The following is a 144,179-nucleotide window of genomic DNA, read 5'->3' as shown; positions in this document are numbered from 1 at the left end:
TCACACCCCATTACCCCAGGGTTAATGCCCAGTACCTAGCCTGGTACTGACTCTGTCACACCCCATTACCCCAGGGTTAATGCCCAGTAGCCAGCCTGGTACTGACCCTCTCACACCCCATTACCCCAGGGTTAATGTCCAGTACCCAGCCTGGTACTGACCCTCTCACACCCCATTACCCCAGGGTTAATGCCCAGTACCCAGCCTTGTACTGACCCTGTCACACCCCATTACCCCACGGTTAAAGCCCAGTGCCCAGCCTGGTACTAACCTCCTCACACCCCATTATCACAGGGTTACTGCCCAGTACCCAGCCTGGTACTGACCCGCTCACGCCCCATTACCCCAGGTTAATGCCCAGTACCCAGCCTGGTACTGACCCTGTCACACCCCATTACCCCAGGGTTAATACCCAGTACCCAGCCTGGTACTGACCCTCTCACACCCCATTACCCCAGCATTAATGCCCAGTACCCAGCCTGGTACTGACCCTCTCACACACCATTACCCATGTTAATGCCCAGTACCCAGCCTGGTACTGACCCTCTCACACCCCATTACCCCAGGTTAATGTCCAGTACCCAGCCTCGTACTGACCCTCTCACACCCCATTACCCCAGGGTTAATGCCCAGTACCTAGCCTGGTACTGACCCTCACACACCCCATTACCCCAGGGTTAATGCCCAGTACCAAGCCTGGTACTGACTCTCTCACACCCCATTACCCCAGGGTTAATGCCCAGTACCCAGCCTCGTACTGACCCTCTCACACCCCATTACCCCAGGGTTAATGCCCAGTACCTAGCCTGGTACTGACTCTGTCACACCCCATTACCCCAGGGATAATGCCCAGTACCCAGCCTGGTACTGACCTTCTCACACCCCATTACCCCAGGGTTAATGTCCAGTACCCAGCCTGGTACAGACCCTCTCACACCCCATTACCCCAGAGTTAATGCCCAGTACCCAGCCTGGTAGTGACCCTCTCACACCCCATTACCAAAGGGTTAATGCCCAGTACACAGCCTGTTACTGACCCAATCACACCCCATAACCCCAGAGTCAATGCACAGTACCTAGCCTGGTACTGTCCCTCTCACACCCCATTATCCCAGGTTAATGCCCCATTACCCAGCCTGGTACTGACCCTCTCACACCCCATTATCCCAGGGTTAATGCCCAGTACCCAGCCTCGTACTGACCCTCTCACACCCCATTACCCCAGGGTTAATGCCCAGTACCCAGCCTGGTACTGACCCTCTCACACCCCGTTACCCCAGGGTTAATGCCCAGTACCTAGCCTAGTACTGACCCTCACACACCCCATTACCCCAGGGTTAATGCCCAGTACCCAGCCTGGTACTGACCCTCTCACACCCCATTATCCCAGGGTTAATGCCCAGGATCCAGCCTGGTACTGACCCTCTCACACCCCATTACCCCAGGGTTAATGTCCAGTTCCCAGCCTGGTACTGACCCTCTCACACCCCATTACCCAGGTTAATGTCCAGTACCCAGCCTGGTACTGAACCTCTCACACCCCATTACCCCAGGGTTAATGCCCAGTGCCTAGCCTGGTACTGACTCTTTCACACCCCATTACCCCAGGGTTAATGCCCAGTACCCAGCCTGGTACTGACCCTCTCACACCCCATTACCCCAGGGTTAATGTCCAGTACACAGCCTGGTACTGACCCTCTCACACCCCATTACCCCAGGGTTAATGCCCAGTACCCAGCCTTGTACTGACCCTGTCACACCCCATTACCCCACGGTTAAAGCCCAGTACCCAGCCTGGTACTCACCTCCTCACACCCCATTACCCCAGGGTTAATGCCAAGTACCTAGCCGAGTACTGACCCTCTCACACCCCATTACTCCAGGGTTAATGCCCAGGATCCAGCCTGGTACTGACCCTCTCACACCCCATTACCGCAGGGTTAATGTCCAGTATCTAGCCTGGTACTAACCCTCTCACACCCCATTACCCCAGGGTTAATGTCCAGTACCCAGCCTGGGACTGACCCTCTCACACCCCATTACCCAGGTTAATGTCCAGTACCCAGCCTGGTACTGAACCTCTCACACCCCATTACCCCAGGGTTAATGCCCAGTACCTGGCCTGGTACTGACTCTGTCACACCCCATTACCCCAGGGTTAATGCCCAGTAGCCAGCCTGTTACTGACCCTCTCACACCCCATTACCCCAGGGTTAATGTCCAGTACCCAGCCTGGTACTGACCCTCTCACACCCCATTACCCCAGGGTTAATGCCCAGTACCCAGCCTTGTACTGACCCTGTCACACCCCATTACCCCACGGTTAAAGCCCAGTGCCCAGCCTGGTACTAACCTCCTCGCACCCCATTATCACAGGGTTACTGCCCAGTACCCAGCCTGGTACTGACCCGCTCACACCCCATTACCCAGGTTAATGCCCAGTACCCAGCCTGGTACTGACCCTCTCACACCCCATTACCCCAGGGTTAATGCCCAGTACCCAGCCTGAGACTGACCCTCTCACACCCCATTACCCCAGGGTTAATGTCCAGTACCTAGCCTGGTACTAACCCTCTCACACCCCATTACCCCAGGGTTAATGCCCAGTACCCAGCCTGAGACTGACCCTCTCACACCCCATTACCCCAGGGTTAATGTCCAGTACCTAGCCTGGTACTAACCCTCTCACACCCCATTACCCCAGGGTTAATGCCCCAGTACCCAGCCTGGTACTGACCCTCTCACACCCCATTACCCCAGGGTTAATATCCAGTACCCAGCCTGGTACTGACCCTCTCACACCCCATTACCCATGTTAATGCCCAGTACCCTGCCTGGTACTGACCCTCTCACACCCCATTACCCCAGGTTAATGTCCAGTACCCAGCCTCGTACTGACCCTCTCACACCCCATTACCCCAGGGTTAATGTCCAGTACCCAGCCTGGTACTGACCCTCTCACACCTCATTACCCCAGAGTTAATGCCCAGTACCCAGCCTGGTACTGACCCTCTCACACCCCATTACCCCAGGGTTAAAGCCCAGTACCCAGCCTGGTACTAACCTTCTCACACCCCATTATCGCAGGGTTAATGCCCAGTACCCAGCCTGGTACTGACCCGCTCACACCCCATTACCCCTGGTTAATGCCCAGTACCCAGCCTGGTACTGACCCTCTCACACCCCATCATACCAGGGTTAATGCCCAATACCTAGCCTGGTACTGACCCTCTCACACCCCATTACCCCATGGTTAATGCCTAGTACCTAGCCTGGTACTGACCCTCACACACCCCATTACCCCAGGGTTAATGCCCATTACCCAGCCTGGTACTGACCCTCTCACACCCCATTACCCCAGGGTTAATGCCCAGTACACAGCCTGTTACTGACCCAATCACACCCCATAACCCCAGGGTCAATGCCCAGTACCAAGCCTGGTACTGACCCTCTCACACCCCATTATCCCAGGTTAATGCCCCATTACCCAGCCTGGTACTGACCATCTCACACCCCATTATCCCAGGGTTAATGCCCAGTACCCAGCCTCGTACTGACCCTCTCACACCCCATTACACCAGGGTTAATGCCCAGTACCCAGCCTGGTACTGACCCTCTCACACCCCGTTACCCCAGGGTTAATGCCCAGTACCTAGCCTAGTACTGACCCTCACACACCCCATTACCCCAGGGTTAATGCCCAGTACCCAGCCTGGTACTGACCCTCTCACACCCCATTACCCCAGGGTTAATGCCCAGGATCCAGCCTGGTACTGACCCTCTCACACCCCATTACCCCAGGGTTAATGTCCAGTTCCCAGCCTGGGACTGACCCTCTCACACCCCATTACCCAGGTTAATGTCCAGTACCCAGCCTGGTACTGAACCTCTCATACCCCATTACCCCAGGGTTAATGCCCAGTGCCTAGCCTGGTACTGACTCTGTCACACCCCTTTACCCCAGGGTTAATGCCCAGTACCCAGCCTGGTACTGACCCTCTCACACCCCATTACCCCAGGGTTAATGTCCAGTACCCAGCCTGGTACTGACCCTCTCACACCCCATTACCCCAGGGTTAATGCCCAGTACCCAGCCTTGTACTGACCCTGTCACACTCCATTACCCCACGGTTAAAGCCCAGTACCCAGCCTGGTACTAACCTCCTCACACCACATTATCACAGGGTTAATGTCCAGTACCCAGCCTGGTACTGACCCGCTCACACCCCATTACACCAGGGTTAATGTCCAGTGCCCAGCCTGGTACTGACCCTCTCACACCCCATTACCCCAGAGTTAATGCCCAGTACCCAGCCTGGTACTGACCCTCTCACACCTCATTACCCCAGGGTTAAAGCCCAGTACCCAGCCTGGTACTAACCTTCTCACACCCCATTATCGCAGGGTTAATGCCCAGTACCCAGCCTGGTACTGACCCGCTCATACCCCATTACCCCAGGTTAATGCCCAGTACCCAGCCTGGTACTGACCCTCTCACACCCCATTACCCCATGGTTAATGCCTAGTACCTAGCCTGGTACTGACTCTCACACACCCCATTACCCCAGGGTTAATGCCCAGTACCCAGCCTGTTACTGACCCTATCACACCCCATAACCCCAGGGTCAATGCCCAGTACCTAGCCTGGTACTGAACCTCTCACACCCCATTATCCCAGGTTAATGCCCCATTACCCAGCTTGGTACTGACCCTCTCACACCCCATTATCCCAGGGTTAATGCCCAGTACCCAGCCTCGTACTGACCCTCTCACACCCCATTACCCCAGGGTTAATGCCCAGTACCCAGCCTGGTACTGACCCTCTCACACCCCGTTACCCCAGGGTTAATGCCCAGTACCTAGCCTGGTACTGACCCTCTCACACCCCATTACCCCAGGGTTAATGCCAAGTACCTAGCCTAGTACTGACCCTCACACACCCCATTACCCCAGGGTTAATGCCCAGTACACAGCCTGGTACTGACCCTCTCACACCCCATTACCCCAGGGTTAATGCCCAGGATCCAGCCTGGTACTGACACTCTCACACCCCATTACCCCAGGGTTAATATCCAGTACCCAGCCTGGTACTGACCCTCTCACACCCCATTACCCCAGGGTTAATGTCCAGTACTCAGCCTGGTACTGAACCTCTCACACCCCATTACCCAGGTTAATGCCCAGTACCCAGCCTGGTACTGACCCTCTCACACCCCATTACCCCAGGGTTAATGCCCAGTACCCAGCCTGAGACTGACCCTCTCACACTCCATTACCCCAGGGTTAATGTCCAGTACCTAGCCTGGTACTAACCCTCTCACACCCCATTACCCCAGGGTTAATGCCCCAGTACCCAGCCTGGTACTGACCCTCTCACACCCCATTACCCCAGGGTTAATATCCAGTACCCAGCCTGGTACTGACCCTCTCACACCCCATTACCCCAGGGTTAATGTCCAGTACTCAGCCTGGTACTGAACCTCTCACACCCCATTACCCAGGTTAATGCCCAGTACCCAGCCTGGTACTGACCCTCTCACACCCCATTACCCCAGGGTTAATGCCCAGTACCCAGCCTGGTACTGACTCTCTCACACCCCATTACCCCAGGGTTAATGCACAGTACCTAACATGGTACTGACTCTCTCACACCCCATTACCCCAGCTATAATGCCCAGTACCCAATCTCGTACTGACACTCTCGCAACCCATTACCGCAGGGTTAATGTCCAGTACCCAGCCTGGTACTGACCCTCTCACACCCCATTACCCAGGTTAATGCCCAGTACCCAGCCTGGTACTGACCCTCACACACCCCATTACCCAGGGTAATGCCCAGTACCCAGTCTCGTACTGACCCTCTCACACCCCATTACCCAGGTTAATGTCCAGTACCCAGACTAGTACTGAACCTCTCACACCCCATTACCCCAGGGTTAATGCCGAGTACCTAGCCTGGTACTGACTCTGTCACACAGCATTACCCCAGGGTTAATGCCCAGTACCCAGCCTGGTACTGACCCTCTCACACCCCATTACCCCAGGGTTAATGTCCAGTACCCAGCCTGGTACTGACCCTCTCAAACCCCATTACCCCAGGATTAATGCCCAGTACCCAGCCTTGTACTGACCCTCTCACACCCCATTACCCCACGGTTAAAGCCCAGTACCCAGCCTGGTACTGACCCTCTCACACCCCATTACCCCAGGGTTAATGCCCAGTACCCAGCCTGGTACTGACCCTCTCACACCCCATTACCCATGTTAATGCCCAGTACCCAGCCTGGTACTGACCCTCTCAAACCCCATTACCCCAGGTTAATGTCCAGTACCCAGCCTCGTACTGACCCTCTCACACCCCATTACCCCAGGGTTAATGCCCAGTACCTAGCCTGGTACTGACCCTCACACACCCCATTACCCCAGGGTTAATGCCCAGTACCAAGCCTGGTACTGATTCTCTCACACCCCATTACCCCAGGGTTAATGCCCAGTACCCAGCCTCGTACTGACCCTCTCACACCCCATTACCCCAGGGTTAATGCCCAGTACCTAGCCTGGTACTGACTCTGTCACACCCCATTACCCCAGGGATAATGCCCAGTACCCAGCCTGGTACTGACCCTCTCACACCCCATTACCCCAGGGTTAATGTCCAGTACCCAGCCTGGTACTGACCCTCTCACACCTCATTACCCCAGAGTTAATGCCCAGTACCCAGCCTGGTACTGACCCTCTCACACCCCATTACCCCAGGCTTAAAGCCCAGTACCCAGCCTGGTACTAACCTTCTCACACCCCATTATCGCAGGGTTAATGCCCAGTACCCAGCCTGGTACTGACCCGCTCACACCCCATTACCCCAGGTTAATGCCCAGTACCCAGCCTGGTACTGACCCTCTCACACCCCATCATACCAGGGTTAATGCCCAATACCTAGCCTGGTACTGACCCTCTCACACCCCATTACCCCATGGTTAATGCCTAGTACCTAGCCTGGTACTGACCCTCACACACCCCATTACCCCAGGGTTAATGCCCAGTACCCAGCCTGGTACTGACCCTCTCACACCCCATTACCCCAGGGTTAATGCCCAGTACACAGCCTGTTACTGACCCAATCACACCCCATAACCCCAGGGTCAATGCCCAGTACCAAGCCTGGTACTGACACTCTCACACCCCATTATCCCAGGTTAATGCCCCATTACCCAGCCTGGTACTGACCCTCTCACACCCCATTATCCCAGGGTTAATGCCCAGTACCCAGCCTCGTACTGACCCTCTCACACCCCATTACACCAGGGTTAATGCCCAGTACCCAGCCTGGTACTGACCCTCACACACCCCATTACCCAGGTTAATGCCCAGTACCCAGTCTCTTACTGACCCTCTCACACCCCATTACCCAGGTTAATGTCCAGTACCCAGACTAGTACTGAACCTCTCACACCCCATTACCCCAGGGTTAATGCCGAGTACCTAGCCTGGTACTGACTCTGTCACACCGCATTACCCCAGGGTTAATGCCCAGTACCCAGCCTGGTACAGACACTCTCACACCCCATTACCCCAGGGTTAATGTCCAGTACCCAGCCTGGTACTGACCCTCTCAAACCCCATTACCCCAGGATTAATGCCCAGTACCCAGCCTTGTACTGACCCTCTCACACCCCATTACCCCACGGTTAAAGCCCAGTACCCAGCCTGGTACTGACCCTCTCACACCCCATTACCCCAGCGTTAATGCCCAGTACCCAGCCTGGTACTGACCCTCTCACACCCCATTACCCATGTTAATGCCCAGTACCCAGCCTGGTACTGACCCTCTCACACCCCATTACCCCAGGTTAATGTCCAGTACCCAGCCTCGTACTGACCCTCTCACACCCCATTACCCCAGGGTTAATGCCCAGTACCTAGCCTGGTACTGACCCTCACACACCCCATTACCCCAGGGTTAATGCCCAGTACCAAGCCTGGTACTGACTCTCTCACACCCCATTACCCCAGGGTTAATGCCCAGTACCCAGCCTCGTACTGACCCTCTCACACCCCATTACCCCAGGGTTAATGCCCAGTACCTAGCCTGGTACTGACTCTGTCACACCCCATTACCCCAGGGATAATGCCCAGTACCCAGCCTGGTACTGACCCTCTCACACCCCATTACCCCAGGGTTAATGTCCAGTACCCAGCCTGGTACTGACCCTCTCACACCCCATTACCCCAGAGTTAATGCCCAGTACCCAGCCTGGTACTGACCCTCTCACACCCCATTACCCCAGGGTTAAAGCCCAGTACCCAGCCTGGTACTAACCTTCTCACACCCCATTATCGCAGGGTTAATGCCCAGTACCCAGCCTGGTACTGACCCGCTCACACCCCATTACCCCAGGTTAATGCCCAGTACCCAGCCTGGTACTGACCCTCTCACACCCCATCATACCAGGGTTAATGCCCAGTACACAGCCTGTTACTGACCCAATCACACCCCATAACCCCAGGGTCAATGCCCAGTACCAAGCCTGGTACTGACTCTGTCACACCCCATTACCCCAGGGATAATGCCCAGTACCCAGCCTGGTACTGACCCTCTCACACCCCATTACCCCAGGGTTAATGTCCAGTACCCAGCCTGGTACTGACCCTCTCACACCCCATTACCCCAGAGTTAATGCCCAGTACCCAGCCTGGTACTGACCCTCTCACACCCCATTACCCCAGGGTTAATGTCCAGTACCCAGCCTGGTACTGACCCTCTCACACCCCATTACCCCAGAGTTAATGCCCAGTACCCAGCCTGGTACTGACCCTCTCACACCCCATTACCCCAGGGTTAAAGCCCAGTACCCAGCCTGGTACTGACCCTCTCACACCCCATTACCCCATGGTTAATGCCTAGTACCTAGCCTGGTACTGACCCTCACACACCCCATTACCCCAGGGTTAATGCCCAGTACCCAGCCTGGTACTGACCCTCTCACACCCCATTACCCCAGGGTTAATGCCCAGTACACAGCCTGTTACTGACCCAATCACACCCCATAACCCCAGGGTCAATGCCCAGTACCAAGCCTGGTACTGACACTCTCACACCCCATTATCCCAGGTTAATGCCCCATTACCCAGCCTGGTACTGACCCTCTCACACCCCATTATCCCAGGGTTAATGCCCAGTACCCAGCCTCGTACTGACCCTCTCACACCCCATTACACCAGGGTTAATGCCCAGTACCCAGCCTGGTACTGACCCTCTCACACCCCGTTACCCCAGGGTTAATGCCCAGTACCTAGCCTAGTACTGACCCTCACACACCCCATTACCCCAGGGTTAATGCCCAGTACCCAGCCTGGTACTGACCCTCTCACACCCCATTACCCCAGGGTTAATGCCCAGGATCCAGCCTGGTACTGACCCTCTCACACCCCATTACCCCAGGGTTAATGTCCAGTTCCCAGCCTGGGACTGACCCTCTCACACCCCATTACCCAGGTTAATGTCCAGTACCCAGCCTGGTACTGAACCTCTCACACCCCATTACCCCAGGGTTAATGCCCAGTGCCTAGCCTGGTACTGACTCTGTCACACCCCATTACCCCAGGGTTAATGCCCAGTACCCAGCCTGGTACTGACCCTCTCACACCCCATTACCCCAGGGTTAATGTCCAGTACCCAGCCTGGTACTGACCCTCTCACACCCCATTACCCCAGGGTTAATGCCCAGTACCCAGCCTTGTACTGACCCTGTCACACCCCATTACCCCACGGTTAAAGCCCAGTACCCAGCCTGGTACTAACCTCCTCACACCCCATTATCACAGGGTTAATGTCCAGTACCCAGCCTGGTACTGACCCGCTCACACCCCATTACACCAGGGTTAATGTCCAGTGCCCAGCCTGGTACTGACCCTCTCACACCTCATTACCCCAGAGGTAATGCCCAGTACCCAGCCTGGTACTGACCCTCTCACACCCCATTACCCCAGGGTTAAAGCCCAGTACCCAGCCTGGTACTAACCTTCTCACACCCCATTATCGCAGGGTTAATGCCCAGTACCCAGCCTGGTACTGACCCGCTCATACCCCATTATCCCAGGTTAATGCCCAGTACCCAGCCTGGTACTGACCCTCTCACACCCCATTATACCAGGGTTAATGCCCAATACCTAGCCTGGTACTGACCCTCTCACACCCCATTACCCCATGGTTAATGCCTAGTACCTAGCCTGGTACTGACCCTCACACACCCCATTACCCCAGGGTTAATGCCCAGTACCCAGCCTGTTACTGACCCTATCACACCCCATAACCCCAGGGTCAATGCCCAGTACCTAGCCTGGTACTGACCCTCTCACACCCCATTATCCCAGGTTAATGCCCCATTACCCAGCCTGGTACTGACCCTCTCACACCCCATTATCCCAGGGTTAATGCCCAGTACCCAGCCTCGTACTGACCCTCTCACACCCCATTAACCCAGGGTTAATGCCCAGTACCCAGCCTGGTACTGACCCTCTCACACCTCGTTACCCCAGGGTTAATGCCCAGTACCCAGCCTGGTACTGACCCTCTCACACCCCATTACCCGAGGGTTAATGCCCAGGATCCAGCCTGGTACTGACACTCTCACACCCCATTACCCCAGGGTTAATATCCAGTACCCAGCCTGGTACTGACCCTCTCACACCCCATTACCCCAGGGTTAATGTCCAGTACTCAGCCTGGTACTGAAGCTCTCACACCCCATTACCCAGGTTAATGCCCAGTACCCAGCCTGGTACTGACCCTCTCACACCCCATTACCCCGGGGTTAATGCCCAGTACCCAGCCTGGGACTGACCCTCTCACACCCCATTACCCCAGGGTTAATGTCCAGTACCTAGCCTGGTACTAACCCTCTCACACCCCATTACCCCAGGGTTAATGCCCCAGTACCCAGCCTGGTACTGACCCTCTCACACCCCATTACCCAGGTTAATGCCCAGTACCCAGCCTGGTACTGACCCTCTCACACCCCATTACCCCAGGGTTAATGCCCAGTACCCAGCCTGGTACTGACTCTCTCACACCCCATTACCCCAGGGTTAATGCCCAGTACCTAGCATGGTACTGACTCTCTCACACCCCATTACCCCAGGGTTAATGCCCAGTACCCAATCTCGTACTGACCCTCTCGCAACCCATTACCGCAGGGTTAATGTCCAGTACCCAGCCTGGTACTGACCCTCTCACACCCCATTACCCAGGTTAATGCCCAGTACCCAGCCTGGTACTGACCCTCACACACCCCATTACCCCAAGGTTGATGTCCAGTACCTAGCCTGGTACTGACCCTCTCACACCCCATTACCCCAGGGTTAATGCCCAGTACCCAGCCTGGTACTGACTCTCTCACACCCCATTACCCCAGGGTTAATGTCCAGTACCCAGCCTGGTACTGACCCTCTCACACCCCATTATCCCAGGGTTAATGTCCAGTACCCAGCCTCGTACTGACCCTCTCACACCCCATTACCCCAGGGTTAAAGCCCTGTACCTAGCCTGGTACTGACCCTCACACACCCCATTACCCCAGGGTTAATGCCCAGTACCTAGCCTGGTACTGACTCTCTCACACCCCATTACCCCAGGGTCAATTCCCAGTATCCAGCCTCGTACTGACCCTCTCACACCCCATTACCCCAGGGTTAATGCCCAGTACCCAGTCTCATACTGACCCTCTCGCACCCCATTTCCCCAGGGTTAATGTCCAGTACCCAGCCTGGTACTGACCCTCTCACACCCCATTACCCAGGATAATGCCCAGTACCCAGCCTGGTACTGACCCTCACACACCCCATTACCCCAGGGTTAATGCCCAGTACCCAGTCTCGTACTGACCCTCTCACACCCCATTACCCAAGTTAATGTCCAGTACCCAGCCTGGTACTGAACCTCTCACACCCCATTACCCCAAGTTAATGCCCAGTACCTAGCCTGGTACTGACTCTGTCACACCCCATTACCCCAGGGATAATGCCCAGTACCCAGCCTGGTACTGACCCTCTCACACCCCATTACCCCAGCGTTAATGTCCAGTACCCAGCCTGGTACTGACCCTCTCACACCCCATTACCCCCGAGTTAATGGCCAGTACCCAGCCTGGTACTGACCCTCTCACACCCCATTACCCCAGGGTTAAAGCCCAGTACCCAGCCTGGTACTAACCTTCTCACACCCCATTATCGTAGGGTTAATGCCCAGTACCCAGCATGGTACTGACCCGCTCACACCCCATTACCCCAGGTTAATGCCCAGTACCCAGCCTGGTACTGACCCTCTCACACCCCATTACCCCAGGTTAATGTCCAGTACCCAGCCTGGTACTGACCCTCTCACACTCCATTACCCCAGGTTAATGACCAGTACCCAGCCTGGTACTGACCCTCTCACACCCCATGACCCAAGTTAATGCCCAGTACCCAGCCTGGGACTGACCCTCTCACACCCCATTACCCCACCGTTAATGCCCAGTACCCAGCCTAGTACTGACCCTCTCACACCCCATTATCCATGTTAATGCCCAGTACCTAGCCTGGTACTGACTCTGTCACACCCCATTACCCCAGGGATAATGCCCAGTACCCAGCCTGGTACTGACCCTCTCACACCCCATTACCCCAGGGTTAATGTCCAGTACCCAGCCTGGTACTGACCCTCTCAAACCCCATTACCCCAAGGTTAATGCCCCAGTACCCAGCCTGGTACTAACACTCTCACACCCCATTACCCCAGGTTAATGCCCAGTACCCAGCCTGGTACTGACCCTCTCACACCCCATTACCCTAGGGTTAATGTGCAGTACCTAGCCTGGTACTGACCCTCTCACACCCCATTACCCCAGGGTTGATATCCAGTACCTAGCCTGGTACTGACCCTCTCACACCCCATTACACCAGGGTTAATGTCCAGTACCCAGCCTGGTACTAACCCTCTCACACCCCATCACCCAGGTTAATGCCCTGTACCCAGCCTGGTACTGACCCTCTCACACCCCATTACCCATGTTAATGCCCAGTACCCAGCCTGGTACTGACCCTCTCACACCCCATTACCCCAGGGTTAATGTCCAGTACCCAGCCTGGTCCTGACCCTCTCACACCCCATTACCCCAGGGTTAATGTCCAGTACCCAGCCTGGTACTGACCCTCTCACACCCCATTACCCCAGGGTCAATGCCCAGTACCCAGCCTGGTACTAACCCTCTCACACCCCATTACACCAGGGTTAATGCCCAGTAACCAGCCTGGTACTGACCCTCTCACACCCCATTACCGCAGGTTTAATGCCCAGTACCCAGCCTGGTACTGACCCTCTCACACCCCATTACCGCAGGTTTAATGCCCAGTACCCAGCCTGGTACTGACCCTCTCACACCCCATTACCCCAGGGTTAATGTCCAGTACCCAGCCTGGTACTGACCCTCACACACCCCATTACCCAGGTTAATGCCCAGTACCCAGCCTGGTACTGACCCTCTCACACCCCATTACCCAGGTTAAAGCCCAGTACCCAGCCTGGTACTGACCCTCTCACACCCCATTACCCAGGTTAATGCCCAGTACCCAGCCTGGTACTGACCCTCACACCCCCCATTACCCAGGTTAATGCCAAGTACCCAGCCTGGTACTAACCTTCTCACACCCCATTACCCATGTTAATGTCCAGTACCTAGCCTGGTACTGACCCTCTCACACCCCATTACCCCAGGGTTAATGCCCAGTACCCAGCCTGGTACTGACCCTCTCACACCCCATTACCCAGGTTAATGCCCAGTACTAGCCTGGTACTGACCCTCTCACACCCCATTACCCAGGTTAATGCCCAGTACTAGCCTGGTACTGACCCTCTCACACCCCAATACCCAGGTTAATGCCCAGTACCCAGCCTGGTACTAACCTTCTTACACCCCATTACCCAGGTTAATGTCCAGTACCCAGCCTGGTACTGACCCTCTCACACCCCATTACCCCAGGTTAATGCCCCAGTACCCAGCCTGGTACTGACCCTCTCACATCCCATTACCCAGGTTAATGTCCAGTACCCAGCCTGGTACTGACCCCTCTGCACAGAAGGGCCAGCACTATCAGTCCGATCATTGTTGGATCATTGTTGCTTCCCCACACTTCAAGGTACATGCTCAACCTCACGATGCTGTGGCACCATTTGATTTGTTAAAAGCCTACGTGCACAGTGGCTGTTGTTTACCTATTTTTATGCCTAGCTCGTGTAACATTCTATGTTCACTTGAAGTTTGTGGTTCATACATTTGAAGCCATAACTGCTTCTTAGAATAACTATTTACCAACCACATCCCGTGCTTGCGCTTCAGACGTTAATTAATGGATTCTTTTTAGCTTAAGCCTGTCTGCAGTTTATGTGTATGTGCCATCTCAGCCATTGCAGCTGGTTTGCAGATTGCATTGTTAACCCCTTAATTCGTGAAGGACGCAATGCCCCACATCAGAGTTGGTTGCTGATTATATAAAATATAGGGGATCAAATAGTTCAACCTTCTAATGTACACTTAATATAAAGTGACCAGCGGAGCATCATAATGTGTTTCTTATTGGAATTATTTCATTACAACAACTTGCATTTATATAGCGTCTTTACAGCAGTCCAAATGCACTAATCACTAAAAATGAGTACACAGGTTAACAAGGCCATAAATAAAGCAAATCAAGCACTATTTCTAGAGGTATTGAATTGAAAAGTGTTGAAGTTATGCTAAACTTGTATTGACCACACTTGGAGTACTGCGTACAACTCTGGTCACCATATTATAAAAAGGATATAGACGCACTGGAGAACGTGCAGAGAAGATTTGCAAGGATGACACCAGAAATGTGAGGTTATACATATCAGGAAAGGATGAACAGGCTAGGTCTTTTTTCTTTTGAAAAAAGAAAGCGGAGGGGTGATCTACTAGAAGTCTTTAAAATTATGAAAGGTTTTGATAGAGTGGATACAGAGAAAGTGTTTCCACTTGTGGGGTAGAGCATAACTAGAGGCCATCAATATAAGATAGTCACCAAGAAATCCAATACGGAATTCAGAAGAAACCTCTTTACCCAAAGAGTGGTGAGAATGTGGAACTCGCTACCACAGGGAGTGGTTGAAGCGAATAGTATAGATACATTTAAGGGGTGGCTAGACAAGCATATGAGGGAGCAGTAAATAGAGGGTTATGCTGCAAGAGTTAAATAAGGAAAACCAGGAGGAGGCTCAAGTAGACCATAAATGCCAACATGTACTGGTTGGTTCGAATGACCTGTTTCTGTGCTGTAATCCCATGTAGTAATGCTCAGTCAAAGATGTAGGTTTTAAGGAGGGTCTTAAAGGAAGGGAGGGAGATGGGGAGATGAAGAGGTTTTTTTTATTTGTTCCGGGATGTGGGCGTCACTGGTAAGACCAGCATTTATTGCCCATCCCTAATTGTCCTTGAGAAGCTCGTGGTGAGTCACCTTCTTGAACCGCTGCAGTTCTTCTGGTGAGGGTACTCCCACAGTGCTGTTAGGGAGGGAGGTCCAGGATTTTGTCCCAGCGACGATGATGGAATGGCAATATATTTCCAAGTCAACATGGTGTGAAACTTGGAGAGGAACTTGCAGGTGATGGTGCTCCCATGTGCCCACTGCCCTTGTCCTTTTAGGCGGTAGAAGCTGCAGGTTTGGGAGGTGCTGCTGAAGAAGCCTTGGTGAGTTGCTGCAGTGCATCTTGTAAATGGTACACACTGCAGTCACGTCGCTTCAGTGTTGGAGGGAGTGAATGCTTAAGGTCGTGGATGGGGTGCCAATGAAGCGGGCTGCTTTGTCCTGGAAGGTGTCGAGCTTCTTGAGTGTTGTTGGAGCTGCACTCATCGAGGCAAGTGGAGAGTATTCCATCGCACTCATCAATTGTGGCTTGTAGGTGGTGGAAAGGCTTTGGGGAAGCAGGAGGCGAGTCACTCGCTGCAGAATACCAAGCCTCTGATGCCACAGTATTTATGTGGCTGGTCCAATTAAGTTTCTGGTCAATGGTGGCCCCCACGATGTTGATGATGGGGGATTCGGTGATGGTAATGCAGTTGAATATCAAGGGGCGGTGGTTAGACTCTCACTTGATGGAGATGGTCAATGCCTGGGGTACTTGTGTAGCGTAAATTTTACTTGCCACTTATCAGCCCAAGCCTGAATGTTGTCCAGGTCTTGCTGCATGTGGGCATGGACTGCTCCATTATCTGGGGAGTTGTGAATGGAACTGAACACTGCAATCATCAGGTTTGTCGAAGGAATACCAGAGCTTAATTCTTCGACATCTGAAGGCATGGCTACCAATGGTGGGTCGAAGGAAGTGGGGGGATGCACAAGAATTCTCAATTAAAAAGGTGAAAATATTGAGGCTATCGTATTAACCTTGAATCGGTTCCCCTTTTAAAAGCTCCTTGCACACAATGAGATGTCCCATTTCCCTTCCACTAAGCCGTATTGAAACCTGTGGAAAGGTCAGTGCTGTTTTCAGAACTCACACAAAGGAGGAACCCAAGGATGAGGACCTTCAGCCATTAGTGATGCCTTTTGCTAGGAAGTATGAGGAGAGGCAATATTTACTAAATGAGGCCATTTTAAAGGGGGTGCATGAAACAGGGAGACCTGGGTGTGTTTCATTATTGAAGGTGGAACGACAAGTTGAGAAGATTGTTAAAAAAAAGCATACGCGATCCTTGACTTTATCAATAGGGGCATAGAGTACAGAAGCAAGGAAATTATGCTAAAGCTTCATAAAACATTGGTTCGGCCGCAACTGAAGTATTGTCTTCAATTCTGGGTATCACATCTTAGGAAAGGATGTCAAGACCTTAGAGGGGGTGTAGAAAAGATTTACTGGAATGGTACCAGGGACAAGGATCTTCAGTTATGTGGATAGACCAGAGAAGCTGGGGTTGTTCTCCTTAGAGTACAAAAGGTTAAGAGGTGATTTAATAGAGGTGTTCAAAATCATGACGGGTTTTGATAGAGCAAATAAGGAGAAATGGTTTTCAGTGGCAGAAGGGCACTTTTGAAAGTTACTATTGAACCAGCTTCCACGACCCTTCCAGGCAGTGCATCCCAGATCATAGCAGCCCCCTGAGTAAAGCAATTCTCCTCCTCCCCGCTCTGACTTATTTCACAATTATTTTAAATCTGTACCCTCTGGTTACCAACCCTCCTGCCAGTGGAAACAGTTTCTCCCTGCCTACGATGAAATAGCAGAGCATTTGGAAAGCGGTGACAGGATCGGACCAAGTCAGCATGGATTTATGAAAGGGAAATCATGCTTGACGAATCTTCTGGAATTTTTTGAGGATGTAACTAGCAGAGTGGACAAGGGAGAACCAGTGGATGTGGTGTATTTGGACTTTCAGAAGGCTTTTGACAAGGTCCCGCACAAGAGATTGTTGTGCAAAATCAAAGTACATGGTATTGGGGGTAATATACTGACGTGGATAGGGAACTGGTTGGCAGACAGGAAGCAGAGAGTCGGGATAAACGGGTCCTTTTTAGAATGGCAGGCAGTGACTAGTAGAGTGCCGCAGGGCTCAGTGCTGGGACCCCAGCTCTTTACATTATACATTAACGATTTGGATGAAGGAATAGAGTGTAATATCTCCAAGTTTGCAGATGACACTAAATTGGGTGGTGGTGTGAGCTGTGAGGAGGACGCAAAGAGGCTGCAGGGTGACTTGGACAGGTTAGGTGAGTGGGTAAATGCATGGCAGATGCAGTATAATGTGGATAAATGTGAGGTTATCCATTTTGGGGGCAAAAACACGAAGGCAGAATATTATCTGAATGGCGGCAGACTAGGAAAAGGGGAGGTGCAACGAGACCTGGGTGGCATGGTTCATCAGTCACTGAAAATGGGCACGCAGGTACAGCAGGCGGTAAAGAAGGCAAATGGTATGTTGGCCTTCATAGCTAGGTGATTTGAATATAGAAGCAGGGAGGTCTACTGCAGGTCTTACTGCAGTTGTACAGGGCCTTAGTGAGGCCTCACCTGGAATATTGTGTTCAGTTTTGGTCTCCTAATCTGAGGAAGGACGTTCTTGCTATTGAGGGAGTGCAGCGAAGGTTCACCAGACTGATTCCCGGGATGGCTGGACTGACATATGAGGAGAGACTGGATCAACTGGGCCTTTATTCACTGGAGTTTAGAAGGATGAGAGGGGATCTCGTAGATACATATAAGATTCTGACGGGACTGAACAGGTTAGATGCGGGAAGAATGTTCCCGATGTTGCGGAGGTCCAGAACCAGGGGACATAGTCTTAGGATAAGGGGTAGGCCATTTAGGACTGAGATGAGGAGAAACTTCTTCACTCAGAGAGTTGCTAACCTGTGGAATTCCCTGCCGCAGAGAGTTGTTGATGCCAGTTCACTGGGTATATTCAAGAGGGAGTTAGATGTGGCTCTTGCGGTTAAGGGGATCAAGGGGTATGGAGAGTAAACAGGAAAGGGGTATTGAAGGAATGATCAGCCATGATCTTATTGAATGCCGATGCAGGCTTGAAGGGCCGAATGGCCCACTCCTGCACCTATTTTTCCATGTTTCTATGTTTCTACCCTATCAAAATCCGCCATCATTTTGAACACCTCTATTATTCTCAAATTCACATAGCGACAGGTAAATAGACTATTGTGCACCATTAGGTATCTATAAGTAGGGGCAAGGTTGCATTTTGTGAGTAAAAGAAAGAAAGACTTGCATTTATGTAGCACCTTTCATGACCAGCGGACGTCTCAAAGCGCTTTACAGCGAATGAAGTACTTTTTGAGTGTAGTCACTGTTGTAATGTGGGAAACGGGGCAGTCAACTTGCGCACATCAAGCTCCCAAAAACAGCAATGTGATAATGCCCAGATAATCTATGTTTTTGTTATGTTGATTGAGGGATAAATATTGATCAGAACACCAGGGATAACTCCCCTGCTCTTCTCAAAATAGCACTGTGGGATCTTTTATATCCACCTGAGAGGGCAGACGGAGCCTTGGTTTAACATCTCATCCGAAAGACAGCACCTCCAACAGTGCAACACTCCCTCAGCACTGCACTGGAGTGTCAGCCTAGTTTTATGTGCTCTTGAACCTGACTCAGAGGCACGTGTGCTACTCGCTGAGCCACAGTGGACACTGAAAGGGAAAGCAGGCAGAATAAAGGATCGTAGTGAACAGATATGCGTGTCAGAGAGGATTAAAGAATGATAAGAAAAATTTTGGCAAAAGCTGTTTGTCAGACTCATGATAACTACGCACTTTAATCTTGGCATTTCATTATGTATGGCTTCCCTTTTTCGCAGTTTTGAATATGATCAGAAAGATTTCACTTCTCTCTGTGCTAAACTGCAAGTAATTCATAGCACAGATGCGGTCTTTCCTGCTTTCATGAAATTTCCACAGTAGCCCAAAGGAGTATCGTTATTAAACTCCAAGCACATTACCTTGGAAAGACTGAAATAACATCATTCACAAGCTTACATATTAAAGCTTTGCCACATTTTGATGTTCAGCCGTGGTTCAGTGGGTAGCACTCTCGCCTTGCAGTCAGAAGATTGTGGGTTCATAGCCCCACTCCAGAGACTTTAACACAATAATATATAGGCTGACACTCCCAGCACAGTACTGAGGGAGTGTTGCACTGTCAGAGGTGCTGTGTTTGGGATGAGGCATTAAACCGACGCCCCACCTACCCTTTCAGATGGAACTGAATAATCCCGGAGTACTATTTTGAAGAAGAGCAGGGGAGTTCTCCCCCAAGTCCCAGCTCATCTTTATCCTTCAACTAATATCGATGAAACAAATTATTTGATCATTTATCAGCTTGCTGCATGCAAATTAGTTGCTGCCTTTCCTACATTACTGATTCCTGGGTCGGGGGGATAGTCCTATGAAGAGAGATTGAGTAGACTAGACCTGTGTTCTCAGGAGTTTGGAAGAATGAGAGGTGATTTTATTGAAACATACAAAATTCTTGCAGGTCTTGACAGGGTTGATGCAGGGAGGATGTTTCCTCTAGCTGGGGAGTCTAGAACCAGGGGTTATAGTCTCAGAATAACGAGTCAGCCATTTAGGACTGAGATGAGGAGAAATTTCTTCAACAACAACAACAAGCATCTTTAACACAATGAAACATCTCAAGGCACTTCACAGGAATATTATGAGACAAAAAATTTGACATCGCGCCTCATAATTAGAAATTAGGGCAGATGACCAAAAGCTTGGTCAAAGAAATAGGTTTTAGGGAGTGTCTTGAAGGAGGAAAGAGAAGTAGAGAGGCAGAGATGTTTAGGCAGGGAATCCCAGAGCATAAGGTGTAGGCAAAAGAAGGCATGGCCACCAATGGTTGAGTGATTATAATCAGGGATGCACAAGAAGGCAAAATTAGAGGAGCGCAGACATCACGCAGAGGGTGGTGAATCTTTGGAATTCTCTAACCCAGAGGGCTGTGGAGGCTCAGGCGTTGAGTATATTCAAGACAGAGATCGATAGATTATTGAATATTAAGGGAATCAAGGGATATGGGGATAGTGCAGGAAAGTGGTGTTAAGGTAGAAGATCAGCCGTGATCTTATTGAATGGCGGAGCAGGCTCGACGGGCCAAATAGCCTAATCCTGCTCCTATTTCTTATGTTCTTGTATTCTTATTACAATGACTACATTTGAAAAATACTTAATTGGCTGTAATGTGTTTTTATGACAATGACAGACAGATAAAGAACATTTGGTCCATCGAGCCTGTCCCACACAATTGAGATACCTTGTGTATCACAATATATGTACTCCATCCAACCTGAAAACCACATGATCTCCTGGAAGAGGCAAAGAATAAGATTTTTAAAAGCTCAGGCCAATTTGAGGGAAATGTTGCAAATTTGTCTCCAACCCCTCTAGGTGTTAGAAACTAGTCCAGCAGATCACTCTGGCCCTGAGTTCGATGCAGTACCTATCTTCTGTAAGAGGTGATCTCCACCCCAGCTAGAAACAGGTCCAGCCCTCAGCTTGGGCATCCTGATGTGGTGAAAGGTGGTGTTTCATTGCAAACCTTTCTTTAAAGGGCATTTCAGGATCTTTGATCAGTTGGCACAATTGTGGCATAATTATTCATATGACCAGGTTATTGGCTTAGAGCTACAGTGACATGGCAGTCTATACCGAGCGGATTTGAGGGACAGATGGCATTTGCACAGATTCCGCGCCACTCTGTTTGAGGGCTGGCATTGGGTTGTGTTTGTAACCTTGTGGTGAATGGAGGAACTGGTGATGTTTGCAAACCTTCTCTAGTAATAGTCTGCAATGGAGGTTCCGGTAGGCGGGTGTCGATGGATGGATGAGATAATGTCATAAACAGGTGAGAATTGCGATTTGTAAATGCAGTTACGAAAAAATGCAAGTCAGATGGTTGACTTGATCTTGCTACAGACATTGCTTCCATATTTTGAACAACTAATACTGAAAACGTGTAAAGGTTTCAAACCTCTCTACTGCTGAACTGCATTGAATTAAGCAGCGCACTGTTATTGTTGCTCTGATCCTCTGTCACAACCAATGTGAAAGAGGATCTTATTAAACAGGAATTGAGGGAAGTCCATTAAACTGACAGCAGTCTTTGAATGTGACCCACTTGGAGATTAATTTATCTTCAATCAAAGCTATTGTCAAAATGTAGCCTCTTAAACTTTAATTAATCATACTTTTATGAGTATTCTTTGTGAAGAATTCCCTGTAAAACAGTGGCAAAGTGGAAAATAACATTCACGCCACACAAGTGCCAGGCAATGACTATCTCCAACAAGCAAGAGTCTAGCCACCGATCCTTGACATTCAACAGCATTACCATCGCTGAATCCCCCACCATCAACATCCTGGGGGGAGTCAACATTGACCAGAAACTTAACTGGATCAGCCACATAATACTGTGGCAACAAGAGCAGGTCAGAGGCTCGGTAGTCTGCAGTGAGTGGCTCAACTTATCGCCTCCTGACTCCCCAAAACCTTTCCGCCATCTACAAGGCACAAGTCAGGAATGTGATGGAATATGCTTCACTTGCCTGGATGAATGCAGCTCCAACAACACTCCAGGAGCTCGACACCATTCAGGATAAAGCAGCCTGCTTGATCTGCACCCCATCTATGACCTTAAACATTCAGTCTCTCCACCACTTGCGTACTGTGGCTGCACTGTGTACCATCTAGAAGATGCACTGCTGCAACTTGCCATGGCTTCTTCGACAGCATCTCCAAGACCCACGAACTCTACCACCAAGAAAGACAAGGGCAGCAGGCGCATGGGAACACCACTACCACCAAGTTCCCCTCCAAGTCACACAGCATCCTGACTTGGAAACATATCGGCCGTTTCTTCATCGTCGCTGGGTCAAAATCCTGGAACTCCCTCCCTAACAGCACTGTGGGAGCACCTTCACCACACAGACTGCAGTGGTTCAAGAAGGCGGCTCACCACCATCTTCTCAAGGACAATTCGGGATGGGCAATAAGTGCTGGCCTTGCCAGCGATACCCACATGCCAGAATGAATTTAAAAAAGCACAATCATGTTTCCATGCTGGTTTCTGGTTATTCCTATACTACCACCGACACTCCTCTGAAATTTCCTCTCTAAGCTCCAAATTTGTCATTCTACACAATTACCTTCGTCTCTGAATTATTAGTGTGTTGTAATCAAGATTCTCTCACCTGGAATGTCCCAGGAGCTCAAAGAACTCTTTACCTTTGCATTATCTTGCAATCAACAACTTTTAAACCCCCAAGATTAATGACTCCAAATCATTAAACTTACCTTACGTTCCCTTCTGATATTTCAAATCTTGCTGGTGTCCTCCCCTGTGGAGCCACTCCTTTACACATGTTGCTGAATATATATTATCTATCTATCTATCTATCTATCTATCTATCTATCTATCTATCTATCTATCTATCTATCTATCTATCTATGTATATCATTACATAGAATATACAGCACAGAAAGAGGCCCAACCAGTCCATGTGGCGTTTATGCTCCATTCGAGCCTCCTCCTGTCTTTTCTCATCTAAATCTACCCATATAACCCTCTATTCATTTCTCCCTCATATGCTTATCTAGCCTCCCCTTAAATGTATCTATACTATTCGCCTCAACCACTCCCTGTAGTAGCGAGTTCCACATTCTCACCGCCCTCTAGGTAGAAAACGTTTCTCCTGAATTACCTATTTGATTTCTTGGTAACTATCTTATATTTGCGGCCTCTAATTTTGCTCTTCCCCACAAGTGGAAACATTCTCTTTGTATCCACTCTATCAAAACCGGTCATAATTTAAAAGACCTCAATTAGGTCACCCCTCAGTCATCTCTTTTCTACAGAAAAGAGACCCAGCCTGTTCATCCTTTCCTGATAGGTCTCCCCTCGCATTTATGTTATCATCCTTGTTAATCGTCTCTGCGCATTCTCCGGCACCTCTATATCCTATATAAGTTACAAATTGTGTTTACCTTTAGATGAAATGTTAGAAACGTCAACCATACTTTATGAATCTGCGAACCTTACACTTTTACAATTCTGTCCCAATACTTTCATGTAGTTTGCAATAGTTAAGTTTCTCTTCTGAGTTTTCTCCCCTCGCTTTCCTCTTCTGAAGCGAGAGGGGCCATCCTGGAAGATGTGTGTGGTGGGAGGGGGAGGGGAGGCACTATAGGAACAGTGGGCTATCTAACCGAAGCATCCATTCACCGAATGCGGGCTGACAGTGGGTCATCCCGCCATGAAAGTTCCCGTTGCACAGTCCCATCAATGGGAATCCACCCTTCAGTCCTGCTTCTCGCTGCTGGCTGAAGAAAGTAAAGATGAGTTACAGCGGTTGAGTTTGAAGAAGGATGTAAAGTAAACTCTAATCCGTTAATCCTCTGCCTCGTCGTGATATTTGGTGATATTAAAGTCGTGTGCCTGCCTTGTTTATTCTTAAAATATTGCTTCCCACCACAACTGGAAAATTAATACTCATAATCCTTGGTGTTGGATGCTAATCCACCGCAGGGTTTCTTCCCAGCCACGTCAGCGCCTGTGGTGGGATGGTTACTGCTTTTTCAGCAGCACTTTGGACGGTTGCAGGTCAGTTGAGTGCTGGTCGTCTCCTGTACAGAAAGCGTCAAAATGCAAGCCTCTCACCTATGGACAATCTTGAATTTAATGACAATACTTTTACATATCGGTGAGTCACTATCTTCTTATTTTCACAATGTAATTCTATATTTATTAAGGCGGCCGAGTATTTGGTTGGACAGACTGTTTCCTTAAACAGAAATAATATATTATGAAGTATCCGCGTGTAAAACATTTTTTTTTTACTATGCTGTGTTTCCTTGTGTTGAATCCAGTTATCTTTAGGCCAACTTGAAGAATCATACAGCACAGGAGGCAATTCGCCCATCGTTCCAGTGCTGGCTCTTTGAAAGAGCTCTCAAATTAGACCCACTCCCCCACTCTTTCCCTATATAACCCTGTAATTGTTTTCCTTTTCAATCAGTTATCCAGTTCCTTTTAGAAAATTACTATTAATTCTGCTACCACCACCATTTCAGGTAGTGCATTCCAGGTTATATATTGTACACATTAAACATTATCCTCAACTTCCATTAAGCTTCCACGGTGTCAGCTGTGGGTCAGTGAGTAGCGCATTCGCCTCTGATATCAAAGGGTGCTGGGTTCATAAACCCACTCCAAATTAACACTGCAGTGCTGTGATTGAGGGAGTGCCGCACTGTCGGGGGTGCCGTCTTTCGGATGAGATGTTAAACCACCGCCCTGTGTGGCCTCTTGGGTGGATATAAAGAACCCGTAGCACTATTTTGAAGAAGAGCAGGGGAATTATCCCTGGTATTCTGGTCAATATTTATCCCTCAATCAACATAACAAAAACTGGTTATCCACTCATTATCCTATTACTGTTTGTGAGAGCTTGCCATGCACAAATTGAGTGTCGCGTTTCCCACATTACAACAGTGACTACACTCCAAAAGTACTTCATTGGCTGTAAAGAGCTTTGAGATGTCCAGTGATCATGAAAGCTGCTATTTAAATGGAAATAGTTCTTTCTTAAAGATTAATATAATTAAAGGGACGTGCTAAAATGTAGTTCTGCAATTAAAATTTACTTCCGGACTCCTAACCCACTGTATTATATGTGAATACATGTTGCTCCCTCCCTAACAGCACTGTGGGAACACCCTCACCACACGGGCTGCAGTGGTTCAAGAAGGCGGCTCACCATCAGCATCTCAAGGGCAATTAGGGATGGGCAATAAATGCTGGCTTTTTGGCTAAGATCATGCGTAACTGACCTGACAGGGGAGTAACCATGACCCCAACGTGGTTCTCCCTGGATCAGGAAGGTGATTCTCCTATGCTTTTTGGAAATAGGAGGTGGGTGGGGTGGCTTGACCCATCCACCTCCATGGCACGAACCTGGTATTGCAGTACTTCCAGGAATGGTGCAGTGGCTCTAGGCCTTTTGGCTAAGAGCATTGGTGCAGAGTGATCCTTGATGTGTGCAAGGTGACCTCAGGTGTTTGTGATTTGACAAAGAATTGGAAAGATTGGCAACGAATTTAATTTAAAAAAAATGCTGGCTTTGCCAGCGACTCCCACATCCTACGAATGAATTTAAATAATGCAAAACACTGTGAATGCTGGAAATCTGAAATGAAAACAGAACATGCTGGAAATACCTGTGGAGAGAGAAACAGAGTTAACATTTCAGGTCAGTGATCAATCATCAAGTATTTTACTTATTATTCCTTCTATTCAATAATTCGTAGTCTTGGCATTGGATACATAGAAACATAGAAACATAGAAAGTAGGTGCAGGAGTAGGCCATTCGGTCCTTCGAGCCTGCATCACCATTCAATATGATCATGGCTGATCATGCCACTTCAGTACCCCATTCCTGCTTTCTCTCCATACCTCTTGATCCCTTTAGCCGTAAGGGCCACATCTAATTCCATTTTGAATATATCTGATGACTGGCCTCAACAACTTTCAGTGGTGAAGAATTCCAGAGGTTCACAATTCTCTGAGTGAAGAAGTTTCTCCTCATCTCGGTCCTAAATGGCTTACCCCTTATACTTAGACTGTGAACCCTGGTTCTGGACTTCCCCAACATCGGGAACATTCTTCCTGCATCTAACCTGTCCAATCCTGTCAGAATTTTATATGTTTCGCTGAGATCTCCTCTCATTCTTCTAAATTCCAGTGAATATAAGCATAGTTGATCCAGTCTTTCTTTGTATGTCGGTCCTGCCATCCTGGGAATCAGTCTGGTGAACCTTCGCTGCACTCCCTCAATAGCAAGAATGTCCTTCCTCATATTAGGAGACCAAAATTGCACACAATACTCAAGGTGTGGTCTCACCAAGGCTGTGTACAACTGCAGTAAGACCTCCCTGCTCCTATACTCAAATCCCCTCGCCATGAAGGCCAGCATGCCATTTGCTTTCTTTACTGCCTGCTGTACCTGCATGCCTATCTTCAATGACTGATGTACCATGACACCCAGGTCTCGTTACACCTCCCCTTTTCCTAATCTGTCACCATTCAGATAATAATCTGCTTTCCTATTTTTGCCACCAAGGTGGATAACCTCACACTTATCCATATTATATTGCATCTGCCATGCATTTGCCCAATTACCTAACCTGTCCAAGTCCCCCTGCAGCCTCCTAGCATCCTCCTCACAGCTTGCACTGCCACCCAGCTTAGTGTCATCTGCAAACTTGGCGATATTACACTCAATTCCTTCATCTACAAATTTATTCCATTGGTAAATGATTTATATTCAATGCTTACCCAATGTTTCCATACTTACACTTGACAAAATAGGAAGTGCAGGTTTTCTAGTTAATAAATGATTAAAGATGATTGAAGTGAAATCTCCTCCCAATAGGAAAGAGATAAGTAAATGATGATGCAGTGGTTAGATGTTACCAAGTGGAGGGTGAGGAGATCCACTGTTTGGTGCTCCTCAGTAAGCTTGTATAATAATTCACAATGATCATGCAGAGAGGAAGGGAAACATATGGGAATCCCGTTTTGGGTGGATTAAAAAAATAATTAAGATTACAAAAAAAGGTCAGGGAAGCTGTTGTAAAACAAAATCAAAAAATGAGGAACAGTTTTACCAACAAAATCAACTTTGTGAAAATGCAGCAGATGTGTTAAAATGACAAATTCCTCCCAACTATGTAATGCCATTTCCAAAAGAAAGACTTGCATTTATGTAGCGCCTTTCATGACCGCCGGACATCTTAAATCCAATGAAGTACTTTTGTGGTGTAGTCACTGTTGTAATGTGGGAAACGCGGCAACCAATTTGCGCACAGCAAGCTCCCACAAACAGCAATGTGATAATGACCAGATAATCTGTTTTTGTTATGTAGATTAAGGGATAAATATTGGCCAGAACACCTGGGATAACTCCTCTGCTCTTTTTCAAAATAGTGTCCGTGGGATCTTTTACGTCCACCTGATAGAGCAATAGAGCCTCGAGTTAATGGCGCATCCAAAAAATGGCACCTCCGACAGCGCAGCACTCCCCTCAGCACTGCACTAGGGTGCTAGCCTGGATTTTTGTGTTCAAGTCCCTGGAGTGGGACTTTAACCCACAACATTCTCACTTAGAGGCGAGGATGCTACCCACTGAGCCACAGCTGACAGGAAAAGTCCCAATGTAATGACACTACTGTTAATGAATGTTTGCTAAATAGTTTATGGCTCATTGCTGTTTTTGGATTAGCTGGCATTTTACTTTCTTCATAATAGCATGGACATTTTGGAGAACAAGTGAACATTATGCCCCCAGAAAGTGTCCCTTTTTGGCAGATCAATACTTCCTTTTCCAAAACCACGATGGTTGTCTCTTGAATCCAATTGTTCTGCCCAATCCTATAGGCTTCCTCAAATCTATTACGCTTTGGGTGAATAGTATCTTCCTGACCACCCCTCTTAACACAAACTTGCAAACTTGTTAATTTCTAACCAGTACCCCTTGGAAAATAAATCCTTACCCATAATGATCAAGCTGTCCGGGATCAATTAAGTTACAAAGTTAATTGGCAGGTCTGTTACTTCATGCCCAGTTGCATAGATCTTATTTTTTTCATTATTGGGATGTGGGCATCACTAGCGTGGCCAACATTAATTACCCATTCCTAGTTGCCCCTTGAGAAGGTGGTGGTCAGCCATATTCTGGAACTGTTGCAGTCTGTATGGTGAAGGTTCTCCCACAGTGCTGTTAGGGAGGGAGTTCCAGAATTTTGACCCAGAGACCATGAAGGAACGTCCATATAGTCCAAGTCGGGATGATGTGTGACTTGGAGGTGGTGGTGTTCCCATGCACCTGCTGCCTTTGTCCTTCTAACTGTAGAGCTCACAGGTTTGCGAGGTGCAGTCAAGGAAGCCTTGGCAAGTTGCTGCAGTGCATCTTGTAGATGGTGCACACTGCAGCCACGGTGCGCCGGTGGTGGAGGGAGTGAATGTTTACGGTGGTGGATGGGGTGCCAATCAAACCGACTGCTTAGTCCTGGATGGTGTCGAGCTTCTTGATCGTTGTTGGAGCTGCATTCATCCAGGTAAATGAACAGCATTCATCCCACTCCTAACGTGTGCCTTGTAGATGGTGGAGAGACTTTGGGGAGTCAGGAGGTAAGACAATCGCCACAGAATTTCTGGCCACTAACTTGCTCTAGTAGCCAAGTGACTGGTCCAGTTGAGTTTCTGGTCAATAATGATCCCCTCCTCCACCTACCCCCCCCCCCTCCCCCCCCCGCCCCAATCGCCATCACCCCAGGATGTTGATGGCAGGGGATACAACAAAGGTAATTCTAATAAAAAGACACCCAATAACATCATTCAGTGATATTAAAGGCACTTTAATTGAGCTTCACCCCAGAAGTACTGACCTGTAAATCTTTGGGTAAATTTTGACAAATTGCATTGTTCCATTTATACAATAGACAGTGGGTTGATGAGTGAGATCAGAGTGCTCCAGTCCCCAGCTGCCATCAATGTAACAGAAGGTGGATCGGTGCAGTTTAATTGCACTTTCGAAGTGAATAGCTCTGTCGGACAAGTTGTTTGGAGACAGGCCTCGAAAAGGCTAGAGGTGTCGGATTGGAATCCTTTCTATCAGGGACGAATATTGAAGTCAGGGCCGGAATTATTTACCCAAAAAATGGCTTTCCTTAAAATCAGCGATTTAATGAAAATAGACTCGGATGTTTACTACTGCGAGGTGGAAATTCTGTCGGATGAGAAAGGAACCGGGCCAGGGACACAACTTTCAGTAACTGACAGTGAGTAGAAAAGATCAGAGTTCATTGTAAGAATGTCGCAATACTTCCACATTTCTATGACTGGTCATGTTTCAGTTCGGGTTTCTGAATGATGTCCGTGTGTCAATATCACTTTCAAAGAACATTGGCGACAATTGGTCTTTCGAGAAAAAAAAGTTAATGAAATTGCAATGATAATTAATTTACCGAAAGTGGCACATATCTAACTTGAATTAGATTGAGTGGAACGAAGCTCATCCACAAATTCTACCAGCCTTATTCCAACTCGCCCCAAGTCCCGTTCACCCATCACCCCCTGTGCTCGCTCACCTACATTGGCTCCTGTTGGGGAGCAATGTCTCGTTTTTAAAATGTTCGTCCTCCTGTAAAGTTTCTCCATGCCCCCCACACATCTCTATCGCCTCCTCCATCTCTACATCCTTCTGAGAACTCTGTCTCTCCAGTTCGGTCCTCTTGCACAGCCACGATTTCCTTCACCCCACCATTTGTTGGCCTTGCCTTCACTTGTCTAGGCCTAAAGATCTAGAATTCCGCCCACAAACCTCTCCGTCTCTCTATCGTTCCTCTAAGACACGCCTTAAAACCTACCTCTTCATCCGAGCTTTTGTTCACCTGTCCTAATAATTCTTTTGCTCGGTGTCAATTGTATTGGATAATTGCTCATGTGAAGTGGCTTGGGACGTTTTACTACGTTAATTGTGCTATATAAATGCAAGTTCTCGTTTTTGCTGAATCTGGCTGTTCGTGTAATGCAGCAAAAGCCCTAGCCCACAGGAGGCTCTATCTCAACCAATGGCCTTCCCCGGGTTCCTGATTTCTGCCTTGAGCAGAGAGTGCTGCTTCTCCATTGGTTAAAAGGCCGTTTCGAGCGTTTTACTCCTTGGGCTCCAGGGTAGACAAATGGTGGGAACAGAAGGTGTGATATCTCTCCCCCCCAAAAAAAAAATCAGATATTGCACAAGTTAGATCTATTCTGAGTCGGTTTACTGCTGAATCTGATAGTAACCAGAAATTCTATATCCATTCAAATCCGAATCGGTAATTCTAGTGTCATCATAGGCGGTCCCTCGAACGAGAATGACCTGCTTCCACATGAGTTCACAGATGTTTCAATGGCGCACCCGATGTTCCAGCCCTGAACTCCAATAGAAGGGGTGCAAGAAGCCTGTGCATGGATTTTTTTTAATGTATGGTGACCGTTGCACATCACCCACCACAAGGGCTTGACAGAGCTAGGCCTTTATCCAGTGGCAAGGGTTGAACCAGGATGACTGGAGACCTGCTCCGCTGCACGGACCTAGTGCGCACACAGTGTGGGCTGGCCCGTGCTGCCCCTGGGCCCTTGGCTCTTCTGGGCCCCATACCTTCATTTGCTGCACCTCCACCACGATCTCTCACCACTCCTCCACCACAAACACTCGCCGCACCTCCGTCATGATCTCCCACCGCACCTCTGCACCAGACATCGCTGAACCTCCACCATGATCACCCACCGAATCTCAGCCACAATCCCTCAATGCTCCTCCACCTCAATGACTCACCACACCTCCGCCACGACCTTCCCGCTCCTTTGCTTTACAAGGGCCCCGTTGATGCTCCTGCCTACACTCTAAACAGCGAGCTGGGTCATGATGATATCACCCATTTGTGTCAGCTCCATCTGAAGGTTGAAGTGGTACACTCCAGCTGTTTTATGGCTCGACCTGTGGAGGTGTTCTCTCGCAGGTTGAGGGGACCACGATGCTGCAGGGCCTGCCGCTCCAGCTCTTTTATGGCCCGACCTGCGGAGGTGTTCTCTCGCAGATCAGGGGGCCATGATGTAAACCTATAGTTCAATAATGGCCTTGGCCCAAAGGTGGTCCAACTGAGTTAGCGGCCTGACTTAATGGCCCAGAGAAAGTTGCTTAACTGGGTCAATGCTCTCAGGAATGTCTGTCATCTTCATTGGGCTAAATCCAATTTACCTGTAATAGTTTCATATAGTTTTGGCCCAAGAGAAATCTAATAGTTTCATTGGGGGCAATTTAATCCTTTAGGCAACTGGTGGGATCTGGCACAATACTGGTTTAAGACCGCGCCCGAATCTACTCTCTATTGAATTACTAAAGCTGAATAATTTGCATTGGGCGAAAGATACAGGAACCCTTAATTTCATTAAATTAATTCCTCTGGAGTATTTAATGGTTTTATTGAGTTTATAGCACTGCAATGTTTTATAGTGTATTGTGCTAATCTCCCCCAGAATTATTTGAATAACTTCAATTTCTAGGCAATGTATATATATATATATATATATGGACAAAAATGTATTCATCCACGGGGTATGGGTAATGCTGACAAAACCGGTATTTATAGCCCATGCCTAATTGCCCTTGAGAAGATGGTGGTGAGCCATCATCTTGAACTGCACCAATCCATCATAGCAGTTTGCTGGAACTGAATGGCTTGCTAAGCTATTTCAGAGGGCAGTTAAAAGACAACCACATTACTTTGGGTCTGGAGTCACATACAGGCCAGACCGGGTAAGGACGGCAGATTTCCTTCCCTAAAGGACATTAGTGAATCAGATGTTTTTTTAAATGATAATCCAGTCACCGTTACTTTTGTTTATTCCAGATTTAGTTACTTAATTGAATTTAAATCCCCCAGCTGCCGTGATGGGATTTGAACTCATATTTCCTGGAACATCAGTCCATGGTCTCTCGATTATTAGTCCAGTAACATGAACATGATGCTACCATTCCCATAAAAATGCATGCTTCCCATTGCAATTTCCATAAATGTTTCGGATTGTAAGATAATTAGTGAAGAGTGGATTGTGAAATAAGCCATTTTTGTTGCCTCATCCCAGAGAAGGCACCCGATTGTCTCCCACCGAGCGAATCAACCGACAGTCGAGAATTTCCACTGATGCTGGGAGTCCTGGGGTTGTTCACTGTTGTAGTTATTCTCCTGCTCTCACGGTTGTACTATCAAAGCAAAGGTAACATTTTTATACAGATATGACAGTGTTTCTGTTAATTGCAAGGTGAATCTAGTAATTGCAGATTTGCGGTAGATATGGCGGTGATTGTGGAAATTGAGCCATTTAGTTATATATGTGTTTATGTAAATATTAATAGCTGCTATTCATAATGTTAAATGCCAAGAAGCTCAAAAGTATTTGTAAAGTTTTATAATCTTACAATCTTTTCTTTTAATTTAGTGATATCAAGGCTTAACAGGTATGTAATAGAACAATGCATTATTGGTTATGTATAAATTAACATTTAGAAATTAGCAATATTTGGTATATAATGGCACTTAACCTGGTCTTATCTTGTAGGTCACGTACGGTTACACTATCAAAAAGAGATCCAATATACGGTAATTATCTATGCATATTTCTTACATTTAGACAATTGCATTGTTGAAAGTCAAATGCGGTGCTTTTTCTGACTCATTTTTCTTTTGTGCCATGCTGCACTTCATATGAGCTTTTCAAGTTGTTGTGCTATAAATGGCTGTCTGTAATTATAGGGAAACTAGAGATGCACTTAATAGTGAATAACCAGCACAGCACATAAAGTGAGCACCTAACATTAGAGACGAGTCTCCATTCTTCCCAGCATGTGCACAGGTATGCAACAGGGCCGCTAGCAATGGCAACACAAGCAATATGTCATCGCAGCGTTTAGCAAGCTCCATAGGCTCAAAGCATGCATGGACTTAGGAAGTATGTGAAGGCTTTGGAGAGGGCGCAGAAAAGATTGACGAGAATGGTTCCAGGGGTGAATAGAATGGAGAATCTGAGTTAGTTCTCCTCAAAGCGGAGAAGATTGAGAGGAGATTTGACAGTGGTGAGGGGTCTGGACAGAGTAGATAGAGAGAAACTGTTCCCCATTGGTGGAATGGTTGAGAACCAGAGGGCACAGATTTAAGGTGATTGGCAAAAGAACCAAAGGCGACATGAGGAAAATCTTTTTTACGCAGCGAGTGGTTAGGATCTGGAATGCACTGCCTGAAAGGATGGTGGAGGCAGACTAAATCACGGCTTTCAAAAGGGAATTGGATAAGTACCTGAAGGAAAATAAATTGCAGGGCGACGGGGAAAGGGTGGGGGAGTGGGACTAGCTGAAGTGCTCTTGCAGAGAGCCAGCACGGGCTCAACAGGCCTATGCTGCAACCATTCTATGATTCCAACTTCACTGATAGATAAGCTCAATAGGTATCAGCTATCATCCAATCAGGTCAGCAGCAATGACTGAATACACAAACATAAGAGGCAAAAGGCTAACACCTAAAACAAATGCATAGCAGAGATGGGTTTGACACTACACCTTAGCTTATTCATTTTTGAAAGAGCCCCTATAGAATAACCTAAGGAGATGCAGGAGATATTTGAGTTGACAGTTCATTCTGATGTTTCCCCATACCATTGATTCTACTGTGGCCACTACCCAATCTTCTGATACCATATAATGAATGCGCTGAAATTTTACCAAAACAGAACCCATCCCTTTCCATTTGTAACATTTATATACCTCGGGTTTCAGTCCCACCAATCCTCCCAGTAGCTGCTGAGAGTGAAGCAGTTTGTGTACACCCTTAGCATCCCGTTCAATTCGAGTAAAATCTTCTTGTCCCATCCAATCAGTCACAAGGATAATATTTCCCCCTCATCAGAAAATCAGCCACTTTCTCTCTTTCTCTCGCTCCCTCTGGCACTGACCCCTTAATTTAGACTTTCACTGCCTCTAGAACAGATTTCTCCAAACATCCCTTGGCTGGCTTCTGCCACCCTTCACAAACTCCACTTGATGGATATCACGACACTGTGAATCCTCTGTTACACAAAATTCCCATATTATTTCATAGGAGAAATAGTTGGCCATTACGCCCCTGGAGCCTGTTCCATTATTCAATCAGATCATAGTTGATCTACATCTCAGCTCCATTTACCTGCTTTGGTTCCATATTCCTTAATACCCTAGCCTAACATTACAACAGTCACTACACTCCAAAATTAATTTATTGGCTGTAAAACACTTTGAGACTCCCGGTGCTCATGAAAAAAGCTATATAAATGCAAGTCTTTCTTTTTTCAGTGCTTAAAGTTAATGTGCTCCCAGGAGGACATAAAAGATCCCATGGCACTATTTTGAAGATGAGCAGGAGAGTTATCCCCGGTGTCGCAGCCAATATCTATCTCTCAACTAACATCATTAATACAGATGATCTCGTCATTATAACATTGCTGTTTGTGTGAGCTTGCTGTGCACATATTGGCGACCGCATTTCCTACATTACAACAGCATCTATACTTCAAAAGTACTTCATTGGCTGTAAAGTGCTGTGAGATATCCTGAGGAGAGGCGCTATAGAAATGCAAGTCCTTTCCTTCTTTTTATTCATCATCCCTATCATTGACAATCTCCATTGGCTGCCCTGCTACAGAGCATGGACCTCAAAAGTTCCATTCTTTCTTTAAATCACTGGACATGTGTTGACTCTCCTCCAACCATATGTCCATCTACATCTTTCATGGAAGGCCATGTGCTCACCCCACTCTTTTCACTCCAATGCTGAAAACTGGTCTTTCCTTCTCTTAGCCACATTACCTCTCCAAAATAAATTCACTGTGCGACCACTCTCATTCAATGCCCTGAAAGAAACATCTCTTCAGTTGTGTTGTTGGTTCTCGCCCTTCCTCAGATCTTGGGGGTGAGAGAAGGACTCCAGAACAAAGGTGGGGGTGGGGGGAGGGGCTTAACCTTAATTAGAGCCAGGCCATCCAGGGGCGATGTCAGGAAGCACGTCTTCACACAAAGATTAGAGGAAATCTGGAACTCTCTCTACCCAAAAAGCTGTGGAGACTGGGGGTGGGGTCAATTGAAAATTTCAAATTTGAGATTGCTAGATTTTTGTTAGGCAAGGGTATTAAGAGTTAAAGAACCAATGCGGGTAAGTGGAGTTAAGATACAGATCCGCCATGATCTAATTGAATGGCACAACAGGCTCGAGGGGCCTAATGGCCTCCTCCTGTTCCTATGTCCTGGGTGTCATCCCTGATTTGAAAAAGTTATAGGTTGGCAATTTCTATTCCCCAATAGGTGCCTGGAGCCTGCAAGGGGGATGCTGATTGGAGAATTCTAATACTCCTATTTACAGATTATATATCAACAATGTCCTCTTCAGTGTCAGCTGTGGCTCAGTGGGTAGCACTCTTGCCTCTTTGGTCAGAAGGTTGTGGGTTCAAATCCCACTCCAGAGATGTAAGCACAAAAATCTAGGCTGACACTCCAGTGCTTTGCTGGGTGAGCACTGCACTGTCGGAGGTTCTGTCTTTCAGATGAGACATTAAGCAAAGGCCCTGTTTGCTCACTCAGGTAGATGTAAAAGATCCCATGGGTATTATTTTGAAGTAGAGCAGGTGAGTTATCTCTGGTATCCTGGCCAATAATTATCCCTCAATCAACATAACAAAAACAGATTATCTGGTCATCATGTCATTGCTGTTTTTGGAAGCTTGCTATACGCTAACTAGCTGCCACGTTGCCTACATTACAACAGTGACTACTCTCCAAAAGTACTTCATTGGCTGTAAAGCACTTTCTGGTGTTCATGAAAGGTGCTGTATAAATACATTCTTTCAGATATTACAGACTGACAGGCTCCCCTGGCACTGTGCCCAGCCAAAGTCAGTGTCTTCTTGATAGGAAGGAAGGAGGATTTGAGGGGAGAAAACAAATTCAATGTAAGCACGGCTGATTGAGATCACTGATACCTTGTCTGCATTATCTAACTGTATAACACTTCCTGTTCATATTCCAGAACTATTTGAATTGGAGGAGTCATTACCGGTAAGATCATTTGTATTATTTTTTTTTAATTATAGTCCTGCGTATTATAGAAACATAGAATGGCAACGGCACCCTTTCAAGGCAGTGCATTCCAGATCCTAACCACTCACTGCATAAAAAGGTTTTTCCTCGTGTCACCTTTGGATATTCTGCCAATCACCTTAAATCTGTGTCCTCTGGTTCTCGACCTTTCTGCCAATGGGAACAGTTTCTTGCTATCTACTCTATCTAACTCCCTTCATGATTTTGAACACCTCCATTAAATCTCCTCTCAACCTTCTCTGCTCTAAAGAGACCAAGACCAGATTATCCAATCTATCCGTGTAACTGAAGTCCCTCATCCCTGGAACCATTCTCATGAGTCTTTTCTGCACCCTCTCGAAGGCCTTCAAGTCCTTCCTAAAGTGCGGTGTCCAGAATTGGACACAATCCCCCAGTTGAGGCCGAACCAGTGTTTTATAAAGCTTCATCGTAACCTCCTCGCTTATATACTCTCTGCCACTATTTATGAAGCCCCGGATCCCATGTGCTTTCTCGACCTGCCCTGCCACCTTCAGATCCAATTGGTTGGTAGACTAGTTACCTCTGGATGGGCAGGCTCTTGCAGCGGATTCCGTTAGCTCCCCGACGGAAGGGTTAGGTTAAAATTGCCCAGTTGAACTTCAAGCCGCACTCTGGAGTCGAGCACATAATCCAAGTTGACCCTCCAGCGTGCGTCGTACAACAGGCAACGAATGCGATCCCGCCTGTTTTGCGTCCGGCCCATGTCCAATTTCACCGCCAATAATCTGGTGGTTACTGCATTGGGATCTTGCTGTGCGTACATCAGCTGCTGCTTTGCAACCGTGACTGCCCTTCAAAAATGCTTCATTGGCTATAAAGCAATGGTTACATCCTGAGGTCGTCAAAAGCGCTGTAAAAGTTCACGTTCTTTCCTTTGGATTATGAAATCCTCATTCTCATTTTTTAAACTTTTGCCGGCGGTATATATTTCTTTTAACAATGAAAGATCCCGGACTTTTCTTCCTGAGCAAAGCCGTTCTCTCCAGTTTATATTTCTCACCGCTGAAAATATTAAAAATATCGTCCGAACAAATGTAGAGAGAATCGGTGAAAAAAAACGAATGTAATTTTATTTGTAATTGTAACTCTTAGGCTAGACCTTCTCGCCCCAGACAAGCGACAATTCTACCGTATAGCAACGACGCCGCCTTTCTTGAATACAGCACAGTGAACGCACCGAGCTCGACCCAATCTACATTCCAATAGGACGATAATCGCCTAGGAAATCTGTACATTGAAGTGAAAGGTCCTCAAAGGAGGACTTGAGTGATATAACATGGCTAATACTTGTCCCATTTGTATCTAAACCACGTCCTTGAATGGTGCCACAACTTTAATAGAACCTAGGACGTCAGAAATTAATGTTAAGAAATGTGCAGTAAAAACATTGTCCTCTTATAATGTTATAATGTAATTGGAACTTGCATTCGTAAAAGCGATAGCTCAATGGTAGCAATCTCACCTTGGAATCAGTAGGTCATGGATTCAAGCCCCACTCCATAGATTGACCCACAAAATCTAGGCTGTCACTCCCTCAGTATTGCCCTGGAGTGACAGCCTAGATTTTGTGCTCAAGTACTCCCTCAGTACTGCACTGTCAGAAGTGCCGTTTTTTGGACGAGATGTTAAACCGAGGCCCCGTCTGCTCTCTCAGGTGGACGTAAAAGATCCCATGGCACTATTTCATAAGAGATCTGTGGAATGCTCCCCAGTGTGCTGGCCCATAATTATCCCGCAACCAACATTGCGATTTGCGGGAGCTTGCTGTGCGCAAATTTGCTACCATGATCCCCTACATTACAACAGTGACTATACTTCAAAATTACTGCATTGGCCGTAGCGCGTTTTGGGATGTCTGGAGGTCATGAAAGTTACTGTATAAATGCTAAGCCTTCTTTCCTTTTCCCTGTTTTACACTCTGTTTTGCCTAATTTTTAAGTCAGATTGGTGTCTGACTGTAGAGCTATATGGTAACCCATAACTGCTACACATTAATATGAAAGTGATGATCTGTATATAACTTAAATCCTTGTACAAAGATATGTATACTGTATATGCATGAATTCTTGGAAATGTACCTGAAGACTTTGTTCAAATTTTAATTAAAAGTGCAGTCTAAAACATGTACAAAAACAAACACAAGATGGTGTGGGGAAAATGGCCTTAAAATTGTGTTTTTAAACACCCAATTGTATTCTGGGAAGATAGAAAAAAGTTAATGCTAAGCATTCGGAGTAGTCCAGACAGGAGGAACAAGCCCACATCTTTACCCCAGAAAAGGTAACGGTCCCAGAGAAATTGGGGGGGAATCAACCTGGGGAGGAACAGACTAGATTTGCTTCAAATTAAAAAAATGCTAATGGAGAAAATAATGGGACTGAAGGACAACAAATCTCCAAAAACTGATTTTATTACCCAAGGGGTGGAAACAAGGCAAGGATATTGCAGATGGGTTAGTCATGATGTTCTAAAATGCTCTTGCTTCAGGTATTGTCCCCTTGGATTGGAAATGTTCCAATGTCAATCAATTATTTAAGAGTGGTAATAGAGAATCCTGGAAATTAGCAACCTATTAGTTCAACATCTGTTGTGGATTGGTTACTAGAATAGTCACGAAGGACAGTGACTGTCACTTGGATTTGAAATGGGTAAGCCATGTCTAACTAACCTCGTTGAAATTGAAGCAATCACTAACATGGTAGATAAAGGGTTGTCTGTGGATGTTGACGTGGACTGCAGGATGCATTCAAGAAGGTTCCATACAAGAGACCGTTAGCAAAAACACTGAAGTATATTAAATTGAAGGGAATTAATTGGCATGAGTAGGTAATTGATTAGGAGAACTAGAAGAGAGTAGGGATACTGAGTATGTACTCAATTGGCATATATTCACCTGGCATCTATACTGGAGTCCCATCTTTTTACTCTATTGGTCAATGACGCAGATAATGGAAGAGAGAGCTGAGTATTCAAGTTTGCTGATGACAGCAAGTTAGCGAACACAGCAAGCAATGTCAATGGGGGCTGAACATTGCAAAGGGATAAGGATAAATCAAGCAAGTACCATTATGGTGCACATGAACGTTCTTGCCGATAACCTTACAAGCCTCAACAATGCCAAGAAATGCGGAAAACGCCAAGTTCTCATCTGGCTATGCTCCAAAGTTATTGAGCGATTCCTGACTAATGATGGAGCATGGCTACATTGGAGAGTTTGGGATTATCGATGACCACAGGGGTGGGAAAATTGTTAATCTCACAGGTAGCCCCAGATTTGATGTTCAAGTAAAGGAACCGGAAAAGGTGGGAAAATGGTCTCCTGTCTTCCCATCAGTTTGGGTACCGAACAACCTCAGCTGGCATCCTGGACCATGAAGAGGCCAAGCAAATACATAGAGGAGGAAAAATCTTAGGATTCCTTTTCTAAAATTTGAAACCAGCCTATAATAAAGCATTCAAGCTAAAAAAAAGCAAGTAGCCAAAAGTGTGGCAGATGGAATTCATCCTGGGCAAGTTCAGAGTATTTGTTTTCTAAAATGGCAAGATGTTAGGAATTGTGGAGGACTAGATATTTTGGATTCCAATGCAGAGAAAATCAATAACAAGTGGACGGTGCAAAAGAAAATTAAGGCTAATGTAATGTTGGCGTTTATCTTAAGAAAGGACTGGAATACAACGGGGTGGAGGTTATGGTGCCGTTAGCACTTTAGACCTCATCTGGAGCACTGCGTTCAGTTCTGGGCACTGCAACTCAAGAAGGATATACTGGCCTCGGAGGGGTTGCTGTGCAGATTTGTGGGGCTAGAAGGAATTAAATTATGAGGACACATTGCATAGACTCAGCTTGTACTCCCTTAAGTGTTAGCCATGGCTCAGTGTGCAACACTCGCGCCTCTTAGTCACAAGGTTGCGAGTTCAAGTTTCACTCCAGGGATTGGAGCACAAAAAACAAGGCCGACGCTCCAGGGCAGGGTTGAGGGAGCGCTGCACTGTCGCAGGCTCCGTCTTTCAGATAGGACGTTAAACTGAGGCCCTATCTCCTCTCTCAAGTGGATAGAAATCATCCCAGGACGCTATTTCAAAGAAGAGCAGGGGAGTTATTCTCAGTGTCCTGGCCAATATTTACCCTCAAGCAATGTAACAAAAAAAAAAACATATTATCTGGTCATTATCACGTTGCTGTTTGTTGGAGCTTGCTGTGCGCAAATTGGCTGTCGCATTTCCCACATTAAAACAGTGACTACACACCAAAAGTACTTCATTGGCTGTAAAGCACTTTGAGACACCTGGTAGTCGTGAAAGGCGCTGTATAAATCCAAGTCCTAGGGCTGATCTAATTGAGGCATTTTGGATGTAAATGATTTGGTGGAGAAATGTCCTCTGGTCGTGGGATCAGGGATGGGGTGGGGTCAAGATCCAGTAAAAGGGGGCATTAATAACATTTAAAAACAGTACTTGGATGCGCACTTGAAGTGCCGTAACCTCCAGGGTTATGGACCTAGACCTGGAAAGTGGGATTAGGCTGGATAGCCTCTTCTTGGCCAGCGGGAACACAATAAGCTGAAGTGGCCTCCTTCCGTGCTGTAAACTTGTGGGATTCTATGATAACTTTAAAATTAGAGCTAGACCATTCGCGTGAAGCACTTAATACAGGGTTGTGGAAATCTGGGGCACTCTCCCTAAAAGCTGTGGAGGATTGGGGTCCAATTAACAATTTGAAAACGGAGTGATAGAATATGGGATGAAGGTGAATAACTCTCATGATCTGTTTGAATGGTGGGACAGGCTGGAGGGCATACTCTATCCTATTACACACACAACAAAAAATGCTCAGAAACAATATCAAATGCTGCACACAGACCTTTTGAAGCAGATTCTCAAATTTTATTAAGTCAGAAGAGTTGCTTACAAAGGAGACGCAGTACAAAAGCTGGCTTTCAGGAAAGCACCAAGTGATTCGGCTCTTCCACAACACGCGATCCCAATCCAGGGACGGACGAGGTGACACACTGGAAGTGGATCAGGCTGCACCGAACACGATTCATTAAAATGCCATTAGCACACACAGCTTGTGAAAGAACACAGCCCTCAAAATAATTATATACCAAGGAGAGAGCGAGCGAGACAGACTCAGTCAGTCGTTCAATGAATTTGTGTCACTCATATTATGGACAAATGTGTAAAGGTATGATAACATTTTTTGTTCTCCAAACCTATTTCAGACAGGTGTGTAGTTGGAGGCTCTGTAATGGGCCAAACTGACCCCAGATTTGGCAGGGGGGGTTAAATGAGGAAGGTGGCTGTGGGGATCAATGAGCCAGGGTTCCTACTCTAGCTCACTATGCAGCGCCCCCTGCAGGAAAGAATGAGTGTGGGCTTTGCAGCAAACAGCCAGTCAACACTCACTAGCCTTGGGTCTAGCACACGGAATATGGCCACTCGGGCTAGACTCCAAAATCAATTACCCAGTGATCTGTCCCTGAGCAGCTGGTCTACAACATACCACATGATCCCGATTACTGCTATTGCAAAAGATTCAAACAGGAAATTTCAGTTTCCTTAATTTTCTTTTTATATACTGAATACAAGAAATGTTTCCATTTTTATCCAGCACATGTGGAGAATCTAAGCTAGGAGGACAGATTGGATTGGCTGGATTTGTTTTCATGGCAAGAGAAGAGGCTGAGGGGAGATCTCATTGAGGTGTATAAAATGGAGGGGTCTAGATATAGTGGATAGAAAGGGCCTATTTCCCTTAGCAGAGGGGTCAACAACCAGGGGGCATAAATTTAAAGTAATTAGTAGAAGGTTTAGAGAGAATTTGAGGAGAAATTTCTTCACCCAGAGGGTGGTGGGGGTCTGGAACTCACTGCCCGAAAGGGTGGTAGAGGCAGAAACGCTCACCACATTAAAAAAGTGCTTGGAAGTGCACTCGAAGTGCCGTAACCTGCAGGGCTATGGACCGAGAACTGGAAAGTGGGATTAGACTGGATAGCTCTTGTGGCACGGACACACGGTGGACTGAAATGGCCTCCTTCCGTGCTGTAAACGTCAATGATTCTATGATGTAGAAATCTTGCACAAGAAATGTTCTCAATTATACTGCAAGAGAAAAACAGCAACGCCTCACGTGCAGCTTGTCCAAATTAATGGGTGCATTGTTCACAGGATTTAAGACATTTTCTCAGCTGCTAGTTACTCAAAAAAGGGACAGAAGGACACTTTTTTTAAGCTCTAAGTGGTGCTGTTGCATAGCGTGAACAATTTTAAAGTGGTTACATCGACGAACAGCTCCACCTGCTGGCAGCACTGGCAACAGCAGGCATTTCCTGTCCCCCCCCCCCCCCCTCCAACTCCCAGATTGAAGCCGCCTTCACGGCCAGATAATGGGGGTAAATTTTCAATTTGCCACTTGGGTGTAAAAGTGGTATTGCAGAGCGTTATAGAAACTGCCCAAATTTCCATTTAACCCAGTTGTATCTGCTGGGTGGCAGTTTGAAAATATACACCCAATGTGTGTAAAAATTCTGAAACGATTTGAAAACTAATGCAATATTAAGGAGACAGCTGCCCCTCTTTACTGAATAATAGCTTGACCCCCCCTTACCCCTCCCCCCCCAAAAAAAACCCTCTGTTTATTTAGAGTGTTGCGAATGTGGAAGGGGCAAGGTAGCATTATTCTGTCCAATATTTTAGTGCTGGAACCAACTTGTATACAAATAATGGTGAGACAAAGAGACAGACAGCTTAAAAACCTGTCCCACCCCCAAAAAAATGGGATTTGGGAAAATTCTACAAATTTCCAAAAGGCACAAACTGATTCAAAGTGACTTTCCTGAGCTGCCGCCCCCCATTCCACCCCCCCCCCAATTTAATTTTTGGCCAAATACAAAAAGCAGAAAGTTGAACAATTTACCGAATGATTAATGCATTTAAAAAAGGGAAGGCTGGACATTGTGGTCGCTTCCTGAAGAACACAAGGCAATGTTAGAACAACGTTCATTTTGATGTTTCTCTCCTCCAACCCCCAACAGGTTCTTGATGCAGTGGCATTGGATTCAGTTAGTTAGTTAGTTAGAGTGGGTTTGACCACAGCTGGGTTTAGGATGACTCCTAGTTTCAGGAATTTGATAGTGCCTCTTCCTCCCACGCTATTTAACCCAGATTATGCCTGACCAGCTGCAAACTGGAAAAACAAACAATAGAAAACCATCAGATACTCAAGTCCTGGGCAATCTGTCCGGAGGAGGAGGAAAAAACTTGAGGAAACCGAGAAGAGAGAGATCCAGTCGTCTTCTGGGAAGTGTGGTGTATCGGATTGGACAGGGTCAGTTTCAGTAAGGAAATAGACATCTCGCTCACAAAGATTACGGTTCGATATCCAGATCAGAAATCGATTGAACACAAATCCCAGAAACACACACACACACACCCAAGGAGATCCAAACTTAAGAGTGGAGCCAGGATTTCAGGGACCAAGAGAGGAGAGGACCACACCCATTGGGACATTGAGTGGGAAGTGGAGATCGGAACGTTTGTTCCCAAGAGCAGAGCCGGTGTGGCTGCAGTAATACTGAGGTTCTACCCATAGGTGTCGCTGGTACACCCACCATCTCCGGCCTCAGACAATAAGGCTTTGCTCTGCTCAAACCCATGCCTGCTACAGCTTAGACCCCAATTATCTCGTGAGATGAGATCTCAATCTCTAGTCTTCTACAAGAAAGAATATTTTGGGGGCTTGTGGGTGGTTGGGGGGTGGGGGCAGGCTTCCTGATCCATACATTCCAACGCATCCCTCATATCCATCAAATCAGAGCCATTTCTATTCTATTCCACTGTGGAGTTAAGGCTGGGGGGAGGGGGATCTAATCAATTCTCATACTCAAAACTTCTTATTGATCAGAATGGAACAGGAGCTGAGGGCAGCGCCCAGTTTCGCCACTTCCGTGCAGGAGGCCGGGATCAGTGTGTAGTCTGGAAGCTTCTTGAAGGCCTGGAAATTAAGGTGGAAAAAAACTCGTTAAAAAAGAAGCCAAGGTAGCAGCTACCAACCAACCATTGGCAGCAACACCGCGGCAGTGAGGGAATTCCCTGCACAATGAGCCCCCAACTCCTCCGCCCACAACACCACGAACAACTTGCATTGACACATCGCCTCTAACGTACGGCCAGATAGGTGGTGAGGGGGAAGAGAGGGCCACACACACACACACACACGAGATTTAGGGGAATTCCAGAGCCTAGGACCCAGGCAGCTGAAGACATGGCCACCAACGGTGGAGCAGTGAAAAATCAGGGATGTTCAGGAGGCCAGAATTGGAGGAGCACAGAGATCTCAGGAGGGAGGAGGTTACAGAGATAGGGAGGGTATGGAGGGATTTGAAAACAAGTTTGAGAAAGATAGTGCAAGACCGGGAGCCAATGTAGGTCGGAGAGTACAGGGGTGAGGGTCGAACGGGACTGGGTGCGAGATAGGACATGGCCGGCCAGGTTTGGGTTTACATCCTCATGGGCAGCGAGAGAAAGCTGGTTACTGCCCCACAGAGGAACATTAAAATAAGACCCAACCCTCCCCAGCCATTAAATAATTCTACTTCAATTGGGCCCGCTCATTTGTTGTATGGATGCTGGAATATCAGGGAACCTAACCGAATCCCAGCTCGGTCAATGCTCCATAGCCAGACACAAAGGATACATGAAGCATCAAGCACAATGAGTGAAGGTGCCCCCCCTCCCCCCCACACACCACCAATTCACAAGGCAATGGCAGCAAGACACCAGAAGCGAGCCAGCAAGAGCCTTCGGGAGAGGAAGAATGCAGAGACCCTCCCTCCCCCACAAGCAGCCTGGAACATAATGTTCTCGGTTACCTGCTCCTCCCCCAGCCCAGTCTGCCGAGGGAAGGATTTACCGTGGCTCAGTGGGTAGCACTCTTGCCTCAGAGTCAGAAGGTCATGGGCCCAAGTCCAGCTCTGGAGATTCAAACACATAATCCAGGCTGACGCTCCCGGTGCAGTGCTGAGGGAGCGCTGCACTATCAGGGATGCCGTCGCTTGGATGAGACGTTAAACCGAGGCCCCAGGCTGCCCTCTTGGGTGGCCGTAAAAGATCCCATGGCATTATTTTGAAGATGGAGCTCTCCTCAGTGTCCTGGCCAATATATATGCCTGAGCCAACATCATTTTTATTTTAAAAATGTATCGGTTACTGCTTGCTTGTTGTGGGATCCTGCTGTGCGTAAATTGGCTGCCGCATTTCCCTACAATTCAAAAATGACATAATTGGCTATACTGCACTTTGGGCCACCAAAGTTTGTGTATAAATTCAATTTCTGGCATATGCTTTTGTTGCCTCCAGACTTGACTATTCCAACAAACTCCTGGCTGGCCTCCCACATTCTACACGACATAAACTAGAGGTGTTCCAAAATTCTGCTGCCCATGTCCGAACTCGCACCAGGTCCTGCTCACCCATCAACCCCTGTGCTCGCTGAACTACATGGGCTCCCGGTTAAGCAATGCTTCAATTTTAAAATTCTCATCCTTATTTTCAAATTCCTACATGGACCTGGCCCTCCCTATCTGTAATCTCCTCCAGCTCTACAAACCAGACCCCCCCCCCACCCCCCGCAGCCCTGGAGATATCTGCACTCCTATAATTCTGCACTCTTGAACATCTCTGGTTATAATTATTGGTGGCCGTGCCTTCTGTTGCCTGGGCCAAGGTCTGGAACTCCCTGCCTAACCCTCGCCACCTCTCTACCCACCTTTTCTCCTTCGAGACGCTCCTTAAAACTTACCTTTTTGACCAAGTTTGTGGTCACCTGCACTAACCTCTACTTATGCGGCTCAGTGCCAAACTTTTGATCACCACGTGAAGTGCCTTTGGACGTTTCAGTACGTTAAAGGTGCGATATAGATACAAATTCATGTTGTAGAATCTTACAGCACTGAAGGGGGGGCATCCAGCCTGTCATCGTGTGCTGTCACTTTGAAAAAAACTGTCCAATTAGTCCCACACCCCAGCTTTTCCCCACAACCCTGCAAATATGAGACCTTTTCACGTACTTGTCCAATTGCTTTTTAGAAGTCACTATGGAATTTGATTCCACCACCCTTTTTAGGTAGTGCGTTCCAGATCATCATAACTGCGCGAGAAAAAAAAATTATTCTCCCGATTTCCCCTCCGGTTCTTTTGCTGATTATTTTAAATCTATGACCTGTGGTTCACGACCCACTTGGCAGAGGAAATAGTTTCTCCCTACTTGCTCTATCCAAACCCCTCAATCTTGAATGCCTCTATTAGGTCACCCCTTCACTGGCTATATTCCTGTCTCTCTCTCTCCCCTGCCCCCTCCCCCAAAAATGCTTCGAAAAAGATTAACTTTCTAGCAAGGGCTCGAGGATAATACTGCCACACAGGCAAATCCGGGGGCACCTAAAGCCAAAGAGCTGTGCGATTTTCTGTTGGACTTGGCCTTTAAAAAAGCAGATAAGAAAGTAACTAAATTTGAAAATATCTTTTTATGCACACCCCCCCCCATTATTCACTGCTGATTCCACAGTTTCTGAGCCAAGCACAAGATGGTGGCTGACTTATGTTTATAGATCATTTGAAAAAAAAACTCAGGTCACCCACCCAACTGCCAAATATAGAGAGGGCTTAAAAAAAAAAGTAGTTTAAAAATCTAATCACATACTCTGATACGCAGAGTCTTAAACACAGACTATAGCTGTTAAATCCTTTCACGCGACAAAAACTGGTCACCAGTGTTAGACTGGGCCCCGTCTCCTTAGCAACGGTGCTTAGCAGCAGGGCAAGGATTCCGCAGGCCTGGGGGAGGATTGTGGGTAGTGTAGGCACAAGTCCCCTGGAACCCAAGCCAATTCTCAGGTACATCATGCATTCACACAGCTGCCACTCAGCAATTAAAGTGCAGAGCATATGGCTCCGTGGAGCCCTCTTTACAGCTGTCTGAAGGTTTATCCATCTATTGGTCTCTGGGCATCAGGACAGGTGTTATTCAACTGACTCCGACCACCTTGAACATCATGAGAGTGGGAGTGGGGGGGGCGGGCGCGGCGAGAAGTGCAGGGAAGTAAAAGCTCTCACTGCACAATAGACTCAACATCCTCCAAACAAGAGCACCACGTATTGAGAGAGAGCGAGCGGATAGGAGAATGGCAGAGAGAAAGGGAGAGAGAGAGAGAGAGAAAAAGGAGAGAGAGAGAAAAAAAAAAGAGAAAGTGGATAGGAGAGAGAGAGAGAAAGAAAAAGAGGATAGGAGAGAGAGAGAGAGAGAGGGGGGGGGAGAGAGAGAGAGGGGGGGGGGAGAGAGAGAGAGGGGGGGGGGAGAGAGAGAGAGGGGGGGGGGAGAGAGAGAGGGGGGGGAGGGAGAGAGAGAGAGAGAGAGAGAGAGAGAGAGAGAGAGAGAGAGAGAGAGAGAGAGAGAGAGAGAGAGAGAGAGAGGAGAGAATGGGAGAAAAAAAAGAATGGGAGAGAGAGAGAGAGGAAGAGAGAGAGAGAGAGAGAGAGAGAGAGGAAGAGAGAGAGAGGAGAGAAAAAAAAAGAATGGGAGAGGGAGAGAGAGAGAGAGAGAGAGAGAGAGAGAGAAGAGAGAAAAGGAGAGAGAATGGGAGAGAAAAGAAAAGAGAATGGGAGGGAGAGAGAGAGAGAGAGAGAGAGAGAGAGAGAGAGAGAGAGAGAGAATGGGAGAGAAAGAGAATGGGAGAGAAAGAAAAGGAGAGAAAGAAAAGGAGAGACAGAGAAAGAAAAAAAGACTCCTGACGTGTCTCCGCCATGTTTCCGCATCGCTTTCAAACATCTGTGAAGAATTAGCCCAAAGTACAGACACGTTGCAGCTGTAGTGCTAATTGAACACTGCCCGGGTCACAGCTAGATGTTAATTTATGCTGAAAACTGAACAGCCTTTGAAACATGCACAGCCCGTGGCGAACATCCGAGAGAAACCTGGCCCAGGACACAGTGGGCTACTGCTCCACCGGCTAAACATATAGGGGGAGGGGGTAAACTTGTACATTTGTTTTCTGAGAGCGTCCTTTTAAATGGGGGCCCCCCATTCTCCCGGTTCTAATCTCCTTTCAGTGCTGCACTCCCACCAGCTGGAAAACACTTTCAGACTTGTGCAATTTTCATGCACTAAAAAAAAGGGACAGGCACAGAGGTATCACAACTCACCATCCTGGCTTAAAAGGGGCATGCACACTGGTATCACCACTCACTGACCCCAGCTTAAAGTGGCATACACACTGGTATCACGACTCACTGACCCCAGTTTAAAGGGACATATGCACAGAGGTATCATCGCTCACCTTAAACCACCCAACAGTAATCTAGGAACTTTGCAGGAAGTCACAATGGCTGTGGTGCAAATACTGGTTTCAACCTATCTGAACCTTACCCTAATTGTGGTACAGTAGAAAGCATTCGAATACTGGAGGGACAGTTCTAGCCTACCTCCTCCTAAAAGGCCACAGTGGAAAAATCCCAGAGAGAGCACATTATAAATTCAAAGATCTGGTCATTCAAACAATCAAAATAAAATAACTTGCCTTTGAACTTTCTGAAAACTCCTCTGCTGTCCGATGGACCAGGGTGTTGCTCTTATTACCAACCCGGGCGTAGATGCAATTAGCTGCAGCATCATCAGGCACACTCAGCTTGTGATATTGGTAGTCGGTCAGCTCCTCCATTGCCTGTTGCGAGAGAGAAAAGAGGGCGGACAACACATTCGGAAAACCATGTGTCAGCTTCTGTAAATCGCTCCGCTACAGGCTGGTTACTGCACTCCCAGAGCAGGTACAGCACGGGGTTAGATACAGAGCAACGCTCCCTCTACACTGTCCCATCAAACACTCCCAGGGCAGGCACAGCTCGGGAAAGATGCAGAGTAAAGCTCCCTCTGCACTGTCCCATCAAACACTGGCTGGGGCCAATATTTTGGGGGCACTGCAATGGACCTTGGCACTCAAGGTTAGGGTCCGATAAGTTGATCTTCATTCCCGAACAATATCCAGTGATTCCTGTTGGAAAAGTGCATGTACGGACATCGGGAAAGGATAGAAAGTGGCTCAGCAAAGACCCCTGAACTCAAAGCCCTGTCGCTATTAACCGTTGCACCACCAGCTGGATCAAGAGGCACAGAACTTGGAGTGCATGTCCACAGATTCCTGAAGTTAGCAGGCCAGGTAGATAAGGTGGTTAAGAAGGCATATGGAATACTTGTATTCTATGCTTCAGCTATTAAAGGCAAGAAGCAGGGAGGTTATGCTTGAACTATATAAAACACTGGTTAGGTCACAGCTGGAATCCAGTGCAGTTCTGGTCACCATATTACAGGAAATATGTGATTGCACTAGAGAGGGTACAGAGGAGATTTATGAGGATGCTGCCTGGACTGGAGAGTATTAGTATGAGGAAAGATTTGATAGGTTGGGTTTGTTTTCTTTAAAATGGAGCAGGCAGAGGGAAGGCTTTATTTAGGTGTATTAAATTATGAGGGGCTGAGATGCAATGGATAGGAAGGACCTATTTCCCTTAGAATAGGGGTCAACAACCAGGAGCATAGATTTAAAATAATTGGTAGGATGTTTAGAGGGGATTTGAGGTGGCAAGTGTGCCATCTTACCTTGATTGCCTTTCGGGCAACCTCGCTGCTTCCAATGACAATGGTGCTGGGACCTCCCATGCTGCAGAAACTCTTCAAATGATGGGGTTCAGGGATGTGCACAATGGAAACTGTAAAATCCTGGAGAGACAAACGAAACAAAAATGATGCCTCAACGCAGAGCTTTCCTCTCACCAAACTGGAGACCTGTCATCTCTCGCCAGCCCAGACATTGACATACATCAATTCGAAGAATGAATCACCCCAAATGCATATGGATCAGTAGCAATTGCACATTCCCCTCCGTTCCACACCCTCAATATACATTGCATCTCCATCTTCGGACTTGGTGCAGACAGAGACTCATAATAGGAGCAGTAGGAGGCCCTACGGCCCCTCAAGTCTGCTCCGCCATTCAATGATCACAGCTGATCATAGACCTCAACTTCACTTTCCCGCCTGATCTCCATATCCCCTGATTCCCCTAGACTCTAAAACTCTCTCTCAATGTTGAATATATTCAGTGATTCAGCATCCACCACGCTCTGGAGCAGAGCATTCCAAAGATTCACAACCCTCTGAGTGAAGAAATTCCTCCTCAGCTCTGTCTTAAATGGCCAACCCCTTGTCCTGAGATTGTGCCCCCTAGATCTAGACTCCCCAGCCAGGGGAAACAACCTCTCAGCATCTACCCTGTCAATCCCCTTCAGAATCTTGTATGTTTCAATGAGATCACCTCTCATTCTTCTAAACCCCAGAGCAGTGGCCCATTCTACACAATCTCTCATCGTGAGACAGCCCTCATATCCCAGAATCAATCGAGTGAACCTTTGTTGCACCGCCTCCAAGTAAAGTATATCCTTCTTTAGGTAAGGAGGCCAAGACTGTGCCCAGTACTCCAGGTGTGGTCTCACCAAGACCCTGTACAATTGTAGCAGGGCATCCTTACTCTTGTACTCCAATCCTCTTGCAATAAAGGACAACAGGCCATTTGCCTTACTTATTGCTTCCTGTACCTGCATGCTAGCTTTGTGTTTCTTGCACAAGGACACCCAAATCTCTTTGAACACCAACATTTAAAATTTTGTCACCATTTTAAAAAATATTCTGTTTTTCTATTCTTTCGACTTGGGTAGAGCTTCAACACCTGGCCCAGGTATAAAACTGACATTATGAATCAGACTGCAACTTGTAGAATATGGTCAGCATTTAATCAGTTGGGCAGTTTGTACAACAGGCAGTTGGCTCACAGCGTTAAGCTTTACGATCAGACAGCTAGTTGAAAATACACTGGAGAGATTATATTTTTATTTAAAAAAAAATTAAAGTGTAACTTTTACACTAACCCACAAAAATCCACATGAGATCTGATCTGGGGTTGCTCACCACTTCCCATCCCCCCCACCTAGATTTACAGATTGCCACCCCAATTTGCGTTACTACTCCTACATTCCCACATGCAATCCTCAGGAAAGCTTCATGGTCAGAATGTAACGGAACCGCACCCCCCCTCCAAGATATACATGCCCACTCTTCCCTCAGCACCACCCATCTCCCATACAAGGCCATTCGACCACCTCCTCCCCCTCCCCCCCACTTTCTCAGCAAGGCCACTTGCGCACTCCCCACCGCCCAAGCAAGGCCACTCGACAACCCTCCTCCTCTTCCCCCCCCCCCCCCCACCCCGCTCCGCTCCCTGAGCAAGGCCACTCGAACTCCCTTCCCTCCCACCCCTGAGCAAGGCCACTCAACCACCCTCCCCATCACCCAAGCAAGGCCACGCGACCGGAGGAGGGGAGATGTCCCATGCCTCACCTTGAACGCATCCGCCACATATTCTGCTCCTTTGTGATTGGTCCATTTCGAGATGCCAACGAAGAATTCGCGCCCTGGACAGTAAACGGGGGAAGGGAAAAAGGTCAGAGGATGACCGCCAAGAGGAATTTGAATTAAACAAGACTTCATTGGACTGGGAGAGGCAGCATCAACTGGTAAAAGAACCAGAGGGTGATCAGAATATTACATATTTTAATATAAGTGAGTTATGCTCTGGAAGGCACTACCTGAAAGGGTGGTGGAAGCAGGATCAATCGTAAATTTCGAGAGAGAAATTGGCAAATACTTGGCAAAAGAGAGAAATCTTTCACGGGTTATGGGGATAGAGCAGGGGGGGGGGGGGGGGAAGAGAGTGGGACAGTCGGGCTGAATGGCTTCCTTCTGTGGTAGATCTCAGTCCAGTAAGGGGGGGGAACGGGGCAGGACTACAGTTGGCCGTATTGATGGAGTTGAGATGACAGAACTGTAGCATAGTGGTTATCTCACCGGATTAATTATCCAGAGGCTTGGACTAATGATCCAGAGACACGAGTTCAAATGCCACCATGGCAGCTGGGGAATTTAAATTCAGTTCATTAAATAAATCTGGAATAGAAATCGGATTGTCGTTAAAAAAAAGAAATACATCTGGTTTGCTAATGTCCTTTAGGGAAGGAAATCTGCCGTCCTTACCTGGTCTGGCCTATATGTGACTCCAGACCCACAGCAACATGGTTGACTCTTAACTGCCCTCTGAAGTGGCCTAGCAAACCAATCATATAAGGCAGCTCACCACCACCTTCTCAAGGCCAATTAGGGATGGGCAATAAATGCTGGCCTTGCCGGCGACGCCCACACTCCATGACCGAATACATTTTTTTTTAAATCAAGTCAACCAAAGTCGCTGCTGCCGATTGCCATCGGACGCTCCCTTGATGGAAAGGGGAGCCCATGGTGGTCAAGGGTTGTGGGGAGCAGACAGGCCAGTGGAGTTGAGGCCAAGATCAGATATGATCTTATTGAATGGCGGAGCAGGCTTGAGGGGCCAAATGGCCGAATCCTGCTCTTATTTATGTTATTATGACATCATCTCACTGTGCGATGGTCCCACATGCTGCAGACATCACCACCTAGGCTTGTACGTGAAGGACATCAACTGGGCCGAGGTACCAGGATGACTCCAGACACTGCAAGTTAGCATGAGTCAAGGAAGCCAAACTAATTCCGGGAGGTCACTCATCTCCCTTGGTTCCCCCCCCTCCCCCCCCCCCTCCACACACACACAGAAGGGGCTGTTCAGGCACGTAGTCAGCATTTCACAGAAACCACTTCCTCAAATCTAGCGAAGTCCAGAATAGAACCATGAAAAATAGCTTCATCGAAAAATGTGCAACTTCCTGAGTGAGTAACCAAGGAGAAAGCATGCAGAGTGTGCAAAAGAGGGGAAGGGGTACAACCAGAGCAGGGGAAGGGCTCAGCCTGTGTGATACGCCACCCAAAATAAAAACGTGCTTTGACAAGACAGTTGTGGGGTAAATCTGCTCTGTTGATATCATATGGGACAAATCCCAGCACTTAAGGGTCCAACGCAAAATACAATTGGACAGTCTTAATCCAGCTCCCGGTGGTCGTGGTCCCACAGCAGAAACTTTCCCCAGTGTGAAAACCTCCTTCCCCACAGGCCACAGGAAGATGCGTGGAAGATTCAGAAAAGTTTCACCGGGCCTCTAGCAGGTGCTGAAGTAGGGATAAAGGATATTGATCGAGAAGTGCAGAGAGAGCTTTACACTGTATCTAACTAGTGCTGTACCTGCCCTGGGAATGTATGATGGGACAGTGTAGAGGATTGCTTTACTCTGTACATCACCCGTGCCATACCTGCCCTGGGAGTGTATGATGGGACAGTGCATGGGGAGCTTTACTCTGTACATCACCTGTGCCGTACCTGCCCTGGGAGTGTATGATGGGACAGTGCATGGGGAGCTTTACTCCGTATCTAACCCGTGCCGTACCTGCCCTGGGAGTGTACGCTGGGAAGGCGTTTCATTCCGCGGGACATGCATCCTCCACCGCGAGTGTTGAGGAAATTACAGAGCAAGGTGGCGGGCGGGAGCTGCACGTCTAGTCGTGGGGAAACAGCCGGCAATAGATGGAACAAATTATTGAGGCCAGCATGGTTTAAAGGTTGACGTAGCTGTCGATTTATTGTTGAAGTTAAGTGACTTCTCCTGGCTTTCAGGGGAAGTGCACTGACAAAGGAGGACTGAATCAAGGAGGCCAGTAGTCCCATCCCTGGCCTGTAGCGAGTTCGCTGATCGGTGCCAGGACAAGGAGGGGGCCTTATTGCTGACACAGGTCTTTGGGTTGGAAGGGAAGGGAAAAAAAATAAGCAACGTCGGGTTGCTTCACCACTTTCCAGAGATTGCGGCTGGAAGATACAAGTATGGGCATGGGATGTGGTCCACGTTGATCCCTTCACTGCCAGCCTACCCTCGCCACGTGGGTTCATACGCAGGGCTGGTCGGTGATACCAGAGAACTGCCGCCATCCACGGAACCTTGGGCCGCATGGCCCCACTGGGGAACTTCCACTGAGCCGCTCCCGTGGAAACCTCGCCCGATGGAAACTCAAGCGGACACGTGGTTTGCGACGGTCGAGCACGAGCAACTGCGAGGAGGTTCCAAGAGGGCGAATATTTTCAGTTTCTTACGCTGCCAGTTACCGCCGGAGAAGGGGCGGCTAAGTACTTACCGGCGGCGATGACCAGGGTCCCTGGGCTGTCGGGAAAATTCAGTTGGGCGAGGAGGCGAGGGCAAAAGGCAAGAAGTACCGCTGCACGTTCCTGGTGACGCCGTCGAGCGCGCAGCTCCGCCTTGCCGCGGCGATATTCGGCAAGAATGGTGGCCTTACCGGCAGCCGTTCGTACAGCCCGAGAAAGGTGGTGGGGACATCGAGGATCCCGGAGCGGTAGCACCCAGGGATCAAGGTAAGAGTTTATGTTTATTTTTTTTTCCCGCATTTAGCTATTAAATGGGACCAGTGGGGAAGTGAGTGTGTGTGGGAGAGGGAAGTTTTTTTTTTAAATTAAAGACTCGCAAGCCGGTATAGCCCAATGTCGGCAAATTGGGTGGGTCGCTGGAGCTGCCGCTCCGGTGTGGCCCCGAGGACGAGTGTGCACCACCAACTCTTAGCGCTGCTCTCCTATCTTTGGGCAGAAAAAACTTGCAGTTTCGAGGCGGCGCCTACCGCTTGCCGTTAAGATCAGCACTCAGCCGGTGTCACCGCCTCTAACAGCAGGACCACCCCCCCCCCCCCAATGTTTTCCCAGGAGGAAAGGGACAACTATCAGCATTGACCTGTAAAGAAGACATCGCTGCCGTCGAGTGTGGCTTTCTCGTCCGTCACCTCGAACACACGCAGCTTCAGCTCTTCCAGAACATTCTTCACCGTCTCCACCTGCAACACAGCGATTCGCCAATCAAAGCTCTGTCGTGCGTAATTAAAAACAAACTACCCGCTTCATCGCCAAACTATCCCGATCGCCCTCCCGCCCAGGCAGCCGACTGCACCAATCTTGTGCAGAACATTGCCAACAACTTCTCTGTTGTAAGCAATGACAGAAATATAGTGACGACAGAAACAAACATGCATCTTTTTACCTCCCTTAAAAACACACAGAAAAATGCAAGTCGAGCAATCCCCCCCCCCCCCCCCAATGGCCTAGTGGAAATATTTCTTTCCAATGTGTTTTTTTCCTGTAATTCAGTCATGGGACGTGGCCATCACTGGAAAGGCCAGAATTTATTGTTTATCCCCAGTTGTTCTGGGGACATCCGCGTGGCTCGCTGGGCCGTTTCAGAGGACAGTTAAGAGTCAACCGCATTGCTGTGGGTCTGGAATCATATTGGCCAGACCGGGTAAGGGCAGCAGATTCCCTTCCCTAAAAAAAGGACATTAGTGAATCAGCTGGGTTTTTAACGACAATCCGGTAGTTTCATGGTCCGCATGCCTGACACAAGTCTCCCAAAGCAAGCGCTCTACTCTGAACTCCGACACGGCAAGCGAGACTCAGGTGGGCAGAGGGAACGTTTCAAGGACACCCTCAAAGCCTCCTTGATAAAGTGCAACATCCCCACCGACACCTGGGAGTCCCTGGCCAAAGACCGCCCTAAGTGGAGGAGGGCGCTGAACACCTCGAGTCTTGTCGTCGAGGGCATGCAGAAAGCAAGCGCAGGCAGCGGAAGGAGCGTGCGGCAAACCAGGCTCCCCCACCCACCCTTCAACAACTGTCTGCCCCACCTGCGACAGAGACTAATTCCTGCATTGAACTGTATATAGTCACCTGAGAACTCACTTTTGGAGTGGAAGCAAGTCTTCCTCGATTTCGAGGGACTGCCTATGATGATGATAGTGACACTAGCTTTTTATTCCAGATTTATTTAATTAACTGAAGTGAGCTATAAAACCTGGAAAGGCAAGTCCAGGATTCAGACTCCAGTCTGCATTGCACCTCATTTGGCCTTCAGTGGAGACATTAAACACTGGGGAGTGGGGGAAAGTCACAAGTAGGCCAGCTGAAGAGCTATGGGCAACAAATGGACTCCTGCGCTGGTCCTTTGCAAAATCCAAATAGCAAATCAATCTCTTTTGAAATGACTGCAACTTGAATACAGCATTGTGGTTCTTGAATGGCTCCGTACAGCAGGCGCACTGATCACTGGCTGCACAGGAGGTACAACTGCTGGGGTTTCAGTGGGAGCCCAGCAAACCATGAGTTTCCCCTGCAAAAGTGACAGAGGGGAAGGGAAGAGATGAACCCCATAGGACTTCTAGTTCCACCCCTATTGTCTGTCCCTCTGCTCTCACCACACTAGCTGTTCACCCCCTAAAACAGCAGCATTTCTAGACTGGTGTGTGTGCGTCACTATTTGAGGGAGTTTTTCCATTTTTTGGGGTGGGGGCCCCACTGGCACTATGAGGGGCTAGTTTACTAGTCATAATAGTTTGTAGGGTCCAATTGTGTTTGTGGACAAAACAGCAACTGCACTATGCAGCAACTCGGGTTATGTGAAGATCCCACGGCATTTTATCGAATAGGAGCCAGCGCATTCTCCCCGGTGTCCTGGCCAAATATTGATGATCTGGTCATTTTCATTAATATTTGAGGGAGCTTGTTGTGCACAAGTCAGCTGCCGCGTTTCCTACGGGGTGGATAAAGGGGAACCGGTGGATGTCATGTATTTGAACCTCCAGAAGGCATTTGACAAGGTGCCACATAAAAGATTACGGCACAAAATAAAAGTTCACGGGGTTGGGGGTAACATATTAGCACGGAGAGGGGATTGGCTAACTAACAGTCGGGATAAATGGGTAATTCTCTGGTTGGCAGCCAGTAACTAGTGGGGTGCCGCAGGGATCAGTGCTGGGACCCCAACTATTTACAATCTATATTATCGATTTGGAAGAAGGGAGAGAGTGTAAAATAACCAAGTTTGCTGACGATATAAAGATGGGAGGAAAAGCAATGTGTGAGGAGGACACAAAAAAATCTGCAAAAAGAACATAGACAGGCTAAGTGAGTGGGCAAAAATTTGGCAGATGGGGTATAATGCCGAAAAGTGTGAGATCATGCACTTTGGCAGAAAAAAAATCAAAGAGCAAGTTATTATTCAAATGGTAAAAATTACAAAGTGCCGCAGTACAGCGGGACCTGGATGTACTTGTGCATGAAACACAAAAGGTTAGTATGCAGGTACAGCAAGTGATCAGAAAGGCCAATGGTATCTTGGCCTTTATTGCAAAGGGGATGGAGTATAAAAGCAGGGAAGTCTTGCGATAATTATATAAAATGTATTGATGAGGCCACACCTGGAATACTGTGTGCAGTTTTGGTTTCCATATTTACGAAAGGATATACTTGCTTTGGAGGCAGTTCAGAGAAGGTTCACGAGGTTGATTCCAGGGATGAGGGAGTTGACTTATGAGGAAAGGTTGACTAGGTTGGGCCTCTACACATTGGAATTCAGAAGAATGAGGTGTGATCTTATCAAAACGTATCAGAGTATGAGGGAGCTTGACAAGGTGGATGCAGAGAGGATGTTTCCACTGATGGGGGAAACTAGAACTAGAGGGCATGATCTTAGAATAAGGGGCCGCCAATTTAAACAGATGAGGAGAAATTTCTTCTCTCAGGGTTGTAAATCTGTGGAATTTGCTGCCTCAGAGAGCCGTGGAAGCTGGGACATTGAATAAATTTAAGCCAGAAATAGACAATTTCTTAAACGATAAGGGGATAAGGGGTTATGGGGAGCGGGCGGGGAAATGGAGCCGAGTCCATGAACAGATCAGCCATGGTCGTATTAAATGGTGGAGCAGGCTCGAGGTGCCGTATGGCCTACTCCTGTTCCTATTTCTTATATTATGTTCCAATGGGGTATGGTACCATAGTGGTTATGTTACTGAAAGAAAGAAAGATCGATCGATCGATCCTTGCATTTATATTGCGCCTTTCACGACCATCTCAAAACACTTTACAGCCAATGAAATACCTTTGAGAGTAGTCACTGTTGTAATGTGGGAAACATTGCAGCCAATTTGCGCACAGCAAGCTCCCACAACAGCAATGTGATAATGACTAGATAATCTGTTTTTGTTATGTTGATTGAGGGTGAAATATTGGCCAGGACACGGGGGATAACTTCCCTGCTCTTATAGAATCGCTGTCCAAAATTCGCAGCTGGAAAGTACGAAACAGAGCCATGGCATCTTTCATGTCCACTTGAGCGCGCAGACGGGGCGCCTTGGTTTAACGGCTCATCTGAAAGACGGCACTTCAGACAGTGCAACACTCTTTCAGTACTGCATAGTCAGCCTAGATTTATGTGCTCAAGTCGCTGGAGTGGGACTTGAATCTACAACCTACTGACTCAGAGGCAAGTGTTCTACAGACTGAGCCACAACTGACACTGGAGTAGTAACCTCGAGGCTTGGCCTAATGATCCGGAGATTTAAGTTCAAATCCCACCACAGCAGCTGGGGAATTTAAATGCAGTTAATTAAATAAATCTGGAGTAAAAAGCTAGCATCAGTAATGGAGACCATAAAACTACCGGTTGTCGTAAAAACCCATCTAGTTCACGAATGTCCTTTAGGGAAGGAAATCTGCCATCCTTACCCGGTCTGGCCTATATGTGCCTCCAGACGCACAGCAGTATGCTTGACTCTTAATTGCCCCCCTGAAGCGGCCTAGCAAGCCACTCAGTTGGCTCAAAAACAATTAGGGTTGAACAATAAATGCTGGTCTCTCCACTGATGCCCACATCCCATGAATGAATTTCAAAAGAAAATAAATTGAAAAGTATTGCATTGACTGTAAAGCACTTGGGGAGGACTTGAGATGACAGGCGCCATAGAAATGCAAGTCTTTCTTTATAGATGCATGCATGGTGCGTACATTGACAATGAATTGAGCATGGCCCCATTTTTATAAAACCTCAGGTCAAATTGACACGGACGAGGCTGCACATCTCCGTTCCCTCCTCCAGGTTCAAGCATAGGCAAACTATACCACAGAAAAGTCGGCTCACAAAAAGTGATCAGAACAAGTAGAGATTGGAAAGATATATAGAGTCCACGCCAATCCTGCACCAGTCCAGGCCAGCAGCCAGTGGTTACCAGGGAGACCAGATGCATGGCAGCGCAGACTGCAATCTGGGAGAAGTCAACAACTTTTCCAACATTACAGGCAGCTGGCTGGGAACATGAGGCCCCACTTATACGCAGTCAAACGCCTCGCCCAACAGCTGTGGCGTGGAACGGATCTTCAGTGCGGCAATGTATGCAAACAAAGATGGCTGCCGAGGTTCCCACTCATGGTTCAATATCCTGCTCGGAGTACGGTGTCCAATTCTGGGCAGCATGCTTTTGTGAAAGATGTCAAGGCCCTGGAGAGGATGCAGGGGGAGATTTACTCGAATGGTGCCCAAGATAAGGGTCCTCGGTTACGTGGAGAGAGTGGAGAAGCTGAGGTGGTTCTCTTTGAGAGTGGAGAAAGTCAAGAGATTTGATAGGGGTGTTCAAAATCATGAACGTTTCCAACAGGATTAAAATGTGAATGTTTCTAGTGGCAGAAGGGTCAGTAACCAGAGGACACAGATTTTAAAAGTGATGTGGGAAATGAGCCAGAGTCCACACGAGGAAACCATTTTTTTTTTTAAAAACAGCGAGTTGTGGTGATCTGGAACACATTGCCTGAAGCAGATTCAAAAGCAACGTTCAAAAAGGGAATTGGATAAATACTTGAAGGTTTCAATTGAGTTTTTAAAATTCATTCACGGGATGTAGGAGTCGTTGACATTGTTGCTCATCCACAATTGCCTAGAGACAGCTCTTTCAAAGAGCCGGCACAGGCACGATCGGCCAAATGGCCCCCTTCTGCATCATTCTACTAATAGATGAAGGCCTCAATTTGGGCTGGTGAGGAGATGCCTGATGCGGGTATAGGTATGTCAATGTGCTGGGAAAGGGGAATCCTGCCCCCGAATCGCTGTCCAAAATTCGCGGCTGGGAAGTACGGCCAAGAATCAGACCAACCCAGGTGAGACCAGGACTAGGCCGAGCAGCAAGGGTGGAAAGGCTCACTATCATCGAGTCCATATCCAGGATGAGACATTACAAACAGAGGCCCTGCCTGCCCTCTTAATTACAAAACGTGTATTTATATAACGCCTTTAACATAGTGAAACATCCCAAGGCGCTTCACAGGGATATTAGGTGATAAACATTTGACACCGAGCCGCATAAGGAGAAATTAGGGCAGGAACTTGGTCAAAGAGGTAGGTTTTAATGACCGTCTTGGAGGAGGAGAGAGGTAGAGAGGCGGGGAGGTTTAGGCAGGGAGTTGCAAAGCTCAGGCAGCAGAAGGCACGGCCACCGACGGTTGAGCGATTATAATCAGGGATGCTCAGAAGGGCAGAATTAGAGGAGCGCAGACATCTCCGGGGCGGGGGGGGGGGGTTGTGAGGCTAGAGGAGATTACAGAGATAGGGAGGCGCGAGTGTAAAAGATCCCGTGGAGATATATACCCCTGCTCTTCTTCAAATACTGGCCAAGGGATCTTTTACACTCACCCCTCCCTATGTATATAAATAATATAAATAGAATGGCCATTTGTCTTAACAGAGGGCAAGCTGTAAACACTATACAGCAGGCGATCCCTTTAGAAATGCAGCCTCCCTGCACGTGGATGAGACTCTGTCCCTTTAAGCATAGCCTTCCAGCACTGTTCCTACGGGGATCAGTCAGTCTGCTTCTGCTGCCAATTAAAATTTTATTGGGGAAAAAAAAAGAGACTCTTTTTGTTGCTGGGACATAAACATAAGAATATAGAGGAGAGAGAGAGAAGTTCAGTGCAGCAAGGTCATTGGTTTTCCTCCTCCTCACACCTCCCCTGCTGGTCCCACCATGCCAGACGGTGAAAGTAGAGAAGGTAGCAGCATCAGGAGTTCAACTAGATTAACACGCTCACATATTGTGGATGGGTTTTAAGCAGGGGTCATTAAATAAGTGTTCAGAGAGGGGAGGGGGTATGCTGGCTGATTTTCTACAGCCAATGAAGTACTTTTTGAAAGTGTTGTCACTGTTGTAATGTGGGCAACGCGGCAGCCAAATTGCGCACAGCAAGCTCCCACAAACAGCAATGTGATCATGACTATTTTATCTATTTTACTTGTTGATTGAGGGATAAGTATAGACCAGGACACTGGGAAGAACCGCCCCCCGCCCCCTGCTCTTCAAAATAGTGCCATGGGATCTTTTGCGTCCACCAAAGAGGTTTAACGTCTCATCCAAAAAACGACACCGACAGTGCAGCACTCCCTCAGTACTGCACTAGGAGTTTCAGCTTAGATTTTGGTGCTCAAGTCTCTGGAGTGGGACTTGAACCCACAACCTTCTGACTCAGAGAGAGACTGCTACCCACTGATCCACAGCCCACATGGGAGCAGAGGCCCATTGTAGCACACCAGCCATCTCAGCATAGGCCAGGGATCAAGCGTAGGCTTCACCTACCTGTATGACTCTGTACCAAGCTGGCTGATAAATGTTTTTTTTTTATAACTGTGACCCATTACGGGAATCTTAAAAATGGAACAATCCAGAGTGAAAGCTTGTTTGAAGTGAGCACTATTGCAATCACCACCTGGGACAGAAAAAATATTACAACACGTCATGACGGCAACAACGACCATTCCACTTTGTCTGGTAGCAAAATTTAACAAGTTTTTTTTGTAGATACAAGTTTTAAAACTAAACTGTTCTAAATTTCACACACTCCCATTACCCGCCACCCCCACTTTAGGCCTTCACTGTTGGCCCACTCGCAGATTAGACTAGGCCGGGCTTCTCAACACATCATCCACTGAAGGCCGCACAGGATATATGGCACAGAAACAGGCCATTTGGGCCAAACAGCCCATGCTGCCGTTTATGCTCCACTCGAGCCTCCTCCCATCTTTCCTCATCCAACTCCATCAGCAGAACTCTCCCTTTCCCTTCTCACTCATGCTCATCTAGCCTCCTCTTAAATACATCCATACTTTAGTTTCAACTACTCCCTGTGGAAGCGACTTCCACATTCTCACCACTCTTTGGGTAAAGACATTTCTTCTGTATTCCCAATTGGATTGCTTGGTGACTAACGTGAATTGATGGTCCCTAGTTTTGTTCTTTTCCACAAGTAGAAACACTGTCTACTCTATCAAAACCCATTCATTAAGACCTCGATTCGGTCACCCCTCAGCCCTTCTCTTGCATAAGAGAAAAAAAAAGAGACCTAGCCTATTCATCCTTTCCTGACACATCAAGAACAAGTTAGAGATGTGGCGTACACAGGGCAGAATGCAAGCTGGGATCAGCTGGCCCAGTACAGATCATGGTTACCAATAACGACTGCATTGGTAGAGTAGGGATTCCAACTCTGGGTTGATCATATTCCTGGAGGTCTCATCCCGTGACACCCCACACACGGGTTACCAGACAGGTCCATCCCGTTTGGTATAGCCTTCCTAAAGCCAATCAGAAAGTGAATACAGGTTGAACCTCCCTGATCTAGAACCACCCCTTGTCCAGAACCATTCCCCGCCACCAGGTGGCGCATGAGCAGAACTCCGACATGAACAAATTGAAGTCCTTCCTCGCTGCCGACTCCCGCAATCGCTGGCCTGACCCCGCGATCCACCAGCACCCCCCCCTCCCCCAATGATCTCTGCCCCACACGCAGCCCCAAGTCAGCCAGCCCTGATAGCCCCTTGCTCAGTACCTGTACCATCCAATTTAACGTGACCACCCCTCGTCTGGAAAAATCCCTTATCCCAAGGGTTCCGGATAAGGAAGGTTCAACGTGTATACTGGTACCCGATTGAATGATTCCTCACTGCTAGTCAAACAACCCCTTCCCACCCCATTGATATTTTTGTAACTAACAAGTGTTCAGGGTAAAATTTAAAAATAATGCCCTTATGATTTTTTCCTCCCCAGGTTTGTTTGCAGCAGTGTCTGGGAGATTAGTCGTCAATTCCTGGAGATCTAATTTTATGGCACAACATACTCTGGGGGGGCTGAATGGCCTCCTCCTGTTCCTATGTTCTCCACTACATGAATAAGGAAATACCCTCCCATCTCCCACAACAGCAGGCAGAGGAAGGGAACGACCTTCAAAAATCACAACGCCTCCCACCCCCCAACCTCAGGTCATGTGAACTTGCTCCTTGAACAATCGAGTGCCAAAAAAAGGAATTCTAAAGTTTAAACAAGCTTCGACCCTAGGACGCAACCTAAATCAATGGCGAGAGGGAGGGGAAACCCTACAATAGATTACAAAGAGAGCAAATATAGCAGAGAATTGATCGAGGATTGGCGATGGAAGGACAAACTAGTCAAGGTTACTCAAAGAAATAACAGGCAATCCCAAGTCAGCACAGCTGGGCAGGGAACCGTTCTCCTTCCCCCCCCCACCCCCCCACTTCAGCAAGTAGACTGTTCCAGTCAACAAAGTATAAACCTCCCAAGCTGATTCTCTGGAGAATGGCCAATACTTACTCCCCCGCCCCACAAAAATACAGGCTTAGATTCCCATTGCACTCCAACCACTAACCAACGCACTGCACAATTCCTGTATATATACCCCTTTTCCTCCCTACCTGCGCACCCCACCCCATCCCAAAACCCACCTTCAGTACATGTGCGCATTCTCCCGTGTCACAAATCCCAATCTGGAAACCTTAGCAAAAGCACACACACACACACACACACACACACACACAAAGCTCGCCAACTCCTAAAACAGCCCTGCACAAAAGCCAGTGACAAATTGTGCCAAGTTCAGTCTGTACTGGAAAATGTCTTCACTCAAGAGATACAAGTGTTGCGAGCACGAAATTTATTTCACCACCAGCCCCCGCAGTAAATCAATGGTCCGCAGAATTGACAGCACAGGCACAGGCCACTTGGCCCACCTGCTTTATGCTCCACATGAGCCTCCTCCCCACCCTCGCTCCATCTACTGGAAGTTTCACCAGTGGATGTGGGCAATCCATCCCATCTACAAAGGAAGGGACTTTTGCTCCGTTTCAAATGGAAAACAGTTCTCCATTTTCTGTGTTTGGGAATTAATCATTTATTTAGCAATGTACGTAGAACCTCCCTCATCCAGCATCCTCGGGACCTGGCCTGCGCCAAATAAAGGATTTGGGAGGTCGGTGCCCCCAGCAGGCCCCCGGTGGGCCGAGTGTCGGCGGGCCCCAAAGTCGGGGTGGAGGTCGGCCGCATTCTGTGCATGTGCCCCCGGCCACCGGATTCATGCCTGACATGGGGTGGTGCTGGATAAGGGATGTCATGTATCTCACATTACTGTATCTTACCATGCTATACATGACTGTAACTGGATATGACCTGTAACAATAAGCATACCTTACCACTAGGGGTGCACTTGCAGGAGACACTCCATACCTGTCCCACTGAGCTATATAAAAAGGAGGTCTCAGGCAAGTGCAGCACTGGAGAGCTGGAATTAGAGATGCAGGTCCTGAGTGACCTTGACTTCAGCATGTGTCTCGTGTAAGTCAGTACATTAGAGTCAGGATTTAACAAGGGAGGTCCAATCTGTACTTTAAATCTCCTTCCACAAGGAGATTTGGACCCAATTTTAAAAAGAGGCTATGGGTCAGAGCTGTGGACAGCAAATTTATCCACCCAAAATGTTATGCTCTCCATTTCCTTAACCCTACTGTGACCTCAACCCCAAGCTCCGGAATTCCCTACCTAAACCTCTCTGTCTCTCTATCCTTATTTAGGACGCTCCTTAAAACCTACCTCTTTGACCAAGCTTTAGGTCACCTGCCCCAATTTCTCTTTTTGCAGCTTGGTGTCATGATTTATTTTCTCATATAAAACATCTTTTGAAGCGCCTTGGGGCGTCTTACTCCCGTTAAAGGTGCTATATAAATACTGTTATGTATGTGAACCTAACCTATGTGCAAGACTTGCCACTAGGGGGCACACCTGTGGGAGACCTATGGGTCACCTGTGCACCCTGGAGCAAGCAGGTATAAAAGGCAGTCCACCAATGTGCTGCCTCACTTTGGAGTTATATTAAAAAGAGACAAAGGTCACAATGGTTTGAGCTTGCAACACAGTCTCGTGGAGTTATTCTGAACTTAAATACATGTTGTTTTGAATGGGGATGGAGGGGAAGGGGCAGGTCCGAGATGAATACTCCCCATAAAAAAAAAAGCCAGTACCTCCCACCTCCTGAACACTTAGTTAACAACCCCAGCTTAAACCCCACCCAAAGTGTTACATTAACGATGAACCATTATGAAGCATTTAAAAAAAAGACAATTGCGGTTTCAGCATCATACCCAAGCTTCCCCAGAGCACGGCTTCCCAATTACAGAAAAAAAAAAGAAACTGGAAACCTCACGACACAACATTACATCGCCCAGTGAAGTCACAGTAGCCTCCTCCCTCCAGTAAGTGGGTTGATTACAGCACAGCCCCTTTAACTGAAGCCTGCTTACAACCCAGGCTCCGAGGCCAATGCAGCGTCGTCCAGTTACCTCGTGTGTGTGTGTCTCACTGTGTTGGAAAACACGTCACCAGAAAAGGTTAGAGGTTGAAACACATCCCCCCCGGGGAAGGGCTGCTGTTTATCAGCTGATTCGTGTGTGTTGCAGCTGCTCTCAGCTGCCTATTCGACAGAAATAATACACAGACAATGGAAAACTGGAGGAGGACTTGGCAGGCTACAGAGAACAGCATTTTTAGACCATGTCCTGCTGTATTTTGCACTCAGATGGTTAGTTTGTGTGTGTATATATCTTTTTGTCTCCGTTTTAAAAATGTTCAACATTGTAAAGTCCTTACTCTACAGCATGAAACCACACGAGGCACATTCTGGGGACAAGGTCACTCTGTGACCTTAACTGTTTATTCACAGGACTCCAAAGCGATGACCCTGCGTGGGACCTCCCTTTATATACCTGGGTGATCAGGTAAGGAGTGTCTCCCACAAGTTCATCCCTTGTGGCCAAGGTGTGCATCTAGGTTGAGTGTATACAGTAACACAGTGGTGTTACATTGTGGTTACATACATGACATCACCTCTCCCCCGCACCCCCCCCCCCCCCCGCAAAAGTCTGATTAGGATCATAGGTTTAGTCTTTCAGGTGGTCAACGCTCTCTCGTGGAGCGCCACAGTTGGGGCTCTGGTTGTTGGACACTGACATGAGTGTCTTGTCACCTGTGGTGATTCCGACCAGACCGCAGGGACTGTGCATTCTTCGGATTGTTCTTGTTGCTCATTCACCAGCGGCGGTGAGCTCCATCTCATGGTCTTCTTCAGGTTCCTCCGTGTCGATGCTGAACCGTTTTTTTTTTTTACTTGGTCCAGATGCTTACGGCATATCTGACCATTGTTGAGTTTTACCACAATGACCCTATTCCCCTTTGTCAATTACAGTACCCTCAAGCCATTTGGGCACCATGGCGTGATTGAGGACGAATACAGGATCATTTATTTTTATACATCTCCCCCTCAAATTACGGTCATGGTACTCGTTTTGTGACTTGCGCTTGCCCTCAACTAGGTCGGTCAGGACTGGGTGATATAGACTGAAGTGAGGTCCAACTTGGTGAACAGCTTGCCGCCTGCCAGCGTGGCGAAGAGGTCCTTCGCTCTCGGGAGCGGGTATTGATCTTGTAGGGACACTCGATTGATGGTGGCCTTGTAGTCGCCACAGATCCTGACAGAGCCATCCACTTTTAGGACGGGAACAATGGGGATCGTCCAGTTGCTGAATTCAACAGGCGAGATGATGCCCTCTCTCAACAGCCAGTCCAATTTGCTCACGGTTTTTTCCCGCATCACATACGGCACCACTCTGGCTTTGTGGTGTACTGGCCTGGCATCCGGGGTGGTGTGCATCACTACTTTAGTGCCTTTGAAAATCCCGACGCCAGGTTGGAATAGTGAATCAAATTGTTGTAGGACTTGAGCACGAACTTCGCTCCACAGGTGACATTGCGTGAACATTCCCCCATTTCCAGTTCATCTCGGCTAACCAGCTCTTCCCCAACAGTGCAGGACCATTGCTCGGGACAATCCAGAGCGGCAGCCGATTCACTAACCCATTGTGTGTGACAGCCAACATTGCACTGCCTAACACCGGAATGATTTCTTTAGTGTAAGTTTGTAATTGTGTCTCAATACGTGCTAATTTGGGTCTACTGGCTTTAACTGGCCATAGCTTCTCAAATTGCTGAACGCCTATGAGTGACTGGCTGGCCACAGTGTCCAGTTTCTTGCGTACTGGGATACCGTTTAATAAAACCTTTATCATCATTGGTGACGTTTTGGTGTATGAACTGTGAATATTCACCGCATGGAACCGCTGAACCTCAGCATCCATCGATTCGCCCCAAAAGTCATCCTGCCTCAAAGAACCCTGTTCTGGTCCATCCGCCTCGTATATTAGTCTGATTGCAGGCTTCCTGCACATTTGAGCTAAGTGGCCATTGAGATTGCAGTTCCTGCAGACAAACTGTTGAAATCTGCAAGATCTAGCTGAGTGTTTTCCCCCACAGCTCCAGCATGAGTTAAAGTTTCCATTGTTGGGAACAAAGGGACTATGGGCAGGCATTTCGCGCTGACTGTCCCTTTGACTGCTTTCAAGTACCCTATTAGTGGGTGTCAATGGCCCCATCCCGGGCCGCATTGTTAGCTGTGATGGCGTGAATGTCCATTGTCTCTGTTGAAGTCCTACTCTGGGGTCTATTGCTGCCTGAGGGCTGTCGGACTGCCCCTGCCCGCATGCGGGGCTCAGTCGCATTTATGACGACTCCCCCCTGATCCATCGCCGCATTAGAGGCCGAATTGCGCGCATATATTATTTTTGTCTCTTCCTCCCCTGCCATGAAAGTTTGAGCTATCAACGCCGCCGCTTCCAAGGCCAAATCCTTGGTCTCAATTAATTTGCGGAAAATTCCCACATGACCGATGCCCTCGATAAAGAAGTCTCTTAGCATCTCCCTCATGCAGGCATCTGTGAACTTAGAGGCTAACCAAATGCCGGAGGTCCGCTACGAAGTCCGGTATGCTCTGTCCTTCACGACGTCGGTGGGTGTAGAATCTGTGTCGGACCATAAGTATGCTACTCGCCGGTTTGAGGTGCTCCGGATCAATTTGCTAAATTCTTCAAAGATTTTGTCCGCCGGCTTTTCGGGTGCGAGCAAGTCCTTCATGAGCACGTAAGTCTTTGGTCCGCAGCTGGTCAAAAGATGAGCCCTTCGCTTGTCGGCCGTTGTATCCCCCAGCCATTCTTTCGTAACAAAGCTTTGCTGAAGCCTCTCGACAAAATTGTCCCAGTCTTCCCCAACACAGTACCGTTCCTCTGTGCTACCGGTGGTCATTCTCGTGGGTCGTGAATTCCCGTTTCTCGTCGCCAATGTAAAGTCCTTACTCTACAGCATGAAACCACACGAGGCACATTCTGGGGACAAGGTCACTGTGACCTTAACTGTTTATTCACAGGACTCCAAAGCGATGACCCTGCGTGGGACCTCCCTTTATAAACCTGTGAGATCAGGTAAGGAGCGTCTCCCACAAGTTCACCCCTTGTGGTCAAGGTGTGCATCTAGGTTGAGTGTATACAGTAATACAGTGGTGTTACAAACATGGTCTCTCACACACACAATCAATCCTCTGACAATCCACTTGCATTTATATAGCGCCTTTCATGACCTCAGGGCGTCCGAAAGCGCCTCACAGCCAACAAAGTACATTTGAAAATGTAGTCACTGTTGTAATGTAGGGAAATGCGGCAGCCAATTAGTGCACAGCAAGCTCCCACAAACAGCAATGTGATAATGACCAGACTATCTTTTTTAGTGATGTTAATTGAGGGATAAACATTGGCCAGGACACCAGGGAGAACTCCCCTGCTCTTCTTCCAAGTAGTGCCATGGAATGTTTTACATCTCAGAGCGCGCAGACGGGGCCTCGATCTAACGTCTCATCTGGAGAACGGAACCTCCGACAGTGCAGCGCTCCCTCAGCACTGCACTGGGAGTGTCAGCCTAGATTTTATGCTCCAGTCTCTTGGAGTGGGCGATTGAACCCACAACCTTCTGACTCAGGAGTGTGCGCAATCCACTGAGCCACAGCTGACACTATTCACCTACGACCCACTGAGCCACAGCTGACACTATTCACCTACGACCCACTGAGCCACAGCTGACACTATTCACCTAAGCACTAGTCTAATTAACAGACCTACCTCACTTTTAACCCCAGTAAGGAGGGGGGGAGTGGGGGAAGAAATATGGGGTTCTGAACACCTGTACACTGCACCCAGCATCAGCGCCACACCCTCCCCCCCCCAATTCTAGATCAAGAACACTGAACAAACACAAGCCACTTGCCCTGATCCAATCCCAGTGAGACACAAGCCAATTATCAGACTCTCGCAGGTCTTCCCAGTCAACTGTGTACAGAGTTGATTGGTCCTTGGGGGACCAGGACCAGAGTGGAGCTCAGCAAAGCAGATGTGCCCTGCCGGAATGAAGCTTTCAATTGGGCAGAGCGATGAACCCTCAGCTCATTTAAACTCATTAAAAAGAAAAAAGTCACCAAAGGTGTAATAGTCTCCACTTCTTGGGATGGGAAATTTGAGCAGCGCGGTTGACAAGGACTGTTCAGAGGCACATTAATAGCAAAGGATAGGCTGGTGAGCCATCTTTGTGCACTTGCTGCGTGACTTCTAGTGTCAGCTGTGGCTCAGTAGGTAGCACATTCGCCTCAGTCAGAAAGCTGCGAGTCCCACTCCAGGAACTCCGAGCACATAAATCTTGGCCGACACTCCAGCGCAGTGCTGAGGGAGTGCTGCTCTGTTGGAGGTGCCGGCTTTCGGAGGAGACATTAAACCGAGGTACCATCTGCCCCCTCAAGTGTACGTAAAAGATTCCCCGGCACTATTTTGAAGAAGAGCAGGTGAGTTATCCCCAGTGTCCTGGGACCAATATTTATCCCTCAATCAGCATAACAAAAACAGATTATCTGGTCATTATCACATTGCTGTGCGCAAGTTGGCTGCCGCGTTTCTCACATTACAACAGTGACGACACTCCAAAAAGTTCTTCATTGGCTGTAAAGCGCTTTGAGACATCCAGTGGTCATGAAAGGCGCTATATAAATGCAAGTCTTTCTTTATGTGAGAATGGCCACAAGAGTGGCTGCCAGCAAAATGTGCAACTGTATCCTAGCAACAACTTACACATGATGGCCTCAAGTTTCAGCCTGAGTTGCTCCTATTATTTTGGAGCAACGAGTTTAGAATGGAGAATCTTAAAAAATTGCAATTCTCGGCATTTAGTTTGCTCCAGTTCTAGTGAGTTAGAATAGTTTCATTTTAGAACAGATTTTTTTTTCCCCAAAAGGAGGCATGTCCAGCCACTTACGCCTGTTTTTCAAGTTTAGGCAGCGAAAACTTACTCCAAACTAACTTAGAATGGAGTAAGTGTAGATTTTTGTACGCTCAGAAAAACCTTGCCTACACTTATAAATCAGGCGTAAGGGAGAGAGATGCTGGGGGGGGGGGGGGGGGGTAAAGAGAAGTTTACAAACATTAAACACTTTACACTTCACTTTTACAAATAAAGAGCCATCATCGATAATAAATGAAAAATAAATCAATATATATATATATATATTTTTTTTAAAAATTGATTTAAGTTTCTACTCACCTACTGCAGCACTGGGAGCCCTCCAACAGCATGCTGGGATGCCCCCCCCCGTGTCTCTCTCTCGGAGTCAGTGTCTGTGTTTCTGACAGCGAGGGGGGGGGGGTGGGGGGGAGGACCGAGGGAGGGAGGGCCGACCGAGGTGAACGGGATGGAAGGGGAGGGAGAGCTGAACAAGAGGGAGGGGGTGGAGCTGAGTGAACGGTTGGGGGGGGGGGGGGGTGGAGCTGAGCAGGAGGGAAGCCCAAGTCTCGATCTTCAATGCCCAGGGAGCCCATTCGGCTAGGGCTAGATACATTGTTCTTCAGGCTCCTCCCATGCAGCCTGCACAGATTCGGGCTGTGAGGAGCTACTGCACATGCGTGCACACTCTAGCGCGCATGTGCAGAGGTCCCGGCACTGTTTTCAGCGCCGGGACCTGGCTCCGCCCCCGACTGCGCCACGCCAAGGCCAAAGATGTCCCGAGGAGCGCTCAGAATCACAGGGTAGGTTTTCGGCGCCCTTTTTATTCCAGAAAGTCGGCGCACCTTATGGAGGTGCGCCATTTTTACAGAGAGCAGAAACTTGGGCCCATAGGGCCTTTAACAGTAAAATAGCCCAAGGCACTTCAAAGGGGCGTTATCAACATTTGACACCGAGCCACGCAGGGAGATATTAGGTCAGGTAACCAAAAGCTTGGTCAAAGAGGTAGGTTTGAAGGAGTGTCTTATTGGAGCAAAGAGGCTGAGGGAGTGAATCCCAGAGCGTACTTGAAAATTAATTTATTCACGGGGTGTAGACGTCGCTGGCAAGACCAGCATTTATTGCCCATCTCTTGTTTCCACCACCTTCTTCAATAAGTGGGCAGTTAAGAGACTTTGCTGTGGGTCTGGGATCACATAGGCCAGACGAGGCAAGGACTGCAGATTTCCTTCCCTAAAAAGGACATCAGCGAACCGACAGGTTTGTGACAATTTCATGGTCACCAGTACGGACTAACGTTTTACTCCAGATTTATTCAATTAACTGAATTTAAATTCCACAGCTGCCATGGCAGGATTTGAACCAGTGTCCTTGGATCATTTGCCCAAGCCTCTGGATTACTAGTCCAGTAACATAACCACCATGCTACTGTTAGGCCCGAGGTGGCTGAAGGCATGGCCACGAATGACGGGGGCGAAGGAAATCGGAGGATGTGCAAGAGGCTAGAATTGGAGGAGCGCAGTGATCGGAGGGGATTGCAGAGATAGGGAGGGGTGAAGCCCTGGAAGGGTTTGAAAACAAGGATGAGAATTTTTAAAGTTCCAGCTGTTGTTTGATCAGGAGCCAAAGTAGTTCAGCTCGCACAAGAGCGATGAGTTTATAGAACACACCCTAGTACAAATACAACTGTGTCAACTGTGTGTGTGTTGATGGGCAGAGTAGCTGGTCAAATAGCTTTTACTAACACTTCCAAGCCAAGCATGCTCAGGAGGATTTCAGTATTTTAAGCCTATAAATCGCAGCTCGTTCAATAAAAGTCAGGTCCCCTCACCGCCCAAAGCACTAACCCATCTCAGGTCAGGATGTCTGTCACATACAGTCACTATAAAGCATGTTAAATGATGGATCCCCATTACATTTACAGACTGCAATGAAAAAAAAATCAATGCAGCTTCCCTGCACTTCCAAATTAATGCCAAGATTCACTCAATCTCAGTCAGAGAGACAGTACCTGAGAGGCACAATAGAATCATAGAAATTTACAGTATGGAAGGACACCATTTGGCCCATCTTGTCTGTGCCAGCCAACAAAGAGCTATCTAATCTAATCCCAATTTCCCCATAAATTCCCTCTAAACCTTCCCCCCAATTACTTTAAATCTATGCGCCCCCCCCCCCCCCTCCCCGGTTGTTGACCCCTCTGCTAAGGGAAATAGGTTCCTCCTATTCACTCTATCCAGGCCTCAATTTTATACAATTCAATAAGGTCTCCCCTTGGCCGCCTCTGTTCCAAAGAAAACAACCCCAGCCCATCCAATCTTCATAGCTAAAATTCTCCAGTCCAGGCAACACCCTTGTAAATCTCCTCTGTACCCTCCCTAGTGCAAACACATCTTTCCTTATGTGATCAGGGAATTTACAGAGGAAATAGTGTAGATAAAGCAACAGTGCAAGTATCCCCCTGATTGATGACCCTTGTGCCCAATAAACAACAACAACAACAACTTGTACTGATATAGTGCCTTTAAAAGGCGTGAAACATCCCAAGGCGCTTCACAGGAGTATTGAGACAAAAACAAAATTGACAGAGCCACACGAGAAGAAATTAGGGCAGGCCTTGGTCAAAGGTGTAGGTTTTAAGCAGCGTCTTGAAGGAGGAGAGAGGCGGAGAGGCTTAGGCAAGGAGTTCCAGAGCTTGGGGTCCAGGCATCAGAAAGCACGGCCACCGATGGTTGAGCAATTTATAAATCAGGGATGCTCAGGAACGCAGACATCTCAGGGGGCAGGGGGATTATGGGGCTGGAGAAGATGAAAGAAAAAAGAACGAAAGAACAAAAGAAAACAAAAAGAACAAAAGAAAACAAAAAGAACAAAAGAAAACAAAAGAACGAAAGAAAACAAAAGAACGAAAGAAAACAAAAGAACGAAAGAAAACAAAAGAACGAAAGAAAACAAAAGAACGGAGAGAGAGAGAGAGAGAGAGAGAGAGGGGCGAGGTCATAGCAGGAAATTTAAAAACTAATGTATATATGCCTGGGTTTATCTGCCACCAGGGGGAGCGACCATCGGAGGTCATTGAGCCACAGACACACACGTGCAGCCCTTGTATATAAAGAAAGCCTCCATGTTTAATCCTCACTGAGAGCTAAGTAAAGTAAAGTCAGGTCGCACCTGATGGAGTTCATGGTACGAAGCCTATTGAGTTATTGAATACGCAGCAAAAACCATTCTAAAAATAATTTTTGACATCTTGACCGCTCTCCAACGAGTACCCTCTGGATTATTACTCACTCCCCTCTCAAAGGCCGATCACTGGGCTTTGCTCCAAAAATAGCTGGGACTCCCCATCTCCATACCCAAGTGTAAAAACCTGTCGTTAAATGTGCCTTTAACCTCCTCCAGCATACTTCAATTTTTTTATGCCGAAGAGCAAGTTATTATTTAAATGAAGAAAAATTTAAAAAGTGCTGCAGTACAGAGAGACCTGGGGGTCCTTGTGCATGAAACACAAAGTTACAATGCAGGTATAACAAGTGATCAGGAAGGCCAATGGAATCTTGGCCTTTATTGCAAAGGGGATGGAGTATAAAAACAGAGGGGTGTTGCTACAGTTGTACAGGGTATTGGTGAGGCCGCACCTGGAATACTGAGTCCATATTTAAGAAAGGATGTACTTGCTTTGGAGGCAGTTAAGAGAAGGTTCATTTGGTTGATTCCGGAAATGAGGGGGTTGACTTATGAGGAAAGGTTGAGTAGGTTGGGCCCATACTCATTGGAATTTAGAAGAATGAGAGGTGATCTTATCGAAACGTGTAAGATTATGAGGGGGGCCTCGAAAAGGTGGATGCAGAGAGGATGTTTCCACTGATGGGAGAGACTAGAACTAGAGAGCATGATCTTAGAATAAGGGGCTGCCCATTTAGAACTGATGAGGAGGAATTTCTTCTCAGACGGTTGTAAATCTGTGGAATTCGCTGCCTCAGAGAGCTGTGGAAGCTGTGTCATTGAATAAATGTAAGACAGAGGTAGACAGTTTCTTAACCAATAAGGGAATAAGGGGTCATGGGGAGCGGGCTGGGAAGTGGAGCTGAGTCCATGATCAGATCAGCCATGATCGTATTAAATGGCGGAGCAGGCTCGAGGGGCCGGATGGCCTACTCCTGCTCCTATTTCTTATGTTCTTATACCCCTGCTTCTTGCTCATTGTCCTGCTCCTTCTAAAAAGGCATTCCTGTACAAGGATAGCACTATTCAAATGCAGAAATACCATTGTATTGGCCTTAAATAAGTGCAGTACTCCAGTGCCAGGAGCAGGTCGCTAGGTCATGGAGTAGCGAGCACAACACTGGCCTTGTAAAGCACAAAACAATCATATCTTTTCCATGCTTTATTTTAAAATCAAACTTTATGGTTTTTGCAGTGGTGCCCAAACATGGGATTTTTACTGGAGTCCACAGTCCTGGAGGGAGTTACAAACACTCTTGTTCCTAGTAAAATTCAACCTTACGACAGACGGCAAAATTCAACATTACATAAACACTTGGGAAAGGCAAAGGCAAAGAGACTCGCAAACTAGATTGCAGCACAGTTTTTTTTTTTAAAGTCAATTTAAAGCTGATGGCAGGAAATCCCTCACACACAGTGATCAACGCATGGAATGGAGAGTGGAGGCAAAAAAAATTAGGAAACATTTGTATGCGGCAATGGAGACTGCAGGAAGGGTTAAATGGTTCTCAATAGTCATCAGTCTTGTGAATCCGGCAACGCCTCGATTTTAAAATTCTCATCCTAGAGTTCAAATCCCTTCATTCCTATCACTAATGAAGTAGTATGTGGTAAAATAATGGGACTAAAGGCGGACAAGTCCCCTGGACCTGATGGCTTACATCCTCGGGTCTTAAAAGAAGTGGCTGCAGAGGTGTAGTGGATGCATTGATTGTAATCTACCAAAACTCCCTGGATTCTGGGGCGGTTCCAACGGAATGGAAAACCGCAAAAGATAACGTCCCTACTTTAAAAAAAGTAAGCAGACAGAAAGCAGGAAGCTATAGACCAGTTAGCCTAACATCTGTGGTTGGGAAAATGCTGGCGTCCATTATTAAGGAAGCAGTAGCGGGACGTTTGGAAAAGCGTAATACAGTCAGGCAGAGTCAGCATGGTTTTAAGAAAGGGAAATCATGTTGACAAATTTGCTGGAGTTCTTTGAGGATGTAACGGGCAGGGTGGATAAGGGGGAAGTCAGTGGATGTGGTGTATTAGATTTCCAGATGGCATTCAATAAGGTGCCATATAGAGGGTTACTGCACAAGATAAAAGTTCACGGGGTTGGGGTAATATATTGGTATGGAGAGAAGATTGGCTAACTGACAGAAAACAGAGAGTCGGGATAAATGGGGCATTTTCCGGTTGGCAAACAGTGACTAGTGGGGTGCCACAGGGATCGGCGCTGGGTCCTCAACTACTTACAATCTATATTAATGACTTGGATGAAGGGACAGAGTGTAATGTAGCCAAGTTTTCTGATGATACAAAGATGGGTGGGAAAACAAATTGTGGGGACGACACAACAAATCTGCAAAGGGATATAGACAGGCTAAGTGAATGGGCAAAAATTTGGCAGATGGAATATAATGTGGGAAAATGTGAGGTTATCCACTTTGGCAGAAATAATAGAAAAGCAAATTACAATTTAAATGGAGAAAAATTGCAAAGATTTGCAGTAAAGAGGGATCTGGGGGTCCTTGTGCATGAAACACAAAGTCAGTATGCAGGTACAGCAACTAATGAAGGCAAATGGAATATTGGCCTTTATTGCAAGGGGGATAGTGTATAAGAGAAGTCCTACTACAACTGTACAGGGTATTGGGAAGGCCACACCTAATGTACTGCATACAGTTTTGGTCTCCGTATTGAAGGAAGGATATACTTGCATTGGAGACTGTTCAGAGAAGGTTCACTAGGTTGATTCCGGAGATGAGGGGGTTGACTCATGAAGAAAGGATGAGTAGGTTGGGTCTATACACATTGGAGTTTAGAAGAATGGGAGGTGATCTTATCACATCATAAGATAATGAGGGGACTCAACAAAATGGATGCAGAGAGGATATTTCCACTCTTAGGGGAAACTAAAACTAGGGGACAGTCTCAGAATAAGGGGCACCCACTTAAAACTGAGATGAGGAGGAATTTCTTCTCTGAGGGTTGTAAATCTATGGAATTCTCTGTCCCAGAGAGCTGTGGAGGCTGGGTCATTGAATATATTTAAGGCAGAGATAGACAGATTTCTGAGCAATAAAGGAAGTAAAGGGTTATGGGGAGCAGGAAGGGAAGTGGAGCTGATCAGATCAGCCATGGTCTTATTGAATGGCGGAGCAGGCTCGATGTGCCAAATGGCCTAATCCTATTTCACATGTTCACGGCCTCGGCCCCTCCCCATCTTTAACCTCCGCCAGCCCTACAACCCTCCAAAGATCTCGGTGCTCCTCCAATTCTGGTCTCTTGCGCACCTCCTGATTTCCACCTCTCCACTATTGGCAGCCTTTCCTTCAACTTCTTAAGCCCCAAGCTCTGAATTCTCTCCATAAACCTCTAGACCTCTCTCTCCTCCTTTGAACCTACTTCTGTGACCAAGCTTTTAGGTCACCTGTCCTGATAGCTCCTTGTGCGGCTCAGTGCCAAATTGTGCTTGATAACATTCCACTGTTCCAACGTCAGTGTTCTCGCTCAGGCTAACATTTCCAGCATTGAAGCACTGACCACACTCGACCAGCTACGTTGGGTGGGCCACATTGTCTGCATGCCCGACACGAGACTCCCAAAGCAAGTGCTCTACTCGGAACTCCTACACGGCAAGCGAGCCCCACATGGCCAGAGGAAACATTTCAAGGACACCCTTGAAGCCTCTTTGATAAAGTGCAACATCCCCACCGGCACCTGGGAATCCCTGGCCAAAGACCGCCCTAAGTGGAGGAAGAGCATCCGGGAGGGCGCTGAGCACCTAGAGTCTCGTCGCCGAGAGCATGCAGAAACCAAGTGTAGGCAGCAGAAGGAGCGTGCGGCAAACCAGACCCACCCCCACCCACCCTTTCCTTCAACGACTGTCTGTCCCACCTGTGACAGAGACTGTAATTCCCACATTGGACTGTAGAGCCACCTGAGAACTCACCGATTTCGAGGCACTGCCTATGATGATGATAATGAAGCATCTTGGGATGTTTTACTATGTTAAATGCGCTATATAAATTCAAGTCGTTAGTGTAGTGCCCATATAGTGAGATCATCAGGGCGAAGTCATGGCAGATGGAAGTTAGCAGAGTTAAGGAAAGCACAATATGCATGACTCACAAACAGCTGAATTTGGGAGCAGGGAGAAGGAGAGTTGTGTCTTTAATTGGGCCAAGCAGTGATAGGCACTAGGGAATGGAATTGCTTTACAACCTGTCAGTCACCAGGATCAACAATAAACACTCCCAAGTCAGACGTATTAAGAACAGAAAAAATAGGAGCAGGAGTTGGCTATTCAGCCCCTCGAGCCTACTCCGCCATTCAATGCAATCATGGCTGATCTAAATCAACTCCACTTTGCCGGCTCCTCTCCACATTCCTTAATTCCATTAATATCCAAAAATCTATCGATCTTGGTCTTGAATATACTCAACGACTCAGCATCCACAGCCCTCTGGTGTAGAGAATTCCAAAGATTCACCACCCTCCGAGTGAAGAAATTTCTCCCCATTTCAGTCCTAAATGGCTGACCCCTGGTTATAGACTCCTCAGCCAGGGGAAACATCCTCCTTGCACCTAACCTATCAATCCCTGCGAGAATTTTGTATGTTTCAATGAGATCACCTCTCATTCTTCTAAACTCTATAGAATATAGGCCAAGTTTACTCAATCTATCTTCAAGACAATCCCCCCCATCCCAGGAATCAGTCTGGTGAACCTTCATTGCACTCCCTTCTATGCCAAGTATATCCTTCCTTATATTAAGAGATCAAACCGTACACAATACTCCAAGTGCAGTCTCACCAGGGCCCTATATATTTGTAGCAAGACGGCTTTACTCTTATACTCAAATCCTCTTGTAATAAAGGCCAACATACCATTTGCTTTCTTAATTGCTTGCTGTACCTGCATGTTAACTTTCAGTGATTTGTGTACAAGGACACCCAGGTCGCTCTGAACACCAACATTTCCCAATCTCTCACCATTTAAAAAAAAAACACTCAGCTTTTCTATTTCTCCACCTATATTCCATTTGTCATGTTCTTGCCCACTCACTTAGCCGATTTATATCCCCATAATATAAGAACATAAGAATTAGGAGCAGGAGTCGGCCATTCGGCCCCTCGAGCCTGCTCCTCCATTCAATGAGATCATGGCTGATCTTCGACCTCCTCCACTTTCCTGCCCAATCGATTTCCTGAATATCCAAAAAGCTATCGATCGCTGTCTTGAATGTACTCAAAGACTGAGCTGCCACAGCCCTCCGGGGTAGAAAATTCCAAAGTTTCGCCTACCTCTGCGTGAAGAGGTCCTAAATGACCGATCCCTTATTCGGAGACTGTGATCCCTAGTTCTAGACTCCTCAGCCAGAGGAAACATCCACCCTGCATCTACCCTGTAAGAATTTTGTATGTTTCAATGAGATCACCCCTCATTCTTCTGGAGCCTTTACAGTTAGCAGGCAAATTACACTTGCAGCCCATCAGTCTAGCCAAGGTTGAACACGTCCTAGAGGTCAACACATTGCATCCCCCAGCATCAGTCCTATGTCTTGCCAAGTCGCACTCAAAAATAGAACCAGGTTAAAATTAATCTGAAAGAAACCAAGAATGCTGGAAATCCATAACCTAAATGCTGGAACTCTGCAGGACAGTCGTAACCTGTGGCGGGAAGAAAGGTGCGGGTTAACATCTCAGGCTGATGATCTTTTGCCGGAATCCGACGAGAGGTTATGACGAAAGGTCATCGGCCTGAAATTTTAACCCTACCTCCTTGGGAGCCCAGAAGTTACATCAGCCCCAGGATTTGGAGGGGGTTACCACCACCATCAGGTGTGGCACTGACGTGCAAGAGTAAGGAGATCCCGAGTTTCGTCCCTAGTTTATGCATAAGAACATAAGAAAAAGGAGCAGGAGTCGGTCATTTGGCACTTTCGAGCCTGGTCCGCCATTCAATAAGATCGCAGCCGATCTGATCTTGGCCTCAACTCCACTTCCCTCCCCATAACAGAGTTAGATAATCTCAGCATGGCTTAGACACAGAGACAACAGGGAGCAAACGCACTCAAGCCAGAATTTGTGCTCCTAAACCGTGCCGGGGTTCGGGATTATGTCACCCATGGTGGAACAGCTGCCACATGCTCAGTATTGCGGCTTACCAAAAACAGAAATAGAGCAAGACATCAGCGTGTTGGAGGCTGTGGGAACAGCAGGGGTGTGAAAAGTACAAACACACCCTTGCAGTTCCCCATTAAGTGATGCATGCACGAAAACCCAAAGCCACTGTGCAGTCACATCTTGGCAGCGAGCTTTGTTTAGAAGTTCCTGTTCATATTTATTACAGCAACCACGCCCAGAGTGGCAGCTGCAGCTCAGTGGGTAGCACCCTCACCTCTAGGTCAGAGGTTTGTGGGTTCAAGCCCCACTCCAGGAACTTGAACACAAAAATCTAGGCTGACACTCCAGTGCAGTGCCGAGGGAACATTGCACTGTCCGAGGTCTTTCGGATGAGACATTAAACCAAGGCCCCATCTGCTCTCTCAGGTGGATGTTAAAGATTTCACGGGCACTATTTCAAAGAAGAGCAGGGGAGCTATCCCTGGAGTCCTGCCCAATACTTATCCCTCAATCAACAGAACAAAAACAGATTATCACATTACTGTTTGTGGGAGCTTCCTGTGCTCAAATTGGCTGCCGTGTTTCCCACATCATCACAGTGACTACATTCCAAAAGTACTTCATTGGCGGTAAAGCACTTCGAGATGTCCAGTGGTCATGAAAGGCGCAATAGTCTTTCGTTTTCTTTTCAGAGTGTGACTTCTGTTTGTGGAGAAAATGTTCCAAGTGCTTCTGAAGGCCGATTGAAGATTTTTTGTTGGAATAATACTTTTTTTTGGTACTTCTGCCGAGTTGCTGGGGTAGATTTTGGGTCTGGCTGGAGCATGAAGGACATCAGGCCGGGAGGATTGCACGCCACATTTCACTTCCATTCATTGAAACCAGGGCCGGCAGTGTGCAATCCAGACTTTCCTTTTGCACGTTCCACCCAGGGCATCGAAGGCCAGAACAGCCATGTCATTGGCCACTAATTCCGCCAAACCAGGTTTCCATGGCAATGTGGTTACTGCACATTTGGGGGGGTGGGGGGGGGGGGGGGAAGAAAGAGAAAGAGGGAGGTGGTCAGGGTAGAAATTCTACCGCTGTGCTCGTCAGCCAGCGATGCCAATGGATTGCTCAGTTTCAGTATCGCCAAGGCACTGGTCTTGGCTCAGTGGGTAGCACTTTTGCCTCAAAGTCAGAAAGTTGTATGTTCAAGTCCCACTTAAGAGACTGGAGCACAAAAGTCTAGGCGGGCACTCCTGGATCAGTACTGCACTGCTGGGGGTGCCGTCTTTCGGACGAGACGTTAAACCATCTCGGGTGGATGCAAAATATCCCATGGCACTATTTGAAGAGCAGGGGTGTTCTCCCCTGGTGTTTTGGCCAACAATTATCCCTCAACCAACATTGCTAAATACAGAGATTGCCTGGTCACTCATCGCATTGCTGTTTGTGGGACCTTGCTGTGCACAAAGTGGCTGCTACATTTCCTACATTACAACATTTAAGAGTATCTAAGCACTTTGTTACCTACCAAGTGGCCCCGCTGATGTCATAGGCAGTCCCTCAAAATCGAGGAAGAATTGCTTCCACTCACAGTGAGTTCTCAGGTGACGATACAGTCCAATATGGGAATTACAGTCTCTGTCACAGGTGGGGCAGACAGTCATTAAAAGGAAAAGTTGGGTGGGGAGTCTAGTTTGCCACACGCTCCTTCTGCTGCCTGCGCTTGTTTTCTGCATGTTCTCAGCGACGAGACTCAAGCTGCTCAATACCCTCCCGGATACTCTTCCTCCACTAGGGCGGTCTTGGGCCAGGGATTCCCAGGTGTCGGTGGGGATGTTGCACTTTATCAAGGAGGCTTTGAGAGTGTCGCTGAAACACTTCCTCTGCCCACCTGGGACTCGCCTGCCGTGTAGGATTTCAGAATGGAGCGCTCGCTTAGGGACTCTCGTGTCGGGCATGCGGACAATGTGGCTCGCCCAATGGAGCTGGTCAAGCGTGGTCAGTGCTTCGATATAAAATGTACTTTCTTTTCTTTCATAATGTCAGTCGGCAAAGGAGGATCATTGGCAACTCCAGTCAGGATTTCCACCGGCCACAATAATTCAGAACTGGGCCCAAGTCATTGAGAGAAGCAGCAGCTCTGGGACCAAACTCCTCAGGAGCTGAGAGAACACAGTTCCAACTTCGATTTGTAAATGAAGTCAGCACAAGGACAAGGCAGGACAGCAAATGCCTGGTCACCACCACTCGAGTCCAAACGGATTGCTCAGAGAGGTCCTTACGAGTCTTGGCAACAATTTGTAATACCAATGGTGGGGTTAATGTCCCGCATGTCAATGGTGTGTGAAGATGCAGAGCACGATTTGAACACGGCAAAGAGGCGGTGAATGGGTTAACACCTAGCGATGCCCCTCCCTCTCGGCGGGGGAAGAAAACCACAGAAAATGATGCAATTACAAGTTGGCGCTCCAAGTTCATTCACGAGCCAAGCATGAGCAATCAAAAAAGCTAATCACTCTCTGAAAGCGATTGCAAATACCAGGGACCAGCAGAGGAACAATAAACAAGGGGAGGTTTCACAAGACAAGCATTTTCACTTCATATCCAAATTTGGCAAAAGGTTGTGGTTGGCCATAGCTGAAGATGGTGTCTGGAGATTGGAGGTTGAAGGGTTCTCTCTCCCCACCCCACCCAGAGCAGCCACTGCCCACTGAGCAACCAAGGTTCACTAGATTGATTTCTGGGATGAGAGGATTGTCCCATGATGAGAAATTTGGACCTATACTAGAGGTCAGAAGAATGAGAGGTGATCTCGTTGAAACACGAGTGTTTCCCTTGGTTGGAGAGTCTAGAACTAGGGGTCATAGTTTCGTGATAAGGGGGTCGGCTATTTAAAACTGAGATGAGGAGGAATTTCTTCACTCAGGGTTGTGAGTCCTTAGAATTCTCTGCCCCAGAGGGCTGTGGGTGCTGAGTCATGGAGTATATTCAAGGTTTGGATAGATTTTTGGACTCTCGGGGAAACCAAGGGATATGGGGAAATGACAGGAAAGTGGAGTTGAGGTCGAAGTTCAGCCATGGTCTTATTGAATGGCGGAGTGGGCTCGAAGGACCAACTCCTGCTCCTATGTTCTTCACCAATGGATCTGCATTTCCAATGCAACGGTGCAGCAAGCGTTCTATTTATTTGAAAAGGCAAAGCAGTATCTCCATGACCCCCATTGCTGCTTCTCTATATCTACAATGGCCACAAAGCAGCCAGCGAGCTGCAATAGAGAGATTAACCCTTTCAGGAGAAGTGCACCTTCCCTTCAGATTTCCCCAATGGGCCAGTTGATAACTGCACCATCTGGTGTGAGACACTGAGAAAAAGACCAGGAGGATCCCAGGTTTGATCCTCCAAGTTACAATTCAAACAGGGCGGCAGGAAGAGGAAGAGAACTACAATTGGTTTCAGGGCACTTGGGCTGTGGAGGGCAGGCAGAGTTCATAGTCCCGATCACAGTTCAGTAACTTCACCTGGAGTACTGCGTACAGTTTTGGTCTCCGTATTTACGAAAGGATATACGTGCATTGGAGGCTGTTCAGAGAAGGTTCACTAGGTAGATGCCGGAGATGAGGGGGGTTGACTTATGAAGATAGGGCCGATACACATTGGAGTTCAGAAGAATGAGAGGTGATGTTATTGAAACATACAAGAGGGGGCTCAACAAGGTGGATGCAGAGAGGATATTTTCACTCATAGGGGAAACTAAAACTAGGGGACATAGTCTCAGAATTAGGGGCCACCCATTTAAAACTGAGATGAAGAGAATTTCTTCTGAGGGTTGTATTGGAGCAGGGAGGTCTTGCTGCAGTTGTACAGGGCCTTGGTGAGACCACACCTTGAGTATTGTGTGCATTTTTGGTCGTCTACTCAGAGGAAGGACGTGCTTGCTATTGACCGAGTACAGCGAAGATTCACTAGACTGATTCCCGGGATGGCAGGATGAACATATGAGGAAAGACTGGATCGGCTAGGCTTAAACTCACTGGAATTTAGAAGAATGAGGGGGTGATCTCATAGAAACTTATAAAATTCTGACAGGACTGGACAGGTTAGATGCAGGAAGAATGTTCCCGATGTTGGGGAAGTCCAGAACCAGGGGACACAGTCCAAGGATAAGGGGTAAGCCATATAGGACCGAGATGAGGAGAAACTTCTTCACTCAGAATTGTGAACCTGTGGCATTCTCTGCCACAGAAAGTTGTTCAGTTCATTGGACATATTCAAAAGGGAGTTAGATGTGGCCCTTACTGCTAAAGGTATGGAGAGAAGGCTGGGGTGGGGTACTGAGGTTGAATGATCAACCATGATCATATTGAATGGTGGTGCAGGCTTGAAGAGCCGAATGGCCTGCTCCTGCACCTATTTTCTATGTTTCTGTGTAAATCGGTGGCATCCTCTGCCCCAGAGAGCTGTGGAGGCTGGTTCATTGAATATATTCAAGGCAGAGAGAGACAGATTTTTGAACGATAAAGGGAGTAAAAGGTTATGGGAAGGGGCCAGGAAGTGGAGCCGAGTCCACGATCAGCCATGATCTCATTGATTGGCAGAGCAGGCTCGAGGGGCTAAAGGGCCGACTCCTATTTCTTATATTCTTTTGTTCACACAACCCCACTTCCCTCAACACGGTCAAGTAGCATACCGACACTCTGTGGGGCTAAGTTTCTGCCTTTCTGGAGCTAGAGTGTGTTCTTTCTCTCTCTTTCCTTCCTTCCCTCCCTGCCCTCTCCTCTCCCCATATTAGAACCCAGCCCTTTTGTTAGTCAACATTTTTTTGCTTCGTGAGGAAGGTATGTGGTTCATCATTCCTGCATTCCTGCATTTCCGCCTTCAGCAATGTTGGCTGCATTCAAAGAAATTCAGGGCCTTGTTGCCTAGGCTTGTACATGGAAGGATGGCTACAGGGACAGGACTATAAAAGGGTGGCAAGTACTGTTGAACCAGCAAGAGTCAACGACAATGGGAGAAGGAAGAGGAAGAAAGACAAAGTTTCAAAGTTGTATTTGACTCCAGGATCAGAGACCTCCATCCATCCTCAACCCACCCCCAACCCCCAACACACCAGAATAAATTTTACCCACAGATTTAAGCAGAGGCCCTGAACTCCATCCAAAGTTTGCAAGTCAAACACCAGTAAAAATCAAGGACTAACTACTCACAACTACCTAATTAGTCTGGCATCTGCAAGGCCTGAATAAATAAATCCATCCATCACTCCCTTCTCTCCCCTCAACCCCTCCCCAATTACAGTTGTTAGTGCATTTTCTAAAAAGATCATTTTACAGTCAATGGGGGTGGTCAGCAGTTCTCAGTATGAGCGGTGGACTATAAAAAGGGGAAAAAAAAGACTTGCATTTATATAGCACCTTTCACGTCCACCAGATGTCTCAAAGCACTTTACAGCCAATGAAGTGTACTTTCGGAGTGTAGTCACTGTTGTAATGTGGGAAACGTGCTAGCCAATTTGCAAACAGCAAGCTCCCACAAAAAGCAATGTGATCGTGACCAGGTAATCTGTTTTTGTTATGTTGATTGAGGGATAAATATTGGCCAGGACACTGGGGAGAACTCCCCCACTCTTCTTCGAAATAGTGCCATGGGTTCTTTTATGTCCACCTGGGAGGGCAAACGGGGCGTCGGTTTAACATCTCATTCAAGAGACGGCACCTCCAACAGTGCAGCACGCCCTCAGCACTGCACTGGGAGTGTCAGCCTGGATTCATCTGCTCAAGTCTCTGGAGTGGTACTTGAACCCAGAGGCTACCCACTGAGCCACAGCTGACACTACAGTGGAGTGGTAGAAAATGCTCAACAGGGCCTGCCAGAGAGAAAAAAAAACCTTTTCATTCTGGATAAAAATTAACAGCCCCAATTTTAACCACAAACCTGGGTCAGGTTCTGGGCGGGCGCCCACTTGAAGTGTAAAAGTCAAGGTGGGGGTAAAACAACTTGCATTTATATCGTGCAGATGTTCCCAAACTTTTACTGCGTACCATTTCCAGATTTGCCCACAGGTTTTAGACTGGACAGTTGCTAGGCAACTGAAATCATGCTGTAGCATACGGTGATTGGAGGCGAGGGCACTGTACCGTATCATCTCGATCAGTGTTCTCAGCGGTACATCTTGAAGTAAAATGAACCACTTCATACAACAAATGCCCACAGAGTTTGGGCTTTTTCTGAGTAATCAATTATAAAAATGCAGTAAATAATAAATACAATCTACCATTAGATAACTTCTCCTGCATAAAACCCTCCCACCCCCAAGATGTCCCGTGTACCAGTTTGGGAACCCGATATACCATATTTATGGCTACATCAGAACGTTGCACAAGAGCATGAACAACATTTGTTGGAGCTCCACTGGGAGATATTAGGTCAGGTGACAATCATCATCATAGGCAGTCCCTCAAATCGAGGATGACTTGCTTCCACGCCAAAAAGGGATGGGTACACAAGTGTTTCAATGAAGGACCTAATATTGATTTGGTTGATCTCGAGCTATATGCTGAAGGGTGGAAGATGCCGGTGCGTGGATTTAAAAAAAAAAAACATGTGGTGGCCATTGCACACCAGCCACCACACGGGCATGACAGAGCTAGGTTTTGGTCCAGTGGCAAGGATTAACCGAGAGATGTAGGTCCTAAGGGGCATCTCAAGAGGAAAGAGAGGTAGAGGGGCGGAGAAGTTTAGGGATGGAATTAGAGCTTGGGGCCTTGGCAGCTAAAGGCATGGCCGGCAAAGGTGGAGCGATTAAAATCGCAGATGCTCAGGAGGCCAGAATTAGAGGAATGCAGAGTTCTCGAAGAGCTGTAGGAGGGTTACAGAGAAAGGGAGGGGGCGAGGCCAAGAGGCATTTAAAAACAAGCGTGAAAATATATATATTTTTTTAAACCGAGGCGTTGATCAACCAGAAGCCAATGTAGGTCAGTGAGCAAAGGGGGTGATGGGTGAATGGGACTTGGTGCGCGTTAGGACACGGGACAGCAGAATCTGACTCAAACTGGTCTAGATTCTGCCAGATGGGTCAGGTTTAAATTGCGGCCAGAGTTTTGGAACACAGTGCGGTGGGGAACAGAATGGGCCTGAAACGGAGGCATTTTTTTTTTTATATACAGAGTTTGGAACACATCAAGATCAGTCTTGGCTTTAAAGTTTGGGTGGGGCAGGCGCTAGAAACAAAACCAAAATCATAGGACGGTTACAGCACGGAAGGTGATCATTCAGCCGGTCGAGCCCATGCCAGCTCTCTGCAAGAGCACTTCAGATAGTCCCACGTCCTCGCCCTTTCCCCGTAGCCCTGCAAATTTCCTTTGCCCTTTCAGGAATTTATCCAACTCCCTTTTGAAAGCCATGATGGAGTCTGCCTCCACCACCCTCTCAGGCAGTGCATTCCAGATCCTAAGCACGCGCTGCATAAAAAAGTTTTTCCTCATGTCGCTTTTGGTTCTTCTGACAATCACCTTGAATCTCTGTCCTCGGGTTCTCGCCCCTTCAGCCAAAGGGGAACAGTTTCCCTCGATCTACTTTGTCCAGACCCCTCATGATTTTGAACACCACTGTCAGATTTCCGCTCAACCTTCGCTGCTCCGAGAACAACCCCAGTTTCTCCACATAACTGAAGTCCCTCATCCCTGGAATCAGTCTTAAATCTCTTCCGCATCTTCTCAAAGGCCTTCACATCCTTCCTAAAGTGCAGTGCCCAGAATTGGACACAATACTCCAGTTGAGGCGGAACCAGTGTTTTATAAAAGGTTCATCGTAATTTCCTTGTACTCTTATACATGAAGCCATGGTGGGCGGGGTGGGGGGGGGGGGAGAGGAGGGAGAGGTGTGGTCTGGTCAAGGGTTGCCAGCTCTGGTTGGACATATTCCTAGAGGAATCATCACATGACCTTTCACCTCCAACCACCCCACCCAACATTCCCATCCTCATGGCACCGTCCCCAGCTAATCGTAAAGCTCATTGACCATCATCCAATTAGATGATTTCTGACCATCGAGTCAGCTCCTTCCCACACTCCCCCAATATTTTTATAACTAGTAAAAAAGCATTTTATTTTTCAAAAATTTTTTTTTATAAATGTATTAAAGTCCCAAAATTTTTAGCCTTTAATTCCTGGAGACTCCAGGGCAATCTTGGAGGTGTTGGCATCGCGACTAATGTCTGGTGCCAATTGACCCAGTGGATCTGTAGCACAAGAGTGAACGGTTGGAAACAAGAAAAAATAATTTAAAAGCATCCTTCCATTGTGGCCACAGGCAGAGTAATGTCCTTCTCCAATTACAATTATGTACTCACACTGGAGAGGGGAGAGAGAAATGCTTCTTAGAAAAGCTAGACTCCGTGCACGATAAGTGACAGAAAAAAAAGAGACGACTTTAAAAAGACAAGATTGCAGGCAGAGGTCAAGAGGCAAATACTTCCACCTACAATAATGCAACAGAGGCTTTTAGGCCCGTTCACAGTTGTCACGGTTACCAACTGGCAAATTCTAATGCTTCACACTTGAGTTACTCAAGAGAAACCGCCCCAGGGAGGCACATCCAGGAGAATGTCAGCTTCAAATGGATAATGAGGGCTGCTTTTCTTTTAAAAATATAAAAAGCACAAGGAAATGAGAACCAATCTCAGAAAGTGCAAAGACTTAGCTAGAACAGTGTCTGGAAGACTTTTACAAGTGCTTCTCAGCAGTAAATAATCCATTTCCAAAGTAACATTTTCATCTTTGAATGCACGTCAGTGATGCATGATTATGCAAAGCTCACTCAAGTTTTTGGTGTTTTTCCCCCTTCCAAGTGAATAAAGACAATTGAAAAAATGAAAATACAAGTTCAAATCATGCAGCACATCTCAATTCGTAACATATTACACGAGAAAGTACCGCTCACAACCTCCTCTCCCCATAGGCATAAAATGGCCACTTTGATCCTTGATGGTCCAAAGACGAACAAAATGGCCAAATTGTTGACCTTTGCAAGTAGCTAGTGTAGCTCTTCCAACTTCCCATTCATAAAATGCCTCACATTTGGAGGGGGGTCCTTCCATCCTCTGCATTAAGAGTTTATGATAGTCCATAGATTTTGGGGAGGGGGGGGGGGGGAAACATAGAAACATAGAAACATAGAAAATAGGTGCAGGAGCAGGCCATTCAGCCCTTCTAGCCTGCACCGCCATTCAACGAGTTCATGGCTGAACATGAAACTTCAGTACCCACTTCCTGCTTTCACGCCATACCCCTTGATCCCCCGAGTACTAAGGACTTCATCTAACTCCCTTTTGAATATATTTAGTGAATTGGCCTCAACTACTTCCTGTGGTAGAGAATTCCACAGGTTCACCACTCTCTGGGTGAAGAAGTTTCTCCTTATCTCGGTCCTAAATGGCTTACCCCTTATCCTTAGACTGTGACCCCTGGTTCTGGACTTCCCCAACATTGGGAACATTCTTCCTGCATCCAACCTGTCCAAACCCGTCAGAATTTTAAACGTTTCTATGAGGTCCCCTCTCACTCTTCTGAACTCCAGTGAATACAAGCCCAGTTGATTCAGTCTTTCTTGATAGGTCAGTCCCACCATCCCGGGAATCAGTCTGGTGAATCTTCGCTGCACTCCCTCAACAGCAAGTATGTCCTTCCTCAAGTTAGGAGACCAAAACTGTACACAATACTCCAGGTGTGGCCTCACCAAGGCCTTGTACAACTGTAGCAACACCTCCCTGCCCCTGTACTCAAATCCCCTCGCTATGAAGGCCAACATGCCATTTGCTTTCTTAACCGCCTGCTGTACCTGCATGCCAACCTTCAATGACTGATGTACCATGACACCCAGGTCTCGTTGCACCTTCCCTTTTCCTAATCTGTCACCATTCAGATAATAGTCTGTCTCTCTGTTTTTACCACCAAAGTGGATAACCTCACATTTATCCACATTATACTTCATCTGCCACGCATTTGCCCACTCACCTAACCTATCCAAGTCACTCTGTAGCCTCATAGCATCCTCCTCGCAGCTCACACTGCCACCCAACTTAGTGTCATCCGCAAATTTGGAGATACTACATTTAATCCCTTCGTCTAAATCATTAATGTATAATGTAAACAGCTGGGGCCCCAGCACAGAACCCTGCGGTACCCCACTAGTCACTGCCTGCCATTCCGAAAAGTACCCATTTACTCCTACTCTTTGCTTCCTGTCTGACAACCAGTTCTCAATCCACGTCAGCACACTACCCCCAATCCCATGTGCTTTAACTTTGCACATTAATCTCCTGTGTGGGACCTTGTCGAAAGCCTTCTGAAAGTCCAAATATACCACATCAACTGGTACTCCTTTGTCCACTTTATTGGAAACATCCTCAAAAAATTCCAGAAGATTTGTCAAACATGATCTCCCTTTTACAAATCCATGCTGACTTGGACCTATCATGTCACCATTTTCCAAATGCGCTGCTATGACATCCTTAATAATTGATTCCATCATTTTACCCACTACTGAGGTCAGGCTGACCGGTCTATAATTCCCTGCTTTCTCTCTCCCTCCTTTTTTAAAAAGTGGGGTTACATTGGCTACCCTCCACTCGATAGGAACTGATCCAGAGTCAATGGAATGTTGGAAAATGACTGTCAATGCATCCGCTATTTCCAAGGCCACCTCCTTAAGTACTCTGGGATGCAGTCCATCAGGCCCTGGGGATTTATCGGCCTTCAATCCCATCAATTTCCCCAACACAATTTCCCGACTAATAAAGATTTCCCTCAGTTCCTCCTCTTTAATAGACCCTCTGACCACTTTTATATCCGGAAGGTTGTTTGTGTCTTCCTTAGTGAATACTGAACCAAAGTACTTGTTCAATTGGTCTGCCATTTCTTTGTTCCCCGTTATGACTTCCCCTGATTCTGACTGCAGGGGACCTACGTTTGTTTTTACTAACCTCTTTCTCTTTACATACCTATAGAAACTTTTGCAATCCGCCTTAATGTTCCCTGCAAGCTTCTTCTCGTACTCCATTTTCCCTGCCCTAATCAAACCCTTTGTCCTCCTCTGCTGAGTTCTAAATTTCTCCCAGTCCTCAGGTTCGCTGCTATTTCTGGCCAATTTGTATGCCACTTCCTTGGCTTTAATACTATCCCTGATTTCCCTAGATAGCCACGGTTGAGCCACCTTCCCTTTTTTATTTTTACGCCAGACAGGAATGTACAATTGTTGTAATTCATCCATGCGTTCTCTAAATGTCTGCCATTGCCCATCCACAGTCAACCCCTTAAGTATCATTAGCCAATCTATCTTAGCCAATTCATGCCTCATACCTTCAAAGTTACCCTTCTTTAAGTTCTGGACCATGGTCTCTGAATTAACTGTTTCATTCTCCATCCTAATGCAGAATTCCACCATATTATGGTCACTCTTCCCCAAGGGGCCTCGCACAATGAGATTGCTAATTAATCCTCTCTCATTACACAACACCCAGTCTAAGATGGCCTCCCCCCTAGTTGGTTCCTCGACATATTGGTCTAGAAAACCATCCCTTATGCATTCCAGGAAATCCTCCTCCACCGTATTGCTTCCAGTTTGGCTAGCCCAATCTATGTGCATATTAAAGTCACCCATTATAACTGCTGCACCTTTATTGCATGCACTCCTAATTTCCTGTTTGATGCCCTCCCCAACATCACTACTACTGTTTGGAGGTCTGTACACAACTCCCACTAACGATTTTTGCCCTTTAGTGTTCTGCAGCTCCACCCATATAGATTCCACATCATCCAAGCTAATGTCTTTCCTAACTATTGCATTAATCTCCTCTTTAACCAGTAATGCTACCCCACCTCCTTTTCCTTTTATTCTATCCTTCCTGAATGTTGAATACCCCTGGATGTTGAGTTCCCAGCCCTGATCATCCTGGAGCCACGTCTCCGTAATCCCAATCACATCATATTTGTTAACATCTATTTGCACAATTAATTCATCCACCTTATTGCGGATACTCCTTGCATTAAGACACAAAGCCTTCAGGCTTGTTTTTTTAACACCCTTTGTCCTTTTAGAATTTTGCTGTACAGTGGCCCTTTTTGTTCTTTGCCTTGGGTTTCTCTGCCCTCCACTTTTCCTCATCTCCTTTCTGTCTTTTGCTTTTGCTTCCTTTTTGTCTCCCTCTGTCTCCCTGTATAGGTTCCCATCCCCCTGCAATATTAGTTTAACTCCTCCCCAACAGCACTAGCAAACACTCCCCCTAGGACATTGGTTCCGGACCTGCCCAGGTGCAGACCGTCCAGTTTGTACTGGTCCCACCTCCCCCAGAACCGGTTCCAATGCCCCAAGAATTTGAATCCCTCCCTGCTGCACCACTGCTCAAGCCATGTATTCATCTGCGCTATCCTGTGATTCCTACTCTGACTAGCACGTGGCACTGGTAGCAATCCCGAGATTACTACTTTTGAGGTCCTACTTTTTAATTTAGCTCCTAGCTCCTTAAATTCTTTTCGTAGGACCTCATCCCTTTTTTTACCTATGTCGTTGGTACCAATGTGCACCACGACAACTGGCTGTTCTCCCTCCCATTTCAGAATGTCCTGCACCCGCTCCGAGACATCCTTGACCCTTGCACCAGGGAGGCAACATACCATCCTGGAGTCTCGGTTGCGTCCGCAGAAACGCCTATCTATTCCCCTCACCATCGAATCCCCTATCACTATCGCGCTCCCACTCTTTTTCCTGCCCTCCTTTGCAGCAGAGCCACCTACGGTGCCATGAACTTGGCTGCTGCTGCCCTCCCCTGATGAGTCATCCTCCCCAACAGTACTCAAAGCAGTGTATCTGTTTTGCAGGGGGATGACCACAGGGGACTCCTGCACTATCTTTCTTGCACTGCTCTTCCTGTTGGTCTTCCATTCCATATCTGGCTGTGGACCCTTCTCCTGTGGTAAGACCAATTCACTACACGTGATACTCACGTCATTCTCAGCATCGTGGATGCTCCAGAGTGAATCCACCTTCAGCTCCAATTCTGCAACGCGGACCGTCAAGAGCTCGAGGCGGATACACTTCCCACACACGTAGTCGTCAGGGACACCGGAAGTGTCCCCGAGTTCCCACATGGTACAGGAGGAGCATATCACATGACTGAGCTCTCCTGCCATGTCTTAACCTTAGATACCCTTAAATTGGTAATAACAATGTTATAGTTCACTTACTGATATAAAAAATAAAAGAAAAGCTACTCACCCAACACCAGCCAATCACTTACCCCATTGGCTGTGACGTCACTTTTTGATTACTTTCTACTTCTATTTTGCTTTCTCTCCCGCTGTAGCTGCACCAGTATGCTTTTGATAGGTCGCTCCCCTCTCACCAACTGCCGCTGGCTCTCGATCTCCCGCTGGGCTTTTGATAGGTCGCTCCCCTCTCACCAACTGCCGCTGGCTCTCGATCTCCCGCTGGGCTTTTGATAGGTCGCTCCCCTCTCACCAACTGCCGCTGGCTCTCGATCTCCCGCTGGGCTTTTGATAGGTCGCTCCCCTCTCACCAACTGCCGCTGGCTCTCGATCTCCCGCTGGGCTTTTGACAGGTCGCTCCCCTCTCACCAACTGCCGCTGGCTCTCGATCTCCCGCTGGGCTTTTGATAGGTCGCTCCCCTCTCACCAACTGCCGCTGGCTCTCGATCTCCCGCTGGGCTTTTGATAGGTCGCTCCCCTCTCACCAACTGCCGCTGGCTCTCGATCTCCCGCTGGGCTTTTGATAGGTCGCTCCCCTCTCACCAACTGCCGCTGGCTCTCGATCTCCCGCTGGGCTTTTGACAGGTCGCTCCCCTCTCACCAACTGCCGCTGGCTCTCGATCTCCCGCTGGGCTTTTGACAGGTCGCTCCCCTCTCACCAACTGCCGCTGGCTCTCGATCTCCCGCTGGGCTTTTGACAGGTCGCTCCCCTCTCACCAACTGCCGCTGGCTCTCGATCTCCCGCTGGGCTTTTGACAGGTCGCTCCCCTCTCACCAACTGCCGCTGGCTCTCGATCTCCCGCTGGGCTTTTGACAGGTCGCTCCCCTCTCACCAACTGCCGCTGGCTCTCGATCTCCCGCTGGGCTTTTGACAGGTCGCTCCCCTCTCACCAACTGCCGCTGGCTCTCGATCTCCCGCTGGGCTTTTGACAGGTCGCTCCCCTCTCACCAACTGCCGCTGGCTCTCGATCTCCCGCTGGGCTTTTGACAGGTCGCTCCCCTCTCACCAACTGCCGCTGGCTCTCGATCTCCCGCTGGGCTTTTGACAGGTCGCTCCCCTCTCACCAACTGCCGCTGGCTCTCGATCTCCCGCTGGGCTTTTGACAGGTCGCTCCCCTCTCACCAAGTGGGGGCATAAATCAGCACCTGAATCCCATGAGGTTTTTTTTTTAAAAACCCTCCAAAAAACTTACCTCAGGTTGGTGGGTTTGCCCACGGTTTGTGTGTGAAGTGCTCGACAGAAGTTGAATTATTATAAAGAGCTTTCCCTCATGGTCCCTTTCCTTCTCCCCACCCCCACATCAGCCTTGCTTAACCATTCCCAGGGGAAAGCAGGTCTTGACTGGTTTCCAATGTTCTCCAGGTACTAATTGCCAGAAAGTGCAACAGGACTGGCCATGGTGACCACTGCCTTGCTTTGGTTTAGAACATTAGATATGATCAGAGAATCAGCATCACCTGCCGTTGCCATAAGTGGCCCTCGTCTTCCTATGATCCAAAGCGTATACATTTCTGCTCAATATCTAGGTAATGACTACAAGCTCCAGGAAATCTAAAATCGATCTCAGGCTAGAATATACTCAAAAGGTGAAGCACCCACAGGTCTCTGGGGCAGTGAATTCCAAAGATTCACAACCCTCCGAGTAAAGACATTTTTCCTCATCCCAGTCTCAAATGTGTCCAGAGTTCTAGACTCTCCAGCTATGGAAAACAGCCTCTCAGCATCTACCCTGTCAATCCCCCTCAAAATCTTGTACATTTCAGCGAGGTTACCTCATTCTTCTAAACTCCAGAGTATAGGTCCATCCTACTCATATTTCCCCTCTAAACATCAGATCTTAAGATGCAAATTCAGTTCTTGCACATGGAACAGGCTACCATTTGAAACCTAGTTCATCAAAGCAGGGTCAGCTGTGGCTCAGTGGGTAGCTCTCTCTCGCCTCCGAATCAAAAGGTTGTCGACTCAAGTCTCACTCCAGGGTCTTGAGCACATAAATCTAGTCCGACACTCCTAGTGCAGTGCTGTGGGAGCGCTGCACGGTCAGAGATGCCGTCTTTCAGATGAGACGTTAAACGGAGACCTATAAGCTCTCAGGTGGATGTAAAAGATCCCGTGGCACTATTTTGAAGAAGAGCAGGGGAGTTATCCAGGTATCCTGGGGCCAATATGTATCCCTCAAATCAACATAACAAAAAAACACAGATTATCTGATCATGATCACATTGCTGTTTGTGGGAGCTTGCATGTGCACAAATTGTCTGACATGTTTCCCACATTACAACAATGACTGCACTCCAAAAGTACTTCATTGGCTGTAAAGCACTTTGAGACGTCCAGTGGTCGTGAAAGGTGCTGTATAAATCCAAGTATTTTTACCTTGCCGTCTCTCTACCTCTCTTTCCTCCTTGAAGACGCTTCTTAAAACCTACTTCTTTGGTCAACTATCGGAATTTCTTCTTGTGGCGCGGTGTCAAATTTATTTGTGTGTGTCTTATAGCACTCCTATGAAGCGCCTTGGGAAATTTTACCATGTTAAAGGCACTATACAAATACTTCTTGTTGTTTGCTGTAGACTGCTTTCTGAAGCAAGCTCACCCATAGAAATATGACCTAAACCACTTTGAAGTTGGGCAGAAGAAAAAGGCAATGGATCTCGTTGCATCTCATAAATTACATTAGGTCTACAGCCATCAATCACCAATTGGCGAGTTGAAAATTACTAGGGATGCTTCAATGGCTCCAAAACAATTAACGCCTCCCGCAACCCACTGCTTTTGACTTGGACAACTCACCTGTGTTGTGTCATGTATAATGTAATTTCTGGACTGTATTGCAATGTATCGTGGAAAGAAATGCAAGTGTGTTCTCATCATTTCCATATACTGCTTTCATCTGTATAGTGCTATGTGTAACGTGATTTGTGGACTGTATTACAATGCATCTTCGAATGTAATGTAATCAAATGTACTGTATGGAATTGCTGACAGCATGATCCTCAGCAACGGATCCATCACAGACCCAATTCATATCCGGACCGGGGTCAAGCAGGGCTGAGTCATCGCCCCAACCCTCTTCTCAATCTTCTTCGCTGCCATGCTCCACCTCACAGTTGATTAGCTCCACTCCAGCGGGGAGCTTAATTACAGAACCAGTGGGAAGCTGTTCAACCTTCACTGTCTCCAGGCCAGGTCCAAGACCAAGACCACTCCAACCTCTGTCGTCGAGTTACAGTACGTGGACAACACCTGCCTCTGTGCACACACAGAGACTGAACTCCAGGACATAGTCGAAGTATTTACCGAGGCATATAAAAGCATGGGCCTTATGCTAAACATTAGTAAGACAAAGGTCCTACACCAGCCTGTCCTCGCCGCACAGCACTGCCCCCCAATCATCAAGATCCACGGCGTGGCCCTGTACAATGTGGACCACTTCCCCTATCTCGGGAGTCTCCAATCAACGAGAGCAGGCATTGATGATGAGATCCAACACCGCCTCCAGTGCGCCAGTGCAGCCTTCGGCCGCCTGAGGAAAAGAGGGTTTGAAGACCAGTCCCTCAAAACTGTCACCAAGCTCATGGCCTACAGGACTGTAGTAATACCCGCCCTCCTATATGGCTCAGAGATGTGGACCATGTACAGTAGACACCTCAAATCACTGGAGAAATACCACCAGCGATGTCTCCGCAAGATCCTGCAAATCTCCTGGGAGGACTGATGCACAAACATTAGCGTCCTCATCCAGGCCAACATCCCCAGCATTGAAGCACTGACCACACTTGATCAGCTCCACTGGGCAGGCCACATAGTTTACATGCCAGACACAAGACTCCCAAAACAAGCGCTCTACTCGTAACTCGTCCACGGCAAACGAGCCAAAGGTGGGCAGAGGAAACGTTACAAGGACACCCTCAAAGCCTCCCTGATAAAGTGCGACATCCCCACTGACACCTAGGAGACTGCCCCAAGTGGAGGAAGTGCATCCGGGAGGGCACTGAGCTCGAGTATCGTGGCCGAGAGCATGCAGAAATCAAGCGCAGGCAGCGGAAGGAGCGTGCAGCAAACCAGGCTCCCTGCCCACCCTTTCCCTCAACGACTGTCTGTCCCACCTGTGACAGAGACTGTGGTTCTCGTATTGGACTGTCCAGCCACCTAAGAACTCATGCTAAGAGTGGAAGCAAGTCTTCCTCGATCCCGAGGGACTGCCTATGATGTACTGAATGGTTTCCAATTGAATTATAACATTTTTCACATGAATAAAGTATATAATTTTGAAACAAAAAAAACTCCTTTGTTGACTTAGATTCCACATCATTAAAATTTCCATCCAGACATACTCTGATCTTTAGGTGTTAACCCCTTACCTGCTGTTTCTATCAACACAGCATCCAAAGCAAAAATTGAGAAAAATGCATCTTCATTTCACTGCTTCACTTGTTTGGGGGAAACTGCACAGCGAGACACAGGATCGCACAAGCACATGCCCACAACCGGCTTTACCTAAACACCAACTACAGCCTAGACCTCAGTCTTTCAGGATGAGATGTTAGAGTCCCCGTTTGCCCTCTTGGATGGACGTAAAAGATCCCATGGCATTATCCAAAAGAAGAGTGGGAGGGTGGGTTGTCTCTGGTGTCCTGAGCCAATAGTTAATCGCTCAACCAACATCACTAAAAAAATAAATGGTGGCCTAGTCATTTATCACATTGCTGTTTATGGGACCACTTCAAAAAAGGTACTTGTGAAAAGCACTACATAAATGCCAGTTCTTTCTTTCAGCAACCTTCTGTTTAGTGTGGCAACATTTCCGGGAAGGGATTGTGGAGGTCAGAATACAAACAAGAATAAAACAAGTTTGCTATCGTACAGTCGACAATTATGACAGCAATGCTGAAACACAAATCAAAAGATTACAGGATCCATCAATGCACTGCAGTCTCTAGAATTATTGGCTAAAGCTAGCACCCAATGCAGCTGATGTACTCCAGTGAGCACCAGTGCTCACCATGATATTACCTCCTTACTCCTGGAAAATTTGATTTAACCACTCGATGGTGGTTACGTGAGGTGGGGAGGGGGAAGGAAAGAAAGTAGGGAAGAAAAGCAAAGCAAATAAATCTTGGAAGGTGGCAGGACAAACTAACAAAGCAGACAAGATCCTTGGCTTTATAAAGAAAGACGGAGAGCACAAAAGTCAGGAAGTTATGCTACACTTTTATAAAAGACCAGTTCGGCACCAGCTGGAGTATTGGGTCTAATTCTGGGCACCGCACTTTAGGAAGGGCATCAAGACTGGAGAGGGTGCAGAAGAGATTTACTGGAATGGATCCTGGGAAGAGGGACTTCAGTTATGTGAATAGACTGAAGAAGCTGGGGTTGTTCTCCTAAAAGCAGAGACAGCCAAGAGGAGATTTGATAGGCGGTGGTTAAAAATCATGGAAGGTAGAGCAAAATAAAACAGGAACTGTTTGCAATGACTGAAGGGTAAGTAACCAGAGGGCACAGATTTAACATGAATTTCAAAAGAACCAGAGGCAACATGAGGAACCTTTTTTTTTGAAAACATAAACACAACGACTGGTTAGAATTTGCAATGCACTGCCTGCAGCTTTCAAAGGAAATTGTATAAATACTTGGAGAAAAACAATTTGCAGAGATACAGGAAGAGTTATGGGGAAGTGGGACTAACTCAATTGCTCTTTGAATGAGCCGGGACAGACTTGACGTTATGAATGGCTTCCTCCTGTGCTGTACTATTCTATGGACATCATCATAGGCAGTGTCATGTATTCAACCAGCATTGTAACCCATGTATAATCTGACCTAAGTTGTACACTGAGAACAATGACCACTAGGTGGGAGACACTCCTAACCTGGGCCTTCAGGTACAAAAGGGAAAGCTCCACCCACCTTCATTACTTTGAGTGCTAAGGAATAAAGGACAGGTCACAGACTGACCACCTCTCAAGCATGGGCCTCATGTGCATTTATACTGTATAGTAAGGATCTATCAGGCAGTCTCTCAAAATCAAGGAAGACTTGCTTCCACTCAAAGTGAGTTCTCAGGTGATTACAGTCCAATACGGGAATTGCAGTCTCTGTCACAGGTGGGTCAGAGCGGTTGAGAGAAAGGGTGGATGGGGAGTCTGGTTTGCCGCACACTCCTTCCACTGCCTGCGCTTGTTTTCTGCATGCTGTTATGTACTTAACCCCTTCTAACCTGTATTACACTACTAACAGAGGGCCTACCTGTTGGAGTTTCAAGTGATCCTGGCATCCTTTGGGAGCACGGTAATATTAGCAGGCCACCCACAACGTACCTGCACTATGGAGTTTTATTAAAAAGGAGCTAGGGTTACACTTGCTCATTGTACACAGTACTCAGTTTCATCCTTTATTTATTTTGAATGTATCAATTAGTGATGAGGTAATGAACAACCGCTTGAAAATGCAAAGAACAGTTGGCATCCTGGAGAAGTTCTCAGAAGGGGACAATTGGGAGGCCTTCTTGGCGAGACTTCACCAATAATTTGTGGCCAATGAGCTGGAAGGGGATGAGAATGCTGCCAAACGAAGGGCGACCTTCTTAACTGTCTGTGGGGCAACAACCTATGGCCTCATGAAGAATCTCCTAGCTCTGGCAAAACCAACAGAGAAATCCTATGAAGAATTGTGTACGCTGGTCTGGGAGCACCTATATCCTAAGGAAAGCGTTTTGATGGAGAGATATTGGTTCTACACATGTCAACGGTCAGAGGGCCAGGAAGTGGCGAGCTACGTCACCAAACTAAGGCGCCTCACAGGACATTGCGAATTTGAGGGATTCCTAGAACAAATGCTTAGAGATTTTTTTATACTGGGCATTGGCCATGAGACAATCCTTTGTAAACTGTTAACTGTTGAAACTCCGAATCCAAGTAAAGCCATAACGATAGCCCAGGCTTTTATGTCCACCAGCGACAACACCAAACAGATTTCGCAGAGTAAAGAAGTTTCGGCCAATACTGTGCACAAAGCAACGTCGTTTCGAGCAGGAATATACATGGCAAAACGTACACGCCGGCTGCTGATGCCCGACCTCAGATGACCCAGACTCCGCCATCAATCAGTAACTGCCTCGCATTAACACCTCGTTGGCGCTGTGGAAGTGATCGTCGGCCTCATCAATGCCGCTTCAAGCGCTATGCGTACAACAGATGCAGAACAATGGGACACCTCCAGTGAATGTGCAGGCGAGCTGCAAACCCTGCAAACCACGTTGCAGAGGAAGATCGATCCACTGTGAATCAGACTGAATTGGAGACTCGTACAGAGGAGGCAGAAGTGTACGGGGTACACATTTTCACCAAAAATGTCCACCAATAATGTTGAAAGTTGAACTGAACGGAATTCCAGTATCTATGGAACTGGACACGGGTGCGAGTCAGTCCATAATGAGTAAAAAGGCCTTAGACAGGCTATGGGGCAAAAAGGCACACAGGTCCAAGCTTAGCCCCATTCACACCAAGGTAAGAACTTACACCAAGGAACTGATCCCTGTAATTGGCAGTGCAGAAGTCAAAGTCTCCTATGACGGAGCAGTACATGAACTCCCACTGTGGATTGTGCCAGGGGTTGGCCCCACATTGTTCGTCAGAAGCTAGCTGGGAAAAATCTGCTGGAACTGGGACGACATCTAAGCGCTTTCATACATCGATGATACCTCATGTGCCCAGGTTCTGAGCAAGTTCCCATCGTTGTTCAAGCCAGGCATTGGAAGCTTCTCGGGAGCGAAAGTGCAGATCCATTTGGTTCCCGTTACAGGATCCATCTACCCCAAGGCACGGGCGGTACCATATATGATGCGTGAGAAAGTGGAAATTGAGCTGGACAGGCTGCAGCGAGAAGGCATCATTGCGCCGGTGGAATTCAACGAGTGGGCTAGTCAGATTGTCCCGGTACTTAGAGGACAGTACGGTTAGAATTTGTGGGGACTATAAAGTAACGATTAACCGTTTTTTGCTACAGGGCCATTACTCACTACCCAAGGCAGACGACCTATTTGCGACCCTGGCTGGAGGGAAGACATTCACCAAGCTGGACCTGACCTCGGCCTACATGACGCAGGAGCTGGAGGGGTCTTCGAAAGGCCTCACCTGCCTCAACACGCACAAAGGTCTGTTCATCTATAACAGATGCCCATTTTGGATTTGGTCGGCCGCGGAAATCTTCCAATGGAACATGGAGAGCCTGCTAAAGTTGGTTCCTCACACCGTGGTTTTCCAGGACGCCATATTTCTTACAGGTCGGGACACCATTGAGCACTTGAAGAATCTAGAAGGAGGTTCTTAGTCGGTTGGATCGCGTGGGGCTCAGGTTGAAATGCTCAAAGTGTGTTTTCCTGGCGCAGGAGGTCGCGTTCTTGGGAAGAATCACCACAGCAGTCGGCATCAGACCCACCGACACCAAGACGGAGGCCAAGAATGCGCCGAGACCACAGAACGCAATGGAGCTGTGGTCGTTCCTGGGGCTGTTTAACTACTTCGGTAATTTCCTACCTGGGTTAAGCACCCTGCTAGAACCCCTACATGCGCCACTGCGCAAGGGAGATGACTGGGTATGGGGGAATTCACAAGAGGCTGCCTTTAAGAAAGCCAGAAATCTGTTATGTTCGAACAAACTGATTGTCCTGTATGACCCTTGTAAACGATTACTGCTAGCTTGCGATGCGTCGTCATGCGGGGTCGGATGTGTGTTACAACAGACCAACGAATCGGGGATTTTGCAACCGGTCGCTTATGCGTCCAGCAGTTTCTCCAATGCCGAAAGGGCCTACAGCATGGTTGAAAAAGAGGCTCTAGCATGCGTTTACAGGGTAAAGAAAATCCACCAGTTCATATTTGGCCTCAAGTTTGAGCTTGAAACTGTCCACAAGCCATTCGTCGCTATTCTGAGAGCAAAGGGATTAACACCAATGCCTCTGCCCGCATCCAAAGATGGATGCTCACGCTGTCGGCATACAACTATGTAATCCGCCACAGACTGGCACAGAACTGCGCTGATGCTCTCAGTCCGCTGCCATTGCCCACCACCGGGGTGGAAATGGCACAGCCAGCGGACTTATAAGAACATAAGAACATAAGAATTAGGAACAGGAGTAGGCCATCTAGCCCCTCGAGCCTGCTCCGCCATTCAATAAGATCATGGCTGATCTGGTCGTGGACTCAGCTCCACTTACCCGCCCTCTCCCCATAACCCTTAATTCCCTTATTGCTTAAAAATCTATCTACCTTGGACTTGAAAACATTCAATGAGCCAGCCTCAACTGCTTCCTTGGGCAGAGAATTCCACAGATTCACAACCCTCTGGGAGAAGAAATTCTTTCTCAACTCGGTTTTAAATTGGCTCCTCCGTATTTTGAGGCTGTGCCCCCTAGTTCTAGTCTCCCCCACCAATGGAAACAACCTCTCTGCCTCTATCTTGTCTATCCCTTTCATTATTTTAAATGTTTCTATAAGATCACCCCTCATCCTTCTGAACTCCAAGGAGTAAAGACCCAGTCTACTCAATCTATCATCATAAGGTAACCCCCTAATTTCTCGAATCAGCCTAGTGAATCGTCTCTGTACCCCTTCCAAAGCTAGTATATCCTTCCTTAAGTAAGGTGACCAAAACTGCACGCAGTACTTCAGGTGCGGCCTTACCAATACCTTATACATTTGCAGCAACATCTCCCTGCTTTTGTACTCCATCCCTTTCGCAATGAAGGCCAACATTCCATTTGCCTTCCTGATTACCTGCTGCACCTGCAAACTAACCTTTTGGGATTCATGCACAAGGACCCCCAAGGTCCCTCTGCACCACAGCATGTTGTAATTTCTCCCCATTTAAATAATATTCCCTTTTACTATTCCCCCCCCCCCCCCCAAGGTGGATGACCTCACACTTTCCGACATTGTATTCCATCTGCCAAACCTTAGCCCATTCGCTTAACCTATCCAAATCTCCTTGCAGTCTCTGAGTCCTCTACACAACCCGCTTTCCCACTAATCTTAGTGTCATCTGCAAATTTTGTTGCACTACACTCTGTCCCCTCCTCTAGGTCATTTATGTATATTGTAAACAGTTGTGGTCCCAGCACTGATCCCTGTGGCACACCACTAACCACTGATTTCCAACCCGAAAAAGGACCCATTTATCCCGACTCTCTGCTTTCTGTTCGCCAGTCAATTCTCTATCCATGCTAATACATTTCCTCTGACTCCGCGTACCTTTATCTTCTGCAGTAACCTTTTGTGTGGCACCTTATCGAATGCCTTTTGGAAATCTAAATACACCACATCCATTGGTACACCTCTATCCACCATGCTCGTTATATCCTCTAAAGAATTCCAGTAAGTTAGTTAAACATGATTTCCCTTTCATGAATCCATGCTGCGTCTGCTTGATTGCACTATTCCTATCCAGATGTCCCGCTATTTCTTTCTTGATAGTTTCAAGCATTTTCCCCACTACAGATGTTAAACTAACCGGCCTATAGTTACCTGCCTTTTGCCTGCCCCCTTTTTTTTTTTTTTTTTAAACAGAGGCGTTACATTAGCTGCTCTCCAATCCGCTGGTACCTCCCCAGAGTCCAGAGAATTTTGGTAGATTATAACAAATGCATCTGCTATAACTTCCGCATCTCTTTTAATACCCTGGGATGCATTTCATCAGGACCAGGGGACTTGTCTACCTTCAGTCCCATTAGTCTGACCAGCACTACCTCCCTAGTGATAGTGATCATCTCAAGGTCCTCCCTTCCCACATTCCTATGACCAGCAATTTTTGGCATGGTTTTTGTGTCTTCCACTGTGAAGACGGAAGCAAAATAATTGTTTAAGGTCTCAGCCATTTCCACATTTCCCATTATTAAATCCCCCTTTTCATCTTCTAAGGGACCAACATTTACTTTAGTCACTCTTTTCCGTTTTATATATCTGTAAAAGCTTTTACTATCTGTTTTTATGTTTTGTGCAAGTTTTCCTTCGTAATCTATCTTCCCTTTCTTTATTGCTTTTTTAGTCATTCTTTATTGTTGCTTAAAATCTTCCCAATCCTCTAGTTTCCCACTAACTTTGGCCACCTTTTTCGCATTGGTCTTTGATTTGATACTTTCTTTTATTTCCTTGGTTATCCACGGCTGGTTATCTCTTCTCTTGCCGCCCTTCTTTGTCACTGGAATATATTTTTGTTGCGCATTATGAAAGAGCTCCTTAAACGTCCTCCACTGTTCCTCAATTGTGCCTACCGTTTAGTCCTTGTCTCCAGTCTACTTTAGCCAACTCTGCCCTCATCCCACTGTAGTCCCCTTTGTTTAAGCATAGTACGCTCGTTTCTGACACAACGCCCTCATCCTCAATCTGTATTACAAATTCAACCATATTGTGATCACTCATTCCGAGAGGATCTTTTATGAGGAGATCGTTTATTTTTCCTGTCTCGTTACACAGGACCAGATCCAAAATGGCTTGCTCCCTTGTAGGCTCTGTTACATACTGTTCTAAGAAACAAGACTTGCTCATGGCAATGGATGCATTCGAAAACGAGAAGTCCCCTGTTACAGCCCGCCAGATCAGGACCTGGTCCAGCATCCCAGCGGAGATGCAGGAGGCAATTAAGCCATTCCACAGGCGCAAAGACGAAATGTCCCTGCAGGCGGACTGTCTGCTGTGGTCTTGCCCAAGAAAGGCATAGATACGTTAATTTGTGAACTGCACAACACTCACCCAGGCATTGTAATGATGAAAGCCATAGCCAGATCCCATGTGTGGTAGCCCGGCATCGACTCAGATTTAGAGTCATGCGTGCGCCAGTGCAACACTTGCTCTCAGCTGAGCAATGCACCCAGAGAGGCACAGCTATGTTTGTGGTCGTGGCCCTCCAAACCGTGGTCGAGGATCCACGTGGACTATGCGGGCCCATTTCTAGGAAAAATGTTTTTGGTTGTCGTGGAAGCTTACTCAAAATGGATTGAATGGCAATAATGTCTGTAAGCACGTCCATGGCCACTATTGAAAGCCTAAGTACCACGGTGGCCACGTGCGGCCTGCCTGATGTTCTAGTCAGCGACAATGGGCCGTATTTCATTGGTGCTGAATTCAAAGAATTCATGACCCGGAATGGGATCAAGCACCAATGGCCAGGCAGAACAGGCAGTTCAGACCATCAAGCAAAGCCTGAAACATTTGCCAGAAGGCTTCCTGCAGACCAAACTATCCCGTGTGCTGCTCAGCTACCGCACTAGACCCCACTCACTCACCAGAGTTCCCCCAGCCGAGCTGCTCATGAAAAGGGCGCTCAAAAGGCGGCTCTCTGGACCACCCTGATCTCCATGATCACATGGAGGGCAGGCGGCATCAACAAAGTGTGTACCATGACCGCGCAAATTGAGGTCAATGATCCTGTGTTTTTATTCAATTATGGACATGGTCCCAAATGGCTCGCTGGCACGGTTATAGCCAAAGAGGGGAGTAAGGTGTTTCAGGTCAAATTGGCCAATGGACTAACGTGCAGAAAACATTTGGACCAAATCAAATTGCAGTTCACCAACAGCTACGAACAACCCGAAGAAGACACCACCAACTTTGACCCTCCAACACACACACACACACGGCAACTGACATCATGGTTGACCATGAGGCCGAACTCACCATCCCCAGCAGCCCGGCAAGGCTGGCCACCCAGTGAAGAACTAACCAACTCACCCACACCCGCATTTGTACCGAAACGATCGACAAGGGAGCGAAAAGCTCCAGATCGTCTCAACTTGTAAATAAGTGTACTATTGACTTCACGGGGGATTGATGTTATGTACTTAACCCCTTGTAACCTGTATTACACTACCACCAGACGGCCTACCTGTTGGAGCCCCACAGGATCCCAGCATCCTTTGAGAGCACGGTATATAAGCAGGCCGCCCACGAGGTACCTGCACTCTGGAGTACTATTGAAAGAGCCAAGGTCACACTTGCTCATTGTACACAGTACTCAGTTTCATCCTTTATTTTGAATGTATCACTCAGCAATGAGACTCGAGGTGCTCAGCGCCATCCCGGATGCTCTTCCTCCACCTCGGGCGGTCTTTGGCCAGGGATTCCCAAGTGTTGGTGGGGATGTGGCATTTTAATCAAGGAGGCTTTGAGGGTGTACCAGAGACATTTCCTCTGCCCACCTGGGGCTCGTTTGCCGGGTGGGAGCTCCGAGTAGAGTACTTGATACGCAAGCCATTCCAAGATTAAGAACATAAGAAAAAGGAGCAAGAGTATGTCATACAGCCCCTCAAGCATGCTCTGCCATTTAATACGATCATAGCTAATCCAATCATAGACTCAGGTCCACTTTCCTGCCCGCTCCCTATAGCCCCATATTGGTTAAGAAACTGTCTATCTCTGTCTTAAATGTATTCAATGACCCGGCTTCCACAGCTCTCAGGCAGCGAATTCCACAGATTTACAACCCTCAAACACAAAATTCCTCTTTATCTCAGTCTTTAATGGGTGGCACATTATTCTAAGATTATGCCCCCTCATTCTAGTCTCCCCCATCAGTGGAAACTTCCACTCTGCATCCACCTCGTCAAGACCCCTTAATCTTATACGTTTTGATAAGATCACCTTTCATTCTTCTGAATTCCAATGAATAGGGGCCCAACTTTCCCTGATTAAGTCAACCCCCTCATCTCCAGAATCAAGCTCTGAACTATCTGAAAAGCAAGTATAAATCCTCTCTTAAATATGGAAACCAAAACTCTACACAGTCATCATAGGCAGTCCCTCGGAATCGAGGAAGAGTTGCTTCCATTCTAAAAATGAGTCCTTAGGTGGCTGAACAGTCCAATATGAGAGCCACAGTCCCCGTCACAGGTGGGACAGATAGTCGTTGTGGGAAAGGGTGGGTGGGACTGGTTTGCCGCACACTCTTTCCGCTGCCTTGGCTTGATTTCTGCATGTTCTCGGCGACGAGACACCGTATTCCAGGTGTGGCCTCAGCAATACCCTATGCGCTTACCTACACTGCGATCTCTGATAGCCAGGGTGAGGGGAGGGAGGGGGTCAGTAGGAATGTGTGCGCGCGTGCGTGCATGCTCGGCCCATGCAGCAGAGCTTGGTCGCCAATCGTCTTGGGTCTCCTTGCCACTGGACCAAGACCTTGCTTGGTCAAGTCCGTGTGGTAGCCAAAGTGCAACGGCCACCCCACATTAAAAGAATTCAGGCACAGGCATCTCCCACCCTTTAAAATGAAGTTCGAGACTTCACCCACATTGGTCTTGTCAGTCACCTTACAACTCATGTGGAAGCAAGTCATCCTCGACTCCAGGGGACTGCCCAAGAAGAACTGGTCTATGATTGTATGACAATAGCTAGGCGAGAACTGGAACTCAATATAGATCCCCCCACTGACCAGATGCATCAGCTGCAGTTTCAGTCAGTCAATGGGCTAGAAATAAACAGGCTGCAAGGTTTTTTACAAAAAACTAATAGGCGTCTATTTCCTCTTAACCAAGCGTGGCAGTCAAGAGATGCGGGTTTTGGTTCAAAATATAAACTTGAAAGCCACCAGTAATCTTTTCTGGTCACATGCATTGCTGTGTTCGTAGGTTTTATTTAAAGATGAGGCTTGTGGTAAACCCCATTTAAAACATAGTGGAAACCTGCTGCTGTAATCCCCACACCCACGTGTATGCAGTTTGAAGTTTCTCAGCTCAGTGACCCGGAGATCCCCCCATTCCCTGTACAACATACATGGGGCCCCCACAGCAGTCACACCATCCACTACTTCCTCTGCAGCTATGAACATTTTTTTGTTAAAATATAAATATATATATAGTAGAGCACTGCGTACAGTTTGGGTCTCCTTATTTATACTTGCATTGGAGACAGTTCAGAGAAGTTTCACTAGGTTGATTCCGGAGATGAAAAGAGTTGACTTATGAAGGTTGGGCCTGTACTCATTGGAGTTTAGAAGAATGAGAGGTGATCTTATTGAAATGTACAAGATAATGAGGGGGCTGGACAGTGTAGGTATAGAGAGGATGTTTTCACTCGTGGAAGAATCTAGAACTAGGGGGCATAGTTTCAGGATAAGGGGCCGCCCAGTTAGAACTGATGGAGGAATTTCTTCACAGAGGGTCGTAAATCTGTTGAATTCTCTGCCCCAGAGAGCCATGGAGGCTGGGTTATTGAATATATTTAAGGCGGAGATAGACAGATTTGTGAACGATAGGGGAGTCAAGTGTTTTGGGGAGCGGGAAGGGAAGTGGAGCTGAGTCCATGATCAGATCAGTCATGATCTTATTGAATGGCGGAGCAGGCTCGAGGGGCCAATGGGATAATCCTGCTCCTATTTCTTATGTTCTTATGCTAAAGGACTGTTTTGCAAACGTGTGAACTTTATGCTCATCGAAGCAAGGAACCATCACCACTGGCTGTTCTAGGAACATTTGATGCCAACACTGGATGCCTGTCCCATTGCTCAGCACCAGCTGCTTTGAGCACAGTTCTGCATATTATTTTAGTACCATGCACACTTCCTGCTACCCCTCATCTGTCCTTCCTACTCTACAGTCAGGGCCTTGGGGGGAAGGGGGGTTCGAGGGTGGGAGGAGGGGCAAACTATCGGCCTCACATGTGCAATATAAAAATACACTTCCCCTTTTCAAGATGCTTGCCGAGTGAGTTTGCCCACCTCAAGGCAGCACGGGACTTCCACTCAAGTTACACTGGGTGCTGAGTCGGTAGATCACTCCGTGGAAAGGAGAGATTTGAAAAGTTAGCCAGAGCCCCTGTGCCAGTGCGTCTCTCAGGCATGCTACTGCTAAGCACGGAGCTGCCAATTACAGCCGAGGAGAAAATTACACAGTACCTTTTATTATGTTTGTACTGTACCTATGAATGACCCCACGAGGCAATGTGTTGTACTCAAACTGTAGTGACCTTGGTCCTTTTTTCCTAACTCCAGAGTGAGGCAGCCGCATGGTGGCTCCCCTTTTATACAGCCCCTGGCACCAGGGCAGGACAGGAAACCCCAGTCTTCACCAGTTGCGCCCTCTAGTGGTGCAAGCATAGAAGATACACAGTGTAAACCTTGTTTACCTGAAGTACTATCAATAAGTCTCCATCTTATGCAACTAAACAGTGACTACAGAGAGAGTTATATCTATAGTCTGCATATATAACACCTTTCACAACCCCAGGACATCCCAAAGCGCTTATGGCCAATGAAGTTCTTTTTGAAGTGTAGTCACTGTTGCAAATGAAGGGAACGTGGCAGCCTTATTTGTGCACAGCAACCTCTCACAAACCACAAAGTGGTAACAACCAGATAATCTTTTAGCAATTTTGATTGAGGGATAAATATTGACCAGGACACTGAAGAGAACTCCCCTAATCTTCAAAAAAAAAAAATAATGCCATGGGATCTTTGACATCCACCGGGGAGGGCAAATGGAGCCTCGGTTTAAACATCTCATCCGAAAGACGGCACCCTCAACAGTGCAGCACTGCACTGGAGTGTCAGCCTAGATTTCTGCGCTCAAGTCTCTGGGGTGGGACTTGAACCCACGACCTTTTAACTCCAGGACAAACGTGGAACCTACTGAGCCACAGCTGACACAAGGGATAGGGTTGGGCTCAGCTGCGATGCCCGCCACAGCCGAATAGCCGACCGTCGCTCACCACGAGAAATGGCCGCTTGGACGGGAGGCATCAGAAGCACGACTGCATCCACAGCCATAGGAGCCAGCATCTTCGGGAGGTGGGTGGGGGGGAAACGTGGAGGAGTTTGCAAAATTAAGCTCCAAAAAAAAGTGTGTTGGAGATGATGATACACCGCATAAGTGGTTTATAAATAGAATACGACAGTCACACCACAGCCCACGCTAGTCCCTCACATACCAGTCTCTCCAGAATGTGCTTCTAGCTAATCGGCAGAGAACGGTGGATAGGGTTAGAGGGCGTAGGTGGAGGGGTGGGTAGGCACATGGAGCATGAACCGGTTGTGGGGACTGGGGTGGGGGGAGCATATAAACAGTGTCTGTGCTGGAAATGAGATGCAATGTTTTACCGCACTGCGGTCACCCTTTCCAAATACTGGAGGCAAGTCAGCGAGCACTCAGCACTACAGCTGCCACCAGGACAAGGGGGCAACACCTTGCCGGAGAGTGCTGGGTGGTCAGTTTCACAGAGCTAATGGAAGGGTCGCGACCTCAGCACAATCACATGATCGCAAAAGCGTTTGTCTTTCTCTGGCCCCTGGATGGTTCCGCTTTATAGAAAGCAGCTGCGTGGATCCAGCCTGCAATATTCCATGGCAAGAGAATTTAAACAAAATACTGAGGGGTACAAAAAAAATAAAACTATGAAAGCCCGATACTCCTATGTGAAATGCTCCACACAACTTAGCTGACAAATAAATGTACAGGACACGGGATGGAAAATTTTAAAAAATCAATTCACTCCCATCTAGCACTTTACAGCTCGCGTTTGTCTCAATGTTAGCTCCTGTATTGTGTTAACAGATGCACTCCCATCGATTATATAGTGCAGATTTTGTCCCTCCTCTACACAGTGCATTCATTAAGACATTCACTCATCCAACACTACACAGCGGAGATGTCCTTCAATGCCAGCAACTGCACATCGGGTTTACATAGGATTACTTACGGCACAGAAACAGGCCATTCGGCCCAGCCTATGCCTGCCTTTATGCTCCACTCGACCCTCCTCCAGTCTTTCCTCATCTAACTCTATCAGCATAACCCTCTAATGTTTGTCTAGCCTCCCCTTAAATGCATCGACACTATTCGCCTCAACCACCCTGTGGTAACGAGTTCCATATTCTCACCACTCTCTGGGTAAAGAAGTTGCTTCCGAATTCCCTATTGGATTTCTTGGTGACTATCTTATGTTGATAGCCTCTAGTTATGCTCCTCCCCACAAGTGGAAACATTCTCTCTCTATCCATACCATTCATAATTTTACAGAACTTCATTAGGTCACCCCTCAGCCTCCCACCCCCCTCGAGAAAAGAGACCAAGTTTTTTCATCCTTTCCTGATGGGTATACCCTCACATTTCTGGTATCATCCTTATAAATCATAAATGGACAATCTGTTATGGTTGTAATGCACTTATGAATGACTCCACGAAACAATGTGTTGTACTCAAACTGTAGTGACTTTGGTCCTTTATTGGTAACTCCAGAGTGAGGCACAAGTATGGTGGGCAGCGTTTTATTCAGGGCCTTGCACACCTATGCAGATGACCCTCAGGTCTCCCACTGCAGTGCCCTCTGGTGGACAGCCTCTGCCACAAGGGCAGGAAAACCCAGTCTCCCTCTAGTGGTGCCTGCATAGTATACATAGTGTAAACCTTATTGATAGTAAATCAGGTAACAAGTCTCCATTTTATGCAACTATACAGTGACTACACAGAGAATATATCTATAGTCTGCATATATAACAATCCACTCGCGTTTGGCTCCCTCGCACCTCTGGGATAATACGGATCCGACAGGAGAGGGTTTTCCTCGATTATGCGCTCGTCATCCCAAGATAAGTCAGTCTTTTAAAATGAAGGTGGGAGGGAGGGGGAAAAAAAAAAAGATAATTTTAGGCAGACAAGGGGGCCAGTGGAAAACCCCGGCCATAGTATGCAGAAACTTAAATTCATTTCCCCACCACGGTCATCACGAAAGTCAGAAAAAAGTTAATTTGTACTTCTGTGTCAAATTGCTGGAAGGTAGCCAGGATTGTCAGGAGGAGATTCAGTAATTAAGCTTTTCAAAATGTAATTACTAAGAATAATTGCATTACTGGTGCTTGCACAGGTTTTATGCTGACAGCGTGTAAAGGAAAAAAAAAAACTGTGCAACACTTCTAGAGGGAGCTCTTAATCAGGTCTCACTCCAAACGTAGGCCAGTTAACAGGTCCAACGGCAATCTCTTTCTGCTCTTCCCCATGCCCGCACGCCACCCCCAACCACAAATCTTGCATTTTCTATCAGTCACTGGGTAGTTCCAGCTTTTGTTTTGGTTTTCCGACGCTTCTCACATACCCTTCCACCCAGCGACCTTTCGATTGAACATTTGCAAGGGTCAGAGGTAGAAGTCAAAGGTCTCACAGAATGTAGAGGTCAAAGGTCACGCTATCAGGAAACACTGAACAGACAGAGGTGCTTCTCTTTTTTTTTTTAAATGGATAAGTGACCTGATGGTGTTCGATAGGGTAGCTGTAGAGATGAGGTAGGGACAGGGGGAAAAAAAAGACCCAATCTAGGGGTTATAAATATAAGATAGTCACTAATAATGCAGGAGAAACTTTCTTACCCCAGAGAGCGGTTAGAATTTGGAATTCTCCACCACATGCAAATGTTTAAGGCAAATAGCAGATATGTTTAAGAGGAAGCTAGATAAGGAGAAAGGAATAGAAGGGTATGTTGATGGGGACAGATGAAGAGGGGTGGGAAGAGCGTGTGTGGCTCCAGTTGGTCCGAATGGCCTGTTTCTTTGCTGTAATTTCTATGCAATACTGTTGGGGGTTCAGCACAAATTCCTGCCACAGAAGCCACCATCAACTCTGAAACCACAGCGGAGGCCGATTTAAGGCTTTGTCAAGAATCTCCTCCTGCCCAACGAATAGCTTTTGCATCATGCCATTGCCCACGGTTTTAACAGGGTAGATTTTCATCTTTACCATCTGGGCATTAAGCCTGGCAGAGGCATTTCAATGGAAGGAAGCTTCTCGGACCGATTTTCCCATCAGCCCTTTGTTCGCTGAGACAAAAAATGTGACAAGCCAAAAATGATAATTTTATATTTATTTATTCGTTCACAGGATGTGGGCATTGCTGACAAAGCTAGCATTTAGTGGTCACCCCTAACGGCCCCCTTGAGGAGGTGGTGGTAAGCGGCCGCCTTGAACCACTGCAGTGCGTGACACTTCTTTGTAGTGGTTTGGTGCAACTGAGTGGCTATTTCAGGAGGCAGTTAAGGGTCAACCACATTGCAGTGGGTCTGGTTTCACGTATCGGCCAGACCGGGCAAGGACGACAGGTTTCCATCCCTAAAAAAAGGACATTAGCGAACCAGATGGGTTTTTAATGACAATCTGGTCATTTCAGAGTCACCATTACTGATGCGAGCTTTTTAAAAAAGGAATTCCAGCTTTTATTTAATGAACTAAATTTAAATTCCCCAGCTGCCGTGGTGGGGATTTGAACTCCAGATCATTAGTCCAGGACCTGGATTACTAGTCCAGTAGCATCACCATGATGCTACCATACCCCTAAATATTCTGCAACTTGAGTACAAGAGTACAGGCAAAGAGCGAAATTCAGATTCTCCCTGGCACACCCTGAATGAATTGGCTCGTTTGATGGACAGCCCCTTGGTGCCCACATCCGAAGCTGGCATGAGCACCCGGCCATCTGATTGAGACTCCAATCCCCTCCCACTCTTCGCTCAGCCAATTCTGGATCCGAGCCAGTGACCGAACAACACAGTGAAATAATAATTAGCTGCACTATTGACCCCGGGCAGAGGAAGCAGTGAGCAGATCCTTCAGGATACAAGAACCCTCTTCATGGGAGCGCGGGCCACAAACAGCTCAAGTCTTGCACTAAAAAGACCATTTCAGACAAGAGTCACATTACTCAGTCCCAAAACAGCTCTCAAGTCTCGCAATAAAAAAGACCATTTCAGACAACAACAGAGTCACATTACTCAGTCCAGACTGAAATCAAAAAGGTTTCATTCAATATTTCTCACAGGGGGAGGGCATAGTGGTTCACTGTCTTCTACCTCAACTGAATCCGTAGCAAGATCATAAACCATGGAACTTTGCTCTCAATTACTTTCCTCTCAGGCTTTTAAAATGCCAAGCTTCTAGTCTCGTCCTCTTAAATCACTACTTACATAGAATTAGCAAATCAGGAACAGGCCCAACTGATCTATGCTCCAGATGAGCCTTTTTCATCGAACCCCAACAACATCTCCTTCTCTTCCTTTCTCCCTCATGTGTGTATCCAACTTCTCCTTCAATGTATCCTCAACGATTCCTGGAGCGAGCTAATTCCACATTCCTACAACTCTCTGGGTAAGGAGGTTTCTCTTGAATTCCCCATCTTTTATTTAAGGCCCCTACTTCAATTTCAGTGCATCAGCTGTGGCTCAATGGGGAGCACATTCACCTCGGAGTCAGAAGGTTGTGGGTCCTGGAGTACAAAATCAAGGCAGACACTCAGTGCAGTGCTAAGGGATTGCCGCACTGTCGGAGATACCATCTTTCAGAGGAGACGTTAAACCAAGGCCTTGTCTGCTCTCAAGTGGACGTAAACGATTCCATGGCATTATTTTGATGAAGAACAGGGAAGTTATTCCCAGTATCCTGGCCAATATTTATCCCTCAAATCAACATCACAAAATTATCTGGTCATTGTCACATTGCAGTTTGAGAGAACTTGCTGTGTGCAAATTGCTGCTGCGTTTCTCATATTACAAGAGTGACAAAGTACTTTTGGAGCGTAATTAGCTGTAAAGGTGGTTGTGAAAGGCGCTACAGAAATGTTCTTCCAAATATTGTCCTACCCAATGAGCCCTGGTCCCTCAGCTTGATGTCCCATACTGCTGGCCTTGTCCTTGGATCTTATGACGGTTGATGAACAGTGGCATACATTTAAGGAGATATGTTATAACTCTCAAGAAAAATATATTCCAGAGTAGGAAAGGGTGTAAAAGAAAAGATAGCCATCCGTGGCTAACTAAGGAAGTAAAGGATCCTATCCAATTAAAAACAAGGGTATAAAAGGGGCCAAAACTAGTGGGAGAACAGAAGATTGGGAAGCTTCTAAAAGCCAGCAAAGAATGACTAAAAAAAAATTATTAAGAAAGGGAAGATAGACTATGAAAGTAAACTAGCACAAATATAAAAACAGATAGCAGGAGTTTTCACAGGTATATAAAAAAGGGAAAAAAAAGGAGTGGCTAAAGTAAATGTTGGTCCCTTAGAGGACAAGACCGGGGAATTAGTGATGGGGAACATAGAGATGGCAGAAACTCTGAACAAATATCAGTCTTTAAGGTAGAGGACACTAAAAATATCCTAACAGTAGATAGTTAAGGGGCTCTGAGGGTGTGGGGGGAGGGGGAGAGGAACTTAACACAATCACAATTACTAAGCAGTTGGTACTCAGTAAGTTAATGGAACTAAAGGCAGATAAATCCCCTGGACCTGATGGCTTGCATCATAGAAACAGAAATATCAAAAATAGGTGCAGAAGTAGGCCATTCGGCTCTTCGAGCCTGCACCACCATTCAATATCATGGCTGATCATTCCCTCAGTACCCCTTTCCTGCTTTCTCTCCATACCCATTGATCCCCTTAGCCGTAAGGGCCATATCTAACTCCCTCTTGAATATATCCAATGAACTGGCATCAACAACTCTCTGCGGGAGGGAATTCCATAGGTTAACAACTCTAAGTGAAGAAGTTTCTCGTCATCTCAGTCCTAAATGGCTTACCCCTTATCCTAAGACAATGTCCCCTGGTTCTGGACTTCCCCAACAATCGGGAACATTCTTCCCGCATCTAACCTGTCCAGTCCCATAAGAATCTTATAAGTTTGTGAGATCCCCTCTCATCCTTCTAAACTCCAGTTAATAAAGACCCAGTCTCTCCTCATGTGTCAGTCCAGCCATCCCTGGAGTCAGTCTGGTGAACCTTCGCTGCACTCCCTCAATAGCAAGAACGTCCTTCCTCAGATTAGGAGACCAAAACTGAACACAATATTCCAGGTGAGGCCTCACTAAGGCCCTGTACAACTGCAGTAAGACCTCCCTGCTCCTATACTCAAATCCCCTAGCTATGAAGGCCAACATACCATTTGCCTTCATCGCCTGCTGTACCTGCATGCCCACTTTCAGTAACTGATGAACCATGACACCCAGGTCTCGCTGCACCTCCCCTTTTCTTAATCTGCCGCTATCCAGATAATATTCTGCCTTCGTGTTTTTGCCCCCAAAATGAATAACCTCACATTTATCCACATTATACTGCATCTGCCATGCATTTGCCCACTCACCTAACCTGTCCAAGTCACCCTGCAGCCTCTTAGTGTCCTCTTCACAGCTCACACCGCCGCCCAGTTTAGTGCCATCCGCAAACTTGGGTCTTAAGAGAAGTAGTGGCAGGGATAACGGATGCATTGGTTGTAACTTACCAAAATTCCCTGGATTCTGGGAAGGTCCCAGCAGATTGGAAAACTGCAAATGTAATACCCCTTTTTAAAAAAAGGAAGCAGACAAAAAGCAGCAAACTATAGACCAGTTAGCCTGACATCTGTGGTTGGGAAAATGTTGGAGTCCATTATTAAAGAAGCAATAGCAGGACATTTGGAAAAAGCATAATTCAGTCAGGCAGAGTCAGCATGAATTTATGAAGGGGAAGTCATGTTCGAAAAGTTTGCTGGAATTCTGAGGATGTAAAGAACAGGGTGGATAAAAGGAAACCAGTGCTTGTGGTGTATTTGGACAGCATTTGACAAGGTGCCACAAAAGGTTACTACACAAGATAAAAGTTCATGGGGACGGGGGTAATATATTAGCATGGATAGAGGGTTGGCTAACTAACAAAACAGAGTTGGAATAAATGGTTCATTCTTGGGTTAGCAATCACTAACTAGTGGGGTGCCACAGGGATCAGTGCTGGGACTCCAACTATTTTCAATCTATATTAACGACTTGGATGAAGGGACAGAGTGTAACGTAGCCAAGTTTGCTGATGCTACAAAGATGGGAGGAAAAGCAATGTGCGAGGAGGACACAAAAAACCTGAAAAAGGACATAGACAGGCTAAGTGAGTGGGCAAAAATTTGGCAGATGGAGTATAATGTTGGAAAGTGCGAGGTTACGTTTTTGGCAAAAAAAAACGAAGAGCAAGTTATTATTTAAATGGAGAAAAATTGCAAAGTGCTGCAGTACAGCAGACCTGGTGCATGAAACATAGAAGGATCGTATGCAGGTACAGCAAATGATCAGGAAGGCCAATGGAATCTTGGCCTTTATTGCAAAGGGGATGGAGTATAAAAACAGGGAAGTCTTGCTATAGTTATACAGGGTAATGGTGAGACCACACCTGAAATAGTGCATACAGTTTCGGTTTCCATATTTGCCAAAAGGACATACTAGCTTTGGAGGCAGTGCAGAGAAGGTTCACTGGGTTGATTCCGGAGATGAGGAGTTTTACTTATGAGGAAAGATTGAGTAGGTTGGGCCTCTACTCATTGGAATTAAGAATGAGAGGTGATCTTATCGAAACCTATAAAGTTTCTGAGGGGGCTTGACAAGGTGGATGCAGACAGGATATTTCCACTGCTGGGAGAGACTAGAACTAGGGTGCATAATCTTAATTTTAAATGGGCGGTCCCTTATTCTGAGATGAGGAATTTCTTCTTTCAGAGGGTTGTAAATCTGTGGAATTCGCTGTCTCAGAGAGCTGTGGAAGCTGGGTCATTGAATAAATTTAAGACAGAGATAGAAAGTTTCTTAACCGATGAGGGAATAAGGGGTTATGGGGAGTGGGCAGGGAAGTGCATCAGCCATGATCATATTAAATGGCAGAGCAGGCTCGAAGAGCCGTATGGCCAGCTCCTTGCGTTCTTATGAAAATTGGACCTCTCCATAGCCGAATTCTCCTTCTCCACTTAATTGTATTTGCACCACTCTTTGCCATAGTCCCTCAACTATGTGCACGCAAGGACACCTCGCCACTGGTCTACGTCTATCAGTGTGCTTGCCCCACCTCTTCTTACATCCACGTGCGAATCACTCTTTCAAACACACTGGCTTGCTTCCTTAATGTTTCTACGTAAAACCCCACCACGTTGGAACAATGTCCTGATGCCTGCAGGAGTCACACCCAAGGAACATCATGACAAACTATCTACGCATGCAAGTTACACACTCCCTGATCCAAATCAAGAAATACGACCATAAGACAACTGGAATGAGGAGTCACGTTAACCAGTATGTGGGTAACATAGGAACAGGAGTAGGCCATTCAATAAAACCTATTCAGCCATTCAATGAGATCATGGTTGATCTGTAGTTTAACTCCATTTATCCACCTTGGCCTCATTTCCCTCAATAGCCTTGGCTAACAAATCTATCGATCTCAGATTTAAAATTATTAATTGAGCCAGCATCTGTTTGGTGGGAGTGTGTTTTTTCCACACACTTTGGTGAGAAGAAATGTTTCCTAAATGCTCTCTATTGACTGGCCTGGCTCTGTAAGGTTGAACAACTGTAGATCTAAATAATGGCTGTCGGCAGAACAGCTAATTAAGTAGATATTAAGCTCTTACTGGGCATCTTTCAGAGAGAGTGAAGATTAATTGGTTTTGACATTGCTCTTGTTGAACGTAGAATCCGATTTTGCCGCACACAAAAGAAAAAGTTTGATAGTGAGCTTTGAATTACTATTTCACTCAGGATAATGGGGTCAGAGAGAGCATCAAACACTGGATACCAAAAATAGACCGTTTTGTGTTTTTTTTTAAAAAGCAGAAAAATTCTTATTCAGAGCACCAACTGTCACAGGACCAGGAAGATCACAGTTTTGATCATTGGTATCTGCTGTTGAGAGTCTCAGCCAGGGCTCCTGATCACCACCCAGGACGCCTGCTGGATTCGGTACGCTTGCCAACTTAGGCCAGGGCATTTAGGGTGACAGAACCAAGGCGGTTAGATGGAGTCAAGGTACCGATCAGCCATGACAGTGCAGCAGGCTCGAGAGGCTGAAATGGCCTACTCCTCTTCCCATGACAAGGTTAGATTCAACTATGGTTCCGTCCCCACCCCCTCCAACAATATCCAGCATTTATATAAATGTCTTTCAGCATAGAAAAGCATCCAGAGTGCTTCACAGAGGCTTAGTCAGAAAGATCGATGGCAAGATGAAAGGAAATATTAGGAAGAGCGCTCAAAGGTTCAGTCTTAAAGGAGGGTCTTAAAAGGGAGAGCCAATAGGTGGTTGGTTTCAGACAAAGAACTATGGCCAGCCCCCATGGGACTCTACACCCAGCAGGAAACAATAGCATACACATAACTGGACTAGGAATCCAGAAGCCTGGATTAATGGACAGGTTAAGCGAGTGGGCAAATGCAGTATAAATGTGGATAAATAAATGTGAAGTTATCCACTTTGGGGGCAAAAAACACGAAGGCAGAATATTATCTGAATGGTGGCAGATTAGGAAAAGGGGAGGTGCAACGAGACCTGGGTGTCATGGTACATCAGTCATTGAAAGTTGGCATGCAGGTACAGCAGGCGGTGAAGGCAGCAAATGGTATGTTGTTCTTCATAGCTAGGGGATTTGAGTATAGGAGCAGGGAGGTCTTACTGCAGTTGTACAGGGCCTTGGTGAGGCCTCAGCTGGAATTTTGTGTACAGTTTTGGTCTCCTAATCTGAGGAAGGATGTTCTTGCTATTGAGGGAGTGCAGTGAAGGTTCGCCAGACTGATTCCCAGGATGGCAGGACTGACATTTGAGGAGAGATTGGATCGACTGGAGTTTAGAAGGATGAGAGGGGATCTCATAGAAACTTATAAAATTCTGACCAGACTAGGCAGGTTAGATGCAGGAAGAATGTTCCCGATGTTGGGGAAGTCCAGAACCAGGGGACACAATCTAAGGATAAGGGGTAAGCTATTTAGGACTGAGATGAGGAGAAACTTCTTCACTCAGTTGTTAACCTGTGGGATTCTCTACTGCAGAGAGTTGTTGATGCCAGTTCGTTAGATATATTCAAGAGGGAGTTAGATATGGCCCTTACGGCTAAAGGGATCAAGGGGTATGGAGAGAAAGCAGGAAAGGGGGACTGAGGTGAATGATCAGCCATGATCTTATTGAATGGTGGTGCAGACTCGAAGGGCCAAATGGCCTACTCCTGCACCTATTTTCTATGTTTCTATGATCCGGAGACACAAATTCAAATCCCACCCAATCCCAGTTCAAATCCAGCTGGGGGAATTTTAATTGTTAATTAAATAAATCTGGACGAAAAAGCTCGTGTCAGTAATGGCGATCACGAAACTAGCGGATTGTCGTTAAAAATACATTTGCCTCAATATTTGTTCCTAGGATGTGGATGTCACTGGCAAGGCTGGCATTTAATTACCCTGCCTCAATTGCCCTTGAGAAGGTGGTGGTGAGCCTTGAACTGCTGCAGTCCGTGTGGCGAAGGTGCTCCCACAGTGCTGTTGGGGAGGAAGTTCCAGGATTGTGACCCAGCGACGATGGAGGAACAGCTGAATTATTTACAAGTCAGGATGGTGTGAGACTTGGAGAGGAACTTGGAGGTGATGGTGTTCCCATGCGCCTGCTCCCCTTGTGCTTCTAGGTGGTAGAGGTAGAGGTCGTGAGTTTGGGAGATGCTGCCGAAGAAACCTGGCCGAGTTGCTGCAGTGCTCTTGTAGATGGTACACACCGCAGCCACGGTGCGCCGGTGGTGAATGTTGAAGGTGGGGAATGAGGTGCCAATCAAGCGGGCTGCCTTGTCCTGGATGGTGGAGCATCTTGTTGTTGGAGCTGCACTCGTCCAGGCAAGTGTAGAATATTCTTGTGCTTTATAGATGGCGGAAAGGCTTTGGGGAGTCAGATGTTGAGACACTCGGCGCAGAATAGCCAGCCTCTGACCTGCTCTTGCAGGCACCAATGACCCCTGGGAAGGAAATCTGGCCTATGCAACTCTAGATCCATCAAAGCAGTTGACCCTTAACTTCACTAACAAGACACTCAGTTGTACCAAACCGCTATGACAAAGTAGATGTTCACCACAGACTGCAGTGGTTTAAAGCAGTTCACCACCACCACCACGTCAATGGGCAATAAACACTGGCCTTGCCAGTGACGCCCACAACCCATGAAGAAATAAAACAAAAACGTCAACACCTTCAGGAGAGAATTACAAAATAAAATTCCCCTGAGGTGCTCCTACAGGATCATGGCCTGCGACAAAAAAAAAGTGCAGAATCACACCATTTCGAACATTTCAAACTACCTCACATGGTTGCAGTGCAACCATCAGCAAGAAATCTAACCAACCTTAAACACACCATCTATGAGAGAAAGCCATTCAAATCCGGAATCTTACTGCCAAGGCATTTCGTTAGAAGTTACCATCCCAACCCTCGCACTAGGTCCCATTCACCCCTGTGCTCGCTGACCTAAATTGGCTCCCGGTCTGGCAATGCATACATTTTTAAAATTTTCATCCTGGTTTTCAAATCCCTCCATGGCCCTCACCCCTCCCCATCTCCTGCGATCTTCTCCAGCCCCACAACCCTCAGATCGCTTTACCATTGGCAGCTGGGCTTTCAGCTGCCTGGGCCCCGCCAAGCTGTGGAATTCCCTCCAGAAATCTTTCATCCTTTAAGGCGCTCCTTAAAACCTACCTCTATACCAAGCTTTTGGTCACCTGTCCCAATATCTCCTCACGTAGCTCAATTTCAAATATTGTTTTGTAAACATTCCTGTGTTGAGCTTGGGGACGATTTACTATGTTAAGACATTATATGAATGCAAATTGTTGTTTTTCCATTTAAACAATGTTCTGCAGCTCGTCAAACTTACTGGCAGTGGGGATGGATGAGATAGGAGGTCCCTTCTTAACTGACACAGCAAGCAATTAGGGAGGCAAATGGCATGCTATCTTTTATTGAAAGGGGGTTGGAGTACAAGAGTAAGGAAGTCTTGTTACATTGTGCAAGTGGCTTTGATGAGACCACACCTGGAGTACTAGGTAGAGTTTTGGTCTCCTTATCCAAGGCAGTACAATGAAGGTTCACTGGATTCAGCTCTGGGATGAGAGGGTTGTCCTAAGGAGGAGAGATTGAGCCTATACTTGGAGTTTAGAAGAATGAGAACTGATCTCATTCAAACTCAAGATTCGGAGGCGGATTGACAGGGTAGATACTGAGCCATCATTTCCCCTGACTGGAGAGTCCAGAACCAGGGGCCAGAGTCTCAGGATAAGGGGGTGGCCATTTAAGACTGAGACAAGGAGGAATTTCTTCACTCAGGGTGGTGAATCTTTGGACTTCTCTACGCCTAAGTTGTAGGGGAAATCAAGGGATTTCGAGATCAGACGAGAAAATGGAGTAGAAATCAAGATGAGCCATAATCATACTGAATAGTGGAGCAGGCTTGAGAGGCTGTAGAAGTACGCCTGCTCCTGATTCTTGTGTTTGCCTGCAGCCCATAATGATAGAGTTTTACAATCCCATAGGGAATAAGCTACAGCAAGTTCACAACGCCATGAAATATGATCAAAGTATTCATGCATACAGATCTACTTTACAGCCAACCCTAGAAATGCTACTCCAAAAGTTCAACCATCTTACTTTAAAGTATGTGGCTCCCCACAGATACACAGGCTTCTCTGGTGTTCCAAGTGTTTTGCCTTCATGAGCTGCACAGCCCTGTACAATCGAGTCTCAGGCATCACATGGAAGGGTGCAACTCAGTATGTTCCCATTGATTGTCGTGCATAGCAAATTGTGGATACCAACGGACCTTGCGCGCTCCGATCAAGGGCTTATCCGCAAATGAGGCAACAGCGGATAACGGGGCTACTGTGATTATGGATTTAGAAACATAGAAACACAGAAAATAGGTGCAGGAGTAGGCCATTCGGCCCTTCTAGCCTGCACCGCCATTCAATGAGTTCATGGCTGAACATGAAACTTCAGTACCCCATTCCTGCTTTCTCGCCATACCCCTTGATCCCCCTAGTAGTAAGGACTACATCTAACTCCTTTTTGAATATATTTAGTGAATTGGCCTCAACAACTTTCAGTGGTAGAGAATTCCACAGGTTCACCACTCTCTGGGTGAAGAAGTTCCTCCTCATCTCGGTCCTAAATGGCTTACCCCTTATCCTTAGACTGTGTCCCCTGGTTCTGGACTTCCCCAACATTGGGAACATTCTTCCTGCATCTAACCTGTCTAATCCCGTCAGAATTTTAAATGTTTCTATGAGGTCCCCTCTCATTCTTCTGAACTCCAGTGAATATAAGCCCAGTTGATCCAGTCTTTCTTGATAGGTCAGTCCCGCCATCCCAGGAATCAGTCTGGTGAACCTTCGCTGCACTCCCTCAATAGCAAGAATGTCCTTCCTCAGGTTAGAAGACCAAAACTGTACACAATACTCCAGGTGTGGCCTCACCAAGGCCCTGTACAACTGTAGCAACACCTCCCTGGCCCTGTACTCAAATCCCCTCGCTATGAAGGCCAACACACCATTTGCTTTCTTAACCGCCTGCTGTACCTGCATGCCAACCTTCAATGACTGATGTACCATGACACCCCAGGTCTCTTTGCACCTCCCCTTTTCCTAATCTGTCACCATTCAGATAATAGTCTGTCTCTGTTTTTACCACCAAAGTGGATAACCTCACATTTATCCACATTATACTTCATCTGCCATGCATTTGCCCACTCACCTAACCTATCCAAGTCGCTCTGCAGCCTCATAGCATCCTCCTCGCAGCTCACACTGCCACCCAACTTAGTGTCATCCGCAAATTTGGAGATACTACATTTAATCCCCTCGTCTAAATCATTAATGTACAGTGCAAACAGCTGGGGCCCCAGCACAGAACCTTGCGGTACCCCACTAGTCACTGCCTGCCATTCTGAAAAGTACCCATTTACTCCTACTCTTTGCTTCCTGTCTGACAACCAGTTCTCAATCCATGTCAGCACACTACCCCCAATCCCATGTGCTTTAACTTTGCACATTAATCTCTTGTGTGGGACCTTGTCGAAAGCCTTCTGAAAGTCCAAATATACCACATCAACTGGTTCTCCCTTGTCCACTCTACTGGAAACATCCTCAAAAAATTCCAGAAGATTTGTCAAGCATGATTTTCCTTTCACAGATCCATGCTGACTTGGACCCATCATGTCACCTCTTTCCAAATGCACTGCTATGATATCCTTAATAATTGATTCCATCATTTTACCCACTACCGATGTCAGGCTGACCGGTCTATAATTCCCTGTTATCTCTCTCCCTCCTTTTTTAAAAAGTGGGTTTAAATTGACTACCCTCCACTCCATAGGAACTGATCCAGAGTCAATGGAATGTTGGAAAATGACTGTCAATGCATTCACTATTTCCAAGGCCACCTCCTTAAGTACTCTGGGATGCAGTCCATCAGGCCCTGGGGATTTATTGGCCTTCAATCCCATGAATTTCCCCAACACAATTTCCCGACTAATAAGGATTTCCCTCAGTTCCTCCTCCTAACTAGACCCTCCGACCCCTTTTATATCCGGAAGGTTGTTTGTGTCCTCCTTAGTGAATACCGAACCAAAGTACTTGTTCAATTGGTCCGCCATTTCTTTGTTCCCCGTTATGACTTCCCCTGATTCTGACTGCAGGGGACCTACGTTTGTCTTTACTAACCTTTTTCTCTTTACATATCTATAGAAAGTTTTGCAATCCGTCTTAATGTTCCCTGCAAGCTTCTTCTCGTACTCCATTTTCCCTGCCCTAATCAAACCCTTTGTCCTCCTCTGCTGAGTTCTAAATTTCTCCCAGTCCCCGGGTTAGCTGCTATTTCTGGCCAATTTGTATGCCACTTCCTTGGCTTTAATACTGTCCCCAATTTCCCTTGATAGCCACAGTTGAGCCACCTTCCCTTTTTTATTTTTACGCCAGACAGGAATGTACAATTGTTGTAGTTCATCCATGCGGTCTCTAAATGTCTGCCATTGCCCATCCACAGTCAACCCCTTAAGTATCATTCGCCAATCTATCCTAGCCAATTCACGCCTCATACCATTCAAAGTTAGCCTTCTTTAAGTTCTGGACCATGGTCTCTGAAGTAACTGTTTCATTCTCCATCCTAATGCAGAATTCCACCATATTATGGTCACTCTTCCCCAAGGGGCCTCGCACAACGAGATTGCTAATTAATCCTCTCTCATTACACAACACCCAGTCTAAGATGGCCTCCTCCCTAGTTGGTTCCTCGACATATTAGTCTAAAAAACCATCCCTTATGCACTCCAGGAAATCCTCCTCCACCATATTGCTTCCAGTTTGGTTAGCCCAATCTTTGTAATGGAGGGGCCTGGACAAATGATCTGGAGGCACGGGTTCAAATCCCATCACGGCAGCTGGGGGGAATTTAAATTCAGTTGATTAAATAAACCTGGAATTAAGAAGCTAGTATCAGTAATGGTGACCATGAAACTACCGGATTGTCGTAAAAACCCATCTGGTTTACTCATGTCCTTTAGGGAAGGAAATTTGCCGTCCTTACCCTTCTGGACTACATGTGACCCCAGACCCACAGTAATGTGTTTGACTCTTCATTTCTCTCTGAAATGGCCAACCACGGTCTGCAGCGGTTCAAGGCAGCGGCTCACCACCCCCTCCTCAAGAGACATTAGCAATGGCCAATAAATGCTGGTTTTGCCAGCGACGCCCACAGGCCGTGAACGCACAATAAAAGGCTACCATCACAGCACTTTCAAAGCTCCTTCTGAAATTCAAACAAGGCAATCCAGATATAAAAAGGGCAAATAGAGCGGAGTTGCCCAGGCTTCATGGATCAGAATGCCAGAGTTTCCTGGCTAACACATGGCTCATAGTCCATTCTTAGGTTCCAGTTCTACTTGGGTCCTCTCCCTCACCTCTTTTTTTGGTACATTGTATCGGTGCCTTTTCTTGCTCTCACCCTGAACTAGAAAATGTCATTCACTTTGCTTCCAATTTCGACCCTTCCCATGGTCCATCTTCCTTTTTCCTCAGCCGAGGATTCCCCTCGGCCATGGTTAACATGGCCCTCGACTGTGTCCGTTCTATTTCCCACACCTCTGCTCTCACGCCGTCCCCTCGCACTCAGAACCACGATAGGGTTCCCCTTGTCCTCACCTTTCACCCCACCAGCCTCCACATTCAATGGATCCTCCGCCATTTCTGCCACCTCCAGCATGATCCCACCACCAATCACATCTTCCCCTCCCCTCCCAGCATTCGGAAGGGACCACTCCCTCCGCGACACCCTGGTCCATTCCGCAGTCACCGCCAGCACCCCTCCCCTTCCCAGGGCACCTTCTCATGCAAGTGCAGGAGATGCAACACCTGCCCTTCTATCTTCTCCCTTCCCACTATCCAGGGCCCCAATAATCCTCCCAGGTGAAACAGCAATTTACTTCTAGTTCTTTGAATTTGATATATTGTATTTGAGCTCACAATGTGCTCTCCTCTACATTGGGGAGACCAAATGCAGATTGGGTGACCGCTTTGCTGAACACCTCCGTTCAGTCCGTAAGCGCGACCCCGAGCTTCTGGTCGCCTGTCACTTTAATTCCCTGCTCCACCCCCACTCCGATCTCTCCAACCTCGGCCTCCTGCACCGTTCCAATGAAGCTCAACACAAGCTCGAAGAACAATATCTCATCTTTCGTTCAGGCACTTTACAGCTTTCTGGACTCAAAATTAAGTTCAACAATTTTAGACCATAATCTCTGCCCATATTTTATTCCCTTTCCTCCCTTAAAAAAAAAATCTAAGACACAACCACCCCACTCCACCACCCATTATTTTTCTCTCCGTTTCCCATGGTAGCTATTCACACCCTATCTAGACTCATCTTTTGTTTCCCAATTAGTTCTATTACCATCTCAATTCGGCCAATCATCCCTTGGTCTCAAATCTCTCCTGCCAGCCACCCTATCACTAACCTTCCTTTTTGTTCTTTCCTCCCCAACCCCCCCACTTTCAGCGCGCCAGCACGCTCTTAAAAATCAGTTACATTTCGACCTTTTGCCAGTCCTGACGAAGTGTCACACATTAACTCGTTTTTTTCTCTCCACAGATGCTGTCTGACCTGCTGAGATTGCCAACATTTGCTGTTTTTATTTCACATTCCAACATCCACAGTATTTTGCTTTTGACCTTAGCTTGGTCACTCGAGACATGTACGATGTACTGACAGTGTGCGTTTTATTTTAAAATATATTGCTCACCAGGAAGGGGGGAGCCGGGGAGGGTGGGGGTGCGGGAGAAGAGCCTAGTCAAACAAGTTACTGGTACGCTAGGTTTCATGCTGCTGGTCAGCAGAAATCAATCAATCATTTTGGGAATGTACAAGCAACCTTGCACAGTGCATTTCACTTGGAAGTCTAGGGCGCAATCAGCTGATTTTGACCCAAGATCCGAGCAGGTCCATCCATCCCTTTGAAGCTCCCCCGCAACCAATGAATACCATCGGTGACATTGATGAGAACATGATATTTGACTGAGAAAAGCTGGGGGGGTGGGGAGCAGAGCGAGAACTTGCAGCAGTTATCTGTGCGGCCAAAACTCGCCCTGGCTTCTTCAGCAGCACCTCCCAACCCGCGACCTCTACCACCCAAGAAGTGCTAGGTTCAGCAGGCACACGGGAACATCACCACCTCCACGTTCCCCTCCGAGTCAGACACACTATCCCGACTTGGAAATATATCAGCGTTCCTTCATTGTCGCTGGGCCACGATCCTGGAACTCCCTCCCTAACAGCACTGTGAGAGAACCTTCACCACACGGACTGCAGCGGTTCAAGGTGGCGGCTCACCACCACCTTCTCAAGGGCAATTAGGGATGGACAATAAATGCCGGCCTTGCCAGCGACTCCCACATCCAGGAATGAATAAAAAAAATAAGGAAAGAGTTGTGGGATGGGGGATGGAGGAACAGTCCAAAAAAAAAAAACTTCCTTTGAAAGGAAAAGCATCACGGCTTTCGGTGGACCACAGGGCTACAGTGCCCCCAGCTTTCAAATGGTGGTTTGGAAGAGCAATAAATCAGAGCGGGTTGGACACACTGTTAGGAGACCATCACTCCGATTTCCCCTGTATGCACCCCTACCCTCGTATGGAAGTAAAAAAGGTGATGAGATTTAGCAGTGTGTTCAGTGGTAGAAAGAAAGTTTTTAAAAAAATGTTTGCCTCTCAGGCACTTTGCTCCAAGCACTGATTAGTCTGCAGTTCTTCACATTACAGCACTGCTTCCAACAAGGGGAGAAGTCGATCAATACTCCTGGGTTGTCAGTACTATGCTGCCTGCCCAGTATATCTGGCAGGGTACCAGACATCTGCACAAGCACATTTTTTTTTTTCCCTTGCAAGTCCTAAATACAATTATTATTTCCAGCTTTTTTCTCTCTCTCTCTCTCTCTCTCTCTCTCTCTCTCTCTCCATACACACCCCTTCCCTCGTGCATCCCCACACACACACACAACGAGCCCCCTCCTCCACCTCCCTAGAGGGATCCAATACCTGTGGGAACCAACAGAGGGAAGGACCTTGAGAAGGGAGGATAACTATGGAACGTGCTCTGGACAAGGAGCCCCATTGTAACCGAGGAATCAAGTCCTGATCTCAAAGTAGTCATTAAAAAGGTGAAGGCTAGCCCTTCCAAGCCAAATAGGTAGGTGCTTAGCAAAGTTGCTAGGACAGAGCAATACACGCTGTAGATTGCCCAAGGTTACAGTCAAATATGCCATAGCTGTTTGGCTCGGAACTCTGCCAGTTTGGTGATTGGCAGCCAGCCATGCACGTGAAGATACCCAGCACAGCGTACCACTGGTCGGAATGTATTCCAACATAACCTATGGGCACTGCACACACCTCCCGCTCCTTCCCTTCCCCCCCCCACACCAGGTTAAGCGAATATCAAGCTTAGGGCAGGAGTTGGTCGCAGTGCCCCGCTGTAAGGGACGCAGAAAACAAAATCGGCATTTATCTAGCGCCTTTCAAGACCACCCGACGTCCCAAAGCGCTTTACAGCCAATGAAGTACTTTTGGAGTGCAATCACTGTTGTCATGTAGGAAACACGGCAGCCAATTTGCGCACAGTAAGCTCCCACAAACAGCTATGTGATAATGACCAGATCATCTGTTTATTGTTAGGTTCCTGTTTCCGCTTATATTTTCCTTGGTGGGGCCCTTGCTGGAAAGTGCCGAGTGTGGATATGAGGGGGAAGGCGGGATCAGGCTCGGCTATTGTGCCCGACACAGTCGAAGAGCCTGCCACCAGTTGCCTAGGCTCTCCTACATACACACACACACACACTTGCTTGGATGAACTACTGGAGAAACCTATGAAAATGTAAAGTAGAAGACACCAGCTGGAGCAGAGATAGAGACAGAGAGGCGGGGTTTGCAGAGAGCTGCACATCCCAACAGCCAAATGCTCCTTGAACCTGCGGTAAGGTCAAGTGATGAGATCACATGCTGATTTTGAACAAAGTGACTCGCCCTGTGCAAAAACAATACAATCCGGTTCTGATACAACGCAAGGCTCGGGATTGGCTCTCAGAAACTGTGGGAGGCGGAAAAACAACAAATGATTGTTTGATCAACCAACTGTAGAAACCCCAAGAAAATGGAAGGCAGCACCTTCGAGAGAGAGAGGGAAGAAGAAAAAAGATAAGAGTGAAAAAAAAGTTAGAAGCTAAAGAGCGAGGAAAACAAGATAAAGTTGAGGGGGGAGAGAAAGTTGGTGGCCATAGAAGAGAAGCGAGATATAAATGAGGGAGGGGGGGCTGGTTGGCAGAGAAGGAATGAAAGTTAGAGGCCAAAGCAAACAAAACAACAGACCGAGGGAGGGGGAACAGGCAGAGGTTATCATGGAAACAAGTCACACACACAGACAGAGAGGCAGAGACACACAGAGGCAGGCAGAGAGAGAGACAGACAGGCAGGCAGAGAGAGAGACAGAGACAGAGACAGACACACAGGCAGGCAGAGAGAGCGAGAGACAGACACACAGGCAGGCAGAGAGCGAGACAGACACACAGGCAGGCAACACACACACAGGCAGACGGAGAGATACACACACAGACAGGCAGAGACAGGGAGCACATCAAAACAAGTCCCACATTACAATAGTGGCTACACTCGAAAAAGTACTTCATTGGCTGTAAAGCGCTTTGAGACATCCGATGGTCGTGAAAGGCGCTATATAAATCCAAGTATTTTACAAAAAGCAGAACTGAGGAGACAGGGACAGGCACATACACACAGATCATCGAAACAAGTCACAAAAGCAGAAGAACTGAAGAAAGGGGCGATCTTTCTTTGCCCCGATCTCTCTCTCACCTCTTTCCTCCGGATAGGGTCCCAGGGGCGGGTGAGGAGAGCGGTGTCGCCGTGGACCACCACAATGTCCTCCACACACAGACTGCGAGGCAGCCCGGGCTCCTCGGACGCCGGCAGCTCGATCACCTGCAAGCCCAGCTTCTGCCTTAGGATGCCGGTGTAAACCCCAAGCTGCCGGTGCAGTTTGGCCACGTCCAGCTGAGACCCGGGCGTCGGGTTCTCTTTCTCCACCTCCGCCGCCCGTTCCTGCTGCCCCACCGCCGCCGGGACGCCCCTGACGATGGCGTGAGTGTATTTCCCGGAAAATGGCATGGCTTTTTCCCCCGTCGTGGAATCGGTCTTCTCCCGTGAGATGGAATCCGGATTGGCTCCCAGTCCTGTTAAAGTGATTTCCTCTGTAATCCACCGATTCCTTCAAATCCAATTGCAACTGCAATTGACCTGATCAGTTTTAACCAGGGTTTAATTTCTATCAATTGTTTAATTTGCTGTTTCTAGTTTTGGGGTCTAAATTGCCTCAGTTTCCCCTTTGTCTCTATTCTCTCTATTTTCCCTATTTCTATCCCCCCTGTTTGCCCCTGTCTCTATTTCCCCTTGTTTAGCTCCAATTGCACCCCCTGTCTCTATTTCCCTTATTTCCGACCCACCTTGTTCACGACAACTTTTGGCCGATTTGGATTCGAACTGTTTAGCAGCCACCAAACAATCCCAGGGACAAATTTCCCTCTCCCTCTCTCTTTCTCGCTGCTCTATTTCCCCCCGGTCCCGCTTCTCTTCCCTCGGTCTCCACAAACCCAACTCTGTCTGGTAAATCTTACTTGCTCTCCCTGCGCTCGCTTAAAACAAAATTGTTTCCCCCTCTTAGCCACACGCCCGCCCGCCCCCTGTCAACGGGAATTCACTGACATTTTTTTTCTTGTATATAAATCTGATTTAACTTTTTGTTGTTGTTGCAAGTTAAGCTTCGCCGACTCCCTCCCCTCAAATCAGATCTTCACTTTAAGTGCAACGCCAAATTATTTCCAGTGAATCATAGTTATAGCCCTACCCTCTGATATCAAGGCAGCTTATGTCCTGTCGTGTTTCTGTCTTCCCATCAAATCCTCTTTATTCTTCTGGGTTTTTTTTTTGGGGGGGGGGGAGAGATTGTTAACTTGTCCTTTCTTTCCTCCCCTTCTACTTCCCCGATTCCCCTTTCCCTGGGATCTTGTAATTCCCCCTCCCCTATCCGCTTTTGAAAGCTATAGTTGTAATCGCTCTGATAACGGGCCGTGAGGTTTCTACGTGATACCAAAGTGATCGCGCCTTTTATGTTAAGCGTTCGCACGGGCAGTATCTGACTGCTGCTTTACAAAGGGGGCGGGGGCGGTAGAGAGACAGAAAAAAAACACTAAAACCGAGAAACAGAGTGGAAAAAAAGACAGGGCAGGAATGCGAGGCAGCGCCACCTTCTGCTTGTTTCACGCTGTCTTAAAGACCACTCCTCAATCATCATCATCATAGGCAGTTCCTCGAAATCGAGGAAGTCTTGCTTCCACTCTAAAAGTGAGTTCTCAGGTGGTTGAACAGTCCAATATGGGAATTACAGTCTCTGTCACAGGTGGGACAGACAGTGGTTGAAGGAAAGGGTGGGTGGGGAGTCTGGTTTGCCGCACGCTCCTTCCGCTGCCTGCGCTTGTTTTCTACATGCTCTCGGCGATGAGACTCGAGGTGCGCAGTCCCCTCCCGCATGCTCTTCCTTCACTTAGGGCCGTCTTTGGCCAAGGACTCCCAGGTGTCGGTGGGGATGTTGCACTTTATCAAGGAGGCTTTGAGGGTGTCCTTGAAACGTTTCCTCTGCCCACCTGGGGCTCGCTTGCCATGTGGGAGTTCTGAGTAGAGCACTTGCTTTGGGAGTCTCGTGTCTGGCATGCAAACAGTGTGGCCCGCCCATCGGAGCTGGTTGAGTGTGGTCAGTCCTTCAATGCTGGGGATGTTGGCCTGGGTGAGAACATTGAAGTTGGTGCAGGATCTTGAGGAGGCAGCGCTGGTGGTACTTCTACTGCTGCCCTGTAGACCATGAGCTTGGTGACAGATTTGAGGTCCTGGTCTTCAAACACTCTCTTCCTCAGGCGACCGAAGGCTGCGCTGGCACACCTGGAGCCGGTGTTGGACCTCCTCATCGATGTCTACCCTTGCTGATAGTAGGCTCCTGACCGAGGTATATAATCCTTTAATAATCCTTCACTGATTCCAGATTGAGTCAAGCACCATTCATCAATAACAACAACAACAACAAAAGCAATGTATTTATATAGTGTCTATAAAGTAGTGAAACGTCCTAAGGTGCTTCACAGGTGTATAATCTTCTGAGGGGGCTTGATGGGGTAGAGGCAGAGAAGATGTTTCCACTCATGGGGGAACCTAGAACTAGGGGGCATAGTTTAAGAATAAGGGGTTGCCCATTTAGAATTGAGATGAGGAGGAATTTCTTCTCTCAGAGGGTCGTAAATCTGTAGAATTCTCTGCCCCAGAGAGCTGTGGAGGCTGGGTCATTGAATATATTTAAGGCGGAGATAGACAGATTTTTGAGCGACAAGGGAGTGAAGGGTTATGGAGAGTGAGCAGGGAAGTGGAGCTGAGTCCATGATCAGATCGGCTATGATCCTATTAAATGGCAGATCAGGCTCCAAGTGCCAGATGGCCTACTCCTGCTCCTATTTCTTATATTCTTTTTGTTATGTTGACTCCAGATTGAGTCAAGTGCCATTCATCAACAACAACAACAACTTATATTTATATAGAGCCTTTAATATAGTGAAACGTCCCAAGGCACGTCACAGGAGTACCGAAGTGCGTAAGTAGAAATTAGAGCAGGCAAAGAGGTAGGTTTTAAGGAGCGTCTTGAAGGAGGAAAGAGAGGTAGAGAAGTGGAGAGGTTTGGGCAGGGTGTTCCAGAGCTTGGGGCCTAGGCAACAGAAAGCATGGCCAACAATGGTTGAGCGATTATAATCAGGGATGCTCAAGAGGGCAGAATAGAGGCCAGAAAGGACTTGCATCTATGTCATGCCTTTCACAACCTCAGATGTGTCAGCTGTGGCTCAGTGGGTGGCACTCTCACCTCTGAGATAGAAGATCGTGGGTTCAAGTCCCACACCAGGGACTTTAGCACATAAATCTAGGCTACACTCCAGTGCAGTGCTGAGGGAGCACTACACTGTTGGAGGTGCCGGCTTTCAGATGTGACGTCAAACCGAGGCCCTGTCTGCTCTCTCAGGTGGACGTAAAAGATCCCATGGCACTATTTCGAAGAAGAGCATTGCGGTTATCCCTGGTATCCTAGCCAATATTTATCCCTCAATCAACATAACAAAAATAGATTATCTGGTCATCATCACATTGCTGCTTGTGGGAGCTTGCTGTGTGCAAATTTCCTACTGCGTTTCCTACATTGCAACAGTGACTACCCTCCAAAAGTACTTTATTGGCTGTAAAACACTTTGAGACATCCGGTAGTTGTAAGAGGTGCTATATAAGAAGTCTTTCTTTCTTTCAGGATGTCCCAAGGTGCTTGGCATGCCAATTAAATACTTTTTCTTGGAAGTGTAGTTACTATAGTGCTGTAGGAAACACGGCAGCCAAATCTGCACAAAGCAAGCTCCCACAAACAGCAAAGCAATAATGACCCGATCCTGTGTTTTTTTTAATTGTTTGTTACAGGATAAATGTTGAACAGAAATCCCCTGCTCTTCGAATTTGTGTCTGTGGGATCTTTTATGTCCCACCTGAGAGGGCAGACGGGGCATCAGTTTAATGTCTTGTCCAAAAGACGGCACCTCCGACAGTGCAGCACTCCCTCAGTACTGTAGTGTGTCAAATTTTTATCACATAATACTCCTGTGAAGCACCTTGGGTTATTTCACTATGTTAAAGGCTCTATATAAATACAAGTTTTTCTTGTTGTTGCACTGGAGTGTCAGCCTAGATTTTTGTGCTCAAATCCCTTGGAATGGGACTTGCATCCACGACTTTCTGACTCAGAATTCAGAGTGCTACCCACTGAGCCAAGGCTGACTCAATGATCTGTAGGGATTGGGTGTGGCATGGCTCAATCCTACAGAACTCGGGAGCCACCCAGTTCCGATCCTGTGTGAATGCCAGGTTTAAGCAAATTTATTCGCAGGTGTTCCTTCGTTTAGTTTTGGTCTTGGAGACAGTTCAGAGAAGGTTCACTCGGTTGATTCCTGAGATGAGCAGATTGATTTATTGAGAAAGGTTGAGCAGGTTGGGCCTATACTCATTGGAGTTCAGAAGAATGAGAGGTGATCTTATTGAAACACATAAGATACTGAGGGGGTTCGACAAGGTAGATGCAGAGGGGATGTTTCCACTCATGGGGGGAAATCTAGAACTAGGGGGCATAGTTTCAGAATAAGGGGTCGCACATTTAAAACTGAGATGAGGAGGAATTTCTTCTCTCAGAGGGTTGTAAATCTGTGGAATTCTCTGCCCCAGAGAGCTGTGGAGGATGGGTCATTGAATATATTTAAGGTGGAGGTTGACAGATTTCTGAATGATAAGGGAGTCAAGGGTTATGTGGAGCGGGCAGGGAAGCGGAGCTGAGGCCAAGATCAGATCGGCCATGATCTTATTAAATAGCGGAGCAGACTCGACGGGCCAATGACCTACTCCTGCTCCTATTTCTTATGTTCTTATGATTGGTCAGAATTGTGGGTGGAAGAAAGCCTCATCGCCGGAGCTGCGACAATAACCGCAGCTGATACTGCCAACCAATCATTTATTACTTGCATCCTGGCAGTTCAGGGAGAGTGGCTGTGAAGTGGAACCACTGGTGGTAGTAAATACCGGCATCCCTTTGTGGGTATCGGGGGGAGGGGAGGGGTTTATTGCACATCCCTAGTTGCCCTCGAGATGCTTTCTTGAACTGCTGCAATCTGTGTGGTGAAGGTGCTCCCACAGTGCTGTTAGGGAGGGAGTTCCAGGATTGTGACGCAGCGAAGTTGAAGGAACGTCCGATATATTTCCAAGTCGGGATGGTGTGTGTGACTTGGAGGGAACATGGAGGTGCTGGTGTCCCCAATAACCTACAGCCCTTGTCCTTCTAGGTGTTGGGAAGTGCTGCCCAAGATGCCTCGGAGGAGGACTTTGCCGGATCTACTGGGCTGGGTGTACCGTTGTCATGTCAGGAGCCACCTTCTTCTCAGCCAGTCCCCCAAAGTCAAGGATGACTTGCTTCCACACTAAAATGAGTTGTAAGGTGGCCGATGAGACCAATGCAGGCCAGGTCCCAAATGGGGAAGAACATTCTTGCTATTGAGAGAGTGCAGTGAAGATTCACCAGACTGATTCCCGGGATGGCAGGACTGACATATGAAGAAAGATTGGATCGACTAGGCTTATACTCACTGGAATTTAGAAGAATGAGAGGGGATCTCATAGAAACATATAAAATTCTGACGGGATTGGACAGGTTAGATGCAGGAAGAAGGTTCTCGATGTTGGGGAAGTCCAGAACCAGAGGTCACAGTCTGAGGATAAGGGGTAAGCCATTTAGGACCGAGATGAGGAGAAACTTCTTCACTCAGAGAATTATGAGCATGTGGAATTCTCTACCGCAGAAAGTTGTTGAGGCCAGTTCGTTAGATATATTCAAAAGGGAGTTAGATGTAGCCCTTACGGCTAAAGGGATCAAGGGGTATGGAGAGAAAGCAGGGGTGGGGTACTGACGTTGCATGATCAGCCATGATCTTATTGAATGGTGGTGCAGGCTCGAAGGGCCGAATGGCCTACTCCTGTACCTACTTTCTATGTTTCTGTGTTTCTGTGTCATTTTAAAGGGTGGGAGGTGCCTGTGCGTGAATTATTTAAACATGGGGTGGCTGTTGCACTGCAGCCACCACACGGGCTTGACTGAGCTCGGTCTTGGTCCAGTGGCAAGGGGATCCAAGATGATTGGAGACCAAGCTCTGCTCCATGGGCCGAGCACACACACACACACATACACACACGCACATATATTCCACCTGACCCCCTCCCTCCCTCCCTCAGGTCCTCGCTCCCTGGTTTTAAGAGATTGCAGTTTAGGTGAGCACATTAATCTTGGAGAAGCTTGCGTACTTGTCTATAGAATACCGACCCTGTACCCTGGCCCCCCAGCTCCAGCTCCAGCTCCAGCTCCAGTTTGCTGTTCTCCATGCCCAGGCTCAGCTGCCGAGTTGATGTCGGGTGGCCTGTCCAGTTTTCATTCTTTGTGTACTTCTTTGTCACGGTTTGGTACAACTGAGTGGCTTGCTAGGCCATTTCTGAGGGCAGTGAAGAGTTAACCACAACTACTCTCACCTAGATCCGAGCCTCATCACTACCTCTGGATGAATTTTGGGCACATGGCCGCAATTTGTGCAACATGAGGTCAGGGCAGAAATTCTCTAACCTGAATCAACCGCCCTACTCATCAGGGCTAACAGTGTTTGGATTAGAAGTGTGGGGATCGACTAGTGTAATGTATGCACAGGTTGGTTGAGCCGTGAGTGGCTTAGCCAGTCACATGTTATTCCCAAGACTCAATAAAACCCCAGCCAGTTGTTCTTGGGGGGTCCACGATGAGGCAGGTGGTTGTGAGCTTGGTGGATGAATTGGTAATGTGTGGTGTGATTGTTAAACCTTTGCTAATAGAATCATAGAGTCATAGAAATTTACAGCACGGAAGGAGGCCATTTCGGCCCATTGTGTCCGCGCCGGCCGACCAAGAGCTATCCAGCCTAATCCCACTTTCCAGCTCGTGATCCGTAGTCCTGTAGGTTATGGCACTTTAAGTGCACGTCCAAATATTTTTTTAATGTGGTACGGTTTCTGCCTCTACCACCCTTTCAGGCAGCGAGTTACAGATCCCCACCACTCTCTGGGTGAAGAAATTTCCCCTCATATCTCCTCTATATCTCCCCACAATTACTTTAAATCTATGCCCCCTGGTTGTTGACCCTTCTGCCAAGGGAAACAGGTCCTTCCTATCCACTCTATCCAGGCCCCTCATAATGTTATACACTTCAATCACCTCTTCCCTCAGCCTCTGCTGTTCCAAAGAAAACAGACCCAGCATTTCCCATCTTTCCTCATAGCCAACATTCTTCAGTCCAGGCAACATTCTTGTAAATCTCCACTGCACCCTTTCCAATGCAATCACATCTTTCCTGTAATGTGGTGACCAGAACTGCACACAGTACTCCAGCTGTGGCCTAACCAGTGTTTTATACAGTTCAAGCATAACCTCCTAGCTCTTGTATTCCATGCCTCGACTAATAAAGGCAAGTATTTGATAGAGTAGATGGGGAGAAATGATTTCCATTGGCAGAGGACACAGATTTAAGGTAATTGACAAAAGAATCAGAGGGGACGATGAGAAGACATTTTTTACGCACCGTGTTGTTAGGATCTTGAATGCACTGCCTGAAAGGGTGGTGGAGGCAAATTCACTACCTGCCTGGCTGTGGATTTGCCAGCATTTAGTATCAACCCTCTGTTTAGTACATAAGAACATAAGAACATAAGAACATAAGAATTAGGAACAGGAGTAGGCCATCTAGCCCCTCGAGCCTGCTCCGCCATTCAACAAGATCATGGCTGATCTGGCCGTGGACTCAGCTCCACTTACCCGCCCGCTCCCCATAACCCTTAATTCCCTTATTAGTTAAAAATCTATCTATCTGTGACTTGAATACATTCAATGAGCTAGCCTCAACTGCTTCCTTGGACAGAGAATTCCACAGATTCACAACCCTCTGGGAGAAGAAATTCCTTCTCAACTCGGTTTTAAATTGGCTCCCCCGTATTTTGAGGCTGTGCCCCCTAGTTCTAGTCTCCCTGACCAGTGGAAACAACCTCTCTGCCTCTATCTTGTCTATCCCTTTCATTATTTTAAATGTTTCTATAAGATCACCCTTCATCCTTCTGAACTCCAACGAGTAAAGACCCAGTCTACTCAATCTATCATCATAAGGTAACCCCCTCATCTCCGGAATCAGCCTAGTGAATCGTCTTTGTACCCCCTCCAAAGCTAATATATCCTTCTTTAAGTGAGGTGACCAAAACTGCATGCAGTACTCCAGGTGCAGCCTCACCAATATCCTATACAGTTGCGGAAGGACCTCCCTGCTTTTGTACTCCATCCCTCTCGCAATGAAGACCAACATTCCATTCGCCTTCCTGATTACCTGCTGCACCTGCAAACTAACCTTTTGGGATTCATGCACAAGGACAACCTGACTGCCTGCCTCTCTTCCGCTCTTACATCCGGTCCAGGGTGTCCTTGGAGATGGAGCACGCGGTGTCCACCGGTACGCTCGCGGCCTTCCGCGAGAGGTGGGCACCGGAGGGACTGGAGTGCATCATCACGCCCGGCAACCAAATTTTAATTTGATTTTACGTTTTAAAGTTTAATTTGTTTTAATTGCCGGTGCTTTTAGTGTCCCCTTCCCTTTTATAGGGGGCACCGGAGAAATTGTGATTTTAGTGCCCAAAAAAAAAAAACAAAAAAAAAAAACAAAAAACACAAAAAAAAAAACCAAAAAAAGGAAAAAAGGGCCTTGTAAATGTCTGGTGTGTCACCCAGGTCGGGTGGCACAGTTTAATGTTTATGTTTTGCAGGTAGACTCTAAAAGAGTTTCATGCACAAGGACCCTCAGGTCCCTCTGCACCGCAGCATGTTGTAATTTCTCCCCATTCAAATAATATTCCCTTTTACTGTTTTTTTTCCCCAAGGTGGATGATCTCACACTTTCCGGCATTGTATTCCATCTGCAAACCCTTAGCCCATTCGCTTAACTAAATCTCTTTGCAGCCTCTCTGTCTCCTCTACACAACCCGCTTTCCCACTAATCTTTGTGTCATCTGCAAATTTTGTTACACTACACTCTGTCCCTTCTTCCAGATCATCTATGTATATTGTAAACAGTTGTGGTCCCAGCAGCGATCCCTGTGGCACACCACTAACCACCGATTTCCAACCCGAAAAGGACCCATTTATCCCAACTCTCTGCTTTCTGTTAGCCAGCCAATTTTCTATCCATGCTAATACATTTCCTCTGACTCCGCGTACCTTTATCTTCTGCAGTAACCTTTTGTGTGGCACCTTATCGAATGCCTTTTGGAAATCTAAATACACCACATCCATCGGTACACCTCTATCCACCATGCTCGTTATATCCTCAAAGAATTCCAGTAAATTAGTTAAACATGATTTCCCCTTCATGAATCCATGCTGCATCTGCTTGATTGCACTATTCCTATCTAGATGTCCCGCTATTTCTTCCTTAATGATAGTTTCAAGCATTTTCCCCACTACAGATGTTAAACTAACTGGCCTATAGTTACCTGCCTTTTGTCTGCCCCCTTTTTTAAACAGAGGCGTTACATTAGCTGCTTTCCAATCCGCTGGTACCTCCCCAGAGTCCAGAGAATTTTGGTAGATTATAACGAATGCATCTGCATCTGCTGGATCATAGCTACCCACAAAGCCATGGATGGAGTGCTCAGTGGTCTTGTGTTCAAATCCCTCCATGGCCTCGCCCAATGTTCCCTCTAATTTGTTCTCCCTGTGCAAGCCCTTTAACTGGCTGCGCGGCACATTCAGATTTTCACGCATGCGTGGTTTCTTCTCTGTAAAAGCCTGGACTGGACCTTGTGGCCACACAGATAGCAGGAATGTTGGTTTCGCGCTCCTCCCTCTCTCTGTAACCTCCTCCAGCCCTACAACCCTCCGACATCTCTGCACTCCTCCAATTCTGGCCTCCTGTGCATCCCCGATTTCCTTCACTCCAGCATAGGTGGCCGTGCTTTTAGCTGCCTAGGCCCTAAGCTCTGCAATTCCCTCCCTAAACCTCTCCGTATCTCTCTCTCCTCCTTTAAGACACTCCTTAAAACCTACCTCTTTGACCAAGCTTTGTCCTAATATCTCCTTATGTGGCTTGGTTTCAAATCTTTGAATGATAACACATCTGTGAGGTGCCATGTGACATTTCTACTACGTTGAAGGTGCTATATAGAAGCATAGAATGGTTACAGCACAGAAGGAGACCATTCGGCCTGTCGAGCTCGTGCCTGGGCGATAGTTTATCTTACTTGGTGCTGAGACATCTTTGCAAATCAAACCAAAAGTGCCATTTTGTTTTGATGTGTGTTGCTCCTCCAGTGGGTTTACATAAGGCGGATTGCCAGCTACAGCAGAGGTTCTCAATCATTTGTTGGTTGAAGGAGCCCTTTTCAAATGGATTAGTAATCACAGACCCTACATCTATACCATAATACTGTAAACTCCTTGCACATTTAAACTTCTGAATGTAAAGTTCATCAGTGTCCTGTTAAAAGAACTTGCAGGAAATGTGGGCAGGGCTGTCAGATTTAGTGAATATCGATGTGATGGTCAGGTGACAACTTAAATCTTCCCTTCAGCTGAGAGGTAACCCTGCAGGTTCAGCAACATACCTGTAGAATAGTTCACCACACGACACCTCCCTGCTCTTCCTGGCATGAGATTAGCCTCGATGGCTCCTGTTGGAAACACTGGCAGCATTTCAAGAGTAACCCTCTGCTTACCCACTGCACAGCTGGTGAGCGTTACAGGACATTTTTCCTCCCCCTCTGCTGTTGTTGTTCAGTGTCAGCTGTGGCTCAGTGGGTAGCACACTCGCCTTCTGAGCCAGAAGGTTGTGGGTTCAAATCGCACTCCAGGGACTTGAGCACATATATCCAGACTGAGATTCCAGTGCAGTGCTGAGGGAGTGCTGCACTGTCGGAGGTGCTGTCTTTTGGGTAAGATGTTAAACCGAGGCCTTGTTTGCTCACTCAGGTGGACATAAAAGATACCATGGGCACTATTTCGAAGAAGAGCAGGGGAGTTATCCCCAGTGTCCTGGCCAATAATCATCCCACAATCAACATCATTATAGACAGATTATCTGGTCATTATCATATTGCTGTTTGTGGGAACTTGTTGTGCGCAAATTGGCTGCTGCATTTCCCACATTACAACAGTGACTACACTCCAACTGTACTTCATTGGCTGTGAAACATTTTGTGATATCCAGTGGTCGTGAAAGGTGCTATATAAATACAAGTCTTTCTTTCCTTCCTTCTGTCATTCATTCATTCATTCTTTCATTCATTCACTCTTTCTTTCATTCTTTCTTTCCTTCCTTCTGTCATTCATTCATTCTTTCTTTCATTCTTTCATTCATTCATTCTTTCTTTCTTTCATTCTATCAGCCATGAACTTATTGATTGCTTGAGGAGCCAAATGGCCAACTCCTGCTCCTAATTCTTATGTTCTTATGTTTTTTCTTTCTTATGATGGGAGAAGCATATTATGGGATGTCTAGCCTGGCTATCCATTTGATGGCCTCCCGAGATGCCAAGTGTGGAGATGGGGTGCCTCCCGCAGCAGGTCGATGTGATATGTTCCGTGGTCTGGGATACAGGCCCTTGGGTCGGATGGAGCAGACAGCTGCTTCGCTCATGCTGCCCTGTGAAGATTGGGTTGAGTGGTGCCCACTCTCTTCGAGGGAGGTCGAAGCCAGGGGATCTGTGCTGTTGGGGTCAGCGATGAGCTGTTCGTTCTCTATGTTGCTGTTTATCTACCGGCCGCCTGCGCTGGAATATCGCTGGCACACTGCCTGGTGCATGCAGCATTTCTGCCAATGGGACACCGCCAATAACTGGGACTGTGGCTTCAGTCCGGCTCCTGCTGCCGCACTCAGTGAGCGGAGCTCAAATTGACCGTCACTCTAGGCCCCTTGGATTTATACATCATCTTTCAAGTGAAATCTAGTGTTAGACTGGGGCTGGAATAGAGAGAGTACTAGACTGAGATTGGTATGCAGACTACGGCTTGTACAGAGAGAGTAGTTTAATAGATTGACATTCTTTAGTGAAAAGTGCATTTATAGCAATTGAAAATAATTATTGATAGTGATAGAGCCTATGCTTTCTGCGCCATTACTCCTAACTGCTCACAAGCTGGTTTCTAAAAGGATCAATCGAAGAGGTGGCAGAGAAATGCATAGACAGAGACAGAGGAGGCGAGCGTACAGCCAATGAAGGTACAAAGAAACGCAATCTTACCTCAACTTGACTGAAAACACGTGACTTAGGAGACGGTGATTCTGGAAGGAGGTTATCGATGTGATTTGCCAGCTCATCAAGGGGGACCTTCAGCCTTCAAGCAGCATCAGAACCGCACTGTCCGTTGAGGTGAAGGTTACTGCAGCCCTAGCCTTCTAAGCTTTGGGATCTTTTCAGGCTTCAGCTGGAGACATCTGTCATATCTCTCAGCATGCCACACACTGCTGTATTCGGCAGGTGACTGAAGCCCTTTACGCTCACAGGATGGACTTTATCAGTTTCCTTATGACCAGGGACGCACAGACCGAGAGGGCTTTGGGTCTCTCCAGAATAGCAGACTTCCCCAAGGTGCAGGGAGCAATAGACTGCATGCACATTGCCCTGAAATCCCTCTTAAAGAACACGGAGGTATTTCGTAACAGAAAGGGATTCCACTTCCTAAATGTGCAGCTTGTTGTCGACCACAAGCAAATAACCATGACAGTAAATGCTACATTTTCTGGCAGCATCCATGATGCGCACATCCTACGTGAGAGTGCTATCCCTGACCTGTTTCTCAATCAGCCAGAAGGTCACGGTTGGATGCTGGGGGATAAGGGATATGGCCTTGCCAGTTGGCTGATGACCCCACTGCGTAATCCCGTCACTGAAGTGGAGAAACGTTACAATGAAAGCCACATAGCAACACGCAACAAAGTCAAAAAGACAATTGGAGTCCTAAAGCAGCGCTTCAGATGCCTGGATCATTCTGGTAGCAGCCTACAGTACCACTCTGACCAAGTTGCTGAGTTTATTGTGGTGTGTTGTATGCTGCATAACCTAGCTAAAAGGAGAGGATAAGGAGCTATAATGCCAGATGGGGCTGCAGGCCCACCTCCAGAAGGAGGGGAGAAGGAAGAGCCAGCTGGCGAGGAGGAAGAGGAGAAGAGGCAGAAGAAGAAGCTGGTGAGGACCTAGGGGAGGGCAATCAGCCTGGCGATCTAGCCCTGGTCCCCCCCCTCCCCCGAAGACCAGTACCCAGTGGCAGTTACGCGGCTGCTAAGCTGTTGCGTCAGCAGCTCATTTATGAACGCTTTTCATGACCTTTCATTGTGGATGCTCACATTTACATTTATTGTTGAGCAAAAGTTGCATTTGCGTAGAGTTACGTTTCTGCCTTGCCTGCAGTGGCCTTGCATTTACATTAATGCGCAAGTTAAGTAAACTTTTGTAACAATAATACAATGCTCAACTAATGCAGAACAATTGCTAAAATGTTAACTGTGAGAGAAGGCACAACAACTCAATAAAAAATGTTATTTAACAAAACGAATTATTAAAAATATTTTATCAACACCCTCACCCCCCACAAACCCAGCCCTCCCCCCCACCCCACCCCAAACAACAATGAATGAACGAACTTAAAAAAAATTAAAAATTAATATGAAAAACCAACCCCCCTCCCGACCTGTGGCCACGTCTCCCTCCAGGTCCTTTCCCACCCCATGTTTTAACACCAGCCGCCTGTTTTGTTTCCGCAGACCGAGACGCAGCTGGCATGCAGCGGGCAACGACAAGACTTCCTGCCGTGGTGGTGGTGTGGGAG

The 144,179-nt window shown here is 47.3% G+C and overlaps 1 protein-coding gene and 2 pseudogenes across 2 annotated transcripts; 2 read left to right on the top strand and 1 right to left on the bottom strand.

The window, feature by feature from the left end:
* The first annotated feature begins 25,352 nt into the window (after positions 1-25,352).
* Positions 25,353-25,553, top strand: LOC139230693 (U2 spliceosomal RNA; annotated as a pseudogene).
* Positions 25,554-39,362: 13,809 nt separating this feature from the next.
* Positions 39,363-39,733, top strand: LOC139230372 (small ribosomal subunit protein uS8-like; annotated as a pseudogene).
* Positions 39,734-41,168: 1,435 nt separating this feature from the next.
* LOC139229751 (N(G),N(G)-dimethylarginine dimethylaminohydrolase 1-like) lies at positions 41,169-131,776 on the bottom strand. 2 transcript variants are annotated; one of them, XM_070861306.1, is made up of 6 exons: positions 130,484-131,776; positions 55,105-55,204; positions 51,749-51,822; positions 49,955-50,074; positions 48,879-49,022; positions 41,169-44,299 (listed from the first exon to the last, which is right to left on the bottom strand). In XM_070861306.1, the coding sequence occupies exons 1-6, from the start codon at positions 130,793-130,795 to the stop codon at positions 44,189-44,191; spliced, it is 861 nt and encodes a 286-aa protein (XP_070717407.1). In that variant the 5' UTR covers positions 130,796-131,776; the 3' UTR covers positions 41,169-44,188. The 2 variants fall into 2 exon arrangements, with proteins under 2 accessions (XP_070717407.1, XP_070717408.1); XM_070861307.1 differs by lacking the exons at positions 55,105-55,204; positions 130,484-131,776 and adding an exon at positions 54,500-55,032.
* Positions 131,777-144,179: the final 12,403 nt, after the last annotated feature.

Source organism: Pristiophorus japonicus, chromosome 19 (assembly GCF_044704955.1).
Source record: "Pristiophorus japonicus isolate sPriJap1 chromosome 19, sPriJap1.hap1, whole genome shotgun sequence".
NCBI lineage: Eukaryota > Metazoa > Chordata > Chondrichthyes > Pristiophoridae > Pristiophorus > Pristiophorus japonicus.
This window is presented reverse-complemented; position numbering and strand designations above follow the sequence as displayed.

Bases quoted from the DNA above. Each gene is read 5' to 3' on its own strand.
- LOC139229751 (XM_070861306.1), bottom strand. From the start codon at position 130,795: ATGCCATTTTCCGGGAAATACACTCACGCCATCGTCAGGGGCGTCCCG. The intron at 49,023-49,954 runs GTAAGATGGCAC...CTCTCGCAACAG, and splicing joins TTGCCCGAAAGGCAATCAAG to GCAATGGAGGAGCTGACCGA. The intron at 44,300-48,878 runs GCAAGTTATTTT...CTTAATTTCCAG, and splicing joins AGTTTTCAGAAAGTTCAAAG to GCCTTCAAGAAGCTTCCAGA.